Here is a 144,179-nt window from a genome sequence, read left to right as displayed (position 1 = left end):
TGAGTCTTAAAAGTACATGTAATAGCATTTTTTGTACTATAAATGTATTCAAAAAATAGTTAAGTTTACGATGCAAAATTATGATGAAGATATTATTTTCTGTTTAAAAAAAAAAAAGTATATATATATTTTTTTTTTGGGGGGGGGGGGGGGGCGGGGGGTTTTGGCATATAGTAAAAAAGTGATACAAATCTCCTGATATCATTATGAAAAAAAATTAAACAGAATATTGCTTATTGACCACATAAATGTATTCAAAAAATAGTTAAGTTTACGATGCAAAATTATGATGAAGATATTATTTTCTGTTTAAAAAAAAAATAAAATGTATATATATATATATATATATATATTTTTTTTTTTTTTTTGGGGGGGGGGGGGGGGGGTCTTGGCATAAAGTAAAAAGTGATACAAATCTCCTGATATCATTATGAAAAAAAATGAAACAGAATATTGCTTATTGACCACATACAAGGTCAATGAGCGATTTTATGATTTTATTACATAACACGAGCACAATATTTCACTAACTATCTAGTCCCTGACTAAAATGCATGGTTGAGCTGTTTTAACTGAAAGCAACTTGCACCGCACACAACAACAAATCGTAAAATATATTAGTGGCATGGTTTTGTCTCAAGATGTACACCAGTAATGCTACTTACTGTAAATGTCCAAATTGAACTAAGGGCTAATCCTGGTTTAATCTAAACCCTGTCTGTGAAACCAGGCCATTATTATTCACGTTATGAGTACATACACCCATCGCAGTAGTTTTTTGATCATGCACTTTTTGGGAGGACCAGATAGCTATAACATTAGGCTAACTGTGCAAGTGCCACTAAAAGTCAATTTGGGTTGAACGAAATGAACAGTAAACCTTGCTGAAAGCTATTGTACAATGCAGAACGTACTGAAGATGGTAAGTACAGCACTGGACCCATAATGTTATGATTCACTGTTCAAACTGTGGGCTATACAAGCGCTCTGGGACTGTGAATGGAGCAAGATTTGTTACTATATGTGGCGAGCTGTATATAAGAATGAGGGTAATGTGTTATATGTGATAGGAGGCCTGTGGTGGGGTTAAATGGAGGTGAGAGCATGTATACAGTTAAACAGAGATGCAAGAAGACGCCGCTAAACGTGATCCAGGAGCAGCAGCAAAAGGGAAGGTGGGCCCGTCCTCCTCACACGTCTCCCACTGAGTTTCCACTCTGTTAAAGAAATAAATAACTCAAAAAAAAAAAAAAAAAAACTCCACCGGGCACACAAGCACCGCTCACCTCTTCTCTCATCCCTCTCTCCAGTCCTCCTCCGCTCCCCTCACACTGACAGCTGTCTCTGATTAAGGCTGTGAAAAATGGGGCAGTCACGCCAGCCGCCCCTTCCTCCCCCGCATTCCATGAGCATGACTGTGCACTTTCTCCCTCACGGCCCTCTCCCTCAAAGCTTCTCGCTCCGATTGCCTTTTACTCTCTTCTAGATTTAGCCTATTTAGACTTATTTCATTTAAAGTTCTTCTACACCTTTCTCTTTTCAGTCAGAGTGGTTAAAGTGGGGGTGGAAATTTGGAATACAGTGTCAATGTACAGTGTGGGGGAGCGAGAGAGATGACGCATGAGAATGTGCATGTCAGATGGAGACAGTTAACTGCGGGGTGTACGAATGAAAGTAAGTGGGTGAAAGAGAAATTTGTGGGGTATAGAAGCGCAAGTGACCAAAAGCGTGAGGAGTTTATGGTCGTGCGTGAGAGCGAGTGAAATGGAAAACGATGCGCAAACACATGTTGTGTATTTGGGTCAATGACGTGAAGCTCATATTTTTGTCATGATCCATTATGTTTTTAAAAAGTACATTAAAAAAGTAATTTGTATGGACAATTTCTTTTTTCCTCTTCTATGATAAACCTGTTTTCAGTTTTTAAATTAAAAGCTCGATATTTTTGTGGGGCTTAAAATAAAAATATGAGGTTAGTAGATGGTCAAACTGTCCAGATATTGTAGTAAAGAAAAACTCTTAGCATAAGTAATTTATAAATTTTAGACCTGATTTCAGATTAAACCAGTATTAGGCCTCAATTATGGCATTAAAGTATATTTTATAAATGTGCCTTAGAGAAAAACATTACTGGTGTTCATCTTGAGACAAAACAGTGGCACTGACATATTTTAAGATATGTCAGTGCAAATTGCTTTCATTTAAACCAGCTCAATAATGCATTTTAGTCTGAGACTATATGGCTTAAGCCTTGTCTGTAACACTGAGGGCTGCATTATTATTTGATCATAAGTGTCAATCAATGTCAATGTGGTGTACCAACAAGCAGAAAATGATTTTGTTGTCATAAGACAAGAAACCCATATAACTGGAAATTATCTCTGAGAGAGATCATTTCTCTCTCAGAGAAATATAACTGGAAATTATCTCTGAGAGAGATCATTTATCCCTATGCTGTGCCAAGAGTAGTAAAAGTAGAATTTTTAATCTTTCCGTGAAAAGTTAAATACTTAGTTCAAGCCAAATGGATTAACCATTCAGAAACTTCATGATTTAATGGTGAAAAAAAACAACATTATTTTTCACCTTACCTAACACTTTCTTTCAATGTCTACATTAGAAATTCTACTAACTAGAAGTAACTTCGCTACTATGGGCCATATCATGTACCAAGCGCAATTGACGACGCATGTATCATTCGTAGGCTACTGTATTTTGCACCCATATGCAAAGTGGGCTTTTTCCCTCCACAGACGAACGTCAGTAAACTAGGGAATGAAATTGCGCTCCCTAGGTGGTTCAGCGCAAAAAAAGGAGGCGCATTTCAGCGCAAACAATCCCTGGTGCTAATTTACAGTTCCAGAAAACAATTGCTCTAAAGTCAATGGCACGTTGCGTGTACATTCAGATGCTATTAAGTGCACATGCGCAACAGCGCCGAGATGCACCGACAAAGTTACTTGCCCTTTGCGCTTGAAGCTTGTGTTTTAGATTGTTAAAATAGGGCCCTATATGTCAACAAACTTTCATTAGAGTATTATTAGGGTGATATGGCCAGCAGCCATATCACCCTGTAGCCCAAGACTGGTTGCCCATTAAAGCTAAGCAGGGCTGAGCCTGGTTAGTACCTGGATGGGAGACCTTCTGAGAAAGCCAGGTTGCTGCTGGTAGAGGTGTTAGTGAGGCCAGCAGGGGGTGCTCACCCTGTGGTCTGTGTGGGTCCTAACGCCCCAGTAAAGTGATGGGGACACTATGCTGTCAAAAAGAGCACCGTCCTTCGGATGAGACGTTAAACCGAGGTCTTGACTCTCTGTGGTCATAAAAAATCCCAGGATGTCTTTCGAAAGAGTAGGGGTGTAACCCCGGCATCCTGGCCAAATTTGCCCAGTAGCCTCTGTCCATCATGGCCTCCTAATCATCCCCATATACACCAATTGGCTTCATCACTGTCTCCTCTCCACCAGTAAGCTGGTGTGTGGTGAGCGTTCTGGTGCAATATGGCTGCCGTCGCATCATCCAGGTGGATGCTGCACATTGGTGGTGGTTGAGGAGATCCCCCCCCCTTCTATGTGAAGCGCTTTGAGTGTCCAGAAAAGCGCTATATAAATGTAACGAATTATTATTATTATTAGACTGGGAACACTTCATTTTAATGTTCCCTTAACAGAAAATCTACTGACTTTAAGTAACTTTGCGACTACATGTCAACCCTTACGCCTAACCCTAACCCAACAGTCTAACACTCTAATGAGAGTTAGTTGATATGTAGTTGCAAAGTTACTTATAAAATGTCTAAAGTGGACCATCGAAATAAAGTGTAACCAACTCTTTTTCCTTTTTTTACATGATGGTTAAACCATTTGACACTTTTTGTTAAGTAATCTGGGAGCTCATTATTTGTTATTGACCTATTTACATCAAAGATGTGCCTTGCTTTATGTGAACCCCAAAGGACAGAGAAGAACAGATCAGCACAGAACAAAGTTTTCGAGGCCTGCTTCACAAACCCTTGAGTAACCACCGAAACAGTAAACATAAGCGCTCTCCGTTACCCATGGAGGAAAACCTAACCTCAAACTTCAATACAGACTAGCATTTTTCACTTTGCAGCACAGCCATGTTTACACCACATTAAAATTACCTCATGATAATTACAATGTGCTTTGAGTGTCTCATTTTTGCGGCTGTTTTGCTTCATGTACTTCTTTATTTGTTCAGGGTCTGCTTGGAGACCTCGACAGAATCCACACGATTCCCAGAGAATGCATGAGACGGTGTGGAAGGGGAAGCTAATCCTCACCCTGTCATCTCCCCGAAGACCTCTGTAGATCCACTTCCAGATGTTTCCTGTATTGTCACTCACTTCTGCTTATAGAGGGCCAAAAGGCTTTAACGTGAAGTTTACATTGTCTGAAAGGTCTTCTCTTCGGCGTTTGATGCTCATCACAGTGGAAAACATCATGATTAGGGTCTTTTCACCCATTAGTAGCATTGGTTTACGTTGTACAACCACCCATTACGCTCTGTTTGGCTAATAAAAGCTGAAGCTTTCTTGGCTTTGGACTGGGTCTTGCATCTGTCTCCTCTTCACGAGATGTGGAAGAACACATACTTTTGTGTGTGACCGAACAGTTCTCGCAATCAGAGGCAGGCGTTCAAAAAACAAAGCAATGAAATTTGTCATCTTTTTAAAAGGCCGCTTTCGTAAGGAGCTCAAGGCCAAATGCTCTCTTGAAAGCAGGAAAATCTTGATTCCAAATTAGTTTAACAAGCCTTTTCCTGTTTTATCAGAGCTTGTTCACTTTAAACACATGCTATTGTAATCATTCTATTTTTAAGGGTGGTTTGAGGGGCAGGCCGGTACTGGTGGGCAGTATAGTACAGTCCTATCACAGTCTGTTAGATACCATGTCTCAGATTTCATAAACAAGCAGGGAACATTTTTATCAATCATTCCATTAAAGCGGGAGAGCGGCACGCTCATATTCACTTGAAAGATTCTTTGTGTTGGAGGCCAAGACATTTCCAGGGCGCCATGCTTGAGAGTATTTCATCTGTAATGACCACATCTTTTACACAAATGACTCAGAAAATAAAGCTGTTCTCTAGATGATTGTGCCCCGTTTCGATACTTTGTCCCAGATGACAAAAAAAGTTTATTTGCACATCTATCGTGATAAACAATTTGATACATGAGAAAAGATCAATATTATTTCATTTCAACATACCTTTGAACTATCAGTGTTCTGCACCAGTAGGTTGGCACAAGAGCCCTTCACAGGAAGGGAGCTAGCTAGAGATAAGGGCCTTCGCATTAGTCAGCTTCATCATGCAACACAAGACAGATCAGAAAGAATTAAGAGGAAAACGGTCTCAGCTAACCATTTTAATCGCCAACTATTTATTTTGTGACATGATTCATACTTGGGGGGTGGGAGATGCTCACTGAAAATACTTAAAGCAAGAGAGATGGGTAGAACAATTTCCACTTTTCATATGATTTTATTTGAGCAAACTTGCCAGTGTGGGAGATAAATACACCGGCCTGATTGCATCTCTACCAAGCTTGCTTCCTAGTCTAAAGGTCAATGCTTAAAAATGTACATGTGGGAGCCAATAGAATGCGCCTTTCTTGACTGCAGGCATGACACATTTTAAGAATGGAAGACGTGTTACGAAGTGGAGACAACAGCAACGCACTTCTGATGCTGCCTTGTAACGCAAAGCCCAAATGGGCTCAGCCACTCAACGACCTCCAATAGACTGAATTAAGCCTATTATTGTTATAATTACTTGGTGACATAATATTTGTTCGCTGTATTTTATTGCATGTACTTCACTCTTTAATATAACAGTTAGCAAAAAGACATTTTTAAGTGTAACTTTGGCGTTTTTAAACCCGTTTTGTACTGTTACAATTTCTGTAGTGTAAATGAACAATGTTTGATTGTTCTCCATGTTACCTGGACCAGTAAATTCACGATTATTTGTCAGTAAAAGTCCGCCGGATTGAGCAAAACTCGTTAAACTGGACTTTTTTTCCCCCTACCTATTTGGCAAAAGCAAAGACAACAGCCTTTTTCTGTTTTCTGTTAGCCTGGCTAATGCAGCCCGTTCTCATCCCAAGGCGTCATCTCACTGACGCTTTTGATCATGCGTCAACATCCGACACACATGGCACGCTTTAGCGTCAATATGAGACGCAGATATATATGGGCCAGAAGGCGCCCCCTAGTGGTCTAACCCTAACCCTATGCCACACCTAAACCTACCCATAATGGAAGCGTCATCTAACTGACGCTAACTGACGCATTTAGACGCATGGTCAAAACCGTCAGTTAGATGACGCCCAAGGATGAGAATGTGTTGCGCCAGACCACGTATCATTGAGAATGACGCGTGGTCTGGAAACCACATGTTCATTTTCTCGTATTTGAGGCGAGGTTTAGGAATGCCCAGAGCCGTTATTGCCGCCTGTACGTAGCTCATAGCCAATCGGTTCAATGATACCAGATGATGGATGTAGAGTGACAGAAAATTAGACGAGGAAAAAGACGATGGGTCAGGGATTTATGTATACACAAAGGCTGTATCAAAAGGTAACTTCGCGTCCGGTGCCAGTTCTATGTTTGGTTCCCTATCTCGGGCGAAAATTTGGTTCATGGTGTCCAGGCTGCCTAACAGCGTGAATAAAATCGCGCTGCGGCAAGGCAGCATGGGGAAACCCAAGCTAGTTTTCTGTAGTCAGGTACGATTTTAAAAATCAAAGTAATTTTTCTGTATAGGCTACGGCAGCTTATTTCCGCGACGGAATAAAAAAAAATTAAAAGATAATTGCAAACTTTTTATTTTCCTTTCTTTTGTTTACAAGATGTAAACAATTGTTTACATCTCGCCATTCAGAATTTATAAACTCACAATTGCAAACATAACTTTTTTTTCCTCGTAATTGCGAGTTGTAAAGTCCAATTCTGAGGAAAAAGACAGACTTTATTTCTCTTGACTTTATAACTCGCAATAAAGATTAAAAAAACGTATTAATTTATTTATTTTTATTCAGTGGTGGAATCACGTTTCCATAATAGGCAGAGAAGTTTTATTGAAAGCCCATTTTGCCAGTACCTTTCAATATAGCAGTTAGCGAAATGATTTTGAAACAGCAGTTAGCAATTAGAAATTAACGGAAAAACTTTTTAATATAGCAGTTAGCAGTAACTGAAAAGACATCTTAATATAACAGTTAGCGAAAAGGCATTTTGATATAGCAGTTAGCCGTTAATGAAAAGACTTTTCTAATTTAGCAGACGTCTGTTAGTGAAAAGATTATTTTATATACCAGCTAAAAAAACAGCAGTTGTTTACAATAGCAGTTAACAGTAACAATAGCAGTTAACAGTAACAAAGACTTTAAGTATATCAGATGGCTAGTAATGAAAAAAAGAAACATTTTAATATAGCAGTTCATGAAAATACTTTTTAATATACTGTAGCACTCAACTGTTAGCGAATTGACATTTGTCAAATAGTTCATTTGTAAATCTATGATAAAGGAATACATAACATTTTGTCTAGGCTATATATTGTCCAATATGGATCTTATTTAAAAGTGCTTGAGGGGCGTAACGTTACTGTGGTTAGGCCCCTAGACAAAAGACTCTACTTATTGCGAAGCGAAAACACGCAATTTGACAAACTTGTAATCTAACTTTTGTGATTACTGAAACACTGTTGAAACATATATATACTTATATGTAAAAATGGACTTTTAAGAGCTCCCCACCCTTTTGTTTTGACTTACTTCAGGGGTTCAAGCCTTAATTATGGGGATAAGACCCCCCAATCCCGTCCTAAATTAGCACCCTGGTTCGGTAGAACAGAAACAGTTGTTTAGTTGATGAAGCTATAGTTGCAGGGCTGCATCACTGGGCTGAACCCAGTTTCAGATGAACTTCAGATCAAGATCTCATTGTTCCCGGAAACATTACTGTAGGCCACGCATGTTCAGACCAAAGCCAAGCTGTTTCATGTCAAGAGAAGGTGCATTACTGAGATCACATATTAAATGTATTAATAGCCTCTTCCCTCTCTAATGGGAATTGTTTTCATTTGGAAACCATTTAGTTAGCTTTTTTCATTATTTCCTCAGTCCCACATTGGTTGGAGGATGATGAAGGCCGGGTGGTGGTCAAACACAGAGCCAGATACGTCAGCGCAAAGTCCAGTTTGCCAGCTCTGGGTGGGTTCGTCGAGAGATTCATCAATGGTTCAAACAGGGCAGCTGTGCACTGGGAAAATATCTGTACTCTATTTGCGCGTAAAGCTTGGAGAGGACATTGAGCCGCTCGCAGGCACAGTTGGAGTGACTCAAATGTTCGGTGAATGCATTCTAAGTTGAAGGCGATGGGGACAGGGGCTCATAAAGTGATTCAGATTCTGGGAAAGCCATTTGACTTTACTGGATTTCACAGAGCGTATAAGCACACAAGGCAAACAAAGTGCGAACCAACACAGTTTAACACGCACCAAAAGAGTTTCCATACTCCATGTCACACAATAGGATGCAGAATGAGCTGACAAAACAGTGTGGTGTGCCATGTGGGACTGGACCTCGAGAAAGGCTGAGGTTGAGGGGTTGTATATACAAGCGTCGATACGCCAACAATATCCACCGTGGACACTGAGTTTTGGGCGTAATTGGTTCCAGTTTCTTTTTGTCAAGGGCTTACTTTTCTTCTTCCCCTTTCTTCACACAAACAGACAGACAGCCCGAAACAGAAAAAACACGCTGATTTACCAAGCAAAACACACAAGGATAAACAGAGATAAAAGTAGAATGGTAGTTTACAGACAGTATTTGTAGTCTTTGTCGTGTGAGGTTCTGTGGAGAGCATGATGAGTTTGTTTTAGACAAAACTGCGGGCTAAAAACACACTCCATTTCAATGCAGAACGGCATACGGAACAAACTGATTTCCCTCAGGATTGTACCCAGCTGCACCTCAGATCTTTGACACGGATAGAGACAAAGGAGTATGAATCCAATACATCTTTCCATAACAGAGGAATTTACATCTTCTAATGGGGAAAATGCGTGTGGCATAATGTCGGAGGTACTTGAATGATGTTTCTTTCTGATGACTTAAAGGGTTAGTTCACCCAAAAATGAAAATTCTGTCTGTATTTACTCACCCTCATGTTGTTCCAACCCCGTAAGACCTTCGTTCATCTTCGGAACACAAATTAAGATATTTAAGATATTAAAATCGCTCCTGCATACAGTCCATAGGCTTCTTGAGGGACTGGCTCTTGCTGTCCTCGAAAAGTCATTAAAGACATCGTTAAAATAGTCCAAGTGACTACAGGGGCTCAATCTTAAGTTTATCAAACGACGAGAACACTTTTGTGCGCAAAAAAACAACAAAAATAACGACTTTATTTCAACTATTCGTTTATTTCTCCCTCTGCGCGAGTCAGGTTACTAGTTTAATAGCGTAAGCTTCTGTTATTGTACGTCACACGCATCACACACACATGACCAGCGTCGGCCAATAGTGAGCCTACGTGTGACGTAGCTCTACGCAATCACACTACGTTAACTGACTTACAGGCTCATGGAGAAGGAAGTGAATAGTTGAAATAAAGTCGTTATTTTTGTTGTTTTTTTGCGCACAAAAGTGTTCTCGTCGTTTGATAAACTTAAGATTGAGCCCCTGTAGTCACTTGGACTATTTTAACGATGTCTTTAATGACTTTTCGGGGACAGCAAGAGCCAGTCCCTCAAGAAGCCTATGGACTGTATGCAGGAGCGATCTTAATATCTTAAATATCTTAATTTGTGTTCCGAAGATGAACGAAGGTCTAACGGGGTTGGAACAACATGAGGGTGAGTAAATACTGACAGAATTTTCATTTTTGGGTGAACTAACCCTTTAAGCACAAAAAAAGCATCTTTGGCAAGCAGGGTGAGGCAAAATACTCAAAAATGTACTTCTAATATAAACATTTAGATTAAATATGCCATTCTCATTAATGGAGTAACTACATGAAATCATTACTGAGAAGTTACAACATTTATAATGCACAACCAAGGCCTATCTGTTTCCATTAAAAATATAAATCAAGTAAAAAAAACTATTTGGCCAGTTAAAAGAATGAGAAAAACTTTCTCTGAAATGTATTATATAGATTTATTTATTCAAAAACAAGGCAAGGATAGGCTACTACATGATTTGTATATCAATGTAATGTGACGGCACATCTGTATCTCATATTTTCCTAACGTCTTGTACAGTTAAAGTGGTATCACTTGGATGAATAACCATATGCAAATGTATGCAGATGAGGATCTGCATAGTAAAACTAGACGTTGTAAGCTCCATATATGGTTATTTCAGGGAGGAGACACATGTGCGTACAATCTTCCGCTGACTGGGATTCATGAAGGGAATTTTGCGCAGGTTCTGGTGTATTATAAGTATTAAAATTTTATATTTTAAAAATGAATATTTTTTGCCGCACCATACGCTATTTTTGGCTTTGGGCGCACGTACACTTTTAGTAAGGACCCTACGCAATATTTTATAAATGAGACTCCTGGACTATTTATGTTGTGTGTTATTATGTTTATATGCGTCAGTCATCCATGAGGTGCTGTCTCTTCAATTTCATTTTGTTTGTTTATTTTATTATTTTAGTTACGTTAAACGTTCGCCGGTTCACGTCTCCTTCATTCCTGAACGGTTAAACCTTGTTACAGCATCTAAAACAGCTCTAGAAAGTTCTGTCATCATCTACTCAATCCTTACCAGTTTGACTTTCTGTGGGAAAAACTAATTTTGAACGAATCAATGATCTGACTCGGAAACCATGACTTGTCTCGATTTGTGTTATGTCATATAAGTTCTGTACAGAAAACAGAAATGATTAGCTCACCACCCGAATATGGGTCTGAGTCATTCGTTACTTTGTCACATGACCTGACAGCCATATTGGATACTGAAATTAGTCAATAATTCCCAACCTTCTTTACAAACAAGCGTGTAGTTTTTTTTTTTTTTTTTACTCTTACAGTTACGCGATGCGTTTCTGGACTCTCAATTTCGAGAAGAGAGTTTACAAAAGAGTTTACAATTTCGTATACAATTTATACATGTGAGAATTTCTGTCATGATGGTACTTTTCCATAACGTTGAAAGAGTTGGCTGACACGTGATGAACGAACGACTCACACCCGAAGACTCGGGAGGTGAACTAATCATTTTTGTTTCCGGTGCAGACTGCATGGCTTCAGCCTATGGGGACAAAAAAAAACAAATGACTAAGATTGAGTGGTGAGGTGAACTAACAGACTGCATAGCCTGAAGACCCTGCTAAGCAAATATTTTTTCATAATTTCCCCTGGGCTATATCATAGTTCTTTTCTTATTCAGAGTTTGATCAACGTTTGTGTAAGACAGTAGGTAGATGTGTTGGGGAATTTGGCTATCAACATTGAATTATTCTGCTGAAACGAATAGAATGACCGGAAAAAAAGATTTGTTCATTTTGCTGAATGAGATTCAAAGATCCGAGTCAGTAAAAAGATAGGAACTTCCCATCACTATAGTCCATACAATGAATGTCAATGGGGCCGTGTAGGGGAAAATTCAAAATCTGTCTGAATTTTATAATGTAAGTCTTAAACATTGACTCAATTGAGAAAGACTAGATGATTAATGTACAGAAACATAAAATAGTAGCCTACATCCAACAATATCTTGTTGACATGAGACTTACTTCAACTCTCAGCTGCAATATCCTTTCATCAAACAATCCTCCCATGCAAACTTTAAAGCCTTTGCTTTAAACACAGAAAACTGAAAGGACATGTTACTCGTTCATCAAGCATTACATTAAACCCCCACTATTTCCATGGATGGATGGCAGCCAGAGACAAACTTTTCGAGAATATGATTGAAAACATTCGTGAATTCAAAATGAGAGGTCAAGAAAGCATTGATCTTATATGGCAAGTTGGCACACGCCAACTCAGTTTATGAAAACTCTCCCCTGGGAGAATGCGGAGGAAAGGATTTACTGTGCTGCGGTTGCCCAACCACGGCCCACATACCTTTAATGTTGCTCACAAGAGCTCTCTCCACCTCTACTTAATCATTACTACAAGGAACGGACTGTAGAGGTATGCCATTACAGCAGAGCAAAAAGAAAATCCCTGTTTTGTCTCCATGATCTTCAAGTCTTTCCCTTTCGCAGCTTAAAAGTTTGGAGACACCTGACCTTTCATACGAGGAACAAAATGGAGAGCTGCATGCAACTTTGTTGACCACACTGTTTTACTACTGTCTGAAAGCGTCAATTATCCCAACATGCCCATGAGTGGATTGTGAGATGCCGCATAGGAGCATGGCCTCAAATATACCCTCTCTAGCGAACATAATTGATACAAATGTGCAAGTTTGGAGCACAAGTACAGGTTTAGGTGCTGAACTCTTGAGGAGATTGTGGATAACAGTAATTAGAGTGGAGAGCAGTTTTGGAAAGACACGTTCAGACAGACTCAGGCAAAGCGGCAATCTGCTGCTCGCACAAACATAATGTCACACTGTGAGTCTCACCTCCGCTTTAGTGCACTGTTCACATTTCGTCATGCTCCTAAAAAGAAGATAAATAACATAATCTGACCAAATATAGCCACTAAATGTCAAAATGACTCAAATCTAAAAAAGACAAACATCCTCTATACGACCACTGGAGCTAATCCAGCTGGTTTCCACCCTTGCTTCCTCTCTGTCCAACGTTTTGTCCCCTCTGCCCAATGACAACATGCAATGACACAATCTGCAATGTAATCCTAAGACATGTTTTTCTTCAGGGCTATTTCTCCAATGTGTATGAGTCATCAACGATTAACATAATTAACCTCATTTATATATGGAGTAATGTTAAATGTCTTTAATTATCCATGATTATTATTAAGGACAATAAACTTAGTTAAAGGCTTAAACGGATACTATGTTATTCCCTTAACTAAGACGAGTTGATACATATCTCTGTCGTCTCAGTGCGTGCACTCAATCGCGAGACACTTTAATCGCACTTAAAGGAGTAGTTCACTTTTGAAAAAAACTTTTGCTGATAATTTACTCACCCCCATGTCATCCAAGATGTCCATGTCTTTCTTTCCTCAGTCGAAAAGAAATTTAGGTTTTTGATGAAAACATTCCAGGATTTTTCTCCATATAATGGGCTTCAATGGGAACCGGATGGTTCAAGGTCCAAAAGATAGTGTTAATAACAGTTTCAGATGCAGCTTCAAATGTCTTTAAACGACACCAGACGATGAATAAGGGTCTTATCATGCGAAACGATCGGTTATTTCAAAACTTATTCCAAAAATGTAACTTTTCTAAGGACAAATGCTAGCCTTACTATATTCTCTGAGGCGCGTTTGTAACGTCACGTAATACGTAATTACGTTCAAAAGGTCACGGGCGACGTAGCCGGAAGTACAGAATCAAAATCGTCCGACATGGTTGTTTTTCCTTTTAATTCCTTTTTTTGTAAACGGTGTTTGAGCTAGTTTGCACATTCAACCTATGCGTTCAACTTGTAAACACTGACTCTGTACTTTCGGCTACGTCGCCCGTGACCTTTTGAACGTAATTACGTAATACGTGACGTTGCAAACGCGCCTCACAGAATAGAGCAAGGCTAGCATTTGTCCTTAGAAAAGTTACATTTTTGGAATAAGTTTTGAAATAACCGATCGTTTTGCATGATAAGACCCTTATTCATCGTCTGATATCGTTTAAAGACATTTGAAGCTGCATCTGAAACAGTTATTAACTGTCTTTTGGACCTTGAACCATCCTTGAACAGTCCATTATATGGAGAAAAATCCTGGAATGTTTTCATCAAAAACCTAAATTTCTTTTCGACTGAGGAAAGAAAGACATGGACATCTTGAAAGACATAGGGGTGAGTAAATTATGAGCAAAAGTTTTTTAAAAATTTAACTAATCCTTTAACTAGCCCAGTTCATTCATTGGGATCCAAGCAGAGAAGCGACCAAACACCTCCATGTTTTCCCTATTTAAATACAGTTACATGAGTAGTGTAACTCGACCACGAACGGCGAGACAAAATAAAACTTTGCACTTTTCTAAGCGTGTAAAGTGGATAACTATAATGAATGGCGGAATACCACAGCAAGTGCTTGGGAGCTCTTCGAATCGGCGCATCAGCGCAGTAATAGGCTATCATGGCCGTTTCTCGATACCAAGTTCAGTTCAGTTTCAGTTAATTGTCCCCTAAGAGAAACTTATCTTGCAGCCAGGTAAACATACAGGTCACACAACAGATAAAACCCACATACACATACCCATAAACAACACAGACTGCTAATTAAAAAAAAATAAAAAATACCAAGTACGTAAACTTCAGAAAAAATGGCGTTCGTCGGCTCCAGTTTGTATCCAGCCTCACACGGACACTTCAGATGCCCCAACACCTGTGATGAGATGACTAAACGCCTGTGAAGAGACGACTCAACGCCGGCGATATGTTATGCCCTAAATATTACATGATTAACTAAATGTGTTTTTCCATGTACTTTTCTGTAATGCACTTTCTGTAAAGCTGCTTTGAAACAATATGTATTGTGAAAAGCACTATAATAAACTTTAATTGAATTGAATCTAATGTCATAATAGGAATAACTGGCATGTGACTATCACCTTATTCTGTAATGTGGAAGTAAGCTGATTTCTCTGAATGTGAAAGACTTATGTTTCACATTAGGAATTTTTGGGGCATTTCTGCCATGTTCTGTGGCACTTTTGCATCAAGCCTCCATTAATATCTGACCCCGGATCCAAGTCATATCTAGGCACTCTGTGGTTGGCACCAGTGTTGTAGTCGAGACCACCTCACTCGAGTCCGAGTCAAGACCGAGTCCATAGAGAGTCGAGTCCGAGTCGAGTCCGAGACCAGAGACGGTCGAGTCCGAGTCGAGACCGAGACCAGTGAGGGTTGATTACCTAATTTACTTTTATTTACTTAGAGAAATCCTTTTTTTTTTTTTTTTTTTTACTGAATTTACTTAGAGTTTAAAAAATATGTATATATATGTATATCTATAGTTTAGGGTAAAAAGGCCACATAGTAGGTGGTGTTAAAAGTAATTTTATTACAATTTATCATGCGCAGTTGCGCACTAGAAAATCACCAATCACTGGGCATGTCAATCAATTTAAAGAAATATTTTATTAACATACATTAATAATCATGAAAAATATTTTTAATTGAACTCGAGTGGACTCTGGAATAATTCAGAGTCCTAAACAAAAAAAAATGTTCGAGTACGAGTCAATTCCGAGTCCAAATGGACACGAGTCCATGACAAGACCAAGACCATTAAAATATGGTCTCGAGACCGAGTCCGAGACGAGTCAGAGTCTCGAGTACTACAACACTGGTTGGCACTTTTGACCAGAGAGCTAATAACCACCTAAAAATATATACATATAATATATTTATGTCATAATCTAGTTTTCATTAATGATTTCACAATCATGATCATATAGTGTTGATTCAGGTTTTTCCCACTGTTTATGATCATGCACTTTTTGCGGTAATTCAGAGACATTCTGTACGGGATTGCATTACACTGGAACAAACAATTCAAAAATGTTTTTAACTTCATTACTCAGTACACAAAACAATAACTTAAACCACATGCTGTGTTTCACATGAAACAATGCATATATAACACAAACTAAACAAGTGAAGAAAATGCAATTTTCTTTCCAGCTGGCTTCCCATGATTTTGCTCAAGAATGTATGTAGAAGCAGAAACAGTAATTTGCAGACACAGTGAGATAGGGAAGATTGACTTCACTTTCGGCCTTGTTTGTTGTCCGGCCCGGCGCTGGACACATGGGCCATGTAACTCTAGTTGTGACCACACAGGAGAGGTTCTGTGCGGAGGGGGTCGGCTCCAGAATGGAGACAGATGGACGGAGGGCATTTCTCACACAGAGAATGGCCTCCACTGTTCCTGCGCTGGCCGGAGCTCACAAAGATCATTGATTTTGACCACGTTGAGTGAAGGGCTCGCTAATATCTCATTTCAGCACCGTCCTCAGCATGACCATGACACCTGTTCGGAGGTCAGGTCTAAAGAACACCTCGACTGCGGGAATCCGATCGCATCCCGGGCTTTTTATTTCTAACTGTTTGGAGGTCAATGAAATTTTACATGTTCAGTGAAAACATAGATTTCATAATTGAAAATGTATATCATTTATCACCATGTGTGTCAGTGTAGTGCAGTTTGGGGTTACAAATGAACTTTGAAGCAAAAAATGGTACCTGAAGTGACAAAAATGGCCCATTTATTTATTTAATATATAAAATGTGCAGTGTATACAGTATATGTATATACATTGAACTGTGTACTATTTACAATTTATTTTTTCAAAAATCATATTTTTTTATAATTTATACATAAAATGATTGGTAATATAAATATGTAAATTTATTATTTAATATTTAATATATATATATATATATATATATACTGAAGTATATTTTATTTTTTTACAATTATATTGTACAAAAATATATATTTTATTATATAATATATTAAATTATATATTATTTTTTTACAGTTATATTATAAAAAAAATATATTTGATTATATAATTATATTATATAATCTATTTAACATAAATGGATAAAACTGTTTTTACATGATTACACGACAATATACGTCATAAAGCCATAAATATGAAAAAAAAACTTTGAAATAATGACTTCTACAGTGATAACGTGTGTTTCTGTCCCTGCTCAATAGGAATGACTCAGTTTTGGGAGTTCACCCTTTCTCATGATCAACAGGACAGGGAACCTGGTCAGAGAGGAAACTGACCTGGCATTTCACATGATAAACTCAAGACAGGAAATTCTACTTCAATAATCATATTTTCATCAATTTCCTATTTCCTGTCTTCAAACCCTGACTCTTTCCCCCATCCACATTTACCTTTGCTCCAGTGTCCTGTTTCCAACTTCCTTAGGTCCTTAGCTCCAACTCTATGAAAAGAGAGGGAAGGAGGGGTAAATAAAAGGATAAGCAGTGGGTTTCAATAGCATAATAGCTAACAGCTAATGTCATAATCTTTAAGCTAGAGGACAAATGCTATTCCCATATACAGGAGGGGTCAAAGAGACGGCCAAATAAACCTTACTTGTTTATATTTTCAAGGTAAACAGTTAAACAGCAGGCATCTTTTCAGCAGACCCTTTTGACCCTTGAAGCAACTGTATACTAGCTATATAACTGCTGAGGCACTGTATAAAAAGGAGAGAGTGCAACAGCTACTTTGTAGAGGAATTGCATGGGAACAACATGACTGGAGAGATCTGGTGGTGTACCACTTACTGTACTGCGGCCAAACTTTTATGGACAATTAATTTTTTTTCTCATTTCAATTGTGCTTGGCCTTTAAAACACTAGCCTTGAGTAGAAAAAAAAGAAAGAGGGACAGCATATTCTCATTTCCTGAGTTACAGGAAATGACCCCTCAAGTAAAGAAAAATATATTTGTCTGAGGGATAGTAAATAAAAAAAACGTGAAATCACTCTCCAGTAATCAGCTCAGTTGTAGGCTACCAGGTAAAACTGACTCTGGAAATCTCACAATTACCCCCTACATGCTTAGAGATTAGACTGTAAAGTAATCCTGTAAGTGATAATTAGTTCCTCACCTCTTACTACCATCTCAAACTCTCCCCCATTCTCTGTTCAGCAAAGGGAACCGAACCAAGGAAAGAAATGTCAGTAAAACGACGATTGAAATGAAGTGCTCCCTCTACAGGCCAACCGTCCACACTGCGCAAACACTTTAAAGCCACTACAATTCATTTGCATTATCTGTGACAAACACATTATAAAATAAAATAAACAGTTATATACTAACTGGAGATCAAATGCATTCTTGAACTTTGTATAAGTGAAAATAACCTTTCCTATCTAAACTGAGGATACAACCCATATCATCAAAGTATTGATAAGTTAGTTGGAAACACTTTGAAATGCAATCTCCACCATTGCTGTCAACCTTCAGTTGTCTGTTACACCCTGGGGGGAGATTACTCTGTACCACAGTTCTTGTTAAACTTGTTTAAAAAAGCATACTCATACTATTTTTTAAATTAAAAAATAATAAACTCGGTGTAGTTCAACAAGTTCCTCGCATCTCGCCTACAGTCCTCATGTTAAATGCACTAATAAAGTGTGGTGAAAAAAAATGCCTTTAGAAAAACATCCACCTCTGGCTGAGAGGAGGTAGAGAGGAGGGGGGATGTTATGACCCCGTCCTGCTCTCCTCCGCCCCACACAGCCCAGGGCAATGTAGCGTTGTACCAAACATCCCCAGTCAATCTGCCTCCTCCTCCAACATTTCTATAAAACTTTTGTCCTAAGTGGTGCTGTTCTTCCTCGGCTGTAACACATACAGAAGGACAAGAGTGCAGTTCTTGCCCTGTCATAGTTTGCTGAAGTGAGCTGGGAGGGGGGTCTGTCCTGAGTGCTGTACTGTGCATTTTAAAGTGGTCTCAAAAGTAGCACTATACTATTCAATTTGATATAATACTCTTTAGCTTTATAGGTTAGTTTTTAATGTAAATATAAAGAATAAAATATAAAGAATATAAAGAGTAAAATATAAAGAATTTACAGAAAAACTACTTCAAATTGACACAAAAAAAATGGTTACAATGAAATAAGGTGGGTGAAGTTATTTTGAAGTAGGCCTATAGGCTATATGATTAACAATACATTCATGAACGAAATGTTTTCTAATAATGCTGTAGTAAATTGTACAGTTCTCTTTGTACTTGCCATTCATCAACTCAGTTTAACTAAAAGTTGTAGATTAATTCGTAGCAGACAAATATTACAAGTTAAAAAAAACAAAAAAAAAACACGGAGTTACAGACGTTGAATTAGCGCGTTACAGAACTCCGTGCAGAAATCATCGAAACAAACAACTAGACTCATGGTCGCTGATTTACTTATGAGCGTGTACAAGAGGTCTAGCTAACTTTTAAACTGCTTTGCTTCTGAGGGAGAGAGAAGTGAAAACTTGAGGGGGGGAAAGGCGCTTGAGAGAAACGCCCATATGTAGCGACGTTTCGTGGCCCCTCCTGCATGTGGGTTAAAAGGAAATGCTTCGAGAGGAGCAAGACAGAGGGGGTTTCATATAGGGCAACACAAGTTTACACAACCAGAACCTAGCTTGTTATAATTTAAAGTATCCGATTCTTCTCGCAGTTTGATTTATCCTCGATTGGAAGATGACCACAGCCGTGTTGTCGCCTTTCTTCGACTTTAGCGAAGTGATCAGCAACAAGGTAAGAAAAAAAGTTTCAGCTGGATCAGTTTGTGTTGTGGAATGTGGACGATCAGACTTGGAAAATAAGTTTGAATGGACGGTTTTTGGTTATTTTAAGTAACAGCAAACAACCACGACTAAATTGCAACAGCTTTAACCACTCTGAATTCAAATTTTAAGCTTAAAATGTAGCAATGAACGAGACTTCAGTGCGTGCCAGCGGCTTGCAGCCAGTAAAGTTCCCTGTTTAGGTTGTTCTGGAGAAGTCATGGCTGTGATTTTACAACATGTGGATAGTTGATGCATAATGTTTCATCAAAATTTAAGTTTAAGTTTAAAAGTTTCTGAAGGTTAATGGAAAGTGTTTCTCTTAGGTCCTTGCAATTAATTTGTACATCATCATATTAAACTTTTTTTATCTTCAATATTTCATTCAAAACGGTCATGAAGTGTTAAAAATGCATTAAAGTACTTATATTCAATTAACTAACTTCGTTTCAATTGAGAGACTACATGCATGCAAGTAAAACTTGGTGTTTTAATAGCGTTTGACGTTGTATTACACATCAGTAGCCTACACGTCAACTTCCCACAAGTATCAACTGCTATGTATCTTTCAGATTGCTTCCTTTTGAAGTGTTTAAGCTACTGATAAATCAACATATACTCAAACCTGGAAAAAAATTTACCTGTTTTGGTGTAAGAACTTGAATGGTGTAGGAATCTGTGCAAAGTCAGGGCTGTCCCATGATTTCATTGAATTAAACTGTGAGGAGTGACTTAGAAAACCAGTGTGTCAAGCTGGTGAGCTGATCTAAGATATGAGCTTATTTCAGTGGTTAACCCATGTTAACTGACCCTGTGTAGTACAGAGAAATGTTCTCATGTAAAATACTAGTTTGTAGTGTCACACATGACACTGATCTTGTTGTCAGACTGGGTTCTTAATCTCCACATGGGTCTATATACAAACCAAGTCTCACATTTGATACTGTATGCGTTGTTGGGTTTTTAATCGTATCAGATATGCGCAGCAGTCTTTGCTTTTCTAAAGCAGTCAAGCGTTCTCTTAGTGGGCATCAAACCAAACTAGCTATTGTTTAGGCCTGTATTTACTCATGGGTTTAACACGAAGCCAGAGCAAAAGCGTTAAGCCATGTTGTGGCTTTCAAAAACTGAATTCCATGTCATTATTTTCCATTTTTTGTCTCTCCTTTTGTAGAACAAAATGCTGAACTACAGTAACAACATCCTCAGTACACCGCACCCTGTCTCTGTCCCTTGCACGGGGGCAAATCTGCCCATCTCCAACCCCACTGGGTGCCTGCTGGACAGGAAGGCTGTGGGGACACCCTCCACTGGGGTTTACCAGCGCCGGCACTCTGTCACTTTGGCTAGCACCAAACTTAACCAAAACCAGTTCTTGAACATTGCTAAGGCAGATCCTTCCCTGCTCGGCTCAGGGACAGGAACCACCGGCAGCAGCAACAAAGAGAACCGACTTCGAGACCGCTCCTTCTCAGAGACGGGGGATCGCCTGCTACAGAAGTGTTCGGGCCCTGGAGGCCCCAACAGCCAGGTCAACTCGAGCCGTTACAAGACAGAGTTATGCAGGCCATTCGAGGAGAACGGTGCCTGCAAGTACGGTGACAAGTGCCAGTTTGCCCATGGCATTCATGAGTTGCGCAGCCTCAGCCGCCATCCCAAGTACAAGACGGAGCTCTGCCGCACATTCCACACCATCGGCTTCTGCCCCTACGGTCCGCGATGCCACTTCATCCACAATGCAGAGGAGCGCCGCGGACCTCCTCCAACCCCATCCCCCCTTTCGGCCTCCAACAAGATGGAGAGGCCTCGGCTGCAACACAGCTACAGCTTTGCGGGGTTCCCCAGCTCTGGAGGCTTGAGGGACAGTCCCACCTCGGTCACCCCTCCACCTATATTTCCGCCTGACGATCTCCCCGACTGGCCTAGCAGCAACCCCTTCACGTATTCCAGCCAGGAGCTGGCCAACCTCTTCAGCCCCAGCCTGGGAAGTGCACCTTTGTCCTGCTCCGACCCTTCCACCCAGGCGCCATCTTCCCCAACACCAACCCCTTACTACTTCAGGGCCATGTCAGAGTCTCCCCAACTCTACGAGTCTCCATCCAGTCAGCCAGATTCGCTTTCTGACCAAGAGGGCTACCAGAGCAGCTCGAGCGGAAGTCTGAGTGGCTCCGAATCTCCCGTCCTTGACACCACACGCCGACTGCCCATCTTCAGCAGGCTTTCCATCTCCGATGACTAAAGCACATTGAGCCGGACCCCATCCCCCTTTCTACTGCACGCAGCAGTCTTGGGCAGAGAGGATGAGACGCTAGCACTCCCTCTACCTCTCGCCATTTCTCCGGCCCCCTAGAAGCCGTAGACTTCCCTCCTTGTATCGCCTCTACTCTGAAACCGATGCAGTGAATTAAGGGATCTTTCTCTTTTTGAGTACTCTTTTTAACCAGAACAAGCTAAAACTCTCCCAGCCTCAAGACCCTTCTGTTTTCCGAGCCTCATCTCGCAGAGCCCATTGGTGTGACTGTGCCAAACACGCAGGAAGTGGATTAGCGAAATGCTAATCGTGAGAGGTATGAGACTGTTGTGCCAGGTGCCACAGCTGCAGTCAAGTGTAGCGAAGCCTGTGGCACGGTTAAGGGTGAGATCTGCGCCCTTCCCCCCCCTCACAAATTGCCACTCTTCTCAAGGACACTCTTTCATAACTACCTAAAGTTCACAAGTGTCATGCTTAGACCTTTCACAACTGTCTTTGTAGACCGGTTTAAAGCGTAAAGAGGAAAAGAATATGAAAAAAAGACAAGTGCCTGGGGTTAAGTGTTGGGGTGAATGGACCACTGTTTCTTTTATCTTTAATATATATTTTTTCGTTCCTTGTGGCCTAATTATGTAGCTCTTGTTTTGAGTGTGTGCTCTCCCTCCCTTGAAGTTGCAGATTACACATTAGTCTGCTGGAAGGACTTCTCTCATATGGGTTGAATGGGAATGGAGCTCTGGAATATTTCAGGCACATTTAAATGTTCAATCAGGTGCTATGTGCTCCATGTCTCGCTTACAGCTAGCCTGAGATGTCTCCACTCAAAAATGAACAATTCCTTACGATTTTTGTTGTTGTTGTTGTTAGTGCCCCTTTTTCCCATTAGTTGCTGCCTGGTTACTTAACGTTTGTTGGGAAGGGAATCTTGTTATTAAACCTTACAGACAAACTCTTTCTTCTGTCCCACCTCAAAATGCCGCCTTCCCTCAGTCCAATCGGCAAACAGAGGGGGAATTCCATCATTCCCAAGGTGCAGTTCAACCTCCTGCAGCTTCACTTTAGTTTTTCATGCACGTTTTCTCTCTCTCTCTCTCTCTCCATAGATTCTGCTCAGAGGAGCACTTTGTAATTTTGTCATCTTTCCACCTCTTGGTTTTGATTTTTACTATGGTCATTGTTTATTATTATTATTATGGTTATATTATTGTTATTGTTTGAAAACCTTTCAGAACAGAAGGTTTTGCTTGTCACTGCTTATTTAACTTATCAAAAACATATTTATTGGTGATCATATGCATTTTTTTGTTAATTTTGTTTGTATTTATCTTGATAATGAAACGATAGAATATATTTTCTTTTATGTTAAATTATGATCTTCTGTATTAATCTTAAGATTGTGAAGACTTGTCAGCTTTCTTTTTTCACAGTTTAATATATTGTACTACAATGACTTTTGTTGGCAACTACACTTAATTTAAAGCAAAAAAGCAAAAGCAAAAAAAAAATCCTCTGCATTTTGATTTATTTATTGTCATTCCCTTTTCCCAAACATTTGACTGCAAAATCAGTACTACCACACAATCATTCCTTGAAAATAAACTCGTATGATTATATCAGTACAGGTATTTTAAAAATGAAAGGAAGAAAATACTTTCCACTTCCACACTCCACCCCCCGTCGTTTCTTAGAAAATCGTTTCTTAAGCACCAAATGTTGCATTTTGTTGTGAATAACGGACTTGGATTACAAATCCAGTTTACTGAATGCCTGAGCCTGGTGAGAGATATGATATAATATGGAACAAATTATCAACACGCATTGTTTTTTCAGATTAACAAGTTGATTCAAGATGCAGGAGTTTTGTGGCCTTAAAACACAAGTACCACATTTTAAATGCCACCATGAAGTGCTTTTTTATTGTTTCGATTGTTCGTTACAAAGGTTTAATGATGTTGCAAGTAATAAACCTCCAGTGTTAAAGCAGTTTATTCGATTATGGTGGTGGTGGATATGATGAATTGCAGGCAATAATTGTGACCTAATGGGTTAAAGTTCTGTTGTCTGTGGACGTTTAGAGCTTCCAGCCCATATGTAAAGTGCCTCTTTACACATTCCAGGAGCAAGCATTCTTTGCCTTAAATAAAGCTGGGATGTTATTTTTTTATGACTTATTGCTTGTATCTTCAGTGGTTAAAGCAATGATTGTCCAAGTTGGTTAACAGTATAGACACAAAGAAAGTAAAAAAAAGAGTTGAATGTATTTTTTTTTTTTCATATTAACAGCTATTGCTGTTCACTACAGTGATTTCTATGAGTTTATATAAGATTGATCTCTTTTTGTAATGACTGATTGCAGTTAAAACCAATAAAAACCCATATTTTTGAAAAAATAAATGATCTGGTGTATCATTTCTTGCAGTATTTATCTTGTGGTGAAAGCAAGGCGATGGATGACTTGGAGCAAGGACAATTAAATGCGTCCAGCTGTCAAATGCTATTAAAGTTTAAAGAACCAATATTATCAATGATCGTAATAATGTGTGTTTATAAAGCAGGGTAGATGGTTTTGGCTATGCATACTACCAAATTGTCTTGAGAATGTCTCATTCCAAGCTTGACTGAATTATACTAGCGACTGACCACTGAGGGGAAGAGAACTCAAACTTATTTGGTTAGGACAGCAATTTTCACAGAACCCCAATTCTGGATCATTATGGCTTTGCTAATCTCTGGATCTGGCATCTGTAATGTAGGAAAACAGATATTCTGCATAGAAACATTGTAACCCATGGTTGACTGTCATGAGGGAGTTGTTAGGAGGAATAGTCTTCAGTCGAGAGAAGGAATTGAGGGGGTACTGACCTAACTATGGTCAAACTCCATTACAGTTTCTAATGGGAAATCTGCTTCCCTAGTTTCTTCTGAAATGGTTATGAATTCAGGTGAGAGAAGAAGTCAAAGCATGACACATTACATCAGGGCAACCGTTAGAGCCTGGCCGTTATGTAACTTTGTCCTCAAACAGATTAAGTTAACTGAAAACCCCCTTATACCAAGTACAGTTGCTTTGACATCAGATCTCACAGATTTAGGAAGAATCGCCAGTTTATCTGTATCTGTTTCCTTATCTGATGTCTTCCTAAACAATGGGGAAATTTTTGTGCATATGTAGATATTTAAACTATATTACAATAAATCACAACAAGGAGAATGTCAGAGCCTCTGTAAAGCAAATCTGATACTGCTTCTCTACATATACATAGTACATATGAACACTCAAGTCAGACTTAGACTTGTATCCTAAAATTATGTAAAAAAAAAAATCTTAATTCCATTGCATGAGATGCACAAGCAGACTTAAGCAAATCATTTCACAAAATCATTATGTTTTATTAACAATATATAGAGCCGACTTCTGTTCTACCACAGTTTTTTCAGCATCCGTCCACCCCAACTCCTCACTCTCAATTATTCCTATCCTATCCTGAGTTTGGGCCAAATTCCAAGCTCGGACAGCATGCAAATATGCATATTTTATACTATATCTGATTATATGCAAGCGCAAACTTCGAGAAAAGTTTGTGAGGTTTGTGAAACAAAAGAAATGATATATATATATATATATATATATATATACACGTTTACACATATGTATACTGTCCAATTTTTTGGGACAGTTTCTGGTTGTCAAAACTTAGTGTTAATTGTCCACAATGACCTACATCTGTGGTTATTTTGCTATAGGACACCCATGTAAACTGTGGGAACTTGACATTATCTTCTAAAAATAGCATGATTTGTTTATAAATGCCATTTAGTTACTTTATAACGCAATGACATTTGTGCATTTAAGGGCCTTTTTTAGGCTTGTACAATGCTTCACTGGTAGATATGGTCAGTGTTTACGCAGAGTTCAATACATGTTTGGATTGAGCAACTTGCTGGCACCAAACAACAAAATAGCTTTTTCCAAAAATCAATAAAATATGTTCCTTGTTTCTATTTCCATTGTGCATGTGATGGAAATAATTGGTATGTTCAGTTGCTTGGTATGTTCTCTCAGGTATAACTATATAAAGAAACCCTCAACCTCCCCATCTTTCCTTCACTGCACACACTATCTCCACCCTCGTGAGCGAGGCCACATCCTGCAGCACTTGTAAAATGTGCCTGTAAACATATAGGTATTCTGTGTTCTCGTCATAAACAGGAAGCGGCACTCTGTTGCGCTTGCAGTGCGGCTGGAGAAAGAGAAAGAGGCTACGGCCCGGAAAGCTTCATGTGTGGCTTCTGTAGCAAACAGTTGCTGTTTAACCTGAGGATGTGTATCAGGGTTGAGTAACACTCGTAGACTTTCTAATTCATCTATCAGGAAGTCCTGGAATGGATTGCTATTTTTGAGCAGAGCTATAACAGGCAAAAATTAGCTAATTCTGCTTTTTGTATGTATTGCTAGCAACAGCTGAGCATGTGTGTGTGTGTGTAGCACAAGTGGAAAGCCAGAAAAGTTACTTGTTTTCTTTAAGGTAAGAGGTTGTCCTTGTCCATGTGAATAATTTTACATGAGACCATTACACTGAGATATATTACCAAAACAATGAGGAAACAAGTCTAAAATTGTGTTACCGTAAAGCTGAAAAATAACAAGTTGGTTGTGTCATGGACAAATTTCCCAGGGCCCCTGTAGGCATGCAACTGGTTTCAGATTACAACAAAAACACCTGAAGATATTTACTATCATAAAAAAAAGGTAAAACCAGAATACCTTGAAGAGATGCCTTGGCAACCTCAGATGACCCCCTAGAACTGTGAACCCCATCGAATGTTTTAGACAAACTACCCCCCTCCATTTTCTTTATGTACTTTATGTATTTTTGGAGCAGCCTGTGCCATTTTACCTCAGTTATGACAATTAACCTATGGCTAAGCCACGCCCCCTCCACTCACTCGGACAAACAGTCAACATTCGGGGACAGGCGCTGTGGCAGCGGTCACAGTAGGAGACATTTCACAGGAGGTAATTGGTGATTTTGGAGACAGAAAGATTATATATCATCTCGAAGTCCCCTAAAGGGTCTTAACTATGCATTGGGGGGTTATATTAATAATTTTACTGTTGAGAAGGTCGATGAAAAGCTTCAGCTCCAGGCGAAAATGTACAGGTCAAATTGTAAACGTGATAAACCGCATATCATTGCCATCACCGTTTGGTGCTACAGTATTTACATGAAACATTCAGCACAACATTGTTAACATTTGTTATCTCGGTTATATACAGATACGTTAATGAAGCTAAGTGACATGACGTGGCTACAACGTAGCAAGAAGCTAACGTTAACGTTTTCTAATGTTAGGCTAACGTTAGCCTAAAGTTACGTTAGAGATTTTAAAGATAACGTTCAAATACGTTGTTAACTTAACTTAGAACAGATGTAGACTTCCTTGTTTAATTTATCCACGTTTAGTTGGTGTTGTGGTCTACCGCATAACTTAATCGCATAACTTAATCCAGAGCAGACACTTATCTCGGTTGAGATGTGGCTTGGGAAAGGGTAAAAAAAAATACACACCGTCGCCCAGCCTCTCGGGAACCTAGTGTCAGAGTTGCATGTACCCCATGCACACCGTTTGACCATTTTAAACTTAAAATAACAAGAAAAAACGAATGAAAACGGACTAACTGCAATTGATTTCAATGGACGTGGAAGCAGAGAATGTCCGAGCGTATTGGGTTAGCTGCGCACTGTGATTGGCTCATCCTGTTTGAGGGCGTGGCTTAGCCATAGGTCAATTGGAAGGTCCACCAGAAGTCATTCTACATGTGAAGTTTCCGAACTTAGCCAAGAACTCACACTCAGGACCAGGAATGTCTCCCCCCAGACTACTGATTCTGAAGTTGTGCAGTTATTCAATCCTCTGGTCATGAATATTAACCTTGCCCCCCTGGCTGTTTCCATAGTCCACCAAATGGGTTCTTTTCCCTTGCAGAGCAACCCTTGACCTACACACAGAGCAGAAGAGTTGACAGAAAAAGGTGTTAGGAAGAAAAGAGCTCGAAAAAATGTGCGGTTTGGAAAGGCTTCAACATGAAGGTGCGCTGGTAGTGGAACCAGGTGCAAAGGAAAGTGTGGTTGTGACTGCACCCAGCCACTGGGTTCTATTTGCAGCATTTCTCTGGCTGCTGAAACAGCACAATGTTGCATAAAGTAGACCAAGTTAGATAGCTGAAACTGAGCTGCTTAACCCTGTCATATCTCTGATCTGTACTGCGCTTACTGTTTGGGTTGGATCTTACTGTAGGACTTTCAAGAGTTGAGTTGAAGGCAACAGAGAAACTGCAATATCTGGACAGAAAAGACATATTAGATGACAGATGGGATGCTGGAGGAGAAATGCTGAGGCTGATATGCAACTCCATGACCAAAAAAGGTAGAAATAGCAATAAGTATTCCTCTTCAATAAAATGTCAGCCCCCAAGGTTAAGGCGGTTTTGCAAAAGTGCTTTTGTTGTTTTCATTTCACACGCGTGTTCATAAGGAACACCTTAACATTTTCAACATTTCAAATTTCTGTCAAAAGCATCAAAGTACAGTGAGGGGAATGCATACCTCAAATTGTTTGATGTTGCTTTTGACATTTTAAGGACGTGAGAGTAATGACGCACAATGTGTCTGAAGCTCCAAACCACCTTTCTTTCATGCCCTTCCTGCCTCGCATGTTCTCAAACACTATAGACCCAAAATAACTTGTTGTTTTCACTCTGATAACACACACATTCAGTCACTGACTTTGCTGACTCCGGTTGAAAGCAATGTTCTTTCAACTAGATTCAAACTGGAAGTAGATTTTAGTATTACTGGGTCATCCATATTGACTTCAACTTCAATGAGAGTTGGAGATGTGAGAAAACCATTGGCGCTGAAATGTAAATGCGATGTAATGTGGCGCCAAACAAATGGAGGGTGGACATGACATGATCTGAAGCCATCACCTCCATTAATTCACTGTGAATAAACCATAACAGGGGAAAGAGAAAGGTTGGCGTGGTCTTAAAGGTCAAGCTCTAGACGGTAGGCGACTGGAAAGTTGAACCTGGTCTATTTGTGTGAGCATGTGTGGGTGAAGGTGATGACGCTGAGACCCTTCTCAGACAGTGTCGGCCCAGATCCGGCCCACATCTGGTACGCATGGAATCCACATGCGGCCCGAAACTGGGGCGACACTATGTTGCTGTCTGGGTTGTGCCAGCCAGACCAAAACTTTAACTAAATATTACCAAAGCTTCATGATCCAACATGAGTTCCAAACTCAGTCTGGGTCCATCAGAACATTCCAGGATAAAGGATAATTTAGGTCAAAAAGTCAAAAACTCCAGACAATAATTTAGGTATAATGTTTTTTTTTTTTCCATTCTAGCTTTGTCAAACCATTTAAGAAAAATTTCACCAGCAGTCATCTACAAGCTACAAGCCATCTGTGTCCTGAGGGCAACGAAACCATTCAACACACACTCAGGCTCCAACATGTCAGACAAGAGTACAGAAGACCAGTAATCTGCTTATCTTCTGGTAGAACCTTAAGTAAATGCCTGAGGGAAAAATATTACTTTTGCTCCGTTCACACACTCAAACACACCCCATGTAGTTCTTATCCATGGTGGGACCTTGAGTAAGCACTAAGAAATGACATGCTCTGATAGTCTGCTTTCTCAAAATAATCCACGATAACATTGTTGTAACAGACAGACAAACGAATAACTGATAGGAACTTTATCTTGTGACTGGTTCAATATGAGTCATCTGTCTGCAAAGGGGACTATAAAAACTTATGTAAGAAAATGAAAAGGAAACAGGTTTTGAGTAGGGATTCATGAATGAGATTTGACTAATATGAGAACAGATGATGTTGACGATGTTGAGGTGATTTGGATTATTAGTAAGATTCTCATATATCTCTACGACTTGACGACTGACATGTGAGAAAGCACATGTAGACCAAAACGATACATGCACACACACACACACACACACACACACCCACACATAATGCCTGAGGTAAAAACGGTTCCTTTATCATTCAGAGCCTACCATCAGAAAAAAAAACCTACCTAACCTGAGATTTCATTGGTAAATCTCCTCACAGTTTCTCAGAGGCTATGTTCCAACAAGATTAGGGCCAAATGAAACCAGTCGGGCCTGTTCCTTCCATCCCCCTGTCCTCCGGGCATGCTCACTTGCTCAGACAAAGTGCGCTCACAAACACAAACGTTCTCACCTTGACATAAACATGTGTACAACAAATCATAAAATCAGTCCAACACAAGGCAATACAAAGTATAAGCCTAGCAACACAGAGAGCATAACCTTTATTTTAGGTGATGGGACTCGGAAATGTCACATTAAAGGGATGTGGAAACTAATAAAGGTCATGTTTCAAAAATACAGTTTGGGCAACCACAGAAAATAATTTTTACTTTATTAAACCACTTCACAACTTTCATTCGATGCATGCTACGGAAGCATTTTAGGAACCAGTCACAAGATTAACACCTTCAGATGATAGGGTTTTCGCACCCACAACTTCTGGCGGAAATTCACATATTCTTGACCCTAATCACACACAAATTCAGGAGGACTGAGACACGTTGCTATTTTGGACGGTAAATGAGATCTGGGATGGATAAAAGCAGTGAGCAAGCACAACGTGATTGAATATGTTCTTTTATCTGTTTACTTAGTTTTCACAGACTAAACAGGAACTCGCCTCTCGAGTGAATAGTTTTACAAACAGGATCAAATTTACTGTCATGATTTTTAATTAACATTCAACTTTACACAGACACTTTCAGTACAAACTGCAAACTGTTCAAAGGGCTTTAAACGATTCCAGACGATGAATAAGGGTCTTATCAAATTTAAAAAAAAACAAAAAGTTTAAGCTTTATAAGCTCAAATGCTTGCCTTGCTCTGTTCTGTGGCGCACGTTTGTGACTCTCCTGTTCGAACTCGTTCATCAAAATGAGTCATTTTGGTTCATTCAACGAACAAATTGACTCAGGAAAAAGATTCCTTCGTTTTGATGAACGAGTTCGACCCGGAGAGTCACGAACGTGCATCGGAGTACAGAACAAGGCGACCATTTGAGCGTATAAAACTTAAACTTTGTTATTTATTTATCAAATGAGCGATCGTTTCGCTTGATAAGACCCTTATTCATCATCTGGAATCGTTTAAAGTCCTTTGTCAGTTTGAGGGTGGGGGTGAGTAAATTATCAGCAAAAGTTTTTTGAAAAGTGAACTTCTGCTTTAAGGGTATTCCATTATAGTCACATTGACCACCATTTGATGGAAAAGTGTGGGTGTTTTGTTAGCGAACACCCATGTTCACAGCTGTACGGGTGCACTAAGCCATGCTGTCACGCTCCTGTGGAGGCAAACACAGGGTGAGGATGGTGTGCTCTATTGTTTAACAGAGAAGAGCTGTTTTTAGGCCCGCTGTAAAGAGGAGGCTAAGGAGGTTAGAGGAAGAGCGGCACAATGAAACTTTGGAGAGCTCTGTAAATCACTGCTTAAATGATCCACCACCTGTTTCTCTCTCTCTCTCTGTGTGTGTGTGTGTGTGTGTGTGTCCACCCTCTTCACTCATCCAGCCAGTTTTATGACACTTCACATTTTAACCTAAATGACACCATAGCTGTGTTCCGACACATAACTAGAATAATTTGAGGTATTAAACATGCACTTCTGACACTACAGCTGTTCGAAACATTAAGATAAATTGTTTTGACTAGAAGACAATCCTAGATAATTGAAGAAATTGCACCTTCCTCTCAAAAAAACAAAAAACAAACTCGAATGAGTAGTAAGAAAAGCTGATTGTAAATATTACATTTCATTCCATTCAGAAAGTATCAATAACAGTTCAATCTTAAAAAAAAAGACAGTTCTGTCATGACAACTGTCTGAGTGTTTGGCATGGTAATGGATATGCCAATGTTTTGTGGTCTTGGTGGAATAGATCTGCTACGCTGCTGCTGCTGCTGCTGTTGCTGTTGCTGCAGAGCCAGAGGACTTGCTACTGCCAATGCATACACAACACGGTGCTGTCAACAATATTACCCGTAGCAGATCTATACAGGTGGAGCTGGGGAAGATGGAGGGTTTCACTGCTAAGGCAAATGCTCCCCAAGTATTTGAAAGGTTGCGCAGCAAGCTCATTAGCTAATGATACAGAAGAAACCAATCACCTGTGCCTTATACATAACAATGTGTTTACAAAGCAGGTAGAGTTAAAGGGGAAATGAAGCAGTCAATCAAGTTTACATGATTAACAAGATGGATTTCCACTATAATCAACAATTATATACGAAACATGACAAATGTAAACATATAAAAGAAAAAAGAAAAAAAACGGTATATCTTTTGCCACCAGGGCGCCGCCATTGTGCAGTATTCTAACATGTGACGTCACGGGGTTGGTTGGCTTTAGTTAAAAGGCTCTGGGCAGTGAATATCCCAAAATAAAATTGTTTACACCAGTGTTTTGACCGCGAACGACTAATGGACAAGCATGAAGCTTGATAAGCATGAACTAGCTAATGCTAACTTAGTGTTTAGCTAACTTAGTGAAGTTTATTAGTACTAGACAAAAAGACGACGTCTAATGGTATATGTTGACTAACTGCACATAGAAACATTGTTCATAATGTATGCCATCATATTCCTGTCTCGTAAACCAACCAACCCCGTGACGTCACATGTTAGAATACTGCTAGAATACTGGCCGAATATTTTATTGGTTTGGTGTGTGCCTACCCTTAGCCTTCACTGTCCACACATTTATGATGTAATGCAGCTTTGACTGTCAGGTAAAAGTCTGCTGCAGCATTAAGGGCGCACAGTGGCCAAAAAGGGTGCGCTCGCAAAGACCCTTCTGAAAGTGACAAATGGGACATCCTGTGGTCTAGTGAACTTAACAAGTGAACTTATAAAGTTCACAAGACTGCAAGTGTACAGGAAGTGTGCCATTCTGGACAGGGCCACACAGTACTCACTTGGACATATTAAGGCTCTGTGTTACTAATGTAACATCAACAATTTAATTTAAAATGATGAAATATGGTTCTTCATAAGTAAAGGATTCTCTGTTGAACCTAATGTGCTGCAAAGACATTACTGAAGAAACTAAGAATGGTGATGCAGAAGCCCATGTAGCACACTTCACATTCACAGGAAAATGCAAGTGTGCTCCAGGTGTTGGGAACTTTTTCATGTGCACTCATTCATATGAAATTACAATATCAACAGGAATAGATGGTCATAATGAATTACAACCCACTTGTTTTATGGAGTTTTCCAGGAACAGGCACAATTGAAGAACCTGGATTGGAGAGTGGAGAGGAGGTGGAGATTTGTGGGAAGGAGACCTGGGCTAAGAAGTTTGTTAACTTGGGCAAAAGCTTCGCACAATTTTCAGGACCACATCAAACTTACTGTGCCTGTGCTGGGAGCTGGGGTTGTCTCCTTAGGCTGACGAGAGAACCATCATGGTTAAATCTTTATGACTACGGTTTTCAACACCCACTGAAGAAATGATTACAGATGGTCTTTAATCGATAAACCTCTTCTACTATCTATACTTTGCCTTTCTTACTCACCTTTTCTCCAAAGAGTGGTAGGAAGAGGCAAGTGATTCTCTGGAAAGCACAAATGAGTTTTACTTCCTCTAAACTGTGATTTTTCTGAAATAAAAATAATTGGCTTAATTCCTATTCCTAACTTTTCCTCTCTGTCTATAGAAAGTAACACTCAGTTGTCTCCAGAAAGACCGTGCCCATATTCATAGACCTACTGAGTGAGCTTTGTTGCATACCGAATATAGGGATACATGTGGATTAACCTAAACAGATGTCCTGTTGCATCATAACTTCTGGATGTTGCTTAACTGGCTTACCCATAGTGAGCTCAGTGGAACATGCAAGCAGTTCCCGGACTGTATGCCATCATTTGATTACTTCCCATCAGCCCTGTATTTAGCTTGTGTTAATTTGGACCATTGTCTGGCTCTTTCCGTTTTTTCCTGTTGACTTTCAGTTGCCCAGTGTGCATCGTGAGGAACCAAGTTTTTTGGTTGACCCCCTGTGACCAATAGGTTGTACCCAGATGACTTCGGTCATCCCCTACTTTGTTGTCAAGGTATGGACATTTTTATGTTCCTTTTTTTGAACCTCAATCACAAAAACAAGATAAACAAATACCTTAAAAGTCACATGATGACCTTTTGACAGTTGTCACTTTTTGTAAAAGCTCACCTCAAGTGGTTTTTCCACTTATTGAAAAGAGGAAGAAAGTAGGAAAAATGGAGCACAAATAAAAGTACAGAATTCAAATCTACCCAAGCCAAAATAATGTTACGGTCAATCTTTAGTTGTTGTTGTTTATTCATTCATCTGAAATGTGACTGTTGGCCAGGTCTGGACAGAGTATGACCATGAAAACCAACAGGTCTGGATGATTTAGTCTACATTGGGTGGTAAAGGTGGGCCTCCTTCTGGGCGCCAGGCGGCTGGGGAATATCTGATATGGGCAGGGAGGGGTTACAGAGATCAGATCGGGCAGGAAAAAAAAAGAGTCTCCAGTGTCCCCTCCAGCTTTGATTTAACAGAAAAAAACCCACAGTATAAAAACAGAGGAAGACTGTCTTGAAATGCACACCTTGGTGAAAGCTGCTTGTGTATAATGTATCGAAGGTGGGCCCCTTTTTTGAAATGCTGCCAAGCCTGTGGCCACTATTGGCAGTCACATTAATCCAGAACAGGAATAATGGTAGTAGAGGAGGAGCCGGAGCCGAAACATTACCTGGCAATTACAGGGGCAGCGGGACTGGGGGTGGGGTGGATAGTGCAAGAAAATGCAAAACATATGGGAGGCAACACAAGGGCGGACACCTGACCTAGAGCAGGTCAAAAATACAACTCACTCTCAGCAACCCTAACAGTGTACAGGGAGTCGGTTCCTGGCTGGGGCCATGTAATGTTTATGCTAAAAGCTGCTCAAGCCCAGAAACATGCAACCCCCCCCCTGGAATCATCGGACCCCGACGGCCAAGAACCACAGCCAACTGTATGTGCAGCCAACACACACTCCAATCATCTTAGAAAGCTATGAGGTGATAATTATCGTTTAACATGCTGCTGACATGCCATGTGACGGAATCCGTAGATGGATTCGCACGAGGACGTTGAGTCCTCTCTACCCACCTGCGATGTATCAGAATTTGTGCAAGGAGTGGCACCATCCACTGGTCTCTGGAAATTTGGAGTCATGGTGAAGGGGTCTTGTCTCTTGTTTTATTTTTACGTGCCAATGACGCAGAGGCCTCGCAGCTGACTGCGAGATTTTATTGTAAACACAGCTACCGTCACTGGGCCAGCTGTTAAGCTTCTTATTTCTCTCGTCATTGAAGTGGAGTTCTAATCTTTTAAAGATCGAGTTACTGACTGGGTTTTTCCACTGGGCTACTGGTTGTTCTACTGACTAAAAATGGCTGGTTGGTGCAAAGACAGTTGGATAGAGGGCTGATATTGGTATTCCCGTAGGAGGTCAAAGCTCTGGCTCTTTTTGATTGGCAAAGTTTGTTTATGTAGTTAGTGAACTTACACAAGAGTGCTTCGCTTATGCCTTGACCCCTTAATTTCAAATCAAGGAAGGAAAAACAACCTCTGAATGGGAAAGACAGAGACGGAGAGAAAGTGCACGCGAGAGAGATGCTGATGAAAGCAGAATGGAGGGAATATAAACTGAAGTCCCAGCAGCTGTGTCGAGGGCTACGGGGACGACTCTCCCAGCCAAGTTCCATGTCCGCTCTGATTATGAGCTTGGAACAATGTGGCCCATTGTGGGATCGCTGCTTCGCCATTCTCTCATCATCTCCCACAACCCCCCACCCCACGCCTCTCAATCGGTCCATCTCACACAAACACTCGCTTTATAGATATGTGCGCACTCTCATAAACCACAAATTTAGGCAAAGAGATACTCTGAATCACCACATCTGTCCTGTGATTCTGCTTTTGGCAGGTGAGGCGGCTCTGAATTGGAAGCGTTGAAGTTAAATGGAAACACATCTAGGTGAGTCAGCCTATTTGACACAAGGGCCTTGTATAATCCTGAATCAACACGACCTGCTTTAAATAACACTCAGAGAAGTAAAGAGAATGCCAATTACCTCTGTCCACAGAAATACAGTCCCCCTGAGCTATTAGCCTACATTTCACCACTCTTTTGTGACGCCATATATGGAAACAAAGTCATAACCTGCTTTTCATGTAATACTTATGATAAACACGTGCTCTTCACACTGTCCTACTTTAAAGAGAAAGGTCCGTATTGTCAACCTGCATTCCTATTGACGCATAGTCCTGAGTCAACAAGATTGTCGCTGTTTTGCTTCTTATGCTCTACAAAAACTACCAGTATTGCTAATTGACACACTAGCGTCTTATTGCATAATGTACTGTACTGTATGTGGCCTAATTCTTGCATAACCTGAGGTATAAGTACTATCGTGCATGAAAGAACATGCTGCTTTGATTCAGATTAGATCTGGAAGTCTTATAGAGCTTTAAGTGACAATCTTGTTCACTCTTTAGCAAGGTGCACGGTTTAGTTTAAACACCGATAAGGAAATCATTTTAATTCAGTGTTAAAAGGTATAGTTCAGACAACACTTTTAATTAATTTACTCATTGACTTATCTTCATGTCATTCCAAACTTGTACAACTTCCTTCCTTTCCCCTGTCCATTTTCTTTTCATTGCAATGGAATGAAAAGTTTGTGGAGTACATTACTCCAAACTTGTTGGAACAACACAAGACAACACGCTCATTTTGGGTGAACTAACCCTTTAAGTTGTCTGTTATCATGAAATGAAGCTAACCAGCCACTTGTTGATTACAGGAATTGTGATAACATTCAAGGACAGCAAAATGAGCCTGAACTCAAACAAAAGCAGGTCACGGCACTCTGCACCCTAGTGAGCGGTAATCAGACCAAATCCTGCCTGAGGAACAACAGATGCAGAGGTGCTTTAATCACCAATATGCAACACCTGTGGTAAAGAGGCCTAGTTAACATTTGACAGAACCTCTTGAGAAAGTCAGAGCAAGAGATAGACAGGCAGAGAGAGAGAGAGTCAGATTTTCATGAATGAGATATCCAGAAAAAGCGTGACGATGGTCGGTATTTTCAGGCAGTATTTGGTTTCAAGGTTCTGTGATCTGATTGGATGCAGCTGCAAGAGACACTCAGAGCACCATGGGAATGAAACAGCAGCTGGATTTGGTGCACAGCCTTAGTACCTAGAAAAACAAACTCTCTCTCTGTGCATGTGTGTGTGTGTGTGTGTGTGTCGTTACCCTTTCAAGTACACAGTGTCCAAAGCTTTTCACAAAATGCAGGATGGAATATTTGTGTAGCATATTACACAGATTTTAAACAAAGTTAAAAAAAAATAACACTTTACTTAAAGCCATTAATGTATAATGCATTATAAAGTATTTTTAATGCATTGATTATGTCTTGTAATGAACCTTCAAATTTATTGTATGGCAGTGGTGGAATGTAACGAAGTACAAATACTTTGTTACTTTACTTAAGTACATTTTTCACATATCTTTACTTTACTCAAGTAGAATAAATAGTGCATATTTTTTACTTTTACTTCGTTACATTTTGTAGCAATTATTTTACTTTCTACTCCACTACATTTCTACAACTTCTGTTACATTTTCATTACATTTTCTGATCAGTTTTTCCCCTGACAAAACGTAATCTGACCGTCCGTTCGTTGCACGTTTGTCTCACCAGTGACGTTTGGTTGCCATAGATACATCAACTAAATGCGTCTCGCACGCAGTGTGTTTATCGTGCAATTTATACGCGAAAATGTGTTTTTACGTGCATAGGAAACACACCGTGTGTAATATACGTTTTGATCGCTTTGATCAACGCATGGTTGTTGTAAAGCGCTATATAAATAAAAAATTGATTGATTGATATGTTTGGTTAGGATTAAGGCAAGCCAAGAGGTTCAGAATTACGCCATAAATTAATCGCGTTTACTGCCAAACATAGTTATTAACATATAAGTTAGTAAGGATAAGCATGGTTTATATTGCCTAATTGCAAGCTTGTTTCAGAAATGGTGACATTTTTTTCATCATTATTGAACATCATTACAGGAGTATTAGGTTGAATGAGTTAGAATTAAATGTTATATTAATCATTAGAAAATAGTCATTAAGAGAATCAATTGTTGTGCAAGTACTTTTACTTTTAGTACTTAAAGTACATTTAAAATCAGGTACTTTTTACTTTTTACTTAAGTATGGTTGTCATTGTGTTACTTCTACTTTTACTAAAGTAAATATTTATCTGGTTATTTGTACTTTTACTTAAGTACTGAGATTCAGTACTTCCTCCACCACTGTTGTATGGTCTCATGAATAATTGTAACCACACAAACACGACAAACAACCAATTTCACATGCAACAAGAAATCTGTGAATATTATAATGCATTAACTTTGGTTACAATTATTTATGAAATGAATGATATAATGCATTATGACGCATTATAATGCATTATACATAAAGGCTAAAGTGTTGCCAAAATTTACTTAAAATTACAAAATTAAATCATGATTAATCTCATAATTTAATATTAGTTAGCGGTTTCAGTTACAATGAAAACGAAATAATATGTGTAATATGTCTGGACGGGCACTTTTTTATCACTTTGAAATTTAAACAGTGAAAATCCGCTTTATGAGAAGTGTACTCCGATCACATCATTTTTCAGCAATCCCACTGAAAAAAAATAAAATAAAAAGATAAGTGTAATGAAATAAATGCATTAATGGTTATGGGGGGTCAGACCCACCTCCACAATTATTATAATTATACACAGGGCCTTAAAATATGAATTTCTCTAAAGTGGCCCAACTTAAACCGCTCTGTTATTTTCTGAAAATCTCAGCTAACAACAAGTCTCTGCACGTCTCTGGATATATGGCTGTGGAGTGTGGTGAAATCTAGGCGTGAAATAATTTCACAGCAGGGGCATGTGCAGGTATGCCAGCAGCCAACGGGCTTATAGAGTCCCACATCTACTTTATGTCAGCGAGCGGTTGTGCAAGATCTGGCGATGATGGACATAATTTAACGCCGGGGGCAATCCAATGCCATTCACTTTAAAATCTGCAGGATGAGGCTTGTAAGAGGTTGCCGGAGCAACAGGTTTTCACACGAAGTGAATATTGTCGGAGGAACAAAAGATATGACAGCATGACCTGAATATACTTACAGAATAAACAAGTTTAATAGGCCTTCATCCAACAAAGCTCTTACCTACAGTGCCAATACAATATGATATTCTAATCTAATGAATGGTGGGAAATAAACCTATTCACCTGATGTCAGCGTGATTCGTAGATTTCAACTTGAGATTTCTTATCGGTTGATCGCATACAGAAAGAACACCAAAAGGGTTTTGCCGTGTACGTGTGAGTGCGAGTATTCTTTCATGGGAGAGTGGCAGGACTAAATCTCTCTAAGCCTCTCTAAAAAAGTACGAGAGCAAAACAAGAGCACAATCCCCCCCTCCCTCCCCATTCCAGCTTATTAAATGTGTGGTTAACCTAAAATAGCTGTTGAGGAGAAAAAGAGTTACTTGAAAAATCCTCCCACCCCAACCCCCAGTTAAGGTTGTGAATATTCAGGATAATACAGAGGTTTTTTTTTTACCTTCTGCTGAACAAACAACACAGAAGTCTATAAAAGACAGTGGGAAAGTTGAACAAGACAGACAGGGAGGGAATTACAGTAAAAAACAAAGAGAGAATCCTGACATTCTAACATACTTCAACCTAAGACTGATTAAAAAAACACGTGAGAGAATGGAGCACATTAAGATAAGGAGAGAGCTGGTGGAACGGCCAGAAAAGATACACAGGAAGAGAGAAGAGTGAGGCAGGACAACAGAGAGGGAGAGGGAAAGGGAGTGACGGAGCATTGCTTTTCAAGACCAGGCTGAACAAAGGAAGCTTTGTGTGGAGTGCTGAGAGAGTGGAGTGGAGCCAAGACTTATAGGGAGGGTTGAGCGGTGTGCACTGACTGCATTCTTGCTCTGCCATTACTGGACAGCTCTCATTTAGTACGCTCCAGGAAACATGATTATCTCTCAATAACAAAACAAGCTCCTCCCCTTTTACATTTCTCTCGTTTGATGACTTGACATCGAGCGACATCTGGGCCAAATATAGCATTATCTGCAGTGTACTTATAAATAATATATATCCTGGAGGTGATAATAGACATCTAATGGCGGATAATGACAACATTTGACCGATTTAAGAATGACAAAAAAGTGTCTGAACTTTTTTTCATGAGGTAATTTTGTAGCCATTATTCTTTAAAGGAGTAGTTCACTTTTAAAAAAAACTTTTGCTGATAATTTACTCACCCCCATGTCATCCAAGATTTCCACGTCTATCTTTCTTCAGTCGAAAGGAAATTAATGTTTTTGATGTAAACATTCCAGGATTTTTCTCCATATAATGGACTTCAATGGGAACCAAACGGTTCAAGGTCCAAAAGACAGTTTCAGTGCAAACTTCAAACTGTTCAAAGGGCTTTAAACGATTCTAGACGATGAATAAGGGTCTTACCAAGTGAAACGATTGCTCATTTAAAAAAATAAGCTCAAATGCTTTATACGCAAATGAACTAATCTTTTTCTGAGTCAATTCGTTCATTTCGTTCACCGATGTTCACTTTGTTTTCTTTTGTTTTTAAATGAGCAATCGTTTCGCTTCATAAGACCCTTATTCATCGTCTGGAATCGTTTAAAGCCCTTTGAACAGTTTGCACTGAAACTATCTATTGGAACTTGAACCGTTTGGTTACCAGTAAAGTGCATTATATGGAGAAAAATCCTGGAATGTTTTCATCAAAAACCTTCATTTCTTTTCGACTGAAGAAAGAATGACATGGACATCTTGGATGACATGGGGGTGAGTAAATTATCAGCATAAGTTTCTTTTAAATTGAACTACTGCCTTAAAGAGGCTCTTAAAGTGTACAGTCACTCCCTTATAAAGTATTGAGTGTCTGCTGAAAACACCACCATCATATGTTGTGACTTGGATGCCGGTCTCTAGCATCGGATGCTGGCATGTTGTTATCAATACTATCCATAACTGTTTTTTGTGAGAAATTTAAGCTGCTGTTGACCAAAATACTTCCACTCCTTGAGAGCTCATGAGACAAATAGCAATGCCCGGGTCATCGTTGAAGAAGAAAAAATATCAGTAAAAACTGGAAAATCAGATTAGCCTGATTGAATAGAACAAATTAGTCTTAGTGGTTTATGTACTGCATTTGATTTTACATTATATGTAATGCATTGAAAAGTATAAAGCCCCACACATGGCATGCAGGGGAAATGGCCACAAATTAAGAATTAGTCTCCATACTAATTCATTCCCTCATTTTAGGTAAATTGTGCCCATGTTGTACTAATTTGTTCACTCTTTTTAATTAAATTGAGGCCAAACATGAATAAGTAACTAGAATGAATTCTTTAGTTTTGAACACAATTTCTAGTTTTGTGCAGGGCTGCGTAGAAAAGAATTATTTATTGGAATAAATCATTCTTTTGATTAATACAGTATCTTCTCAATAAATTACTTGAATGAATTGTTTTATCAGTTCATTCAAATCATTCTTTTGAGGCAGATCTTTTCAATTAATCATTGTGCGGTTTCAATCATTTGTTCATGAACTGGACCGATCTAATTCTCCAGTTTAACTCACTTGCATCAACTGACACAGCAGAAGATTATCAATAAGTAACGGCTTAAATTCCAGTCTGTTCGTCACACAAAGCTATTAAATCACTAACTTGGAATATAGCACACAATTCATGAAGACTACCTTTGTGATACTTTTATTGTGGTTTGGCATTTGAAACTTGAATGCTCCCCAGAGTTCCAAGGAAGAAAGTCATTTGGGTTTGGAACAACATGAGGGTGAGTAAATGATGACAACATTTTTATTTTTGGGTATAATTATCCTTTAACGAGCTTAACCAGCTAGACCAGCCCAAAATTTGAACCAACATGGAAATAAAGCTAGTCTAAGCAGGTCACTTCAGCGGGAGTAACATGCTCAATAATGTCACAGGAAGCTTTTTGTGTCCACGTCATTTTGTCCACTATCATTAAAGCCAAGACTAAATATCCCGTAATAGTGGCTCTGTCTTTCTCATTGCTCGGTTAGCTCTCCTCCCTCCAAAACTCATACACAGCCGCATTGTTCCACAAGCAGAGTGCTTCAAAATATAAGCGACTGCATTCACTATCTAATTTGGCAAATACAATTTGGACTGTGAGCCACCTGACTTGGCCTGGTTCTCTTGGAAAGACAAAGACGTAAATAATGGAGAGCACACGAATACAAGTATCCTGAGTGAGTACACTAATGGCTTGTTGTACACTAGTGCCTGGAAGTCGTGGTCAAAGTGTTTCGTCATTATCCAAAGGAAACATCTGATCTGGCATCATCTTAAACGGATGCTGCTGCCCACTTCTTCCATTCTCCCTAGTCCGATCCCAGAGCGGTACAGCAGACTTACATAAGAGTGGTACTGGCTTGTGCATTTCCCCTCAGTTTTTCCAGTGCCTGTAGTGATCCATGAAATGTGGTCTAATCATGCTTTTTATGTCATATTACCAATGCTGTTACAAGACCTCACATTTCTCCAGCTATTATTCAACTGATTTCTGAAGTGAAACCATTCCTGCACACCCTCTCCATAGCCAACTTTTTAAATCCAGAACTGAGTCAGTAATCAGCCTCACATACTGAGCCAAGCCCCCACCACTCCATCGGCTTCTTTTGAGGTCCGGGAGAGTACGGAATAAAGGAGGAATAAATAATAATTGTGTGTAAAAAAGCAGATAGGAAAAGAGAAGTGAATGAAAGACACAAAGAAAAGAAAAGTGCTGAGATGCTGAGATTGAAGTGGCGGGACGAGACCCCCTATCAACCACCCCTCCCCATCTCCCTGTTGGACAAAGAAGAGGCATTTCCTTCAAGAGAGGAAGAAAAGTAATTAGTCCACCCTCCCCACCCCCACCCCCAACACACACACGTACACACAATTTACACTCTCACTTCTTTCTTTTCATCTCTTTTTAATTCCTCTACTCAGCAATTTCTAAACCTTTTTGTTCCTCCTTACAACCCAACTTCTCTTTAAGACTCTCCTCTCGGACGACACTGGCAGAGATCGAGTGTGGAGCCTGAACCGTCTGTGTGCACTGTGAATTTAAAGCAGTGTCTCCTTCAGGGGTTTTGCATTTGTATGAGAAGCGAGGTGGTTGGATTTGGCCGTAATCACGGCTTTTCTCTAATGCACACACAGACCAACATTCTCAGAGTCTAATTAATGGCAGGGGTGCTTTAATAAAGATATTATAAAAGTATTGAAGTTGTGTTGCTTCGTACCTCTGCTGAGAGCTAAACTTTCCACCTATCCAGTGCTAACTAGCATCCTAATCAAACTAAGGCTTATGTTGACAAGTAATAGCAGATGCTTTTCATCCAAAGCTTTACTAAAGGGCACGTTGGTGAAAACTCAGAATTGAGGGAGAAGGATACAAATAGTTTTATAGACAAACAATAATCCAATCAAAATGAGCAGAAACTAGGAAGCACAAGACCCGACAAAGACCACAAGAAACCCTGGTGTTAATATAAATGAGGGGTAACTGGCACACAAGACACACCTGGGAACAATCTGAAAACTAATCAAAACTACAAACTGACAAGAGAATGGCGCTGGAAACAGGAAACAGGAAAAGAACCGGGCAGCCTAAAAGTCCAAATAACAGAAACACAAGATACACAAAACTGAGAACGTGTAACAGCAGTGTTGCCGTGGCACAGTTATCAATAGAACTGTATACAAATAAATGGAACACCATGGCACTTTCGATACTATGGTGGACCATCATAGTGGTGTCTTACCAAGATTTACCATTTCGGGCAGGTTAAATTTCAGTGCTAGTTTGATGCTAATCTAGCAGGTGGATCATCATAAAAATGCTGTTGACTAACATGGTATATCTGGTGAAACTGGTCTTGCAGATTCAGGAAATTAAAAGGACACTGATGGACACTGACACACCAGCATCCAAACCAACAAATGATGGTGACCAATGGAAGACCTTTGTCTGCCATTAAGTTTAAAACAAGATATAAATTTGCAATTGCAATATACTGTTGCACTGATAAAGTTGCATTGTTATATAATATATGCAATTGCATTATATAAAGTGGCATTGTGAGATATAGCATCCCAATGAAAAGAAACCAAGTCAAAAGTGAGAGATATAAAGTTACAACTTGCAGATAAAAAGACAACTACTTTTTTCATGCTTCAGGTTTTCAGCAGAAGAAATGGTATTTTCATGCTAAATGGTGCCCAAGTTTATGTCAATTTAAAGGCAGACAAACAATGCAGGATGGACAGAGAGAGAGGGAGAGGCAAAGAGGGATGGAAGACGAAGTTTGGTAGGGAGTGGTTTTTAACATTGATAAAAGTTAGGCCCTATGAAAATCCCCCTCTGCTCACATCAAAGCCGAGCCTGCCAGCTCAATTCAGAGAGCCAATCTGCATTCCCATAGGCTCCCCCTGTTTCCTGCCTCTACAAACACCCCCAGCCCATCTCCCGGCTCCCCCTGACCACGCTCTCTTAGAACAGGACCACCATTGTCCCTGCGTTCTCCCTCCCTCTGCCCAGCGGGTGACCATTCAGACGTCCCCCACCTCGCTGAACTCCACGTCCAGGCCAGCAGACATCCTCCCTGCCCCCATGAGAGGATAGGGGACAGAGGCTTGCTTTGGGAAAAGACCGTTACATGCTGAGCGGATCAAAATGAAAGAGCCACGTGATTGTGTGTGTCATTGTGTGGGGAGGGACAGACTCTCATGTGGGGTGTGAGACAGGTCTTGACGAAAGTTAGAGGGTTGTGGCAATCTTGAACAAGACAGATATAAGAGCGAGGGACCATGGGGTGCGAGACGTGCATGGAGAAGAAAGGTCAGGTGATGGATGGCGTACAAAACAAGATCTGACTGCCTTAACTGAAATAAATAAAGGGAAGAGAGATGAGATGAGACTGAGAGTGACAGAGAAACAGATCTGGAATATACACTAACCTAAAGGATTATTAGGAACACCATACTAATACTGTGTTTGACCCCTTTCGCCTTCAGAACTGCCTTAATTCTACGTGGCATTGATTCAACAAGGTGCTTAAAGCATTCTTTAGAAATGGTGGCCCATATTGATAGGATAGCATCTTGCAGTTGATGGAGATTTGTGGGATGCACATCCAGGGCATGAAGCTCCCATTCCACCACATCCCAAAGATGCTCTATTGGGTTGAGGTCTGGTGACTGTGGGGGCCATTTTAGTACAGTGAACTCATTGTCATGTTCAAGAACCCAATTTAAAATGATTTGAGCTTTGTGACATGGTGCATTATCCTGCTGGAAGTAGCCATCAGAGGATGGGTGCATGGTAGCCATAAAGGGATGGACATGGTCATAAACAATGCTCAAGTAGGCCGTGGCATTTAAACGATGCCCAATTGGCATTAAGGCCAAGAAAACATCCCCACACCATTACACCACCTCCACCAGCCTGCACAGTGGTAACAAGGCATGATGGATCCATGTTCTCATTCTGTTTGCGCCAAACTCTGACTCTACCATCTGAATGTCTCAACAGAAATCGAGACTCATCAGACCAGGCGACATTTTTCCAGTCTTCAACTGTCCAATTTTGGTGAGCTCTCGCAAATTGTAGCCTCTTTTTCCTATTTGCAGTGGAGATGAGTGGTACCCGGTGGGGTCTTCTGCTGTTGTAGCCCATCCGCCTCAAGGTTGTGCGTGTTGTGGCTTCACAAATGCTTTGCGGCATACCTCGGTTGTAACGAGTGGTTATTTCAGTCAAAGTTGCTCTTCTATCAGCTTGAATCAGTCGGACCATTCTCCTCTGACCTCTAGCATCAACAAGGCATTTTCGCCCACAGTACTGCTGCATACTGGATGTTTTTCCCTTTTCACACCATTCTTTGTAAACCCTAGAAATGGTTGTGTGTGAAAACATGGAGTTCGTATGTGAAGGCAATTTCTGTTCAGCACCCACGATTCCATATAACCTACAGCCACGTTAGGATTACGGAAACACAGGAGAGAAAAAAAAAATAGTTCAGCTCATCCTTCCAAACTTGTATAACTTAATTTCTTCAGTGGAACACAACTAGGGTTGGGTATCGAGAATCGAGTATCGATTGGAACCGAGACTAACTTTTTGTTTTTCCCGGAATCGTTCAAAAGTTAAAATTTCGATTCCTAGTTTCGATATTCACAGTCCGCCGAGCGGAAGAAGAAACAGCTGAACAACACCAACGAAGAAGCGTCTACCGGAAGTGTTGGCATAACCACGCGAGTCGAACATGAGTACCTTACGTTGGCGATCCAAAGTGTGGCTTCACTTTTCTAAAAATAACGAAATCTCGGCAAAATGCAAAATTTGTGACAAAAGGAGTATTTTTACAGAAGGAGTATTTCCTTCAGAAAGGATTATTTCCTTCAGAAAGAGCGTTGGTAAGCAAGGTTAGCTAAACTTTTTTGACCCTGCCTCTTAAAAGAATCGGAATCGAGAATCGTTAGGAACCGGAATCGAAACAAGGAATCGCAATCGGAATCAGAATCGTTCAAATTCAAACGATACCCAACCCTAAACACAACATAAGATATTCTGAAGAATGCTGAACCAGATTGGACTCCACTGACTTTTATAGTATGGAGAAAAAAATGTTTCCCCCCAGACATTTTTTGAAATTTCTTTCTTTTGTTTTGTTTTTTGACTCTTGACACAATCTATGTGTCTTCTCTTCTGCATCTCTTCCTTTGACTCACTTAATTTGCCTCTGAAAGTCTACAGGTTCAGTCAAGGACAGAGTCAAACAGAGTGTTTTAAATGTCAACCCAAAAGAGCAGAATACCATGGATTCCTAAATGACATTTTAAGGCTGTACACCAGGTTGCCTAGTTGCTCAGGAAAGTTAATGAATGTAGGGCCCTGTAGGGCTCAAGTATGGACAGAGGCCTGTTGTACCATGCCATCTAAACAAGTGCAAAAGAGAATAAAAACAAGACAATCCCCATTACTTTAAATCATAAAATTAATAATACTTTGGTTTAATGCAGAACAAAGAACTTTTGTCCTCAAAATATCGAACCTAACAAGTTCAAACGGCTTCCGAACAAAAGCCCCCAAAATTGAATACAATCCCTTTTAAGTCGGGCTTAGGGTTGTGCTTCCAGACACACTGGGGTGCTCACACTCATACACACATTTCCTCTGCTTTTCTGTTTATTGTGACAATAGGGGGATTTTGGGGATCAGTGTGCACTAGTCTGGATTTTACGCTCCCTTACTCAAAGAGAGCTTTGCTTTCCTGACCCCATAGTTTTCACTGCTGTCAATCTGTACGTCCTCTCATCATGTGTGATAAGACTGACTCGCTTTCTTTCTTAATCTTTCTTGCATTTCTTTTACCTATTCCTTTCTTTGCTTATGTTTCAGTGATTGTATGACACGTTCTGAAATTCCTTAGCACTGTATGCTAGCATGCATCCCATTAGCAGTTCTTAGAATCACATTGATATGTGCATTCTTAGAACTTCATCCAATCTGTTTCCTTTCACATTTTTAGAATGCTATCAGTGTGCACACTATCTAGAACACAGAAAAAATGACAACAAATGGATATGAATCTAAGCTTTTTCCTTCTCCTTCCTTAAAGTGACCTTTTTTTAAATCAATGCTCTATTTAAACAATCTTAACCTTGCAGATCATTTGGCAGTGTATTTATTTACAGTTTATTACTCATGTGTGGCCCGGGGGTAAATTGGGCCGAACAGTAGAACAGCATTCTGGAACCAATATTGGTTTGTTTGTCAATCCAGTCCATCTATGTATAATGCAGTGTTAGTTTGATCCAAATTATTTCAAAATGTAGTGTACTCGCTTGAAAAATTGTACATTACATGCATTGGCCACTAGAATCACCACCAGATTTTACAGTCCTCCAAAAGCTCAGTTTAGCACTGAGTGTGGTTCATTTCAGTAATGTGATAGTAGTGTTCACGTATATCATAATGCAACAGACCCACATGTTAGTTATCTAAGAACAGCTTTAGAGGGAATTTCCTTTTGTAAATAATTCTTATGAGACTGTCTATTCATCCTGTCACAAGTTGGACTTGTGTCAAATAATTTGTCAAATAAACGTTTTCATTGGATGTAGCCTGCCACAGTTGTGATCGTACGAGACCTTGTGGAATGAGACTGGTCTGGTTATTCCATAGGCACGAATCATCAATCAGTGTCTTTTTTTGACAGTTACAAAGTCAATCGTTCTCAGCAGATCAACTACCTCACTGACTTGTGAATCTTCCAGTTATTCTTATGGGACGTTATGCAACGCTTACCTCAGCAGAGACTGTGAGAACTAGACTAGACTAATGTTCCTCAGTATCACTTGGGTATGAGATACAGCGAACCCCTTCTAATAACCAAGAGAAACTTTGCTGAATGGCAAGGGGGCGTTAGTTTACCTCTAATTTACGAGTCAGCAACAAGGAGAGAGTAAACCACAGACTGTAAATACAAGATAGCACACAAGCTAGAGTCATCTCAAGTCCTCTGATCTGCTTGATAGCTTCATGTTTGCTAAGCTTCCTTTGGATGAGGCTCTAACAGTTGCTGTTCTTCAAACAACAGCACATATTCACGTTTAAAACGAGAAAAAGTGGCACTTTTTTTTGCAAGGCAAGGTATGCGGGAATAATCAATCAACAATGCGGATTGATTCCAATGTATAATTCATGTGTCAGGGTGTATAATATGTCCGGATCTGAGGCAGGATATAGGATAAATAAACATTCGTCTGTGGCATTGTGAGTTGGAGGACTCGAATACTGGTGACTTTGAACACGTCCATAGAGAGTAACAGGAGAAAGAGGAAATCTCATAGATCCTGGAGATTTTTAAATGTCTTCCTCTAAGCCTGATATACACCTGATGTCTCTCTCAATGACTGAACAATGGTTGAATTAATTGGTTTCATTAGTGGCACTTGCTAAGGTAAACATCACTATGGCTCATACTTGGGATTTGGACTTTAAAAACTAAAACAAGCCCTGGTTTGGGCTTGTCGTATATGTATGTGTATGTGCATGTATATATATATTTTTTCTTTTTCTTTAAGTTTTCTGTTGTTTGTCATTTTATGTTGGTGAGGTCATCTAATTTGTGAATCTTGTTTATAGGAATGGGGTAGGAGCTTATAAGATTTTTTTCTTCATCCTACTCCTGTTCTTTTCTTTGTCATGGAATGTACTTTGTGTTGGTTTGATTTGTTAAATTGTTTTTGTGGTATTTCGTGTTGCATTACCATTAAAAGAGAGAATAGAAAATAAATGAAAAAAAATGAAATGAAAAAAAAAAACTTAGGAACTTTGGCACGTTAGTAGTCTTATAACAACAATAACAATGGGACACTTTCAGTAGAGTTTATAGGCCTCTGTTGTTTCTCATTTTGCTCGCATGTTCAAATACCTCACAGTTTAAGGCTAATGTTAAAGTATTTTGTTGCCTGTTAACATGTTGTTTGTTAGCATATTGCTATTTGTTAGGATGCTCTGGGTGGTTACTTACTAGTCTCTATGATATTTTTGTCCCTAAATATTTCAGACTACACAAGTGACACAGTTTTACATTCGCAAGACATTTCTTTATGAAAAATAAAATACCTTTTTGTCAAAAAATCCTAGACGTGATGAAATGACATATGAAAAAAGATATTTCTTCCATGTTAATCTGAGCTTTTATCAATGGTGATGATAAGCATTATCACCAAGCATTTGAAATAGTTTGTATTTCCTCAATGTTAAATCTCATTAATTATCTCAGGAAATTATGTGTTTTGTACAACATTTTTAAAATTGTTTGATTTGAGTTTTGAGATTAATTTCAGATCTGGAAAATAAAAAAGAGATGTAAAGTAAAGGAAATAAAGGAAACAAGAATGTACAAACTGTGAACTATGTGACAAGTGTTTTCCATGACAAAGATTGGTTATTCTTTTAATTCAAATTGTATATTTTTAATAAAGCGGTTTAATATTTTATGAAATTGGTGCACTTATTCGTTTTTTTGTGACACGCTCTTCTCGTGTGATTTGTGAATTGGTGTGATTCGTGTCTTAGTCTTGTCGCATCTGATGTGGACAGAAGACTTGCTTGTCACTGGAATCTTTTTGCTTGAAGTTTGGTTAAGAAGGGGCCTATCTGGAAACCAAAATATCATAACTTGGGGTAAGTTTTTATTATATGTATACTGAGCCAGTAACCACACATATAGGAACCATCTAATAGCAAAAACGTACACACAGCGCCTTACCAATCTCACCAAACCATTTTGGCAATTTAAACCTGTAATAATATTATTTGCTTCTAAATTTCTCAGTATGTATGTGCTTTCTCTGCACATACATTTGATTGTTTTTTTTTATTTCGTTTTTTAAAATCTTACTTGGCAGTAATTTGAAATTCAAACTGGTTTAAATAACTAAGGTTGTAAAAGCCTGAGTTTAATAGGGTAAATTAGAGGGATTTACAGCAGAGAGGAGTCAGTGTGTCCTTCCAGGAGGCGTCATGCTTTGACCCTGTGAACCCAGCTACACATCACTCACGGGTCACCAGCACAAAACAAGCGATTTAACGGCTAATGTGGTATTGAACCACAGATAATTTCCCAGAATAAGGTTTTTTTTTTTTTTACGTCAACCCTCCTGCTGAGTTGCAGTGTGGTTTCAAAGCCCCAGACCGTCATTACTGTCTTTTCTCTGCCTGTTTACCAAGTATAGACATATAAACTGACAAAAATTCAATATATTTAGTCCCAAATATTGGGAAAGAGTAGATTAATTGAATCTCACTGTTAAGAATGCTACATCTATTAACTTCTGCTGAACAGTGCTTATTCTTCAAGAATAATTTAATCAAGAAACACACAAACTCATTAGAGAATGTAAAGCATGTTTCAGTGAGAATATTGTTTCAGTCTATTTGCATTGTACAGTGTATAGGAATCAAAGCGTGACAGAATATAGTGACACATCAACAAGTCTTCTCATATAGGCCAAGCTAAAGCACACATTCATCAATGTGTCAAATGCCGACACATATCTTTATAACACATTACCATTTAATAGCTACATGTATGATTAAAAGATCTGTAAGATTTTGCAATGTTTTTGAAAAAAGTCTCAATGCTAATTTTTTAAGCAGCAATTACGCCAGTCTCATAAATAAAGATTTTATTTATTTATTTTTTCTATGCCTGGGAGCCTGTAAAGGATTGCACTTGCCTGATCAACAACACTATTAAAGGTTAATTCATGAAATGGGTGGCAAACTCGATTAAATACAGCGACCCTGTTAGGAAACAGGAAGCAGCAGCAGCACATCAAAGAGGAGCTTTGTGAAGAGAATCAGCAAATAGGTCCACTGACGCAGAGAAGGAGGGTCACACACACATCCTTAATGGCCTTTCCCCTTCTCAATGTTATCACTTTTGTCACTCTAATATCTCCTCTCTCTCTCTCTCTGACCATGCAAAGAAGAAGATCACCGTGACAAGCCTCTGGGCCTCTGAGGGCCTCTGAGGGTGCCATTCATAATAATTACAGTACATTACAGAAGAACTGTGCTCTTTATTTCCAAATGTGATTAAGATGATTTACACATGTCTTTATGCTGGAAATAAGGCAAAAAAAGGCACAAAGACGGCAGCAGCAATGTTCCCTCTTTATGATGGAACATTCCTCTAATCTAATTTTCTCTTCATTCTTATTATATAACACAGCATAGACATTGCATTATTTAGGTCAGTCGCCACAATGTATTTGAAAGCTGCTGCATGTGTGTTTTTTGTTGCTGTAGACTGCAGGACAGTGGCAATAATGTGAAAAGCAGTAAATGGTTTGGTTTTGACCATTTAGCAATAAAAACTTGAAATTATTATTAAGGCCTGGACTGGTTATATACTTCTATGACATCATCTCCACAACCTAAGCTTCCTGTGCCCACAGTCTCTCTCTCACACACATATACATACCCCCCTCTATCTTTACGATGCTTTGTTTCCCAGTTGTGTTTGAAATTCATTAGAAACAATATCCTGCTTTACAAAACATCCTGTCACAACAGTGTGATTCTCATAGACCCCACATCAAAATGGATCTTTTATGGCATTTAGTTGACTGCTTTAAATCTAAATTTATAGGCTTCTAAGTCAGTCTTGTAAGCTGACAAAACTTTTTGCAGATTCGAAGTTGTGACACACCAAGCCTACATCACAGAACTACGAAACCTGACATTGTGACCTCGCATCGCCTGTGTCTGGGCCAAAAATGTGGTTTTTCTTGAACACACCGCAAAGACTAGTCATCGGCCAGTGTTGGGAAAGTTCACTTTCTACATGAACTAGTTCAAAGTTCAGTTCACAAAGTTGAGGAATTGTGTGGTAAATGGATACAAAAGTACTTAAATCTCCAAAAACACGACATTAATGAATAGATGAGAAGTAAACATAAAAAAATTATATATTATTTGTATGATTGAAAATGTATATTTTTTGTACAATTACTCAATCGATTGTTGGGGTCGTGTAGACCATAGATATCTATATAAAGGCTAGATATGTCGTCCATGCTGCTGGCCAATGGAGGTCGACGTCTGCACCTGGCGACCATCTTGTCACAGGCAGCACGCTCACTCGTAACATTGTGTTAATGGTACATGTACCATTTAAATGACCATAACTTGCTCAATTTTCTACCGATTTGTAGTTATGACACTGCATACTTATGAATAAAAAGTGTATAAATAAATAATAATCCAGATAATTATAGCCACGTTAATAACGTTTGTAAGAAACCAAACCGTTTGTAAATCCGTCAAGATTTCAACGAGATAAGAGTATTTGTGTTCGTGCTGACCACTCATCTTACATCAGCTTGTCTGTGACAAGATGGCCGCCGGTGATGACGATGGAAACTCCGCTGTAACACATCTAGCCTTTATATACATATCTATGGTGTAGACCCCGAAGCCCAGAAGTGTAAACAGGAAACGAAGACCATTTGAAGGTTAAATATGAATCATGTTCCACCGTTGGTCTCACTTTTTTTATTCCAGACGGCCATGTTGTTATGAAAATACGTGCATATTGTAATCAAGTGATCTGTAGTTCTGAAAAGTGAAGCCAAAAAGTTTCGATCACCCCCAGGTAGCTAATCCCAGTATAGGTCATAAACCCCGCCCTCGCCATGTAATCTAATGGGACGTGAGACAAACTAAACACTCACATAAAATTACACTTCAAATAATATGTTGCTGGTCTGCCCGGTGCAAAAACTAGACAGACAGGCACTCGATGACGGCCTGACATTGGTTTCACAGCCTTTACATGTTTAAAACTGATACTTTTTCTCTTCCAGGAAAATGTAAATACGAATGACTCATCCTGCACTCAGGGGAGTGTAAAAACTTTTTGTCCACTCAAATACACTCTATGAGAATGTCCCTACTCTTAATATTACCTCCCTCTGACTAGCAAAGGCATGTAGAAGATGGCTGTAGTGTCAAATGAAAAAAAGAGTCTTTTATTATATTCCACCCCCAATTTCCTGGACCATCATGCCTAGAGACAAACAAAAAAAGACACAACTTTTAAACACTTTTTCGATCTGTTGTCACTTGTTATAGTGACATCACAAGATTTATCACCAGCAATAAACAAACCCGTGGGCCACAGGAAGCACATGCGTAAACAGAATTAGTCACTGGGTATTTTATAGAACATGTGCAGACTGTGTCTCAGTGAGTACTGTCCTTAAAGCAGACTCATGTCTGTCTTGTGGTAATGTGCAAGACCCTGAGACGTCACTAAAGCACCTGAGGTGAGATATGGACCGTATCTGCAGAACCAGCAGAGCTTAAAGACAAAAAGCTGGAAGGCAGCCAACACAGCATGACTACACGATGAGCTGGAATACGACTGCTCAAGGAAGAAAACAACAGAGCACTTTCAACAATGTCACTTCCCGCCAAAGAATAGCAACAAAGCCTCTTCCTTTCTGCATGCCCCCTTGCATGCGCCCTCACTTCCTGTTTCAGAGCAGAGCCGGCGCTCAGACATGTGCCTGACGCACTCGCCAACTCCCACCCCCTCACGCCACTTACAAATATGCCCTACTAGTCAATATCAGTGTTGTGTTTGTTAACTACAACTATTAAAAATTGTTTTATGTAAATTAAATGAAGCTGAAAATATAAAAATATAAATATTAAATGAAAGACGTATAATGAAAATTACAAAGCGAACTGAAACAAAATAAGTAGAAATATTAAAAACTGAAAATTCAAAAAATAAAAAAAACTAATTCAAAATAATAATAAATGCTATATTGATAAAATATACTAAAATAAAACTGGTCTAACAAGAAATGGTTCAACCCAAAAATCTAAATCTGTCATCATTTCAGACCTGTTTAACTCTCTCACTTCCAAGAAACATAAGGTACATTCTAGAAGAATGTTCTTATATCCCTCCTAGATACAATATTGAAGTTGTGACTAATGAGTTTAATTCTAATAGAATAACAAAAAAAAACAACTTTTTTTCAGCCTGTTGGTGGATTTTTTTACATTTAGAGGCCAATTACACGAGACCATTTTCAAATAAAAAAATAAAACTTTTTTTTAAAGTTTTGGCTCGCTATTTTCACAAAAACAGCATTTTATGGGCCTGAAAACGCAAACTTGCGAAAATGGGGTTTCAAAGTGCAAGTTTTTATCTCCGTTATCTTCTCTGTGCAAACTATGAAACCAATGCACAGTATACTGTATATCTATAAGTGGACAGTTTTTCTTTACAAAATGACAGCCAACTACTGGCCTGGCAGCAGAATACAGCGTTTCTAGTCATTTTCGTAGATCAGTGTGGAAGAGGATCGTTTTTATGCAAAGGAACATTTTTCAGTTTTTAGTACATCAATATCGTATAAACAGACCCCTAAAGGTGCCTTGCGGAAGTCTCTGAGTTTTTTCAGAACTACGCCCCCTTTGGCGAAAAGCGGAACTGCAACCAGAGGTGTGCACCCTCATGGACCACACTCACACGCACGCTTGCACGAGCTGTTCGTAACCAAAGGAGCATCAGCCGCACACATCTTTTGTTACAGTCATAATGTCTTCAGAGGTAATAAAGTTATAAATCTGCAAGTCATTTTAAATATATGAAAGGAAAGGCATTTGAGTAAATTACACACTTATGTGGATGGGAAAACGGGGGAGGTAGAAAACTCCATGTTGAACTGTTTTATATGTTTACTGTATCCACTTATGATTGTATTATTATGGAAACACGTTCATGAACAATATACAGTAAGTTATTACTTTGTATAGGACCCGTTTGAGCCTTAGAGCAGACCGGAGATCTCTCCATTTGTTGAAAGCTTCCCGATGTTGACTATCGTCTTATTCCGATGCCTGGCACTAGACAAAAATTGGATTGTCTTTGTCTTACGTGGAGTTTGTGTTGGGGTTTGGAATGAACTACAAGCCGGTCTCTTTGAATCCATCTTCTACTTTTGTCGAAAGTTGACTAAAGTTTTGTCGCTCGAGTTGTCTTTGCTGATATGTAAAATGGCGGCGAAAACACAAACCTGCCAGACATAGCCAGGCGAGCGTGACCACGCATGACGTCACGCCCAGACTCAAATTCCGTCCCGAATCCCTCTCATTTATTTTACTGTACAGGATTATAGAGGCAATAACAGTGATCAAAGAAGGGCTCATTCAGCCCATCAGGATATTTCACTATAGTAATAAATTAAATTATAACAATTCAAGTTTAATCACGTATAGATTTTTCAAAATTACAAAATTCAAATGACTAAATACAAAAAAATACAAATTATCCCACAAAAAATGTAATCTAAAATGCAAATTTAGAAAATTTTAATTAATTAATAATGTATTTGATTTTTTCTCTCCATAAAATTCTGCTTCTTTTTCTGTTAAAATTATTAAACATTTTTACAGTATATATCAGTGCAACTTGCAGCCTAAATTAGATTGTGAGTGTTCACTGAATACATTTTTGCACTGACATACCACAATTGTTCAGTAAATTCGCTCCCACATCTTTTAAAATAAAACGTGACAGCACAACCAACGTGAATAAATCGTCTTACTATTCGAAAACAGATATGTAAAGCAAGTGCCCTTATTTATCTTGTAGTATACAATGGTGGTGTGCAATATCCTGAGTTCAGGGTGAGCCATCAAAACAATAAGAAAGTTCCACCGCTAAGACTAAGCCATCCATGAGTGTACTATTGTTCTACAGAGTCTTCCTCTAAGGATCCCTCCCATCTCTGGGCTTTGAGAGCAGCACGCTTTGATGAGGGACGGGTTTCTGCAGCTAATAAAAAGAAAAGAGAAAAGGCGAACACCAAGGGCTTGTGGGTAATTATGGCACAGGCAAGAGCGTTGGAGGGCCAGATGTGTCAGGAATGTTCTGGCTGGATCCGTCGACGGGGGAGGGGGTTAAGAATAGTCGACTCACCGTCTGCAGATGGTTACAGGGCTGTCGAGCCTCCAGCGCTCTATTTTATAACGTTTAGCTGAATGTCACCACCACAACGACGATAAACATGAGTTATTTGCGACGACGCACGTTAAAAATGAATGGCCGAGATTCATTCACTCAATCCGGCAGCGTCGGCCAATGCCAAAGACATCACGATCACGGTGATTGAATGCACTGAAGTAAGTCACATGTTTTCAAAGGTGGAGTTTGGCATGAGAATGATAAATCTGCGACTAACGAAAATAAGCAAGTGGCTAATTGTTTTATCTCATCGGAAAAACAACATTAAAAGTGGAGTAAAGCAAATTAATTTGAAGTTTTATCTTATCTGTAAACAGTACCTTGGACACAAACCCCCACCCCTCATTCGCTCAGTGAGCCCATTAGTTATGTGCTGCTATGGTTGAGCAGTGCTCCAAAACAGCCTCTGTTTGTTCAGCTGTTTCAGACCGGCCGCAGAAACCCTGGGAGGCCGTAGAGAATTCACAACCCCAACTCATCAAATGAAAGAGGAGATGGTGGAGGGAGAAAGGAAGAATGAGAGGGAGATGAAGAGGAAGGATGAGTGCAGTGGAGCCCAAAGATAAGATGACGATGATGATGATGATGATGCCTTCTTTTAATCACAGACCGAGAAAAGCTATACTTGCCTATGAGCTGAGAGAAGAAAAAAAAATGCTTTTGAGAAACATAAGCCAGACCCTATGGAGCAGATTCTGGCACGTGTTGGATATATTGCGGTGAGAACTGCAAATTCATAATTCATACTTTAACCCCAAGGCCTTTTTAACATTTTAGTAATGGCTTCCACAAAATAAGAATAAGCCAGTTCCTCTAATTTGATTGTAGAACTGCATGAATTTAAATGCAATGAAAAGTGAATTAATGTGTCCATTATGTTTTAGCAACCTATTTTTGTAGTTAAAAACAGAATAATGCTTTATACATGTTATAGAATGTATTGCTGGTAAATTCAAACACAAGCAAACACTCAAGGTTCAAAATTACTTTTTGACATTACATTGAGTTCATTTTAGAAATATTTATGGTAAATATATTTACAGGCCACGAAAAAGTTTTACCCATGATTAGTGTTTGAGCCAACACTGCTCTCTTTTCACAAAAAAAGATTGTTCCTCTTCTTTTTTTTTTAAGGGTGGGGTAATGCCAGGAATATTCTACATTTGTCACCATAAAATAAAATACTTCAAAAATAAAAATAAAAATTCTTCAAAAGCTGATAACGCAAGATCATTATTCTGATTATTCTTCATAAGGTGGCAATGCAAAATATTAAAGAGTTTTTTTAGAAACCCTGATCAGCACGCAATGGAAGCTTGTTTCCGCCACAGAATGATAAATTAAAATGGTAATTGCGACTTTTTATCTCACAATTTTGACTTTTTTTCTCACAATTGCGAGATATAAAGTCAGAATTGTGTGATATAAAGTGGCAATTGCATGTTATAAAGTCAGAATTGCGAGATATAAAGTCGCAATTTCGTGTAATAAAGTCAGAATTGCGAGAAAAAAAGTCAGAATTGTGATATAAAAAGTCGCACTTCTGTCTTTTTTTTTTCTCACAATTGCGACTTTATTTCTCAGAATTGCAACTTTATATCTCGCAATTGCGACTTTATTTCTGACAATTGGGACTTTATTTCTCAGAATTGTGACTCCATATCTCGCAATTGTAAGATAAAAAGTCGCAATTATTTATTTATTTATTTTTTATTCAGTGGCGGAAACAAGCTTCCATAGCACGCCGAGATTTTTGTCTTTTAGCCTCATTTTTTACATAGTTTTCACCATTCTGTCAGCGTATTAATCATGTGTTTTTTTCACACGTCTATTTACAGTTTGACATCAAGACCAGAGGGGGGAAAAAAAAATACAGTACATCTTTGTCATCCAGTACATGTACTTATTAACTTTGATCAATTGCCTGATACAGTGAAAGCCAGTCTTAAGAAAAGGCTCTCTGTTTGACTGATGAATTTGAGTTTTGCACACTATTTCTGGTCGCGCTGACAGATACATATGTTTTCGTAAGTGCTAAATAGGCATTCTAGTTCCATAGAGCGCAGAAGAGAATGAGTCATTGTATCCAGTTAGTGTTGGCATTTATATGTGCTTCCCAAAGCGCTGAACATTTCCCCCAGTCATCACCAAGGCCAGCACACAGCCTCTATTCCATCCTGTTGTGTTCCGTCCTAAAACGAGTGTGGCCTTACTTAAATGTCATGTCAGCAACCCATACTCCCCAAAAACACCTGAAGTCTGATGATATGCCAATCCACATGAGTGGCATATGGTGGTCATAAACCAGCCCATCTAAAATGCTATGCTGTTTTAAGCTGAATATTTTTATTTATTCATTGCATGTTGCCTTAAGGTAGCTTAGTGGTTCTTCTTGCGTAATGGATTGATAAAAAAAGGCGAACAGACACAGAGTAGGAAAAAGGCGGGAAACCCACACATCACAGTTGTTTTGAGAGCCAAGTCATTTATTGCCCTCGATTTGCAACGGGTTGAAATTTCAGCCTCACTAAGCGGGGAAACTCGAACCGACGGTCCAGCTGTCCGCAGGCTGCCGTCCCACAGAGCCTACCGCCACACACGGTTCCCTCCCCTCTCTTATTCCATTCATCCCCTCTGTCCCAAAGAAGCAGGTGATCGATTGGAAGAACAGACCCAAACAAAACATTGTGCTCAGTGTTGAGCTGTTGCCCAGAACTCTGTTTCCCTAAACTCTTAATAAAAAGCCCAGTTGAAACATGCTACTGCAGCTAAACAAATCTGTCATTATGCAAAACAGCTGTGTTTAATTCTATTAGTCAGTCATGACCGACTTTTAATCTTATTCATGCTATGTGTGGTTTCTAACAAGTCATTCATAATTGAATTTAGAATTACTTTTAAATTTCAAGTCAATTCCTGAATTTGAATTGAGGTAGCAAACAGGTTTCAGAAAAAATAAAATTTGTCATTTGTAACAAAGTTTCAATGTTTGAAACGTTTTATAAAGCATTTAAAAATCTATATATACTTAACAAAATTTAAATAAATTATGGACCAGAAGAACATTTCATTTCCTGGAATGCATTATCTGTTACATTTTTCAGTAAATTTCTCTTCTTGTCATTCCAATTCAAATTCCAGCTGAGCTTCCTGTGAGTTATGGCCAATTTTCATTCAAATTCCAACTTGTGATTTAAAAGGGAGCCAATTCTTCAATTCTGAATCCAACAATTAAATTCTGTGTCCAACAGTTGCTTACTCAAAACACCCCAAGTCTCTAGGATATTCTGGAACCTATATATTGCTTGCGACCCTCCTTCAAAGGTCCTTGCACACTGAGTCAGTCATTTTCGTATGCATTTTTTCGTATTCGTCATCCTAAAAATTCCAACGCTATCTCACAACCAATTCGTACGAATTCGTACGAGTGGTTAAAAGGTGGCTAATTTGTACAAGTTGTCTAAACCCACGTGATGGGTAGGTTTAGGGGCGGGGTCAGGGATAGGTCATTTGTACGAATTCCTATGAACTTGGCAACTCGTAAAATATGAGTGAGGTCGTATAAATTGGTATGAATTAGCCACCTCGTAAAATTCGTACAAATTGCCATGAGATCGGGTTGAAAATGTGTCACGTACAGAAACCTTGCACACTGAGTCTGATTCGTATTAATTAATCCATTGCAAAAAATAAATAAAGTAAATTAAAAAAAATTCGCAAAACAATTCAAAATGGAGTCTTCAAGCAGTGAGACTGATTTTGTTGTCCTCTCTCTTCTTAAAAAGAGAAAAAGAAAGAGGAAATTGTGGGTTCATCCAATCCTGAGATTGCGTAAAGAGGAAGGAGAGGTCCACCTCTTTATGAAGGAGCTGCGGGATTATCTACGAGCGATTAAAATTTTACTTCATGATGTCAGTGGCTCAGTTTGATGCTTTGCTAGCGATACTGGAGCCACATATTAAAAAGAAGACCACCAATCTCCATAAACCAATTGATGCTGAACAGTTTGGGATTTGGGTGTTCGCTTGTACAGTGTACTCTGAATTCTTAAAACCTCTCAAGATGCTTGCTACGTATGCGAAAAAATGCAGGAAATTGAACCCGATCCGATCGGAATTTTTTATGACAGATGAAAGTTTTGGAGACAGTGTGTAAACTGTTAGATTGACTGTTGTGATTGACACAACGTGAGGTTTTCGGACGAGAATTTCAGACTCAGAGTGCAAGGACCTTAAATCTAAAGGATTCTTCGGTCAATTTCATGGTGCACCAGTAAAAATAAAATAAAAAAACATGTCTGTAGCACTTATCATTACCAAATACAGATAATTAAAGTGAAACAATTTTCATATCTCTTTCATATCTCATAGAAAGCTGGTTAATTCTTTGCTCAAGACTTATGACTAAAGTGCTTACCACTGTGGAACAAGTTGACACTGACCTGTGACATGTTGTCAATGGTGGCACCAATGCACTAAAAAAAAAGGACAGAGATCGAGTTAAACCTGTCTGCAGATTTGTCAGTTGCACAAGATTTGTAAAGAATTTGAGTCAGAGTTTCTTTGCTTGTTTGGACTGAGTCACGTCTGAAGTCACCAGTCATGCGAGGAAACGACAAAGCGCAGCATTACAACACTGATCCTAGTAAATTGCTCATACTCAGAGCTAGAGCAAGACTAAATAAACTCATGGACTGACTGACAGATCAATAGATAGATAGAAGACAGACAGACAGGCTGCAGGTTTAACTGGATTTCAGACATGTTTATTGGAAGTATAAGGGATTTGATCATTCCCTTTATTTGATCATTTGCTTCTTGAAAACCATAAATCCGATTGGTTACAAAAATACAAAACACCAAATCAGATTAGCAATATGTGCTAGAAACCCTAATAACAGTGTAAACATACTTTCCACTAAAGCTTGTTGTGAAACTCCATGTTGCCAGAAGTCAGTTTGCTTGATTGGTGTGACAGCTGTTATCTGAACAGCCTACTTGAAAAGGTGGTCTACTTCAGTTCATAACCTAAATTACGGAAGTGAGCCATAATTGATGACGCATAATTTGTATATTGTATATATATCGTAGGCAGCATAATGCATTTCTTTAAAAAAAAAAAAATGCCTTTGAACTCAGCTTCATATAAGAAATTCAACCGAGTGTGAAAATACCCTGAGAAAGAAAGTAGACAAATTTAGCCAAACACTTGTGACTGTTTGTCATCTGCTGGAGTTGTCATGACAAGTTTTGTATGCACATCTGTGCTTCAGCATCCGTTTCCTCTCTTGTGCAGTGCTGCGTATATGTCCTGCGGTAAACGTGCAAAATAGAAATGAATTGCTTCAATATGGTCACCATACAACTGAGATCAATCTTAATTATTAATGTTCATCTAATTACGTTGCTCCTTTCACACTATCACACTATCTATCATTGCACAGGAATGAATGGCAGGATATTACATGAAAGAGTGTGTGCAGGAACCCTTACTTTGTCTTTCTCTTGCTCTACATCTTTAGTACTCGCTTTTTTCCTCACAAACACTCGAGGCAGAGTGAGACAGACAGTAGCTGCATTATCAGGCAGATGACTGGACGGCAACAGTGCCCTTCCCTCTGTCACACATAGTGAATTAGGGACCTCGGCTGGGACAATTAAGGAATTGTTCTCTTTAAGTTCATAATCTTTCACGTCTCCATTGGAAGCCAGAAAGGTCAAAACAGCAGGAACAGTAAGAGGCAGAGATTTTACATTTTACATTTATTAATTTAGCTGATGCTTTTATCCAAAGTGACTTACAATTGCTATATATGCAGAGGTTGCACGCCTCTGGAGCAACTAGGGGTTAAGTGTCTTGCTCAGGGACACATTGGTGTCTCACAGTGGATTCGAACCCGGGTCTCTCACACCGAAGGCATGTGTCTTATCCACTGTGCCATCTGATCTGCTCATTTGATTTTTAGGTTATTCAAAAATTATGTTCTCTTAAAGTTTGTGAGGAGGCATATAGCCGATTTACCCGCCTACTCTGGGCTTGGGTCAAATTCCGAACTCGGAGCCCTTTCCTCGGAGAGCACATGCACCAAATACGCATATTCGGTACAATATCTAATTATATGCAAGTGTGAACTCGTGAAATGAAAGTTCTGTCATTAAATCAGTAAATGCAACTCCACTAACTCATTCATTTGCAACTATATGTCAGTTAACTCTCATTAGAGTATTAGTAGACTGTTAGGTTAAAGGGATACTCCACTTTTTTTTGGAAATAGGCTCATTTTACAACTCCCCCAGAGTTAAACAGTTGAGTTTTACCATTTTCGAATGCATTCAGCCGATTTTCTGATATTTAGAAAAATATCAGTAACCAGACGGTTTCTGGTCTCATTGACTTCCATAGTAGGAAATTTCAAAATATCTCTTCTACAGAAGATAGTCATAAGCCCATTGTACACTTTGTTTTTTAATCGTACATTGTGTCGACGAAAAAAGAAATAAAGGAGACGCAACAATCAACTTACTGAAGTTTGCATCAACAATAGACACCTGTGTGAGGTAGTTAAGAGATACACACAACTCTAGTTTAAATGAGTACAAAGACATTACATTATTTTTGGAGATAAATAGCATAGACACTGGATACTGTTCATGCAAGGTTATAAGTGTTGACCTGTTAAGCGTTCATGTCAAAACTGAAGTTATTTTGGGGTATACAGGTTTGGAACGACGACAGAATTTTCACTTTTGCACGAACTCACCCGAGTCACCAGTTTTTCTGGTCTGGGCTGTCTCAGTAGGGTAAACTAATAGAAAATGCTCTTATTAAACAAATTACACTTAGCAAATTAAAAATGTCCTTATTTCTGTATAGAAAACGTTCTCTTAGTGAGTGCGAGGGCGTAACTGTCCTGTAATGGCCGGGCTGCTGGGAGGACAGGCTGGCATGGGTTCTGATTGTACATAGTGCAGGGCATGAACTGGAGAAGAGAAGAGGAAATTGGGAGAGGAGGATTGGGGCCAACAGATGTTTCAGCTTTGGGTTTTGGCTAGAAAGGGCAATTATGAGGTACTCTTAATGACGCTGGCAGCCGCCCCATAAACCTGGTTCAGTGGAAGAGCTGCTCATTAGGGTGACCCACCAAAAAACACTGCAACCTGTCCAAACTCTTCCATGTCCCCCCAAGCCAACCAAACACGCCAACGTCACGGCTACAGGAAGCACAGCTGCAAGAGTTGGGAACTGTACGGGTCCCATGGAATATGCAGACGACGGTGTTTGAGCATGTGGATCTTGGGTAACAGTAAAGCGCTGTAGACGGGAAGCGAGTGGCGTAATGATGTAGGTTTTCCATTATGCAGGTCTGTGCGCAGAGCAGAGGTGTTGGAAGCTGGTGGACCAGACTGCAGAGAAAATGATAAACGGAGAGAAGGGAGAGGTGGGGTGGGGTGGGGTGGCTTGGGGGGGACGGGTGTTGGGGAATTGGGCACATAAAAAATTTGAGTTAAGAGCCCAATATAAGACATCCTGTAATTTACACGACTGATTTTCCCACTCGTTCATACATATTAACTTCACCGGGCGCCATAAATCTGTTTAACGACCACAAGGCTCAGCAGCACCGACATGGCTACCTCTACAAGGGGCTTCGGCTTCGGTGACGGCAGGCAGACTGCGACATGTTCCCTAGCGCAGGGGTTTACGAGAGATCTCCCCCATTCTCATGCACCTTGGCACGGCTAGACCTCAGACCTGTCTTTCTAGGCGAAACCGCTGGCACACGAAAGCGCTTGGCACGGGTCCTGCTATTGAGTTTTCATGAAAGTAGGTCATTGCAAAGCTCCCGTCAGAGCCGTGGAGCATGAAGGAAAGAAAATAAATGAGGAGATGAATGAAGATAGAAAGAAGATACCAGCAACTTCCTATCCAGCAGTATGGGGAGCACACAAAGGAACAGGAAGTTACGCAATATACTGATAACGCTCTTGTCTTCTGCAATCTCGAGACACCTTTGAAATGACAGCAAGAGCGTAGGAAACACGTTTGCAAGCCATATGTTGCCATTGTTGTGGTTTGCTATGAGAACAAGCTGTGTTTGGCAGCTTTATTGTTCCTACGATAGATTTACTCAACAAAGTACAGTTTAAAATGTTAGTCTGGACGTGGAAAGGTCGAACCTGTTGAGAACGTAAAAATCTCATGTGTCTTGCACATGTTTAGAAGAATTGAGATAAATAATAGCAGAAAGGTGCTATGACTCCGTGAAATAACTTTTATCCTTATTCATCTTAGCACATGTGTCTTTCCACTGCTGGACATACCAGACACTTCATTTATTTTCACGTGTTTGATCTTGCACCTCGTAGATTTAACAAATCATTTGGGTCATGGAACTCTTAGGATCATTCACTCCCTCCGTTTTATTCCTGTCCATCGAACATGTGGTCATCCTCCAATATCCCACAATTCCCTTGTGCCATCTCAGGTAGCACATGGAATGGCATAGATGGACGACATTTTAACAACTTTCTGAGAAAGAAAACTCAGAATTCTGTGGAATAAATTTAAACTTATAATCAAATTTACATTAGAATTTGAATAAATTAATCATTTTAAATGCTACGAATTAAATGTAGGCATTACAACATGAAAACTAGATCTTCATTTTAAAAGATTACGGTAACTTCTAAAACATGTATTAATCTTAGTTCCTGTTAATTTCAACAAAGGTTCTTTCTTTGCAGATTCAATTCAAATAAAGTGTACATTATCAACTCATCTAATTACGGTAAAATGGGAGTACTAGATCGGATACAGGACTCCCTCTTTTCCAATATGCGAGGCCAGATGGGAAAAGAGAAAAACACTGTTTTTACGTGACATATCCAAAGTCTTGGATTTCAAAAAACACACAGACCAACAGGTGTGTTAGATCACATTGTGGAGAGATTCAATTATACGCTGCGTGCATATGCACACACAGACACGTGCGAACATTCAACGTGCTGGACATTCTGGCAGATATTTTTATCATTCGAGCATGTATTTTCAGCAATGTAACATTTTTTGGCAATTAGAATGAAATAAAGCACTTTTCAGTTCAGCTAAAACGCAAAAAAAAAGTTAAATTCACGCTTGTCCGAACGTGAAACTACTCGTATCTGTATTCAGACAAAAATAATCACTTCCTCCTCAACAACCAAACACCCGCACATATCAAAACAGAGCCAGGCCACTTAATATAGAACTCATATCAAAATCCCCTTACGGTCACGTGAATCATTCGGGCTGTTACGAAACCAAATCAGACCAATACTGTACATGTAGGCGTGTTTACAGTGTCTCGTCATCTGAAAATGTTTTTTTAAGAAGTCGAAACCAGTTGGTTTGGACATGTAGCAACTCTTAACCACGATATGACTAATAAGCTACAGTTAACCTATAACCAGTATTAAACATAATTCTTGCAGCATTCAAAACACATATTCACCACTATGGAAGAGTATAAAAAGAAGAAGGGAAAGAAGAAGTGGAGAAAGGACAGTGCACTTGATAAAAGGAAGTGAGAGTGTTTCAGTGCAACATCTGCTCCCCCTGTGGCCCGTCTCTCGGCGAGCCGCTCTGTTTGTCTACGGGTCACAAACGGCCAAAAAATACAAACACCAACAAAGGCATTCACGGACATGCGGACGCTTAGAAAGCCAAGTTAATAAGTAAACAGGCAATGCTCCATATCTGATTTGGCATGGATGGAGCAAGTCTCACTGAGAATAACAAAGGGGAGTGACAAAAATCAATGTTATCTTTTCATTTGGAAGGGAGAAGGCAAAAAGTGACGAGGGCCCAAGTCAAGAAAGGAAGCAAGGGGGAGAAAGCCCCATTCTGACTGCTTTAAACCCACATACATCTCCCCTGCTTAGCTTAACCTCCCTTTCTCTTGGCAACACAAAGTCCTGCACAAAGAATTCCAGCGTTCAGCCAAAGGTAAAAAACAGCTAAAGCTCCCTCCACATCCCAGTTTGATAGACAGTTGCCCATGGAAACATGAGCTTCGTAGATTTTAACCTGTACAGTGGCTGGGATCTGTTGTAGAAAATACCCAGTAATACATAGTATTTGTAGCATTAGTTTAAGATAGCATGGTGACTTGGTTTAGAAATGGGCTAATTTGATTTAGCATAGCCACGATGCTACAAGGGGCCTTTTTACCATGTGGTTGTCCTTATTAGTAGTCCAAAGATGTTTTCTAACTCCTTCACTGCTTTGTTATTCCACATACAGACTCTCTTTAGCTCTGTTCCAAAACCTAGCAAGCTTTGCCTTGCTGTCTGCCAATGCCTTTAGCAACAAACAAGGCAGCAAACGACATGAAATGGACCATTAGGTGACTGATTTGGAACATTCTACATTAGCGGCAAATGTAAGCAACGCACAATAGAACACTTTACGTGAAGTGACCCGATTTACAATTGATTTCATGTTAGCATGTTGCTAAGCTAACAAACACAATACTCTAAAGCCATAATACTTTCAATACTTGCAACAGCCATTAATTTCTAACAGTTATATGGGGGCAGAGACTATTTACATAGAGACATGCCACTTCCTCAATCCTTAATACAACTATATAGAGAAAACCCGTAACACCAAAGATGACGGTTGTATGCACATGTCCCGCCCCTCCCGCTGGAAAGCCAATCGTCTGCTTTCAACACTCAAGCCGGGAAACATGTAAGCCTATCGTCTGGTTCCACCGACGCATGCGCACAGTTGAGGTTTGCGACAGTGGAAAATACGTTACTGTTTGAAAAGGCGGCAGATTTAATTTGTGTGAGTTGTGTAAATAGAGTGCCGAAGTTACGACGTCACTCTGTAGGCCAAAACGCGGAAGTGTAAGCATTTTAGCACTGCCTGTTCCCTCGCTCTAAAGTCTATGGGATTTTTGAATGGGTTTTTGCTAAATCGCCTGAAATAAGGTCTGTGGTGAACAAAGCCTCTAAATATTTTCACGTTTTGATCTATGACATAGAACACACAGTTATAACCTGCTTGTGTTTTTAAAAAACTTTATATAGGCTTCAAAATTGATACATTTTCTATTAACTTGTAAAGATTATCTTGATAGACAAAACGTGTAAGGGTCACAACTCTTTGTTAAACACAGATTTTATTTTTTTGCGATTTTCCAAAAGTCTATGGGGAAAATGCATTGCTTTTCGACCGAGGGAACCCATGCGCCGCTAGCTTCCGAGTTGTCCTACAAAGTTACGTCATCACTTCGGCACTCTATATCAGACATCCCAAGTCTCCCGGAGGTTCCGTGAGTCTCCCGCAGATTGATAGCGGCTCCCTGATCCCGCAAATTAGTTCAAATCTCCCGTAATCTAGAGCGATTGGGCAAGAGCGCGCACATACTGTGTTTCAAACCGTGTAGCGCGCACACAACAGAGAGGGAGAGAACCCTTGCGCATGCGTAGTAAACGTATAACCTGTGGGGAAAAAGGCATTTTAAACCTTATTTTGGGGCAAAGTCATCAAACTGTGTCAGCGATTTTAATTATATTTTAATGTTGTTGTTTTTATGTTCCGGTGACCAGTGAAAGTGCAGTTCTGACTCTCTGCCCATTCATTCAGATAGGACGGAGCCTGGTCTTGCTAGTCCGAAATAGCTGCCGGAGGCGTTCTGCCCTACAAAGCAAAAAGGCAGTAACTGCAGTTTTGGTAAAGCATTAATTATTAAAATTTTTATGACATTCAAGGCATCCTTTGTTATATGACAAAACATCTTATCTTAAATGCTTGTCGTTTTAGAGAAAAATGGTAGTCGTTTGTACAGTAACTGCAAAAAGCCCTAGCAAAAGTCATTTTTCTCAGTTCTGTACTCTGCGTAGTTACTGCCTTTTTGCTTTGTAGGGCAGCGTTGCCAAGATGGCGGCCGAGTGACATTGCCTAAAATGACTTTGACGGGGGCTGCGTGGAGTTCAAACCAAAGGTTATTTTAACTTTTTATTATCGATATTTAAATGTTTGTGTATCTTGCAAGACTAAACAATATCCGTCTGAATGTAATTTATTCTAATCCAAATATGTGTGATATGAGAATTGTCAGTAATTTTTGTTTAACTTCATCTTAAAAACATGTACCAGACTTTTAGGAAATCAAAAGTTAATACTCAAGCCTTGGGCAATTTATTATATGTTTCCTTCGGAACTACTGTATTTGTCCCAAACGGATAGCTATTCGTTCATTATTCATACATCCCACAATGGTCAATAAGTGGAAAGTAAATGGTCTTGATTTCACGCTCCTTTACAGGAGATGTAAACAAAAATGGCTTCATAAACAAATTGAATGTTGAACTATTGTCACTTTTGTCACTAAAAAAAACTATTGTCACTAAAAAAAAAAAAAAAAAAACATACCCAGGCATCACTGACAACGAACAGACGTGCTTTTACTGTTAATAAAAATACTACAAAATAAAATTAAAATAAAATGAATTACATTACCACTATTTTCATCTATACTTTTCAATATTTAAAAAAAAGATAATTCAAAATTTCTCCTGTCATTTCAGGTTTTGCAACACTGCTTTTCTTTCTCTTACAAATATACAGTAAAACTGATTGAGCAGAGGTTAACGTAAGCTGATCCATCTGTTTGGACTCCATCAAGAGAACGGACATGCAGACAGGGCCCAAATCACCCACGCCACATGACACACACACACACACACACACAGAGCCCGCCAGCATACTGAACATAGTGAAGTGCTAGAACTGGACTTCTCGCTCATCACACGCTTTCATCTTAGCATTGGCAGAACTGAGCCTACATTTGTGTCTGGTCTGGCCACTTCTGAACGACTGATGTACTCTTTACAGCTCCCTCCACCACAGCGGCTGCACCGGGCCAAAGCCACAGGCGTGCAGGAGAATCTGATAGTCGTGGAACCCACGCTGCTCTCTCTCTGTGCTGGAATGCATTTTTGCAGCACTGCACTTTTCACCATATCAGGGGAATGATTGGAGGTCCCCACTAGAGCGATCAACTTCCCATGTTCAGCCAGACATCCAAACCACCCACTCACCCACAGACACACACACACACACACACACACACACACACCCTCTGATACTGGACAACCTCAGCAGATTGAATGCGTGCTCACAAACATATGATTCACACGCAGAAAATGACAGTTTTTTGAGAGTTCGTGTTTCACTTCTGCAAATTCTGGTGTTTTCAACATTTCAAGAAATCAGTGTCAGTTTAGCTAACAAAAACACGTACAGTACACAATGAAACACAAAGTAGAATGGTCCAAGAACGAGTTAAAGGAATAGTTCATTCAAAAACATAAATGATTCACAATACTCACTATCATGAAGCTTTCACATTCATGAGATTTCATGAGAAAATTGAACATGAGTCATATCTTTTCAATGATCTAGTTTGTTGATCTAGTTCACAAAAGCAGTCTGATTGATTTTTTCAAGAATTATACAGATACTGATCACTAACTGAGTCAACGGTCTGGTCACAGGGGAAACTTGAAGTAAAAGAACAATAATGGTGCTTTTTTATCTAATATCGGTCTCTCGTCTGAGATTGAAAACTGTGATTTATGGATACAGAGAACAAGAAGGTGAACAAACAATCACTATCAAGATGTGTATGTTTTGAGTGAAATTTACATTTAGAAACTGTGTGTATGTGTGTGTGAGTGTGTGAAAAGTCAGTTTGCCTTTTAAGACAAAATCTAAGAAACCACAAGATCATGAACATGAATTTGTCAGACTTTTTAAAGTTAAACCCTATACTTCACGTGATGGTTTACAAAGAGAGATATCCCCTTTTAACATCCTCTGGGAACTGTTACATCGCCCCCTGCTGGATTAACTGCTTTTAACTCTGTCTTTTTAAAACTGTCTTTTTCAGGTAAACTGTGTTAGCCTCTCAGACATAATTAAAAACACTTTTATATCCCTCTCATACTGGCTAAGCTCACAACCTTTGTCCTGCAGAGAGTCCCATCACATGATTCAGTACCTTTAAACGGCCTCAATCTCGAATACATCCCACGACAATAATTTGTCGGTTATGAAACAAAAATATGATGTATGACTTTTTCCACATTTTACAGCTCTTCACACAGGCCATGAAATATCTCAATGAGACAGGTAGAGGACACATGGGGTGTCTGAAACTTTTGACAAGACATGGATTGTGTTTGGAGTATGGTTTTGTCATCTGCACTGCTTTTCTCTGTATCGAGCCATCTCTCTTTTTCCCTGAAGGTGAATGGGGGAATCTGACACCACAAACATGCACCACACCCTATTTAACTCCACACATCCTCATTTAGTTTTTCAGAGCATAAAAGGGGCAATAATCTCAGCTTTATCAGAATCATTGTAAACTGCTGTATTTCGCCCTGATTCGATATCCCTGCAAAACCCAGAATTCCCAAGCTGGAAAGATTTTTTTGCTAAAATTAAATATGGCTATGTGAATTTCTATATGCACATAAAACCATATGGGCACATTAATAAGCTACAGCTATATTTTGTCCATGTTATACACTGTTTTAAGCATTAAAGATGCATTCTCTAAAAAATAACGTTTGCATTGCTGCTTCTCAAATTAGGAGGATTTTCAGGGATTTGTTGATATTTAAACTGGAAAAGACACAAAAAATAATTGTGAAGAGCAGAATTATATGCAATGTATCTCTAAACTTCTACTCCGGCGTTCTATAAACAGAAGGCGTTCAGGAATATCTTGTCAATTTGTTTTTCAAGAGCATGTGGACTTTACGTTTCGGCACTTCTTTCATTGACTTCACGAGTTGCCTGATGGCGGGGATTCCCCAGCACTGTATAGTCATGAGATGGTAATCGCCTTGGAAACTGCTTTCCAATGCATTCCAATTTTAATAAACTTGTCGAAAATCATTTTGTTTGTGTCCAGCAATTTCCTTTCTCTCTTTTCGAACAAAAATGTTTTGTTCTTGCATACTGCGTTCAGTATCGAATGCTGTTTTTAAGAATCGTATGCAGTATGGCAGTATGGATTGAATCCAAGCCCTTACACTCATTTCAGCTCGTAAATATCACTCTGAGCTCCACAGCCAGTTCTGTGCAGCCGCTGAAGGTAATCTAATTGTAAAATATTTTAAAGTCCCAAATTACGTCCAGTTAAATGCAGATCTCACACCAAGTTTTAGCATGAAACTGTTGAGTAAAGACCTTGGAACATATAAAGATGCTCAGTCTTTTCCAAATCTTTTTCTCGCTTTTATAAAGAAACATTATCACTGGCAAGTGTGGTGGAAAAAGAGTATTACAAGCCTTTGTTACAAGCAAACATTCTGGCTTGTTCACTTGTCAATCAGCGAGTTGTTCAGACGAAATAATGGATGAGCTGTAATGAATTGACTGGAGATTACCCAGTGGTTTTAAGAAGGCTTGTGCTTACTGGTTTGATGGCCTGATTTCCAAGAGAACAATAGGTAGAAGAGAACACTACCTGATAAGGAAGTGAGAGGCACTGCTGTGATTTGTTTTTCCCAGCATGCTCAGAGTGCGTCCCATTCAGGTATAGTGACTCATCAAGTGCTCAGAACTGAGACAAAGTTTGTCTCGGGCAAACAGCCACAACAAAACACACAGGGCAGGCGAAAGAAAGCGACAGGGACAAACACAGTGCATCTTCAAACAAATGATCCATCGTATGCACTGGGCTGACGTACGGTCTGAAACTTTCGAGTCTCTTACCACCACAAATCCCACTTAACCATTAAAGTAGATCCAAAATCACATTTTACTATACTATGTAATGACAAGACCTACGCACAAGCGGGAAACACGTCGGTCATGTTGAAAGGGCGCTCCTATGAGATAAGGTCCACGGTCTTATCTGACCAAACACGGGAATGGTTGTAACACCCTCATTACAACTCCTCTGATCTCACACCTGCTTCAGACATCCATAAATTCTCCCATATACAGCTCAGCTATTCAGTTTCATGTAAAAGGAAACAGCGCCCTTATAACCACTAAGTGTCAAAACACAGGCATAGATTCGCCTGGACACTATTGACCCAAGTAAAAAAAATGAGTGTTTAGAAGTCACAGTGTGTGTACGTGTAACTTCTTGAGAGTGTACAAGATGTTACATCTGGATGTAAACAGAGATCGTCTCTCTGTCCATTATATGAGAAAATAAACTCTAGCTAAAGTCAAAGGTGAGTCTTCGAAAACATCTTAAGGACCATAACTGCGGATATGCTGTTAGCGGGACGTTATCGCAAAGGTTTGACTCAAGACATTGTTTGGATAAGGTTGTCATGAATGGATGATATCCTTCCAGCAGAATCAAGAAATCATGACTCATCATCCCAGCAACACTGACAGACACAAACAGCTCAAATCCGACCTTAAAAACCCCAAACAGGACTGAAGCGGTCTTGATCCCTTTTAATGGAGGCGACAGACCCTCACTGTCCAGACTGGAGATACTAGATAGGACAGATTCAGTGTCTAGTGATAGACCCGTCACGTATGCTTTGAACACGACGCAGGCTGTGCGGGCAGGCAGGTTAAGATGGATCCAGATGGGCCTGAGGGTTGGGGGCGAGGGGTCGAGGGAAAGGCACGGTAGAGATACGTAAACCTGGACGATCTAAAAAACCGGGTGGTCTGTTATGTGGCTGAGGAATGTGAGGATCGCAGGAAGAGCAGACGCTTAGGAAAGCTGAGGAGCCCACATCAAACGTGATGACCAGGCGGGCGAATGTAGAGGTGACCCGATACAGCGTGTGTGCGTCTGTGTATCACTGAGAATATGTCGGTCGCACGCTGCTCAAGCTGCTGTTCGTTGGATCACAGCAGCCATTCTCAGATCTGTTACAGGGTCCCACGGGAAGAAAGAGCCACCCACCCACAGTGCCACTGTCAAGAGCATCAGCCCACTATCTCTGAGACTTAAGTACAAACATATGACCCCCGATATCTGACCCTAATATGACCCACATTATACAGTCCATTGATAAAGTCAGGCCTAATTTTTGTAGCTAGCTGCTTTAGCATGAGGCTACTTTTGTCCAGGACATTTCTTTCTTTAAATACTCCTGTCATACAACTGTTTTTAGTTAAGCGCCCATTGTTTTGTTTTGACTATGGCTCTGGGATTGACATTTCCCCCCCCATCTAACTCTTTTCAGATGTACTCTTTTCCCCATCTTCTATGATAACCCCAAGAACAAGGTCAGAGAGGATTAGGACCCATAAAAAATATTTTTACCTTATCAGTATTTTGTTTTGAGTAAAATATCTCAGGGTTAAATCAAGATTAATTGAACGTGTAAAATAATGGCCTGGTTTCAAAGACAAGGCTTAGATTAAAGGGTCACTCCACCTCTGGAAAGATGAATGTGTATTTAAAATGGGTCATTTATGTAGAAGATATGTGAAATTATTTTTTTTGATTTGGAGCTTTCTAGACTGAGAAAAGCCAGAGAATGTATTTTTGGCTTATGTGGGTGAAAGACAGCAACTCCCAGAATGCACTTGCTTCGCTGCACTAGGAGGCCACCCCTACTGGTAACCGCTCAGGAGGTAAACAACAAGTCTAGGCTACTAGTGAGTCTCCGTGATGAGTCTGCCCGAAAATGTGTTTTTCGAGATCGCCCAAAATGTCCGGGATTCGGCTTTTGCGTTCTACAGTCGCCATTCATCATGTTTACTGTGGCGAGCGGGACGAGTGAGGGCCGTGTGGAGAACGGCGCGATGCCGGTGGCGTGATTACCGATGAGCGACACCTGTAGGACGCACTGGTCTCGTATCTCTCACAGAGGAGCGGGAATTTTCTTAGCAATGTTAAAACGCACATCAACCGATCAGTGTTCATGTAAACACTACATTCAGATTCACCAATTCACCAATGAATTCAGTTAACAAGAGCCTGCTAGCTTAGCTTCCAAAAAAGATGGCTGACACTATGTGTAATCCCAATCCTCCATAATGCATTCGTCTGCGTATTCAGTACCTTCGTCCATATTTTCAAAACATTTCTGCTGGTGAAATTAGACGCACTGGCACTGATCTGTGATTGGTCTGTTAGCGCATTAGGCCCAACCCCCTATGGTCGGGTTTCAAAGGGTGAGATCTAGTGCTTGTAGTCTTTACAGAAATCCCCCCTCTTACACTATCGCCTACAATGACGTAAAATGACAATTTTTGCGTCATTGTAGGAGGAATTGAAAAAGGTAAATAGGAGATTTCTCTCGTCTCAGGGGAAAATGAGAGAGTGTTGCACGACCATTCAATAGTATGACTGGGTTTCTAACAATAGAAAGATTAATGCAAATGGGTGGGGTGTCCCTTTAAGCCAGGATTAGGCCTTAGTTCATTGGGACATTTAAGTAGCTTTTTCATAAAACATGCAGTAGAAAAAAAAAACATCACTGGTGTGCATCTTGAGACAAAACAATGGTACTGACATATTTTAAGATATATCGATGCAAGTTGTTTTCAGTTAAAACATTAAAACCGGCAGCAAATATTCCTGGAAACGTTGACCCAATTCTGATTAGGAAAATAATGTGTACAGCTTTTTGCTTTGCCTGTTAACCTAACCTAGTTTCCTTTTATTGTTATCGTGGTGAAAAAGATGATTGACATCTTAGAAAAGCAAGAACAAACATGAATGAGGAGGTGTAGCAAGCTCAATCATAAGATGTCAGCTAAATGTCAGCAGGTGTGCTTGTGTGTGTACAAGTCAATTCATCAGTGACAAAACAAAAGCCCCAAAACACAGAGCCATCTTAAAAGAGTTTCCCCACTGTTACATCATAATATATTTGGGCTTTGCTCCCTCTGTCTGGTGACGAGCTGTCAGCCAATCAAACCCTGCTGGGAAGCACCTCATTGACTGGTAAGCCTCAAAACTATTGGCAGTCAAATGTAGAGGCCTGTTTCACAGCCCTAGTTACAGAAAAAAAAACCATAATTTCTGTTATAGTTATATAATGATCTGCGATAAGCAGATCAGTTGGCTCATGCATATAGTTTGCAACATCAATAAATCTTTAACAATAAACAGATGAGGTGATAGTCCTTGGGTTAGTAAAATTGTAATAAAACCGATCCTATTGACAGCTGTGATTAATTCACATGTAAGAAATCACTCAACCTCATAAAAAAAAAAAAAGCCTACAAAAAGGCCTATCTATGACTTTGACCTGACCTAAACCTTGGAGCCGCTTCAAGTCGAACACACCTAAAAAGCTTGTGGAAAAACTGCAGTCGTAAATAAAATGTAACAAAGGTGAGTGATGATGCCCAACAAGTTGCTCAGGGGAACATAGTGACAGCAAAACCCCATCCTGAGGGAAAAGAGCCAACACTGAACCAAACTCAAACTTACTTCTGATCCAAGAACAACATTCCAAATGTAAGCATGGTCTTTTTTTTTAAACCAAACTAAATCACACTTTTTACAATCTGAAACTTTTTATAGAAACCCAAATGAGCCTCTCGCTTGAGCTCCTGTGGCTCTAGTGCGTTTTACAGGTCCACGGAGAGTCAATGAGCGCATTGGGACTACTATGTTCAGAGAGGAAAACCACCTAGACCGCAAGACATTCGGCAAGTTGTTCAGCAGTGTATGAAGACCAAACCCTCTCTATGAGTACAGAGGATTGGTAAATAATAGCGTCATGTTATGTTATATTGTAGGGACGTACAAAACTATAGATTTTTTTTTGTAATCAACTAGTTGGTGGGTTGCCTGAATGAGTTGAGTAATCGCTAGTAATGATGCATTCGCATCATGTTGGAATTACTGTAATTGAAATTTTCTGACACGTAAAAATCCATTTGTGCCTGCGTCAACCTCATAATTATAGAGCTCTGATTTCTATAGCACCTGACCGCTGTGATGTTGTATTTAAACAACCAATATGGCAGAACTATGCGCAATAAAATGTAAATCTCGTGTGCTTTCTGTGTGCTTCAATATTTTGTAACAGCATACAAATGTGATTTAAAGTTATTGTAGTCGACAACACAACCTCAAACATTAATTTTTGCATAAAGCGTTGTCAAAGAACAATCATCTTCAGCTCAATCTCTTCCATCTCAGATGGGGTATTACTTTATTTTATTTTATTTTAATTTTACTCTTAACTGTTTTTATTTATATTGATTGCATTAATTCCTTTTATGTAAAGCACTTTGAATTTCCATTGTGTATGAAATGTGCTATATAAATAAACTTGCCTTGCCATGAGCATGTGGGCCAAAACTCTAGAAAAAAATATGAGAATCATAAATACATGTATCTTTAAAATATGCTCCATTAAAGCATTGCAACAACAAAAAAAAATGAAAAGAAAAGAGTCAACAACTAGCTGAACAATTAGTCAACCAATGTTGACCCATCCCTAGTGGCCTATATTGTGCCTGTTTGGTTCAAAAGGAATCAGAACTTTTATTAACACCCATTAAGGACAAAGACAGTGTTTATACACAAACACACATGACTTAGATTAGAGATTAGATCATCGGTGACCCCACCTAATAGAGTCCACAATGCACCTCTCAGTCAGTCAGTCGTCATCCAGAAAACATTTCTTAAAATAAACCTCATCTTTTTCTCAGCTAGACACACTCTCACACATTTTCTCTCTCTCTCTCTCTCTCTCTCTGCAGCTCTCATGCAAGGAGCGGAAATTTCACTGCTTTTTTTAAAGCCTCAAATGGCCACTTTAACACCGACCGAGCAGTTGAAAAAACAGAGGTAGTGAAACGTCTCACATATTTCATAATCAGATGTAATATGCGCACACACCTGCAATAACACGGTTCACACTGCATCGTACACCCCGGCGGTGTGCTCTTACACCGAACACCCCAACCAAGACCGCTATACCGTAACTCTGTCCTCAGGCCTCATCGTCGCTCGCACCTCACTCTGTATCCCTGTACGCAGCTAAAATCTGGATTAAATCAGGATCGGACCACACTGAAATAATACAATAAAGTAAGAGCGATGGTTGATGCACAGTCACACACTTCACTCAATACGTCTAATGCCACGGTTAATGCTCTTAAGTCCTCGAAATTCATTTCCCGTCAAGGGCTGGTTTGGATGCTCTTTGTGGAAACAAATGCATACAGTAGATCTCACAACTGCCAGCTGTTTGCCTTAATACCTTATTAAAACCACACACACCCATTACACTTAAATCTTGGATACTAATCATAAAGTTTGTACAGCTAGCAGCTGCTTTGAAGGAGACGCCCATCCGTAGTTCATTAAAAAACATAACCAATACCTTTATCTTTATTGTAGTAATAATATATTTCAACTAATCTAGTTCCACTGAACCGAACGAAAACTAACGACTTCCTGCAGTTCATTCGATAAATGATCTGTGGATATGGGAAAAATAAGTAAACTGATCTTTTCGACGTGACCTTTTGACTATCAAAGAAAACATACCGGTACAGCTGTTTGGTACCAACCGTTTGGATAGCCTAGAGCGGAACAAGCAAATCTGTTACCTGCTCTCACATGCACTGTTGCTCAACTTAAAGGGTTGGGATTAATGTCTTACGGCTTGAATCTGTCATTAGGACAAAAAATAAATAAATAAAAATGGTGTGTGACGGGAACTTTGAGAGACTTGGAGAAATGTTTCGGAAAATGGAGACAAAAAACAAAGTTTAAGCCTATTGAGCCAAGATTGACTTTTGGGTTTTATGACGTCAGGTTATACCAAATACTGGTATTCCCACTTCAAAGGCCAAAGATGGGGGTGGATTTGTTCTTCGGGAACAAACTGGGTCCGTCGGCAGTCTTATGGAGCTTGTTAAGGACGTTAGGCAGAATGGGGCCATGGGCCGTCAAGTACCTGGCAAATGGCCTAACCATGCCATTGCGCCGAGCCAAACCAACCACGGAAAAGTCCGGAGAGAGGGGGCTTTGACATGTAATGGGAAGACACATACAACATTGATGGAAGTGTAGGTACGGGACGGAAGAAAGTTGAGAGGCCTGGCTCTCCACCCCTGCCTGGGGTCTGGACCGCAGGATGAGCGGCAGCTATTCATTTTAATAACTGCACTTATTTTCTCCCCTGCCAGGAGCCATTACCATAATTCACACTTTCTGCACAGTACCTGGAGAGCTTTAGTGTGGTTTACAAGTTTGGGATTTAAAAAAGTCTGGAAAAGTCTTTGAATTCTGAAACGGAGCGAGGCTGAGAAACGAACCAACGGTGCTACAGATGTTTAGCGCAGACATGCAACAAAAAGAGCGAGTCAGGTTTTAGTTCACCAAAAAATGAAAACTCTAAATCCGTATGATTTTCCTTCTTTATTGGAACGCAAAAGATGGATTTAGAAAAAGTGTACCCGACTCTCTCAAGCTGCTAAAAGGAGACTTGTAGGATAATTGTAGTAAACACACAACTCTTGTGCTTATTTTAAGTCTTTCTAAAGCTATACAATGGCTTTGAGCCAAAGATTAAATCATTATTTCCTGAACATCTTGAAATTGAATTGGCACGTTGAAGCGAGTTCATGATTAGAGCTGTCAAATTTGTTAATAAATCATTGTTTTGACTTGTTTTTTCAAGGTAAACTCGTTGACTTGAAGTGGCTGCAATAATTAACAGCTGAATGGAGTTCAAGAGTATTCATTGAATATTGACTAAAATGTTGACCTGTTTCCCACACGATACATGCAAAAGAAAAAAATAGCTATTGTGGCCACGAATTAAGGATTCATTTCCATGATTTGTTCATTTGTGGCCTTGTTTTATTAATTTATTTTAGTTAACTTGAGGCCACGTTGGACTAATTTGTTCTCTAGTTTTAATTTAGTTGAACCATGACTAAATTTTGACTAAAATGTGGGAATAAATTCTTAATTCAAGGCCATGTGGTATGACTAATCATATAGACCAGGGGTGTACAAACTCTTGGAGGGCCACTGTCCTGTAGAGTTTAGCTCCCGCATACCTGGAAGTTTGTAATTTGCCTAGAAAGGCCTTGATTAGCTGGTTCATGTGTGTTTAATTGGAGTTGGAGCTAAACTTTGCAGGACAGTGGCCTTCCAGGAGCAGGATTGGACTCCCGGATATAGATTATTTTTGTGTGCCATTTTGAAGGTTGAAAGCTCAGATCTCTATTTATGGTAATTACATGGAAAAAAGTGACCAGCTCATTCAAAATATCTCTTTCTGTGTTCCACAGATGAGGGTATAATTTTAAAATGGAACCATTGGTTTAAATTTGCCATCAACATTGAGGATTATTTTTACAAGGCGGTAGCTTTGACATTATCTGCAAGATAGCGAATGAAGAGACCGCCTCCTTTAAATCACACCGCGCAGAGATAAAACAAGGTTTCCATCCATGCTTGTGCAAATTCCTCTTCCCCATCCTCATCTACTCTGTCACACACATTGTACTGGAGCTATGGAACCTATAAGAGTCATTCTGAGATGTGACAGCGGTTGACAACCACTTGGCATCTGCTTAAATGTTTACACAGAAGCCTTACCCTCAAGCAGCAAAGCACTAAATTTAACAGAAGATACATAAACCAGAAAGAAAAATGAGGGGAAAGTTATTGCTCTTATCTGAAAAAAGAGAAAGAAAACTGCTGCACAAATAGCCTGCTGCTCAAATACCCTGGTAAAAATGCAAAGCAGTGTGGGAAACCTCTGTGTAACGTTATGCAAAGCTGAGTGGGAGATAAGCGATGGCCGTTTACATAACAGCGACAAGCCAGAGTGAGAGGTACAGCTGTCCACCGTTTAAAAAACTGTCATAACTGTTTGTTTTGGCTTTGAAAATCACATTATTGGCGAACGATTTGGGCTTCATGTGGAGAAAAAAACTGAAGGAGCCAAGGAGGAAAATAAAAATGGAGGTTTGCAGTAAAATATTAAAGTAATCACCCACGGTACACTCAACCCTTACATACAATCTTTTTAAACCCCATGTTAAGGCCCCATTAACATTCAGGGTTACGCAGCATTTAACCCTGGGTTATGAGGCCTGGCTCCAGAGAACTCTATTGACAAGGGTGTACAACATGAATTAACCCAGTGTGAACAAACACAATCTCATGGCAATTTGTAATTTTACATTTGGGTCTATATTTTTTTATTATTAATCTAATTTATACTTTTTTCGTATAATCTGCTTGCGTCCGAATGGTTAGTTTTATGGGTGGACCTTTATGGCTTACTGTTTTAAAAAAAAAAATCATACGTTTTTGTTTTTGAATGGATCAAATCATATAAATCGATATGAATCCACTAAAATGTTAAACAACGTATAAATGTTTTTTTTATGAGGTTTGGTTTTTAAAACTATGAAAAACTATTATTTTTCCTAAACAGTTTTTAACAATGAAAAGTCTATGTACAAACCATAACATCTCTATATTTTCACTGTCGTGAAGAGAGGATACATACACAAAAAATAAAATCCTGATATATTTTTTAAAGTCAGTGGTGTTCAGACAACATTGTAAGGTCAAAGGTCGATTGGGGATACACCGCTCTCCAGTAATTTGTGATTGCAGTACCAGTTTTGGCCACAATCTTGTGGCTGCTTTAACATGATTTACGATGTGTTGTACTATTCTAAATAACTTTTCTATCTCTAAGTGTATAATTAATCTGATTGGCCAGTTTATAAACTGTCATTACCATCACTGTGTGTACCACATGTCGGTAAAAAAAAAGAAAAGAAAAACTGGTTTATCAATGAGTTCCATTCTGTAAAGCGACAATATGTAGGTCATGTAGTTGCTCTACTAGTCTTTTGTTAAAGGGACAGTTCACCCAAAAATGTCAATTCTGTCATTTACTCACCCTCAAGTTGTCCCAAACCTGTATGAATTTCTTTTTTCTGTAGAACACAGAAGAATGTCAGTAATCAAACCGTTGATGGTAGTCATTGACTTACTGTTCTAAAAAAAAATACTATGGAAGTCAATGGGGCCTATCAACTGTTTGATCTGTTTCTTCAAAATATCTTCTTTTGTGTTCTGCAGAAGAAATTCATAGAGGTTTGTAAAAACTAGAGGATGAGCTCATGACAGAATTTTCTTTTTGGGTGATCTATACCTTTAAAATGTCTTAAAACCAAGCCAGTTTATCTACGGTCACTCACTATCACTCTGCATCTCTAATAACTCACATAACATGAGCCCAGTTGTAAAACAGGTTTCCTCCCATTTGTATGTTTTATATGGTCTTTCTCCATTTTAAACCTGCTTTATTAATGGATCTGAGCCTTGACACTCAGATCTATTCAACATGGGCTGCTCTAGACACACACCCCTCAAATGCAGCATGAAGCCATCGTCTGCTTCACTGCTCTCCGACAGCTTTGATGACTGACATGTTTAAAGAATACTGTAGTGATACCCCTCCCCACAGACTCAGTTCCCATGCAACACACTTCATTTAACACCCTCCCCCCAACCCAACCTCCTGGAGCTGTTTGAGCTGGATTCTCTGATTGTGAGCCGCTTTGCTGCTTCATTAAGTTGGAATGGATTTAAAAAAAAAAAAAAAAGAGCACAGAAATCAGACAGAGAGACTCTACACATGTTGGGAGGAAATAAAGGCTATTTATGTTTCACCTGCGCCTTAAAGGGTTAGGACCTGTCCATATTTGGAGTGTTGACATATGATTGGCTGCGTCGCTGCTGGAGGCGGAGCCTGGGTGTTTTTTTAAAGTAGACCACACCCACCACAGTCAGGTGAGCTCATAGGTGAGCTGTCACTGCAATCAAAGGAGATGAGAGAAGAGTTACCAAATTGCAAATGAAGGATTTGTGGTGACACATAATCACCTTAGATAGCCGCAAGGGATTTTTGACAGTCTACAAAAAAGGGCAGGAAACTGGAGAAAAGAAAGAGAGCACATAGGTTGAAAAGCCTTTCAATGATATATGGTGACACATGGATTAAACTGAATTGTGTGGATTAAGTGACAGCGTACGATTAAATGTACATTTCTGAAGCTAAATGAGCTGGTAAATTTTCCGAAGTTCTGAAATGGATATTGAAAGAAGAAGAAAAAACTATCATAAGTTGTATAATCTGGCCTAAAGTCTCTAGTATCTTGATAGAAAGCAAAACCGGCTAAATGGACTAAGATGTCTTGTTCATATAATAAACTGCAGATTCAAACCATTGTAGGTTATACAAGCTGATGTGGATATGAGTTGTGGACCAGTCTAACACAGAAATACACACACAGCTCACACAGCCAAAAGATATCATATTCTCTGAAAGATAACAAAACATACCATATACCCTGAAAAAAAATCCTGAAACGACAAAAGTGTATGAATATAATCGTGGCTTATACTACATGGTGGCTACAACAATAATAACTTGGTATCATACCAGTCATCAAAATAAAGAACAAAAGAAAAAGACAAAAAGGTTCTTATGAGATTATTTTATAATGATTTTTATACTTTTAACAACATCTAGAAACTGCGGTAGAAGCAACAATTACCTTCAACGTGTTGATAAAGCCTCCAATCCAGGTTCTTGTGGTGGTGCGACGCCATCTAGCGATCATGTCCCAGCATCACATTTATTATGGATTAACCTGCATTTAACAATTTCAGTACACAGATTAGATAACCGCTCATAAAAAAAAATAATAATACAGTGCTTCGCCGCTGGAGTTTGATTCGAGAAGCGTCAGCAATCAGCAAAAGTGCAGCCCAACAAAAGCTCAAATCTGAGACCTATTACAAAAGTAGCCATTTGCAAGATTTTGTGGTAGCCTACTACGAATATGGGATTTTTTTTAGGTAAACATCTTTCAAGTATCAGTTAGGGTTGAGAAACACTGAGTTTATCGAAGTATTCGATGAAAAACAGAGCAGGGCAAGCGTCCACATTAGGCGTCCGAAGGCCTCAATCTGAGGCGTTTGATTATCTGCCCTCAGAAGACGAGCAGTAAAGTTTCATTTAGAAGAGTCTGTAAAGAAGCCTTTCGTTAGTTGAATATGTTTATTACCTATATGTTTATTATAAAAAAAATTGATACCATTCACTGAACGAGTCGCTTTCTGGAGTCAGTCTGGCTCATGGGGCACTGAACGTGACATCTCTAATCACATGTAGCCTTACTTCAAATATTACTTACTTGTTTTGACCGTGAACGACTATGATTCACAACAGCAAAATGCAGTCAGATAGCACTTCTCCGGTTGTACCCAAAATTGCCATACATTTACTGCACAAAAGTCCACTAAATGTAAACTCGGACGCCATCTTCTGGTAAGACAGACAACAGTAAAATAATGCAACAAAGTTTGTTTCCAGAAAAAAAATTAGCATCACAGTAGGCTACAGTAAGTTCAGTAATGTTTATTTTTGTTGTAAAAAAGTTATTAATTTAGTTAATTTATACAGGCGCTCTGGAGAAAACCGTGATGTCATCGTCCAGCTCAGTTCTATAAAATGGTGCCAATGCTGGCAGATCTATATAGTGTGAAAATTAAATTTAATGTTAAATTTAATGTCCTCAACTAAGCAAGCCAAACGCCAATGGCAACAAAGGTGAAAAAGGCAGAAAAGGTGACAGTGGCAAGGAACCAAAACTCGCAGAGCATGTTGAGTACACAGACATAATACATTCTTATATGTTACTTTACTGATTGAGTGTTCTGGTGCATCTCAAAAAGGAAGGCCAACCTATTGAGGGTGTGTCCATTCAGTTATTTGTTGGCTTACAGTTTAGTAAGTGAAAATAAAGTCCTTTATGGCAACTGACTTTATATGAATGCAGTACAGGAAATGGCAACAATCTTTACACTACACACAGTTAAGCATTATGTGATTATTTTACAACAAAATCTATTTTTATCTTTCTTTTTTCTTTTTCTTTTTTGATGGAGCTTGATGACATAAAAGATGAGACCTTTCGATTAAGAAACACCCTACATTGCTTGTACATTTGTTGCTTGGCCTGAAATACAGTACACTTGGTGAATTCTTTATATTGTATGAAAATATGTAAGTGCCTTTTTTATCTTAAAATGGAGGTCCCTCACATGATGATTGAAATGATTGAAAACCCCAGCTGTAAGCAATGCTTATTGGCTTCAGTGTCAGGTCTGCAATAAATTTGGTACTCCTGTTGTTGTGTTTCTACTTACATGAGAAGGATCACAGTCACTGTCACGGTCAATCAACATTGACAATCTATATGTAAAACCATCACTGTTTTAACTAACTGAAAAAAAACAACTGTCAAATGTATGAAAGTGTGAGTTGCAGGTTATTTGCATAAAATCACAAATTCAATTGAAACTCACATTGCAGCACTTCATTGCATTGCAGTTCTTCCGAACAACAAATTGTCATTGCCTGAATGCATGACCAAGGGGAACAGACATAGACTTGGCATTCAGGAACGTCTCCATTTCTGCTGCACCTGGTCCTTGTATGAGGGACTGGTATTATGACACTATAGTAAAAGTGTGATAAAGCAGGAACACAAAAGCTGCACACCACTTACAAAAAGGAACGTGAAATTTCAAGGGGGCAGAATAGCACCATTCATCAGTACTTGATAATCATGTAAAATGTATACATTTGACAATCATATGAGACAAACATGCAAAGTGCTGTGACATTACAATAAAGTTCAAAACAACAGATGCACAACTAAAGCTATGAAAATAACACGTAATGTTTAAATTGCACATTTTATAGAAGGTTAAAACAAATACTAAGACTTTTTCACTTTTGTTTTATGACCAATAATATTGAAGGGAAATCTGACAGGACTTGCATTCAGAAATAGGTGATTTTAATATATTTTTAGTTGGTCAATTACAATATAACCAATACAGTTAAGCAAAACTTTCTGGCAAATCCACAACCTTTAACTGTAACCATGCGGGTAATACCAAAGTGAAAATTGCCACAATATTCTTCTCAATTTTCATCCATTATTCAAGGGCATATGAGAGACGGAGGTGAAACAATTAAAATTGACATACCTGAGGTCAGTGAACCTACATATTAATGCCTTTATTGTGACCATTGTCAGATCCCTCAACACAACTCAATGAGGATCTAGCACCAGTTCATAAACACACAATAACATTCTCTCCAGTGAAAAAACAAGATACTGTGATGTTTTATGGTTTCAGTGCTGAGCACCCGGACTCTATATATGTAACAATACAGTACTCCTTTGTGTGTTCATCTCCATGAGAAAATAATAAATAAATAAAAAAAATGGAGGAAATAAATTGTACACAACATCGAAGATCAGTCTCAGAATGAAACAAATCTCCTGGAAGACAACTTTCATGCACGTTCAAGCACTGAATATTTTGATGAATATAAAAAAACACCAAATTCAAGTACAAGGCATTGCTTTAGGTTATACAGTATATTATATACACAATACATTTAATACAATATCATTTCTTAAAGGAGCCGTATGTAGGATTGTGGCCAAAACTGGTACTGCAATCACTTGCCAGATAGGCTGCAGGATCCAACATTTTTTAACCAACACATTTGTAGCAGCGTAACTACAGCAGAGATGGCAACCCGGATGCTGCAACACTACTGACTTCGTGATTGGTAGGTCGGTGGAGGGTGGAGCATCAGACCAAAACACAACATGACAACATCAACCTCAGTTGAGGGCTGCAACTTCATTTTTTATGACAATAATGACAATACCCAAGCTGGACTAGTGTTGTCAGTGATATAAGTATTTAAAATTAACATGATTTCTTAATGTCTAGAGACACATCAGGGCCATTTTCTGATTATTTGAAACACATTTCTTACATACAGCTCCTTTAACTACATTTTAGATATTAATAAATAGCACAAACTAAAATTCAAAAGGTAAGCTTTTATCCTAACAGTTATTTGCATTTCCAACTACATATACATCACGGACCGTGTTTATAATCTAAAAGGACTCGTTGATACTGTAGGCTATATCTCTTTTCAAGTGACGTGTCTGCGTTTTGTTTTTATTGGACGACAAGTCGATTTGTTTGTCCCTTCCCAGAGAGTCTGGAGTGGATGGACTGGTTTGGGAGGTATAGTGGAAGAGGTGGAGTGTCCATTCTCATTTTGCCACCGGGCACCACTCCTACTGACAAACCTTGAACTTAATAGCTACTCGCCCGAAGTGAGGACAGTAAATGTTGAGCACTAAGGTGGCAAATGAACATCCCTCCACGTGAACGAAGACCATCTATATCAAATCAGAAAGTTCCTCACAGTTGTGCAAGTGTCTCAACTGTGTCTTAGCGACTCTTTCCCTGGAAGCAGGTGGGAGAGAGACCACGATATGTGCGGATAGAGTCATGGGTGACGGGAGGTTTGAGATGGGGAGGGGGAAGGTGTCGAAAACCTCCTCAATCCCCCTTCACGTAGCCGTTCGCGCTGGTTGCCCCAGCTCTGGCCCCTCTTCTCCCACTCCCTGCTCTTCTCTCACCGCCTCTGCCCGACAGTTCTTCAGCCTGGCCGGGCCCGACAGCCTCGTCGAAGCACAACCGGAGCGTGTTGCGTATCACTAGGCGCTCAACGATAAAGGAGGCGCAGAACCAAGGCACGGCGTACTCTGCCGTGATCAGGCCCATGAAGTTATATTTAAACTCAGAGTAGTCCCACGGACAAGCGTTAAACTGCCGAAGCAGCAAACCCGTGCCAAACTCCCACAGATACGTCCACAACGTGTAAATGATGCAGCGGAGAAGCACATTGCAGCGGTCCCGCAGACACAGATACATGCGCTCTACGATCAGGATGCAGGTTCCGTAGATGAAGAGCGCCCACACACTCGTCACGCCGGGAAACTTCCAGTTGCAGTTCACCACAAACTCCCAGGCAGCCGTGAACATGACTTCACAGAAGTAACCGTGGATGGCATATAGGTACCACCGAGAGAGGGCAGTAAGGGGCTCAGGGGTCGCTGTGGTTGCCATCTTCCTTTTATTTTTGATGTGTGGAGTTATTAGGGTTCAGGAAGTTAAAAAAAAAAAAAAAAGAGTGTGTTACAAACTTTCGGAATAGTATACTGCATTTTGGATTTATTATTATTGTTTAATACGTTGAATTTATAGTTTTAAACAATATGCCGACTGGCTGGTGACACCAAAATAATGCAAAATTAAATTATTTAAAACAATATTAAAGGGATAGTTCACTTTGAAATTAATTTTTGATATGTTTTAGCTTACCTCAAGGGGATCCAAGATGTAGGTGTCTTTGTTTCCACAGCATTTTCAATTTTGACATTTTTTGGTCAAACCGTTGTTGTCTGTCAGTCATACACTGGAGGTGAAGGGGGTCCTCAATCGGTTCACCTCAAAAAGCATGCACAGAGAAGTCAAAATTAAACATGATTTAATGACTCGTACATGTAAGTACACATTGATGGCCTAAGACACGAAACGAGCGGTTTGTGTGAGAAAACCAACAGTATTTATATCGTTTTATCTCTTGTAATCATAGCTATGACAAAATGATCTGACGGCACGGGCGCTTCGGTCTGCGCATGCGCTGGAAGTGATCGCTTGCGCGCCTACGTCACTTTTTGTTTATACAGAGATTTCGGAAGTTTTACCTTTCACTAAACATATTTAGATTTACGGGAAACCGCAATGGAAGATGATTTCGGTATATCTAAATATGTTTAGTAAAAGGTAAAACTTCCGAAATCTCCGTGTATATATTGAGCGACGTCACACGCAAGCGATCACTTCTGGCGTAACATTGAACTGATTCAGTTCGGTTCAGTTGGACATTGCACAACTGATTCAGATCACTTGGATTACACGAGTAAAAGGGATATAAACACTGTTCGTTTTCTCATGAAAACTGCTCGTTTCGTGTCTTAGGCCATCAATGTGTACTTACATTTACGAGTCATTAAATCATGTTTAATTTGAACTTCTCTGTGCATGCTTTTTGGTGAACCCCCTTAGCCGCCAGTGTGACTGATAATTGTCAAAATTGAAAATACTGTGGAAAAAAAGACACCTACATCTTGGATGCCCTTGAGGTAAGCTAAAACATATCAAAAAATAATTTCAAAGTGAACTATCCCTTTAAAAGGTTTTAAAGGACCTTCCGAAAATGGCCACTGATAAAATACCTGTTATAACAAAATAAAAATAAAAACAGCCAATTTAGTCTAGTTTTTAATGGCCATCAATAGAGAAAGACAACTTTTGGCTGCTCAAAGTTGGGTCATGCTAACCAACCAAATTTGACCTCTGGAATTTAGTGAGTGATATCCAGCTATCATATCGGGATTTTTGTTTTAAGATTTTTTAATGAAATGACTTCCAGTTTATTTTCACATGGAAATCTGAGTGCATAGTGCATAGAATCTGCAATAATATCTGCATGTGGTGGCCAGGTTCAAAAGTTTGGGGTCAGTAAGATTTCATTTCTTTTTTTCTTTTCTCTTCTATTCTATTCTGCAAGAAAGCTTTAAACTGTTCAGAAGATACTGTAGAGTCATTTATAATGTTACACAAGTTTTGTATTACAAATAAATGCCTTTTTGAACTTTCTATTTATCAAAGATTCCTCAGAAAAGTATCACGGTTTCCACACAAATATTAAGCAACACAACTGTTTTCAACATTGATCACTAAACAATTATGAATCAACATCTTTTATCACAAAATCAGCATATTAGAATGATTTCTAAGGGGATCATGAGACACTGAAGAATGGCGTAATGGCTGCTAAACATTCAATTTTAAAATAAAAAAAAAAATGTTACATTACATTAAATTGTAATAATATTTCTTGCCAATATTACTGTATTTTGATCAAATAAATGCAGCCTTGGTGATTAAAGACATCTTTCAAAACATCCTACTATCCCCAAACCTTTAAACGGTAGTGTATACTGCAGAAATCATAGTAGTAGAGTAGTGTGCAATGCTAGTATGCAATTCCGAACATAGCCAATGAAATACAAATGTTGCATGACAACACAGAAGTAATATTTACTAATGATGATGATGATATAAACATGTAAGTTACAGGACCATCAGGGTCAGTTGAGAACATAATAGAAACAAAATAACTAATAAGCACGTAAATCCCTAAAGCTAAGCACACACACTATACTGAGCTTAAAATACACACTATCATGTGTCAGTAGGCCTATGGAGAGCTTAAAGTCCTATAAAAGCTAATCTGTGTACAAATAATATCATAGTGAAACTGTACAGATGAGATGACTGGTCAATTCTAAGGCAATTATGACTTTTCTGATATTCAACTGTTGCTGGAGATGTGTGTGCAACTGAATTAGAGGTGAGTGTGATCCCATTATGAGCTATCAATTTCACTTTAGCTACTTGATATTTTTCTCAGCCAAATCTGCTTAACAGAAGGCCAATTTAGGAACAGTCAGCTGTCTGGGAGCATGAAGGTTAAGTGTCTTGCTCCAAGGGCATCATGGGAACTCAAGTGACTCTTTAAGTCTTTAAGTTTTAAGACCTCCAGGGATGAACACAAACTTTTACAACAAGTGTAGTATCGCATCTAAAAATATATCTGCTAAGCCTATTGGAAGAACAAAAGCTAATATGAGCTGTACTGTGGCTAAACTACTATACTGAGGATTTATTTGATGGAGAGGTTATGTAGGGAAAGATCATTTTTGCAGATTTTACCCAACCTGCGGTCTGGCAGTCTCAATGTCCACACTCAACACCGTCTGTCAGAGTCCAAGAGGAGCGGTACTGAGTTCTGCTGCCGATGCCGGTCTGGTACTCATGAACTGAAATAAAAAATAAAAAAAACAAGTCATCAACATTAACATCCTGTTTAACTGAGTCGAGTACTACCTTTGTTTTAAAGGATTGTTACAGGCGCAAAACAAGTTAAGTTAAGCTTCTGTGTATATTCTTTCGTACAAATGTTCAAGTTGAGCTCTAAATTTCCCCTTTAGTGATACTGTTCCAGACAGATAATCTTCAGTTTACTATAAGCAAAGCTCTTAGTTCCCCAGCAGTGGCAAAATACACATCTGATAAATATACAGCCCAATAGGATTAAGTAATGGATACAATAAGACTCCTAGTCTTATTAATTGGCTATGGAAGCTAACATACATTGTTGAGGGAAAATGATAAAACTATTTTAATAAATTTCCCTTTGTGAGATTCTTGAGGGAATCTGATTGTAGTCAAGGTATATTTATATAATTAATTATTACAATATTTATACATACAGTACCGTTAAAAAAATTAGGGTTGGTAAGATCTTTTTTAAGGTTTTCTTAAATAAGTATATTAAGCTCTTTCTTTAATCATAATTACGATAATATTATTATTTATTTATTTTTGTAATGCATTTCAAAATGTAATTTATTCCTATGATGGCAACGCTTTACTGTCACTTTATCCTCCATAAATTATTATTTTTTACCCAAGAAACATTTCTTATTAATATCAATGTTGAAAACAGTTGTACTGCTTAATATTTTTTTTTTCAGAAAGTGTGAATATACAAATGTTAGAACAATAGAACAATGTAAAAGCATTTCCTGTCAATTTTGATTTATTTAATCCATCCTTGCTAAAATATAAGTATTCATTTTCTTTCAAAGAAAACATTAATAAAAGGTAATGAACGGTTATACATACATTATACACAAATATATATATATATATATATATATATATATATATATATATATATATATATATATGAAGAGTTCAGATGCAAAAGCCTCTAAGTGCCATTTGAAATTTTCTTCTAGAATGATCATTTTCATCAAGCTTGTATATTTAAGTTCAGAGATTTCACTTAAATGGCAATGATAATTACCTATTAATTGTTATTTAAGTGAAATTACTGAACTTCAATATACAAGTTTGATCAAAAATCATCATTAAAGAAGAAAATTTCAAATGGCATTTAGAGTCTTTTGCATCTGAACTCTTATATATATATATTATTATTACACTATTGTTTTGTGAAAGTCATTATTGTACTATTTTTGTTCGAGTCATTTATACAATACTGTTTTGATAGACATTGTTTTATCCAGTGTTTTTTTTAAAACCAAAAAAAAAGTGAGAGATTGTAGGTGTTATAAATAACACTTGATTAAAAATGCATTTCATACTTGAAAACTCCAAAGGTTTTTATCAGCGTAACTCCAGAAGAGTGCAGTGCACACTGCTAAAAGGGTGATACACACTAATGGAAAGGCCATTATTAAATATTAATCTATGCATTGAGATAAGACACAGGTCTTGTGGCACAATTGAAGTGCTCAGTCATCCGGACAACCTAAAGGCATTAAAAAGTGTCTGATACAGAGCCCAGTGCATGCTACGGTGTTTACATGTCATGTTTATATCCCATCCCCCTCTTTTACTGGCCTTGCAGTCAGCATTGCTATTGATCGTCTCCTGTCAAACCTCTATTGACCTTCTCTGCAACCTGAACAGACCAGTCAGTGATGTCAGCATGGCCTTCACTATACTAAACAGACATGCAAGCTCATCTGCACAGATCAGCATCAAAGCAGAACCACTTCTGAAAGTGCTGGTTTATCATGTGACGCTGGATGAGGAGAATTGGTTCTGTCTAGCTGACAGGGAATCATTGTGTAATGTGCAACCAATAAAAAGAGGAACTGGTTGAAGGAATTGTCTTTCAGTGAGGGCAAAATACGTGAAATGTGCAGTAAGAATGTGCACCAAATTTGAATAAATAGAATCAATCGACAGCCTTCATGGCGTTAGGTTGATTACCACAAACAAATATTTATCCCTAATTTTCTTTTTTTTTAAAAAGCAATAAGGCTCTTACAATGGAAGTGAATGGGCAAGATATTAGTAGGACTTGAAAGCAGAAATGTAACGCTTATTTTGTAAAAGGCAGGGGGCAGTGGTGGCCTAATGGTTGGTCAGACTGGTAACCTGAAGGTTCGATTCTCAATACTGGCAGAAAAAGACTGAAGCTCCCTTGAGCAAAGCACTTAACACCCAATCACTCCCTGGGCGCAGCAGCAAATGGCTGCCCATTGCTCTGGGTGTGTGTGTGTGTCCACGGTTTGCAGGTGTGGGTGTGTGTGTTCACTACACATTGCTCGTAATGAACGGGATGAACGCAGAGGACATATTCCGAGTATGGGTTATTATACTTGGCCTTCCCATCATGTCACTTTCACTTTTACTTAAAAGCACTTATATTGATTCTTCTGTTAATTGTTTGAGCTGCAAAGCGGTTCAAATTTTTTTTTTTAACAGTTTTTGGGGGGTTGTAAGGTTTGGAAGTTTAGTTTGAAAATTATATATATATAACTACAAAGATAAAATTATTTTTTTTACAGTTTTGTGGGGGTTGTCAGGTTTGGAAGTTTAGTTTGAAAATTATATATATATAACTACAAAGAGAATTTTTTTTTTTTTTTTACAGTTTTGTGGGGGTTGTAAGGTTTGGAAGTTTAGTTTGAAAATTATATATAACTAGAAAGAGCAAGTTGGTAATTTTTTTTTTTTTTTACTAAAATCATCTTTAGACTCTATATTGTTTACAATCAATTGAAATTGTATTTTAATGATGTTTTATAGACAGTTTATAGGAGAACGTTCAGATTATCTACCCAATCAGAGCGAGGAGGCCCATTTATACAGGTAAATAGCCAACTCACCTCTGTCCCATGACCCAGTATCCCTCCTCCACTCAAACTCCTCACTCTCAACTGTTCCTCTCCCAGCCCTTCCTCGGACAGTATGCTTGCTCTTTAGTCTATAAGTGTGAACTCAACCCCATTCACTTCCATTGTAAGTGCCTCAGCGCTGTAACCCATATTTTTGCTTTTTTTTTTAAGAAAACAATGTTGATTACCACAAAAAGTAATTTCCACTTTATCAAGTGCTGTTGATTAAACTTAACTTAGCCATTACCATTTTTGGTAATTAAAATAAAGCTGAAATAAAATAAAATAAAATATACACTGATGAGCCAAAACAATATGACCAGTCACAGGTGAAACGAATATCATCGTCTCCTAACAAGGCCAAATATCAAAGTCTAGGTAGTTTAGATGGTAAGCAAACAATCGGTTCTCGAAATCAACATGGAGAAATGGACAGATCTGAAGCCAGGGACTTTGACAAGCGCCAAATTGTTATGGCAAGGCGGCTGGGTCAAAGTACCTCTGAAGCGGCAAGGCTTGTGTGTTGCGCCCAGTCAGCAGGGACAAACCACAAACCGGCGACAGGGTGTTCATCGATGTTCATCGTGCCCAAGGCTCATCGATGCACAAGAGCAATGAAGGCTATCCCGTCCGGTCTGAGCCAACAGAAGGTCGATCTACTGTGGCACAAGTCACACAAAATTTTAATGATGGTTATGGGAGGAATGTGTCACAACACCGCAGAGTGCCTATGATGACCCCTGTCCACCAGTCGAAAGCCCCAACAAGTGGACCTTGGAGCAGTGAAAGAAGGTCCAGCGGTCCAAAGAGTCCTGTTTTCTTTAACATCACATGGACGGCAGTGTACTAATGTTGCCTGGGCAACTAAAATAAAAATAAACAAATAAAAACACAAAAAATACTAAGACTAAAATAAAAACATAAAAATAAAAGCTGATTCAAAATAGTAATAAATATTATAATAGTGTATAAATAATACTAAAATAACTTACTCATTTAATAAGACTTAAGACATTTCACCACATAAATGAGCAGCTTGAACATTTTACAAAATATATTTTTTTTTTTGGTGAACTGTCCCTTTAAGTGCCTATTTGAGTATTATGATCATTTCAGACATTATAAAGGCTACACTATCCCGGTTTGTTTTTACTCTGTGATTCCTTTGTCAATTTCAACCACACACCTCCCAAGAGAACAATGGCACATCAATGACAAGGACAATATTTGTTTCTTTCTCCTTTGCCGCACTGGAATGACCGGCTCTGATGCATTCTTACTGCCGCAATTTGTAGAGGTGACTGATGAGAGCTCTGGTCTCCAGCCACGAGTTCAATACACTCTGCACAAATATAAATGGCAATGGATCAATAGCACACACAGCTCAGTTACTCAAGATAGCACCTTGGCACACAGCCTTCATTCTTCTCATCAGGTATGAGCAGTGCTGCTGATAAGCCTCCTAAGATCTGTTAAGTGATGATCATGTTTCAGAAGGAGGCCGAACCAGTTGAGTTTCATTAAATTCTTCAGCATGAGGCGGACAATTCAACCTGTGTTTCAATCATTAGCGTGTTAAATGTGCCTAATCAGGCACACACGAAACATAATGGATAACAATAGCTGAAAGCTGTTAGTAATTGGGAGTGGCTAAATAATTATTATTTGTGATTTTCAGATTCCAATATATAATTAAATATATCAATTATATATTCCAATATATAATTCACCTGTGATTTGGAGCCAGATTACAGGGGGATAAAAATGACTTTAAAAAGATGGTAGCTTCATTATTTTTATTTTATCTTTTTTTTTTTTTTTAGTGATTGGTAGGTCTATTAGTAAAATCTTGAGACTTAAACAATCTTTGGTGCATTATATGCCATGGTGACAGTTAAGAAAAAAATGGGGAAAAGCACTTCTTGTGTTTTTTGCCCAAAGTTTACATGCCTGTTACTCAAGAAGTATTAAAGATCTCTTATTATCCTTTTTTTTTAAATTGTGTTTTTTAAACATTTTTATTTTATTTTTAGTATCTAATTTTTAAGGCCCAAATGGTTCATTTCCAGAGATGTGGGGATTTCAATGTGGCTCCATGAGTAAATTGGTAAATTGTACATGTTTTCAGTGGTCAAAAGTGGTACTTCAGTGGTACTTTTAAGTGGTATTTCAGTGGTACGTTTTTCTTTTAAAGAGGAATACAAGAAGAACAAATCATTTTGAAACTAGCATGTATCTTGTTTTTTTTTCCTATCAACAAATCTACATAGAACATTCCTGTCTGAGTGCCATAAATATTGTTTTTCCAAAATTTGCGCACCCTTAACTCAAAAAGTATTAAAGATATCTCAATATTCTCATTCTTAATAAACTTTTCTTTTGTAAACATGGTAAATATGGTTATATCCCATTGATTGTTGAATTTTACCCATTTTTAATGGTCAAAAAACAAATGTGAATTTATTTTTGTTGTATTTACAAAATTTAAATAGAGTAAATATCAGCTAAATGCAAAGACAAGTGACTCACAATTGGTCTTTGACCATTGAAAATGGGTAAAAAAATCAACAAATTGAAAATGAAGCCACATTAAGATCCCCATATCTTTGGGATTGAAACACTCAGGGCCTTGAAATTTAAGATTTTGAGATTTTGTTTAACTTTACATGTATGCAAATGTCTGAAAAACAATATTATGGCACCCAGTAATGTTGTTTGACAGAAATAAACAATACAATTTGTAGTTTCAACATTATATGTTCTTCAGCTGCTCTTTGAAAGAAAAAAAGTATCAGCTGTAAGAAAAGTGACGTTTGGTTTTAAGCACTAATAATGTGTACAATTTAACAATTTACTCTTAGAGCCACATTGAGATTTCAATATCTTTGGAATTGAACTATATTGGGCCTTAAAAAATAACAAAAGAAAAGATTGATAAGAACCAGAATCTAAAGGGATAATAAGAGATATTTAATACTTCTTGAGTTACTTTGAGCAAAAACACTAGAAGTGCTTTTCCCATTTTTGAACTGTCACCGTTGGCATATAATGCAGCAAAGATTGCTAAAGTCAACAGATTTTACTAATGGACATAAATGGACCTACTAATGGAAGTCATTTTTACCCCCCTGTAATTTGGCACCAAAATCTCAGGTGAAAACAGTCATTTTGACCACCCTCCACAAAATAATGGATTATTCAGTATACATCCATTATGAAACTTTTCATCATAAAACAATATTGACAAAATAAAAAAATTTGCACCAGGGAAGTTTATAAAATTTGGTTGATTTGACACGGATAGAGCCACTAGACTTGTTATTGTTAACTTAAACTAAAACTGGGTGGGCCAAGCTCATGTTGGATCAGGACCACCCAGTCCTAATCTGTCGACAGGCCTGTTATACACTTTTTTTTACTTCAAGTGATTATGAAGCAGCCCAAGAGCTCAAAATTATTACCCAAAAGGACCACAAGTATGTCCCAGACATGGGCCAGTGCCAAAGAGATTAACAACTTCTGAGCCTTAATAGAGGCTTAGTCACATGACTGCACCAAGCCACAGTGATGTTAAAACAGACTGACACGGCAAGACTTGATTCCACCACGAAGAATAAAATAATGACAACCGTAATTACACATCTTAAACGCTATTTTGAGAAGAAAGATTGAGATGTGGACAAGTTAAACTGCATGTAGTGCAGTGGAACTGATCTGCCACACTAAACACCAAATCCCCAGTTTTAATCAAGTCAGCTTTGCATGTCTTTGATCCCGCGCTGCTGATGTAAGTGGGGCTTCAGCTTATCGCTATGAAATATGAGGACAGAGTCAGCGTAGTAAATATTGACCCATCCAAACTATCCCGGAACGACCTCTTAAAGGGCAAGTATCATATTTATATACGCTTCACCCAGCTATATAGTAGTAGTTGACTGAGGGGAGAAGTCAGGTGCCAGTGCCAAAGGTCTGTTTATAGACACTGACCCATAATATGTGTGAAGAACTTGAACTCTTTGATCTGTTTAGTCACAAATACAGTCTATTTCTGAAGTGTCATCAAATATGATGCGAATGAGGCAGCTTTATTTGATATCTGATATGTTCATAGGAATTATTTTGGAGGTGTGCATTTGAGGGTCTATCTTATGAGACCGAATATACCGCAGTCGTGACAGCTGCGCCGTTCGGATGCGCAGCGCAGGCCTCCATGACAACCGACCACTGCAGCGCTGCCCAGACACAACTGTACTATCCCACTGTATGAAACCGCAAAACTATGCTTTTATAACAGTATGAATCTGAAGCATTGCGCTTCCAAGTTATCCTAGTTTTAAAAAACGACGTCAAATAAAGTTCCCAATCGTTACCGTATCTGACCACTAAGAAATATAGGCAGAATCAGCATCGTACATGGTCAAACTTTAGCAAGTTCATTCGTAATTAAAGATTTCAGCGCAAATGAGTACGTTTAGGATGAAATGAGCGATGGAGATGGCAGCACTTCCTCGTTCGCCTATTAGATGATAATGATGATAAAAGTCCGTATTTATAACGTTAGCTGATGCCCGAGAAAACATTCAGAGAGGTGCACTGAATAGTAACGTTACCGGTTTACTTTGACTCTGTCACGCGTATATTGTGGGATAACCCATGCAGGATACCCGGGTTTACTGGAACACCAAAAAGCCGGCGAGACTTAACTTACCGTATTATTCTTCCGCCGCTGTAGATCAAGAGGAGCTGGGCCTCATTTTGGTGTAAAACAATATAATTCTACAGAGAAACGTTGCACCGGTTGCCTCTCAGAGTGCGTTTGTACCAGCCTCTCTCTCTCCTCTTGCTCCTGTCCGGTGATAACTGACATATTTTACTCCACTGCAGCAGTAACAGCACATGACACCGTCTGTGTTTCAAAACACTGCCTAGTGCCTACCTAGTGGCGACGGATTGAATCGTTCTTTTGAGTCGGATCTTTGTGATGAATTAGATGAATCGGTTCACAATTCTGGACTTGGTTTATGAATGGGACTTAATCGGTTCTAATTCATTGATTCAATTCATCGTAATGAGCCGCGAACAGAGTGAACCGATGATTTGACTGATAAAATGCGGAAAGACTTGGCAATTTTAACAGAGGAGACTGTATGAAACCGACATGGTTTTAATAGCATTTAAAACGTCAGCAAGTTATGTAAATTATTTTTTTGTATAGCCAGTTGTAAATTGTACTGAACTGAGACATGATGAGTCTTTGAAAACAACCAATTCACAGGAGATATGGAAACATACATTAGGCCTATATCCCTACAGCAGGGGTTGTTCTGAATTCTGACCCACGCCAGATTATATCATCCACTTAATCCCCAGTTTAGGTTTATGATTAGGTGCTGGCGTTAGGATTAGCCAAGGTAGTGGCTTCAACAATTTGGCAAGGAGTTAAAAATAGATACAACACCTGTTTACACTTAATATTTCTGCCATAACTTTATAATAGTGGTATGTTAACTAACATACCACAAACATACTAACATGCCACAAAGTGAAGAGTAATTCACTTTTAAAAAATCTTTTGCTGATAATTTACTCACCCCCATGTCATCCAAGATGTCCATGTCTTTCTTTGTTCAGTCGAAAAGAAATGGTTTTTGATGAAAAAATCCCAGGATTTTTCTCCATATAATGGACTTTAATGGGAGCCAAACGGTTCAAGGTCCAAAAGAAAGTTTCAGTGCAAACTGTTCAAAGAGCTTCAAATGATTCCAAACGATGAATAAGGGCCTTATCAAGTGAAACAATCGCTCATTTAAAAAATAAAATAAATAAACAAGTTTTATAAGCTCAAATGGTCACCTTGCTTTTAAATGAGCAATCGTTTCGCTCGATAAGACCCTTTATCGTTTATAGCCCTTTGAACAGTTTGCAGTTTGCACTGAAACTGTCTTTTGGACCTTGAACCGTTTGGTTCCTATTAAAGTGCATTATATGGAGAAAAATCCTGGAATGTTTTCATCAAAAATTCCTTTTCGATTGTGGGATATCAAAGGCAGCAAAGGATACATCTATGCTGCCTTCAAAAATTGATCAGGTGAAGGTATCTCTGGAGAGACAGGAAGTGATTATATACAGTACCAACGTGCCTTGGCGGCTTTCTACCTTGGGACATGTCCTCCGAAGGCAACATTTTAAGTTTTCGGATACAGTCACTGTCTTAACTTAGCAGTTATGTTTATGCAACTGGACCCTGGAGAATAAGAATAGATTACGGCCAATAGGGCCAGTGCCAAGGGGTGAATACAACAACCGTACACAAGGTTCTGCAAATGTAAAACATTTAGGCAGTGCTTGAGTATGTGCCAGTAATATAATAAAACACAAATCACTTAAAATTAAAAATGCATGGCAATGCATCACAATTAGGTTTAATTAAAACATTAATTACAAGGTGTCCAATATTCAAATCCTGGATTGAGTTGGATTTTACTGCTATAAACAAAACCCTGTTTTCAATCCTTTATAGAAAAAAAATAACTTCACGTTAAAGTCAGCAAAAAACTGAAGTCTTTTCTTCCTTATTGGGACACACACATATCCAAATGAAATGGTTTCTATAACAAGAGGGGAAAAAAAAGTCGGAATGGGCTTGCTTTTGTCCAAGGATTGTGAGCGTTCCTGCTAATGCTCATGTGTGTGACAGGTTGACCCCTCACGCCCCAAATGACAGCATTTTCATTTTGGGGTCAAATATCCCTTTAATAACTACATAAAAATTCTGTTCGCCTGATATCTGTTGTATAACAACCAGTGTCTCTTTTTTTTCATCCCATGCGACTTATTTAACATCTGTTTTGGAAGGAATTCGATGATATTCTACAACCTACTCTGCTTTCGATATGATGGTAGCTCATGAAAACAGGTCTATAAAAACATATCACTCCCCAGTGACATCCTATCAATAACCTTTTGATACCAGTTAACTCAGTCTTTGGTTGCAGATTTTCCAAGTTGACAGTTTCCAAGTTCAGTCGGTTGTATGTGTATAAAGCCTTGTTGTTTCAACATTTCTTAAAAAAAGAAAAATGTGTGTTGAGTTTGAGATGCTCTGCGTTGGCCTAAAGATATCAATATTTGATAAGCAGAGTAAACTGGGTTGTATCACATATCCCTGGTCTAGTTTTTGAAAGCTGCGTGTAAATGTGAGGGGAAAAACTTGAACACCACACTCTCATTCAGGCTCATTCTTAAGAAGGTGCATGATTGTATTAATGGCGAAGTACCTTTTAAGATTTCCCATCACCTCTCCGTATATGCAGGAGAGACCTAGGAAGGTTTCCTTACAAAATGACAATTCAGAGAATACGCTGTGCATGGCAAATCCATTACAACAAGCTTTGATAACCGCCAAAAGGCCCAAAATGCACCACTGTACAATAATGCCTTCCTCCTGTTTTCATTTACATATTCACAAAAGAGAAAAATTACATAGAGAAGCAGTTGCAATACTCGTGAAAAAGGTAGAAAAAGAACGTTTTGTTGTCTTTCTGAATAATTTAAACTGCTGCGGCAGGACGGGCTAACAGAACCAGAGAACACAAGCATCCAAACGAAGAGAAACACAAGTCATATAGTCCTTCACGTCAACGCAGAGCTGACATGTTACAAAACAACGCAAGAGACAAAAAAATGACAGTTCGTCCCACCTTTACATCATGGACTGGGAGCAAGCCGTTGCAAGAAACGTTCTTACATTTTCTCAAATCATTAAAAAGAAAATGGTTATACTTCATAAAAAAGAACATTAATAATAATTGTAATAATTATAATAATAATAATTACAATGACAGAAGTAACAGCTGATGGTAAATAATAATAATAATAATCAGTCCTGTACAATCAGGTCAGTCCTGTGATTGGCCACAGGCTGTTGGAGGAGGACCCATGGAGACGTCAGGGCTTTGCAGTCTTTTCAATGGCTTCATCTGTAAAAATGGGTCTCTTGGACAGGACATTCTGACCGCAGATCCTTTCTTAGGTCCGCCCGTCACTGAGAGTTGAAAAAAAATCTCTCGAGTCACCTGGAAATCGAGTGTTATAGAGATGCTGTCAGAGTCTGTAGTACAATGCAAGACACCTATTGAGAAATTGCAGTATTCAGTATATTAAATAAATTGTACACTAACCTTACACACTAAATAGCCCTAGTTGAAAGGGATAAATGATACAAAAAAGACTAAGTATGGGCCAGAAAGACTGATATTCTTGAGAATATTAAAATACAAAAATTATAAACAATACCATTTAGAAGTTTGAAGTTGGTAAGATTTTTGAATGTTTTTGATGTCTCATGCTCACCAAGGCTGTATTTATTTGATAAAATATGCAGAAATATTGCAAAATATTATTGCAATTTAAAATAAATTACAATGTTCTTTTCTATTTTAGTTTATTTTAAAATGTAATTTATTCCTGTGATGGCAAAGCTGAATGTTCAGCATCATTACTCCAGTCTTCAGTGTCACATGTTCCTTTAGAAATCATTCTGATGATTGTATTTGCTGCTGAAGAAGCATTTCTTCTTATCAATGTTGAAAACAGTTGTGAGGTTTACGTTGTTTGTGGAAACCACGATAAAAAAAATAAATAATCAGGATTCTTTGATGAAGAGAGTTCAAAAGGACAGCATTTATTTGAAATAAAAATCTTTTGTGGCATAAATGTTTTTACTGTCACTTTTGTATGAATTTAATGCTTCCTTGCAGAAATAAAAAAAATATATACATATATTTTTAAAGCAAACTTTTGAAAGGTAATGTATAACCATATTTTATATCTGTAAATGTGACGGAAGGGGTTATTTTAATTATTGCAATGACCTACAAATTTCTCTGTGGGAAAAAAAAATAAATGCATATAAATTTGATTAACTGTGTCGCATCTGAAGTGGAGTGGCTCATTTCAAGTATGAGAATCCATGAATCGTATTATTATACCGTTTATAAGGCTGCACAATACATTTCAACCACTTCCAAATCATAATATAGCATAGTGCTACTGTGAAGTCTGCGATTCAATTAAATAAGTATATGCGCTGCAGGTTTCAGAGTGAATTGTGACGCTTTATTTAAATGCGTGCAGGTTGTGTTTCTCAAAGCAGCACCGTACCTGCTTATCTGGTCAACAATAGCAGACAGTCGTCAAAGCAGAGGTCAGTCCAGTTCGTGAACCTCATCCTGCAGGCCAGAGGGAGTTCGGCTTTGTTCAGACACCCTCTTGGCCATTATTTCCCATTGTGGAGCCAGAACTTTGGGTTTAGGCCCTAACACACATAAAGAGAAAGAGAGGAGATCAATCCATCTATACACATTGGTAATGAAGTATTTGCAGCTAAATGTCAAAATATTTTTTTTTTTTAAATAAAAATAGAGTATAAAAATGAAAATACATTAAATATACAGTACAGCTATTATCACTTAGGGTGTACTCACTTTTGTTGTGTGTACATATATTTGTATTGTGTACTGTATATTAATTAATGTGTGCATTTGTAAATATTAACTGTGAAAAGAGAAGCAATAAATCCCTCTATAGATCTTAAATAGTACTACTAAATATTGTCAAAAATAAATACATAAATATAACGTGTTTACATAGAAATTACATATATACTGTACATGTTTGTATTGTGTTGTGATGTGAGTGCATTTGTAAATATTAATTGTAAAATAAAAATTTATTTACACAAAAATATAATATATTTGTATTATGTATTGTATATTATATATTGTGTGCATTTGTAAATATAAATTTTGATAAGAGGTACTTAAAAACCCTCTATACATGTTGGTAAAAAGTATTTGCAGCTAAATTTTAAAAATAATTGAATGTAATATAAATTGGTCGAGTTGTGCGTGCCTCACATAAAGAAAGCTTTTTTATGTGGCGCATGGAGCTGCTACTTATGATCAGCACTCCAAATCAGTCACTTTTTCGTTAGGAAGTTATCTTTGAAGAGTATCAAGGCAGCTTACTACGTTTGGGGAAAAAAGAAAAGAAAAGAAAAGAAAAAGCTACTGTCTAGTTCAGACTAGTTTCATGAAGGGTCATGTCACCCTATTGGTTCTAAGAGGTACTACAAGCACTCTTCTGCTAACCCAATCCTTTACATAATACATGCGGCTCACATGACAAAGGACCAGATTTGAGGACGGCAACATGGAAACGAGCCATTTATCACAAATCACATAACACCAACTGTAACAATAAGTGCATAAAGACCCAAAATGTAAAAAGCAATCTGAAAAATCAGTATGGGGTGAAGAAAAAGGATTCGCTGCTTCGGACAGAACGGTGCCAAGCTCATCAGGAATTTATATAACCGCTGAACATTGGTTTCTCTCCAATCCCTTCATAGAGACAAGAGGGTAATGAAGCACAATGTGACAGGGGAGCATACATAAGTGTTCCGAACATCCGTGCCACGTGTTCGGGAAGCCCTCCTTTTGAATCGACATTTACAGTGCCTTTACTCCGTGTTTTTGGGGTCTGATCTCCCGCAGGACTAATGATCCATGTGAGTCACTGCTGATCCGTTACCATGACAACCCTGAAAGCCATTCAGAGATTAAAGTAGCACGTGCGTGCGTGCGTGCGTGTGTGTGTGTGTGTGTGTATTTTCCTGTATGGGGGTTGGTGGAGAAAAGAGTGGGAGTGTTTAAGACAAGTGAATGAGGCATGGCAAGAAGAGTAGGAGGAGAGTGTGTTGTGTGGGCAGCACAGAAAGAGAGTCTTTCACACACAACCCGATCGCTTACCGTCCAAGCCGTTGTGCTGCTCGTAGGAGCGCTTGCCCAGGATGGTTGGGGAGCCGTTGTTGAGGATGGGTGTGGATTTGATGGGCGTCAGGCTGCCCATGGATATGGTGGGTCCTCGTGGAGGATCTGGTTTGGGTGGGCAAGGGTGGGCCTCTGGAACATGTTTGGATAAAACATGATTAAAATGGGTTTGCTTTATAAAAACAAATGTAAAGGTTTTTGAGGACAAGACCGCTTCACTCACCCAGATATCGAACCACTGACTCCAAAGGCTTTCTTACTGTTTGCTTTAGAGGTGCCGGCTTTTTGGACAAATCTGGCAACCGCACAGCACCTGAAATATGTATATTATATTTTTTATACACATTTAACAGTATTAAAATGATATGTACTTATTTATTTAAAACTTGCAAGGTAATATTGTACAGGCCAGTGTCAATGATGCAAAGCTCATTTTAGTTTATTCTGCAAGACTTGAAAACACCTCTAACAACGCATGCTTTTCATCATCTTTTGATTTTTGGGGGGTGTAAAGACAAAACAATATCAGAATAGTACAACTTCATGAAAAAATAAAAGCCTCTTTAAAAGAATTTAAGTGAAGTAGCTTAGTATCTTTTTTATTTTATTTTTATTCCGATACGCATTTTATTTTATAGAAATTTCTTTGTTAAAAGTTGTTCAAATGTATTGTTAATATTGAAAAAATTAATATTTGAAAAACATTAGTTCACCAAATCAGTCACATGGTGCAGCCAACATGCAGACAAAAGCACTGCAGACCCTAATGACTGTGTAAATGTCCCAAATGATAACTTTCATGACAAAGTTCAGGCTGTAAGATGCCATTTTATAACCTCAAATCATATTTATTAATAATTAAACATTTGTAAAAAAAAAAAAAAAAAAAAAATACTTTTTACCTTGAACAACATCATTAAAATGTTTTTGAAAATAATGATTAAGATTTTGGTCACACTACAATAAGGCTTCGTTTGTTTACTTTAGTTGAGCTTTACATTGAGAAATACATTTGTTACAATATTTATTCATTTTTGTTAATATTAGTTAATAAAGTACAGTCAGTCATCATTTGTTCATGTTAGCTCAGAGTGTTAGTATTAGTAAATATTAAAATTAAGATGCATAAAAGCTGTGGAAGTATTATTGACTCTTAGTTCATGTTAACTAATGAAACCTTATTTTACCCTTATTTTGAAGCTATTACTTTTTACTTGATTTAAATGTAAACTTTTCTTGAAAATAAAATGAAACCAACACAAAAATACAAAAAGTACATTTCCCTAAGTACTTGGCGCATGTGTTTTAAGCTAGATTTATTTTTTTAAATAGCTAGATTTTCCTTCTTTCCCATTCCTAATCTTGGACAGTCTTATTTGACATTAAACCACAATTTATTATAGAAAAAAACCATTAAATCACCACATAATTCATAGATAAATTCCATAATAAATATCATCAGAGCAATTCCAACTCCAGTCATGTCCGACAGCAAATACTCACACTCGGCTTTGATAGCGGCAGTGTTGACAGGTATGTACGGGTGTCTAGCCAAGTATCTGGATCTCAACAGGTCCTGGCAGACGCGTCGGGCCGCTTTTGTCACCTGAGACGTGTGCAGGAAAAAAGCCTGTCTGGTCTTAACGGCAAACTTTGGGCTTCCGCTGTGTCTCACAGGCAGACCGTGAGGACTCTGAACACAGACAGTGAGATGAAAGTCCTGGGTGACAGTTACATCTAAATATTGCATTTAAAATCTGTTGAAGTGAACAAATTCCACTTTTAAACATAAATGAAAGACAAAGTTTCGCTTATTCACTCGTTCAGGGAGGGCATTCATTTAACAGTCACAAAGAGGCATAATAAAACAGAATTGCACAGTAAAAGAAGAAACAGACTAAATAAAAGCGACTCGTGGGGAGAGAAAGAGAATTTCATGTGGAGAATTGACTTTGGAGAGAATCCACTTCACACCCACCATGTTGTTGCGGTTGGGTCCGGGCCTTTCTCCATCCAGTCTGGTTGGCATCTTCAGACCTCCGTATTTTTTCCAGTAAGTCCAGCAGGAGGCGCACAGTCGGCACTGCATGTTGGGCGGCCCCCATGAGTACCACTGATACGAGCTAGTGGCTGCACACAAAAACAAAACGCATCAAGCTCCATCCAACACCCACTGTTGTTTAACCTTTGACCTGAACTAATATTAAAGCCAACACAACGGAAAACAGGATCTTATCTAAATAAGTAAAAAAGCTACTTTATTGTATTCAGTCTTCATTACTTATGACTTGCTTATGCAAAGAGGTAAACCAATCATAACATATATAATTTACATGTAGAACAGTGTTACTTTTGTATAATTTATATGTACTATTATAGTTTCTATTTCAATTTTAGTATTTATACGTGATTTTTGTCATTATTATCATTTTAATCTTTTGACTTGGCTATAATTTAACTTTTAGGAGTTTTTTTAGTGTTAGAGTGTGTTCAGACTTAGGTTAGGTAGGTTTGGTTCAATTAAAACAAACTCTGGTGTGATTGCTCTGTTAGTGCGGTTCATTTGAATATTTGTGATCGATCCCATTGAACCCTGGTACAAACCAAACAAGCGGACCGAGACGACCCACCTTCTCAGGAGGGTTCGGTCCGCTTCCGAACGAACTCTGACACGGTTTGACTGCACTATAAACGCAATCAAAAGACCAAAAACAGGATGGCACAAAATGGTTGCCCATTACAGAAAATCTTTCGGAAAATATTGATGAACTTTCAGAAGTGGTGTGTGATTTATGTACCTCAGTACAGATTTTATTATTCCTAACAAAACCGATAAAGGTTTTTCTTAATGACAAAGACCATAAATATTTTTTTACCGGCCATGAAACATTAAAACATTATTTTTTTTATTAAAGTTACAAAAGTTAGACAGTCTATAGTAGTGAGTGATTTTTCTTTGTATTTTGTGGATTAAAATTCAAAGTGCTTTAAATGTTAATCAAAACAACAAAAGACAGCAGCAGCAATATTAGACTGCTGTCACTTTAAGAGCTAATGCACAGATTCAATATACTCGTTCTCAACGGTTTACATTCACCTAAGACATAATTACCTCCTGTTTATGAGGATATTTGCCAAGATAGGCATTTTGAACTAATTTTGTTTGAAAATGTCTGTTCAAGTGCAAGAAGAAGTGAAAGAGCTCAATTTTGTATTCGTGCTGTTTGAGATGCGGATTTATGGGCGCGCGCTTACTGGGAACGTGGAAAGTAACAAATTGAGTTCCCTTTCGCATGTTCTTGCGCTTAAATACTTAACTCTCGTCATCATGATGCATGAACACATTCATGTTATCCCAATATTAATATTGATTATATCTTATATAAGGAGGGCTAGCTCTTACTTCAATAGTTCTGAAGTCTTTTGAGAAAGCACTTAAGAGACAAATTGTACAGCAAGATAAAGATAGTTCTGATCCTTTGCAGTTTGCATTTAAAGAGGGCAGGAGTGTCGAAGATGCTAACCTTACACCTAAATTGCATGTTCAGACACCCAGGAAAAGCCAAAGATTTATGCTAGATTATTATTTATTGATTGATTTCAGCTTTTAGCACAATACAGCCCCATTTATTGGCATAAACTTGGATCTTCATATTTTAATAGTTTGAATACATTTTCATATTACAGTTTAATGTCACCTTTAACATTGACAGCCGGTGAAATACTCACTGTAACAGCTCTCGCATGCGCGGCCCAATCCGACGGGCTGGCCTGGTGCTCCTGGAAGAGCGCCGGCTCCATTCACCAGCCCTGGTTTCACACTGTTCATGCTTAATTGGTTAGGGTTGGGCTTGTTACTGTAGGAAAAAAGCAAACAAGGGTTACTGGATTTCATCTGGTCAAAGTGCAAGCACTCAAAGCTTATGGTGAAATTAAATCCAGGGTTGAACTTTGACTCACTAGTTTGGGATGTAAACCTGCTTTAATTTGCTCTCAGCTTCAGCTGCTTTTAATCGTTTCTGGATGAAACAAGAACCAGTTAGTCTCAGTGTGAAAACTATCTAGGTTCTCTACCTGCACACAGAGACTTGAGACAGCCGTGTTGTATTACCTGCTGGACGTATCTGTCTGTGGTCTTCCACATGTAGTAATACTCTATGATGCTGGTTAGAGACTTCCAAGGAAGCTGTAATAAAAAAAAAGGTCATTTAGAAGGAATAATTCACTAAAATCATTAACAAAATGGCTGTTTATGACATTTAACCCCATATTTGTTCAATCAAAAAATGAAATTGTCATTATTTAGTTCATATATTTATCTAAGACATTTATTCATCTTCGAAACAAAAAAAAAATATTTTTAATGAAATCTGAGATTTCTGTCCCTCCATGCAAACCTAAACTTTGATGCTTCAAAATGCTCATAAAGACATTGCAAGTTATTCATATGAATCGAATGATTTAATCAAAAGTCTCACATATAAGTTCACAGTTCACATATAAACATTGGTCAAGTGTTTCATTCACATTTGCTATTAAAAATAGATCTGTGCGAACTGTAAAATGTATTTAGGAGAACGAGTGCGAATAAAATGTTTGAATATTTTAAATGAAATAACAAACGTATTAATTATCATTTTAAGAGGTCTTAAATTTAGGGATGGAAAACCAAGACAATTCAAAAGGCTATGATTTAATTAAATAAGTATGAGAGCTGCAGGTTTCAAAGTAAAAATGAGCCTCTGTTGTGCATTCAACAGGTTTTTAGAGCTGTTTACATTGCCAATAGACTCCTTAAGATCTACTGTTGAGGAATTATGACAATGTTGACTTTATGGTGTTTATGTTGTAATATGTTGGAGATGGTTGTAAAAGTACACATTTTATCTCCCTTATCTTTTCAAAAGAGCAGACGGCGGCAACAGTAAAGCATTAGCATTTCAAAATAAGAGTCCAAGTGTATTTCAGCCTCGTTTATAATTAAAAGTCTTGCATGCATATATTTTATTTATTTTTTTGCCAGTTTTTATTGGTATTTTGATTACACGATGAACTGTATCTGACTTTGAATTCAACGTAAACTCTTGTTACTTCTGTTTGGGCAGATACATTTTGATAAATTTGTATTGCACCCCATAAGTGCTTCTAAATGTTTCAATTTAGGATTATGTGTGCTCTTAGGGAAAAAAGCATGCACCGACCGACTGAAAATCACCATGACTAGATCATCGAGTCAGTTTCACTAATTGGATTAGTCCAAATCACTGACTGATCCAATTGCAGTGGCTCTTGAGGTGCAGCTCAATGCAAGTTTAGATTATGATGAGTTTCATATACAAAGTTTTCTTCTGGCTTAAGATTTTGTGAAATGAGTCATATGAACTTGTGTTCCACTTTGAAAACTGTTGTTGCAAGAAACTTTCCCACAGAAGAAAGTTAAGTAAATAATAATAATAAAAAAATAAAATAAAAGCACCAAACAGGTGAGTAAATGATGACTGTTTTCATTTTAGGGTGAATTTCCCTTTAAGGAATCTATCTTGCTCTTATTAGAGCAAATCTGGTCATGATGGCAAACAAAAATCCAGTTCCACTTCCCATCCTTTGTGTCCCTAAATAAGCTGCTTCACTTCTTTAGGGTGTGCCCATTTTCCATGACAGACTCCTCCCTGTTTCTCTAAGTAGACAATCTCTGATGGAAGCCCAAAGCTAAAACATTCAGTAATGCACATACATCTATCAACCACCAGGTGGCAGAGTTAAACATGCACTTGGCACACTCACTGTCCCCTGAACAAAGGCAGTTTATCAGTCATTACTGCCACAATTATCTTAGCATATGCTGCACAGATCTTTCTAAAGCCACACTATTCTGTAGCACAAATCAATTTGATCACTCTTCTGCTCATGTAAATAAATACTGCTTGGGAGGAACTTACAAAGTCTTGCTGGATGTCAGTGAAGTCTTTGCCGTATTTCTCGAGCGCTTCCTCGAACAAGTTGGCTTCAGATGCGCTCCATTCCTCCATTTCATCCCTGCAGAGCACCGGCCCACCCTGGGGTACCAGCGCCGCGATGGCCCGTGTCATGTCGTAGCCGTTCTTATGCAACGTGTCCATGGCGTGAAACTGAAGATAAAGCATTTGAGATAAGAAAACACGATTACTTGTTGGCTCAGTTACAAAATATCTCCATTGTTTTTGCAAGGTGTTGTCAAGCAACTCTAAAATCTGAATTCCTCAACCCTGGGAACAACACATCACTGACACTAGATGAAGAGGAACTGTGTGGGCAGCACGAGAGTGTGTGTTTATGCATGTGGATGTTTCCCTCTGGCACCTTTCCTTCATGTTTTGTACACAACGGGCAGAGTTGGGTGGCAGGAGAGTGAATACCCTGTTCTGCTGCTCTTCTCGTACATCCTATAGGCAGAGACTGAACAGAGCTGGCAACAGGCCTGTCGCAATTATTACATAATCGCCTGGTGGAGATTACTTGATCTAATGGTGATTATCACTGTGCACTTTACATTCTAATCACATTTTGCCACCCAAATTATGGAGTTCATTTGAGCATCCTGACAGAGTCTGAGTGAGTTTGGTGTAGGGCTATCTGATTGACTGACCAATGGCAAAGTATTCGTGAAACCAGTTTGTAATAGTCCTTATTTTTCCAATTCTGTTTGGCGCACTTTGACACACTTCACATTTAAGCAAAATTGAAACTGAAAATTATGGACACTGAGACAGACGCTGAAACCAAAAGTAGTCATATTAAAGTAGCCTTTGTTTTGAATAAGTATACATTTCATAATATAACATATTATAAAATAATATATTAAAGGTGCAATATGTAAAAATTGTGAGTATCTATTAACAGAAATGCAATATGACATCCATAATTATGTATAAAGAACTTACTTAATAAACCGTAATGTTTTTATTACCTTAGAATGAGACATTTCTATCTACATAACAGCGGGCACCCCCTTCTATGAAGGTCGACATATTGTGATGCCAAGTTTCTACCGTAGCCGAACGCGAACAGACAGCACTACAGAGCGCATTTTGTTCATACCATGAAAGAGAAGCAGCAGTAGTGTAGTGACTTTTCCCTTGTCAGTGGTCTATGTAGTTGGATTGTTTCATTTGGCTTAGTTCTCCCTCACTGTGTTATGGCTTTGCTATGTGGGGATAAATGTGCTGATTACGTTTGTGAGACAGCTGAGTAGTACTCATATTGAGGTCATATTGACCTTAAAACAGTAACGTTACAGGAATCACCAACCCGTCGATCGTGGTCGACAAGTCGATATTGGAAGCATTTTAAAATCAGAGTGGAAAAAAGCCTATTGTGTGTAGTAAATTGTGTCTAGGGGATGCAGAGGCTCGTGCTGTTACAATAATGTCATTTTTTCCGCGCAGGCTCATGTATAAACAATGCCTTACGCTTTAACCAATTCAGCCACAGTAACAGCTCATATTTAGCCAGCTAAACTTTTACTACCCAGTTAGAAAAAATATATAGTTGCATAGTTTCATGTTATTGTTCTGCCTCTCTGTATTATGGGTTTGCTATGTGGGGAGAAATGTGCTGGTTACATTTGCAAGAAAATCAGCTGATATTATATTATGTATTAAGACCCTTGATCCTCACCTGACTATGGCTTTGTAAACTTTATCCATGATGTGGTTTATTAATGGACTGTGTCTTTGGTACAGTGACAATGTCACCCACTCTTAGTTTACTCTGGCTATTCTCTGCTGTCTCAGACGACGATATGTTTGTCCCGTTTTAGCCACCGTAGCTTCTTCGAAAGGGAGGGGTGAGCAGTGGGCTGAGCCCTTAGTGCAACTAACAACCGAACCACTAGATGTCGCTAAAAATCACACACTGCACCTTTAATTGGTGTCAATGGAATAATGTCAATGCAAAGAACTTTGAAAAAAAATTAATAAACCTAAAGAGTACAATTTAGTTATTCATTTAATTATTCAGTCGGTGTTGTTTAATGCAATTTTGACTGTAAGCAAACTACTACAAACTGAGAAGATGCTTTTGTTGACCATTATGACGTACAGAACAGAATACCAACAATAATCTCTCAAGCTTAAATTAATTTTTGGCTGATATAAACAACTCCTTAAAAGAGGAACTGGCTCTTATGTTCCTTTCTTATATTTAGGGACAAAAGTTTCTATGTTTTCATGTATAACACAAGATGCTGGTTTAAATAGCCTTTCACTCTCTAGTGCATGGGCAAACAAGTAAGGCTACCTATGAAAGCATTATTAATGTGCAAATAAAATCAAAAGTAAATACAAACTGAATTGTGAATTGCAATGAATTTTAACTGCAATTTGCTTTCAGATTGTTGGGCAGATGCACATATCTTACTGGATTAAAGATATACAGAGAGGTCTGTGCGTCTCCAAAAAACAATATATTCTGTAAACGCAATCTCTTTTCCATCAATATTTCATCTTTTAGCGGTCACATTAAATCTAACTAAACCTGGATCTTTCCATGTGCACTGTGCTTCACGTCATTGGTTCTGTAATCAGATGTCAACTGTTTCACTTCAAATTTGCAAGGCTATTTTCTCTTTCAGACAAAAAACAAACGTGATATTTTATGGCATTTATAGCTGAAAGTTGTTGTGGCTGAAATCGTAATGTTACAGCTTACCAGACAAAGCTAAATAGTATCCGATGACAAAGATAACGACATGAGATTTGGAAAGATGAGCACGCCAAAAAAAAAATAAAAAAAATGATGAAAATAATATGATGAAAAAGCATCAGGATTATGCATTTCTGCATTTGATATTTCAGAATGAGTCATTTATTATACCTCTACTCTACCATGACAGGATTCATATAGTAATTTTACAGTAATTTCAACTACTATTATCTGGCCATAATACACTAGAAGATGATGAATTGACCATGCATTCAAGAAATAAAAAAATCCATTAGCGTTTACAACCAGTTTCAAAATTGGACAAGTGATTCAAAAAGGTTTCTTTTTTTTTTTTAAATGTCTGCCATTAATTGGTATGAACCTGCTGAGCTTAACTAAAGTGTGAAGTGTTCCAGCAGTGTGTGGAGTGTGAGAACATGAGATGTGCCGTACCAGTGTGATGTCTCTGGAGGCTGCCGCAGCGCTCATGTGCAGACTGGGCTGCCGAACTGAACTGCTGCAGTCTAGAGCCCGCGCAAACGTACCCACAGACCTGCAGCGGAGGGGGGTTGGGGAAGTTTGAGAAAAAGAGGGAAAAAATGTAAAAGAGAGTGAGGGAGTGAACTGAGCAAAATATGCAGTTTGAAATAACAAAATTAAAGGCATCTTCAGAATTTCATGGTTGAGGTTTTGTTGTTTATCGTCTTTTAAACTCAGTGTTTCTTTCACAACAGATTGGCACACGGAAAATGGAGCAAAACCGCTCACGCTGCAGAATCTTACCGAGCCACGACGAGGAACTGGTCGATCTGTTTCTCGATGAGGGGGCTGCTGGGATCCCACACCTTCTCCTCCAGTTTCTCAAGCTCTCGACCATCATTCTCTCCTTGCAAAACAACAGCCACAGATCACATTCACTACAGAACGCACACTGTTTTTAAAAGAGACTTTTACTTCATCTTCTTCCTGAAGCCACCATTCATCTAAAGCCTAGTTCACACTACATGATTTTTTTATTTTCGTTATTTTTCCAAAAGCAAGAAAACAACACCAATAACAAAAAAAAGGAACAAAACATCAACAAAACACAATAAAAAATAAATAAATAAAAAAAAATAAAAAATTACTCAGTATAGAGAAACACAGACATTATAAGTGTAGTATACTAAGATTGTCACAAAATGGTTATTCTTATTCTTATTGTTACAATAAAGTATTGAATCACTTGAACCCAAGAAATATATTCTTATACATTTGAAGAATACAACATATGCAATACATATATGAGAAAAAAAAAACACTACTGCAACACATTGACCCAATTCACACTACATGATTTTAAACCCGATTTGAGCCCGATAGAGAGCCTAAGTCCCGCCCCTCCGCTTCCGGCTCATGGGACCTTATTTCGGAAAAAATATGAATGGTAGTCAATGGCGAGAGACAACTTATCTTTTTATTCCCTCTGAACTGTGCCCTCAATTACACATATGATGTTTGTCAATTTAAAAGATAATTCTGAAAGTCAAAAACGTCGCAGTTTGTCATAAAACAGAAGAGTAACATGTGTGTGCAGTCTGGTACAAAACACTCATGCATGACGGCGTAACGTTACGATTATAACGTAAGACTATAGAAACAATGACAGACATTAGCCTCAGTAAAGTTAGCTTCATTCATTGAGAGAAAATGTGCGCCTTTGGGGTTTGTAGTCTTTGTAATTACGAATTTTCACAGTCTTATACCTCAACGGTTTTACATCAAACTGTGACTTTCTTTACTTTAAAATGTATCTTTTAAATTGACAAACATCATATGTGTAATTCAGGGCACAATTCAAACGAGATCAAAATATTTGTTGTCTCTCGCCATTGACTACCATTCAATATTTTTCCGAAATAAGGTCCCAAGGTGGTCGACCGGAAGGGGAGGGACTTAGGCTCTCTATTAGCAAATCGTTGAGCTTGCCGGCTGGTCAGGGTGTTATCGCGTGCAAATCGCGGGAGATTAGCGGGCGATGAATGCTCATCAATCCTGTTAGTATGAAAGAGCCCAGAAAAATATCTCGCATGCTAGATATCCAGAGCTGTCGCACGACGCTCATGATGTCATGAGCTACAGCCAATCAGAGAAAGACATGGGTTGAGGTCACCGGGTAAATCTTATTTTTTTTGCGTTTTTTTTCTTAGAGCAAATCATTACGCAAACAGTTTGCAGCACTAGTTTCAGTCTGATCATGTCCATATTTGCGTGTTGTGTTCTTTGTCTTCTTCGCTAGGTATTGGCACGTGTGGTGTTCGCGTCATTTCTGGTTCGTTTTATCGCATGATTTTTCATGACAAAACGTCATGTAGTGTGAACCGCACAGTTCAGCCCGACGTTTTAAAATCATGTAGTGTGAAGTAGGCTTAATGTGAACTCAATTTAGTTCTTACAATTTTATTTTCCACAGTTTTTCCTTTTGTGTACCATAAAATAAAGCATTTTATCTATCAAACCAACACACTAAACACCACAACACTACTCTGTATCCAAAATAATAATAATTATAAAATATACACAACCAGTCAAAAGTTTGATATCATGTTTTTTTCTTCTTCTTATGATTTAAGATAAAAACAGTACTATTGTGAAATATTATTACAATTTAAAATAACTCTTAAATATATTTTAAATAAATTTTTTTGTTCCTGTGATGGCATTTAGCTGAATTTTCAGCATCATTACTCCAATCTTTAGTCACATGACCCTTCAAAAATCATTCTAACATTCCGATTTGCGGCTCAAATTTCTGATAATTAATGTTGAAAACAGTTCATATTTGAGTGGAATATTAATATGAAGAGATAAACACAAGCAGAGATAGTGTTGAATATGTTAGTGGTCTCATCTGAAGAGCTCAGAGCTTTGGCTGTCTAACTCAATATGGTGAAGAGACATCTTACCCTCTTTGAGGAGGTCAGTGATGTCCGCCTGGTACTTATTGCCCACTCTGATCTCTCCCTTATCAGCCAGCAGAGTCTTCTGCTGAGGATCGTACACCAGCGAGTAGAAAAAGGCATCCTGCAAAACCAAGAGACACCCTGATTAAGTCTAGGCTCCAGCACTAAAGTACACAAAAGTAAAGCTTGGATTTGTGCTTCACTGTGACCCTAAACACTCGTGTCTTCTTCCGAGTTCACACTTTCGTGACATAGTCGTACTGCCACTTTAGCCCCTTTCACACAGCGCGTTGATCCCGGGAAATTGCCAGAACGCCTTCTGTTATCCCTTTTTTCCACCAAAAAAAAAAGAACTGGTTCGGAACTGTTGCTGGTTCAAAGTTGGTTCGGAGTTGGTTCAACTTGCGAACCGCTTCAGAACCTATTTGTTTTTCCACTGACAGCGCCCAGGGAACGACGTCGTTACGTCACCGTGTACGTCGCCATACATCTTAACTAGAAATGCTTGCAAATACAACATTACTTTGGGATTATCTCCAACTCGTTTCCCAAGAAAGCTTTAAAAACAATTGAAATATGTAAATCTTATAATCTTTTCATTTGATATGTAATCGTTTCTGATAAGTTACCCCTGTCTTGTGTCTTTTTTTCTTTCCATTTATTTCTTCTATTTTGTGACCGTTTTCTTCTTTGCTTATAATGTCTTCAGTAAAAAAAAATGACAAAAATAGAAACCCTTGCGTTAACTTCAAGCGTAAGAATTACAAAGGCGGACTCCATCGTGTTTCTGCAAATGTTTCTCCTGGCTTTGCGATCCTTTATTATGGTCAGAAAAGATGTTTAGGACACATCTAAACCCACCCCAGCCTCCAACGTAAGCGTGACGTGGTAAAAGAACGGTTCTAGTCAGGGGCGGCTCGCCCATAGAGGGCGCTGGGGCGCCGCCCTCCCTCCGACCTGTTTGTCTGTTTTTTTAATATATATTATAATTTATCATTTTGAAAAATAATCTGTGTTAATTATATGCTAATAATGGTTTTACTTTTAAAAGTGTTTTGAACTCACCAGAATGATATTTGCATTCACTTTCGTTACTTTTATCATGTTGGTGTAGTAGTATAGCCAATAGGCTGTCTTCTCAGGGCGCCAGTTCGCTCAGCCCCACAGTGCTGGAATTTAAGCCAATGGTTCCCCGGTTGCTATGCAAAAAAGTTTATATTTCGCCAATCAGCGCCGTCAAATTTTATGGTTTGGGGGCGCTGAAAATATCGCCCACAGTATCAGATTAGGGGAGTGCACCGTGCACGCGCACCACGGGACATTTTTTTACCTCAGATGAGAGCAGAATGGCAGCGCCAGTGACGTCGAGTGGAAATAATGTAAAGTTAGTCGTGGGAATTGATCTGTCTGTCTCTGTCACTCATTCACTCACTCACACACACATAAACACTGTTTCACACACATTTGATATTAAAATAGTTATAGGAATATTAATACCTGTGTGTTTGCTTTGTTTTTGATGTTTTTAAGTTCTGAGCTAGATTACTGTGTTTAATACTAGTTAAAATCAACTTTCTTCTCATACTTGGGTGTTACAATCAAGAACGTTGTCCCACCCTCTTTTTCAGAGCCTTTTCTCTCTCTCTCTTTCTCTAGTATCAACACATTGTTATCCATTATCCAATTGTCAAAAATATATAGTCTACAGCTGGGGATTGATTAAACTAGATTGTTGTATTACTTATTATTTTTTGTATTACCTATATTATAATTTATCAATATTATGCGTTTGCACTTTTTCTGTCAGCACACAGAGCATAATAAACATTCAACTTGTTCATTATCATTAACTGTCAAACTGTTATTATTATTATTGTATTATTTGACCATTGGTATTGACTGGTTTAAGTTATTTTATTGGTATAGGTAAGGGCATGGCCTAAGGCCTAAAATGCACCAGAATGCAGGAAATCACATCTACTAAATTCAAAATTTTCTGGGGGGGAACTCCCAGACCCCCCTCTTATTCAGCCCCCCCTACTATAATTTTCACCAGCCGCCACTGGTTCTAGTCCAGCAAAGAGTTGGTCCCGCTTTGGAACCAGTTCTCCAGGCCGAGAACCGGTTCTTTGGCTGCCGAAACACAAAGAACTGGTTCGCACGTCACCACCCTCGAGTCCCGTAGATGTAAAGGTATAAGGTCATTTAATTCAACTAAACTACCCACAAGTGTTGAATTACTCACACAGGTCAGTTTGGTCTACACTATCACACTAAGCTGCATTTGAGTGTGTTGAAAGTTATAATGTTATTCTATGTGATTGTTTGTTCAACATTAGAACAACATTAGAATAACATACAGATCATATTCTAATGTCATCATGTTGAGATGTATAACATTGATTAGTTGCATGTACATTTGCTCACCTGTCTAATAAAGTACATGTAAGAGCTCTGACAAGTCGAAGTTTGTCACGGATGTGGAGCGCTCGGTATCTCGAAAATAACTGCATCTAGACGTAATGCTGTTGTCTACGTCTGTCTCCATGGTTACTAAGTTTGTACTGCATGAGCGGAAACCAGGGATAACGCGGATATTACAGGCGAGGTGACAGACGAGAAGTGAAAATTTAAATTGGGAATTTCTCAATTTCTCAGAACTTTTAAGATATTGTAAGTACACAACTTCAGGAAACGTTCAACTTCCGAAATTTTGTTTTCGGAGTTTGAATGGCTACCCTCGGGAAGCAGACTCCGTTGTCCGCTTTGTAAAGTTTTTTAATGATATGTGGTATGTAGTGTTGGTTGTGCAATGTGCTTATGTAAACTACTGTAATGTGCCTTCAAATTTCCCCCTGGGGACAAATAAAGTGCTTGAATTGAAATGGATCACAAGTGCAAGTGATTTTTGGATATTTTATTATTAGGGGTGTAACAAAATATTGTGGCACAATATATCGCAATACAAAAATCAGTGTCAGTAGTACTAAATTAAACTACTATATATAATGTTAACTATAATGTATAATAATGCAATGGGGGAATATGATATATTGATATGAATATGTGGGTCCTGATAATGCCAAATGACATGTTACTTGACCAGTAAAAAGTGTCCAACATTATAATAAATATATTAAACATTATATTTATTCATCTAAATAATTCTGTATTTTCATCTTAAGAATCATGAATATTTTTATTTTGGTGTCACCGTTGTCGTTGGGTTACCAGCACCAAGTCCAAACCTACTCATTTACACCCACAATGTAATATCAAAGTTAGCATTTTAATCAACAGCACTTTTTTGTTAACCTTTTATGTCTTGGGAGTATCACGAGTTCAGTATCGTGATATGTATCGAATCGTGACATGAGGGTATCGTTACACCCCTATTTATTATTACAATAATCTTACATATTGTACCTTTAATATAACTCAGTGCTTAGCTGTATAGCTGTAACAATGACACCTTAAAAGAAAGTGTAACCACATTCATTTAAACACAGAAATATTATATAAATATTATATAAATATAATATTATATATAAATAAGGTATTTCGAACTTCTTTTGAAAAGGGACTTCACCGTGAATATATCAGGCAATTAAGTGCAGCACACTTTTAATTCGCTGACGAAGCTTATGTGCATGCATGCTCGTTTAAAGCATGTTTCTCTCTTTTAATATAAACAAACAGACAAATGAACCAGTGAAGCCCAGCGTTTGACATTAGAGGACTGGCTTTACTCGAGTCTACAGTCTCCTCATTACTAAATATGAGGAGGAACATACTGGGTCAACACACTGAATTATTCATTTGGATCGGGACTCAAAACTAGCTCTCTCTCTCACACACACACACACACACGTCAGATAAACATTTCCCTCTTGAAGACAGACTGTGAACGGAGTGAAAAGCAAACTCATGCAAACTAAAGATTTTGCACATGCGTGCAAACACCTTGGCATAGTGCTGTGACACTCACCTCTCTGTCTAAATATGACTTGAGGGCTTCCGTCTCATTCAGAAGTGTAACACAGCATTTCCCCCTGAAAACGCAACAGATAACACAGTTTTAACGCTGGTTGGACTGAACCTCAGTCCCATATGTCGTTAAACTGATCTCAATTACTTTGCGCAGTTCATTCACAGAGCTGCTGGACAGAGATTCGTACTATAGTGAAATGTTTGTAACGGTAGTCATAACAAATCGTAACAGTAAATGTTACAATCAAACAGTGTCTGTGACTGTTGCCTGGTTGTAGTTAGACAGGTGTATTCATTAACAATAGATTATCTACATCTCACCGACTGAGCTTGGGGTTAAAAATGTAACTATTTTGAGGATTTTCAAGTAATCTGACTGAGGAAGTCAGTCAGATTTAAAAAAAAGTGCAATATCAAACAATGTTATTTTCTTTCAGTCAGTAGGTTTTAATATGTATAAAGTTTGTAAACTCATAAATAAAATAAAAAAACTGGTCCCCAAGATATTAAGATAGCCTACAAGAGAATATGCTTAAGTCAAACATTTAAACATTTATTTGTACTTTTTTTTATTAAGTTTGCATTAATTAGCACTCCTGACAGAACCCAATAAACCTAGAAAACTAAGTTAAATGCAAAAGTAAATAGCCTGGCCTCTTGCAAGTTTTGCATCAATAAGAATTGTAGCAAAAGGACCATAAATATATATTTTTGCTATAAATATAATTAAATGCTACACTGCAAAAAAAAATAAATATTTTTCTCATTGAAATTTGTCTAGTTTATTCTAAATATCGTTAAAACAATATCAAATACTTCATCAGTAAAATGACAGTTGTTAGAAAAATCAGAGAAAACGTAGAGAGGTTAATTTTATGAACTTCTTTCCGCCCATGAAGACTATTTCAACTATAATTTTTCACAAATAAATCTCTTGTTTGAGGAGTACTTAATATATTTATTGTCCTGGAAAACAAAACAAAAAAATACTGAATAAGAAAAGGTTTTTGGCAGTGTAGCCAAAGCCCTCACGTGACATTATTAATTAGCTATAGTTGTGGTTAACGCAGTCACATTTTAATAACTTTTAAAGTGAATTATCTCTATTTTTAAATGAAAAGGTTTCCAAGCATAATCCTCTTTTGGTATTCACTGCGAGTATCCTTGTTCATGTTTTTTTGAGTCACTGCAAATGGTACAGTAAAAGAGGAGGAAAATGCTAATCAACAATTATTTTAAAATTGAGTCACTCGGTTAATCGTTCCAACCCGAGAGGCTTGATGCTGGCCATCCACCTCCCGTCACCAAACAGTGAAGAACCCGTTCATCCAGAAAGGATTAAGGCCAAGCTCGCTCCACCCTTGAGTCCGACTTTCTCCACAAACTGTTCGTGAGATCCATGTCGAACCCAGACAGACGATACCTGGCCAGTGTGATCTGGTATTTTTCTGCTTTCTTGAGAACATTGATTACCCAGCAACTTCCCCCCAAAAAAGTGGGCATCATACTCATGAAATGGTTCTATTCACATGTATAGACGACTTGATGAAATACACCAGCTCTTGAGCAAAAACGAGATTGACTCAATCTTCACCTGCTCTCTGCTGGATCGTACCAGTGAAAGAGCAGCGTGACTGAACGAGAGGCTAACACTGTTCTGTGCTGGGGATTCCATCAGGCCAGAACATGAAAAAGACTGAAAGGAGCCGGGATGAGCGCAGACGCTAATGAGAGCGAGTCTGGTCGGCTGCAAGCGAGAACACGTATATATCGACAAAGCTTTTTGTGGGTTACCTGATGTGTGTCGCAGGCAGAGACTCCAGCTGTCTAGAGAGGAAGAGCTCTCTGTGTCTCAGCTGATGCTTCTGTATCTCTGGGAGATCCACCATTTCGGGGTTCTCCATCTCCTCCTCCATTTCTCCTATGAGTGAAAAGAAAAGATAAAATGTGATTCTGTATGCTGATACTAATCAGCAGATTTCGACATCCTGAAAAAAATACAATCAAAGTAGGAATAATATATAGACACCATAACAGCAGCATGTGATTTTAATATTAGCCATAACATGAAAACAATAAATGGCTTTGTTTGAAGCAACAGTTCTTCCTTCTCCCTTGTAACATTTCCACCTACTGGAACATTATTGATTTTCAGATATTCTTGAATGAACTCATACAAAATTTACTCCAAACCAATGATCTCACTTTATATTAAGTCTTTAACTATGTACTTACATTTAAATGTATAGTTTTAATACAATGCACTTATTTCATACATTTATGTGTTTTTAAATGTATTTCTGTAATGAATTGTATAATTACACTATTGAACCTTCTCTTATACTGTACTTTAACCCATCCTTAAACCAGACCATAGCCCTACACGTCCCTTACCTTAGCCGAATCCCACCTGTTTTGCCAAAATACCAAAGTGTTTTGCAATACATGAACAAAGTGCAGTAAACATTATCAATCATTTTTTTCATAAACACATGGTGGTTAAAGACGCCTAATGTAAAGTGTGATCAAAACATTTCCTCTTTATCCAATTCAAGCAGTTTTGTATAATTCGGTATGATACATGTTATGATGTAATGCAATATGATATACTGTATAAAGCATCAGTTTTACAAGCAACTTTTACTATGTGGTGAAATCTTTACTGATTTTTATAGTAAACTTATGAATAACTTTTATATTGGTATAGTAATATTTCAAAATGAACACTTACTGGACAAAAAACTGAGGTTTTCTTTACGCACAAATGATTATTTTAGAAAAAAAACATGTTAAAATGAGAGTATCAAATAGGATTCATCAGGCTATTGAGGAAGGTTTATATGCTATTATGTATTGCTCCCCACAATTAAAACTACATTGGGAGACAATGACAACTGATCAGCAATACTGTAATAAATATTTCATTGATTTACATTACAATTTCATCTTACTTTTTGGCCATAGAAAAATCAGCAACTGCACCAAATTGCATATATTTGCTCAGATTGGACCTCTTAATAAAATTGATGAGTTTTTCTCATTGAGTATAAGCTTCATATTCTCAATACATCTTCTTATATGAGCCAAAATATGATACTTAAACACATTTTTATTAAACTCAATTTTTCATGTATTTTGTCAAAAATCCCACTTAAAAATGAATAATAATTTTCTAACTATTTAGAAAATTTCATGTCCCATGCATTGTAGGGTTAAACACCTACAAGGAGCACTACAAAGACCCTAATCAGGGAATCAGTCCGTCTTCAATTCGACTGAAAAGTAGAAATTAAAGTGTGGATGAGTTTGTGATGGCCATTCATCCAACCTAAATCTACATCTTTTAAACACAGACTGATCAAACGCAACGTCCGTAAATGTGAAAATGACTGCGAGCAACCAAAAGAGAGCGAAGCAGACGGCTTCTCTTAATTCAGTTTATGCAAACACATCATTACCCTTCTCTTAAAAAAATTACTAGGTAGGTACAGAGAAAGGACACATCTCTCTTGACAAACCACACATATATGTGCTGTATGGAGGCAGAGTGCGGCGGAGAATGATAAGTGGGAGAGAGTCGGATGGGAGGGAGAGAAACCAGTGAGCGTGCTCCAATTCATTTGGAGTTTCATTAGCGAAAGAGAGAGAGACAGATGGAGAAACATGGAGATGGAGGGAAAGGCAGAAGAACAAAAAGAATCGAGGGATGGTTAAGATGTTTGTCTAAAATCAATAAGTCTTCCCTCCTCTTCCTCACCCTCTCCAGCACACGTATGCCACTGCTCTCTACCCGTCACGTGCTATCCGGTTTTATTTTGCCGTTAAGAAATCTGAAACTACGTCGAACACGAGCGAGCGGTCACTTTACAGCGCTGCACATCAGCGACCACTCTATTACAGCTGCGCGTGGAGTATTGACAACCCCTGCTGAGGTGCACGCGGAGCAAGGGATCGAGATGGAGCCTGAAACAAAGAGAGTGAATGGGAAAAGATGAAGAGAAAAAGAGAGAGAGAGAGAGAGGAACAGCCCTCTGGCTAAGACCAGCCTGCTGCGTCCTTGAGAGCCGCCGAGAATCGCAGCTGAACTCAGTAAACTCCATAGTTCTGAGAAGGAAAGAAAAAAAGAGAGAAAGAACCCAATCATCTGGCCCTGCACTCAACAAATTACCTCTCCATTTCACCTGTCTTCACCAATTATCAATTATTGATGAATGAATCTCCTTACCAGGTGGGGGAGGAGGAGAAGAAAAGAGGAATGAAGGGAGGTCGAGTCGAGAATCAAAACCACAAGGGCTTCATTTTCGAACGCTTTAAGGCATTTGGTTTAGCAGTTCTTGAAAGTCTGCATTCATCTGTTGGTGTGGAAGCATTTCATGCGAGTTGTTTTAGTTTACATGCAACAAGCTTTGTTGTATTCTAATCAAAGGGTAAAAGAGTGCTAGAATGAAGACGAGGTGAAGTTGGGAACCACCAAGAAATCGTTCTTGTTCAGGGCTGCTTCATTTTCAAACAATGCTGAATTTAGGACACTGGGTTGAAGGAATAGTTCACTTTAAAAAAAAACTTGTGCTGATAATTTACTCACCCCCATGTCATCCAAGATATCCATGTCATTCTTTCTTCAGTCGAAAAGAAATTAAGGTTTTTGATGAAAACATTCCAAGATTTTCCAATTGGTTCAAGGTCCAAAAGACAGTTTCAACTGTTCGAAGGGCTTTAAACGATTCCAGATGATGAATAAGGGTCTTATCAAGTGAAACGATCGGTCAATTGAAAAAAAAAAAAAAACACAAAGTTTAATTTTTATAAGCTCATTGCTCTGTTCTGTGACGTGCGTTCGTGACTCTCCTGTTCAAACTCTTTTATCAAAATGTACAAATCTTTTTTCGTGTAATTTGGTTAATTCAACGAAACGAACGAATTGACTCGGGAAAAGATTCAAAACAGGAGAGTCACGAACGTGCATCACAGAAGAGAGCAAGGCGACCATTTAAATGACTGATCGTTTCGCTTAATAAGACCCTTATTCATGGTCTGGAATCGTTTAAAGCCCTTTGAACAGTTTGCAGTTCGCACTTTTGGACCTTGAACCGTTTGGTTCTCATTGAAGTCCATTATATGGAGAAAAATCCTTGAATGTTTTCATCAAAAAACTTAATTTCTTTTCGACTGAAGAAAGAAATGACATGGACATCTTGGATGACACGGGGGTGAGTTTAAAAGGGGACTACTCCTTTAATGGTTCTTCAGTGTCTTGATCCTTGCACTGATGAAGACAGAACTCTGTACTAAAACACTTTGACAGTGTTTCCTGCACCACTATTCAGCGGTAGCACTGCGAACTAGTGAATCTACCACAACAGCAAAAACAAAGTTAACGGTTCACAAGAGGTGTGAATTTGGAGTCTGAAGGGAATCCTGAAAAAAATAATATGCATCACGGTTTCAGCAAAAATATTAAGCAGCATAACCGTTTTTGAGTGAAATGTTGAGAAAAGTTTCTTGAGCACAAATTTGATTTCTGATGATTGGATTTAAAGGGGTGGTGTAGACCTGAAATAATGTATGTAAATGCTTGAATCCGACTAGTTTCTCAATTGTATTCAAAAATACCTTGCGCAGTGCCATGATGCATATGTTTACATACGTTTTACGTCATAAAAACATTCATATGATCATTTATGTCTCATATCTTGCAAACTGGTCAGTAGATGAGACTGAATAATTTTAAAAAATTGCCAAAAAAAAAAAAACTCAAGATAAACGTCAGGTCTCTTTTTTTAGACGTCATTTACGCAAAAACTACGGTTATACTCAAGGTAGGTCTGGTAACATTATTGCATTATTGCAGTGGATATTTCACGGTGGTAAGAGGAGAATGATACCATACAAAGACTCGTGTCCAACGTGTTCATATAAACCCACACCATGCACAACCTTTCTGTTGACAAGGACATGAGATGATACGGAGATGAATTCCGGTGTCTTTTTCCAACAGCTCTCTGTTTATTTTGCCCTTCCAGTTCAGGAAGAAATGTAAAACACACAAACACAGCTCACACCGACAGCTGTGACTCAAAGCTGTTGTACTCGGTACCAAGAGGTCGAGCAGAAAGCACAAACAAGTGGAGTGGCTGAGGCCAACGAGTGAGGTGATTCCAGTGAGTAGTTCACAGCAGAGTCAGGTCTCTCTCTCTCTCTCTCTCTCTCTCGGCACACATGGCGCCTCGCTGCCTCATGCTCTCACGGCCCAGCGAGGCGGAGCCAGCATCACAGAGAGCAAAATATTTCATCTGTGAGTCACAGCACCAGCACGCTGCTGACTCCTCCGACACTGGAGACCTGAAGTTTACACACCAAAAGCTCTGTTGATTTATATCAAGGGTCAAAGAGAACTAGAAACTTTCTACAAAATTTCTATAATCTCTGCAGGAAATAAGAGTCATACCCGTCTGTACAGAGAAGGAAGGAGGGAAGGAAGGAAGGAATGGGGAGAAATGATATAAGAAAGAAATGACGAAAGAAAAAAAGAAATGATGAAAGAAAGAAAGGACATAAGAAAGTTTTTTGAGTTTTTCACAACAACTTTATTTGATCCTCAGAACTTCATATCATAGCTTTTATTTTAATATCAATAATTATCAATAATAATTACATTGAAGGAAGGAAAGAAAGAAAGAAAGAAAGAAAGAAAGAAAGAAAGAAAGAAAGAAAGAAAGAAAGATAATGTAAGGAATGATGTGGGGACAAAAGGAAAGAATAACAAAAGAAAGAAAAAAGAAGGAAGGAAGGAAGGAAGGAAGGAAGGAAGGAAGGAAGGAAGGAAGGAAGGAAGGAAGGAAGGAAGGAAGGAAGTGCTCTAATAACGCACAATGGGCCGAGTCGCTGCCTGTAACTTTCATGAAGGCGCATGAGACGACTTCCAGCCGGCACTGAACTTGTGTCTTCCTCTTTTCATTGGCGCGGCTTTTACTTCATTCTCCCTCCACTTGGTGACTTTCCTTTTTCCTTCCACTCTTCCACTCATTCTTTAACTCCCTTTTCCAAAGGCAGAGACAGGATGTAGCCCACACCCATGCGGTGAACGACCATTCCTGCCATGCATTTTTCACATATTGCAAATGTCTGAAGGTCCACGGAGAGGCTGCTGGCATTGAGAGGTCCATAACACACACACACACACACACATATAGAGAGAGAGAGAGTTCCTCTTCACTGCATCTGTGTGGTCCACATGAACAAACAGGCTTCATGGTCTCAGAATCAGACTTGTGTGCTGCATGCGGACAAAAGATGAAAACTCTTTTATACGCACAAGCACTGTCTAACCCTGTGCTTAGATGCCCTTCTGCTGATAAATCTCTACAGCAGCCATTTTGGAGGAAGGTTCTGCTCACAACAGGAACAGATTCTCTTTTCATTCAAGGTGTTTTAATGGCTGTCAATCATCTGAACATTACCATTACATAATGGACAAGACAGTTATCTTGCGGCTTTTTGTCTGCACGTCTAACAAGATTTTAAGGCTTAGTTTACTCCATAATGAAAAATCTCTCATCATTTCCTTGCCCTCATGTCTATCCAAACCCACAACGTCCTTCCATGGAACATTAAAGGAGATCTTTTGAAGAATATCTAGGATGCTCTTTTCCATACAATGTAAGTGAATGGGAACCAGGGATGTAGAGCTCCAAAAAGAAGTGTGGCACCAAGTCCGACGCTAATGATAATCACGGGATCACATTTTTTGCTGCCTTTTGTCACTTGGATTTGACAGCACTGCTCATTCGCTTTATGGAATATACTATATGCCATTATTCTATGGAGCAGCAACGACATTCTGCAAAATACCTCCTTATTATCTGTTCCACGCACACTGTAAAAAAATGTTGTTGATTTAACTTAAAGTAAGAAACCTAAATTTTGTGTTTATTGAACTTAAAATTGAGGTAAAGGGTTACCCAAAAATGAAAATAGTCTCACCCTCATGTTGTTGAAAGAAATCTGATCAAAGAAATCAATTGTCTGAGAAATCAAACTTTCCTTGAGCTTTTGACATCCAAGAGGTCATCATATTATAAGAATATCCTGTATGTTTCAGAACTGAAAACGTCCTTGTTAGTCAAACAAAAGCTTTTATTGACACCAGCCTCAGCAAACGACTCATTTTTCAAAGTGGGGAACTATGACCAAAGAGGATAAAACCCCACCCCCGTAGAAGAAGATCAACGCCTACTTCAAAATGGCCGGTTTAGCCCCACCCACCGATTCGCGCATTACACGCATAGCTAAATAACATAGGCCTACCTCGTGATGACAAACCGGATCGAGCTACCGAGCAATACAGAATATTGTGCAGCGCCTGGTTGTGGAAGAAGACAGTCGCTGCATAAGCTTCCTCTGGAAGCCAACAGGACTGCATGGATAAACTTTATTTTTAATGATGTTCCAGCTGATACATCGTCCATCTGTTAGCTTCATTTCACTGAGGATTGTTTTGTAAACAAGACTGGATTTGCAGACTGATTAATATTAAAGAACGGTGCTGTGCCGTCTATAATGGATCTGATAGGAATTGTGCAACACACGGACTCCGGGTCGAACATGTATGGATGAATCATTCCGATTGCCATTTTACAACATTGGACATTATAATATGCAAAACTGTTATCCACTCAAAGCAGTGGGCGTTTACTTCCAAGTCTTCAGTGCGAGACGCCCATGAAAACCGAGCGTTTTTCAGCTAGACTCAAAACGATGGTACAAAAGAGCCTATTACTTATTCATTTTGATGTTTTTGAATGCAAAAACCAAGCGAACGTCATAAGCTGACCTCAGACAACAATATAATAAAATTTAAAAAGCCAGTTCATGACCCCTTTGAAGAAGAAAAACGTATCGTTCAATATGAGATGTCTGAAAATAAATATTGAAAACAGGTGCATTTCTAAAGCAAATTAATTAAATATTAGAAACGTTCACATGGGATAAACAGACATTTTTATTTCATCTCTGTATGATAACAGCCACCAGGCAGATGTCTCGGAAAAAAAACGTCCGGTTTGGTGAGCTGCTTGTGGGTGGCCAACAAACTGGAAGACAGCTGTACAAGGAAGCATTAGCTGCACTCCAGAATTATTTAGCCTAATAAAGTGCTAAAATATACCTAATTTTGCCCCAAAATCACATCATGTAACAAGGTTCCATTTTCAGATAGGATGCATCCTTAAATGTTGGCTGTCTATGTAGGGGTAGTAGACAGCAAGACACAAACCAAAACTGAGCAAATTATTATATTATAAAAGTTAAATTTTAATTGATGTCAATTTAAAACAAAAGAAAAAAGACAAAATCATCCTAGGTTCAAAGGGTGTAAACCAAATAACAACAAAACCTCAAGGAACAAACTTGTTCATGCGTCACTCCAAACTAAGTGCTTTCCAAAGTCAAATCTATTTTTATGAACGGTCAGCTCAAAGCATTGTGGGTAAAGCAGTCTCACAACTACTCACGTGCATGCTTATCCGCGAGGGTGATGAGCGTTGTAGAGATGTCTCTGCGTCGGTAAAAACACACCACTTTGGCCTCCACGTTCCCATTCGCCGTCTGCAAACGGAAACAGAGTTGTCACAGCAACAGCTTATAGACCAATCAGCTGCTGGGGAAGCCTCAATATGCAAACTGGGGACTAAACCATAACCGTGACCTAAACACCTCTGCACTTCCTGGGTGATTTGAGAGGGTCTCGTGATGGAGAGAAGATAAGGAGGGCAGAAGGGGGAGCAGTGTGATGTTAGAGGAGAAGGATTGAAAGTGTGAGCACGGTGAGAACAAAAAAAAAAAAAAAAAGTCAGGAAACTGTAGCTTTGAGATTTGCCAGTCATTTAGGTATGTGTTTTTCCAAGCGAAGTGCAAACCTGAAGCTTGTCATAAAGAATTCGTAATTCTTTCATCATTTACTCATCATGCTGTTACAAAACGGTAAGATTTACGTCTTTTGGAACACAAAAGCAATGAAAGTGAATGAGACAAATAGCACCAGAAAAATGGTCCATATGACTCTTCAAGACCATAAAAGGTGTGTGAGATCAACATTTTTGACACCGACTCTGATTTAGTTAGTGTGGTAAATGAACAAACTGAATCAGTTCAATTAGCGAATCAATCGTTCAGGGTTAGGCTTAAACCTATGATTCAGATTTAAAAGGACTCAAAAGAACGATGTCTTCCTGAATCGGAAATTACTCACCAAACCTAACAGAGAAAGCTAATTATTTTGTTTTGTTTCTCATATAAATCTATCATTTGTCTTCCAGTCTTATTTTCCCATGATAGTATTTTTTTCATATTTTGAAATAGCTTTTAATTTGATATTTTTTGCTTTCATTTTAATTTGAGCAATTTTTTCATTATTTCAATTTGGCTTATATTCACTTTATATTTAGGTTATATTAGTGCTTTAACTCACTAGAAGAATGCTGCAACTTGGCTACAATCCTACAGTCTTTTCGATTGGCTTTTAGCAACACACACATTCGTTTGTCACTCACCTTGTTGAGTTCCTCTATTCGCCTGATCAGCAGTGGGTTACTGGAGGAGTTTTCGAAATAAACATAATCTGTGAGGAGAGAAAGAAACAAGCGTTAGTGTTCACACACCTCCAGTCTGTCATCGACAGGCAGCATCTCCTGTCACACTCGCACACCTGCTGAGGCTTACCGGACTGTTTCAGAGACTAAACAGAGCACTTTCCGTTGGGCTACATGACAGGAGCGCGGCTGCGTTTGGCGACACTGTGAAAAGCTATGGCGTTTGTAACTCAACCTCATATATAACCTTCAGTGCCCACTTTTGACTGGCACCAAACGACATACCAGTATCAGGACTGTCACAGGCAAAACAGGCCAACTACTTAGACATGACGCTCATTTTGTTGCCCTACATCAATTAATTCAATAGAATGCAATTTAAACACACAGCTCTTCTATAATCAGCATGTTTTTAATTTGTGAATTTTAAAAAATATATATATAATTCAAAGTCAGATTCATCAAATCACAGGTGTCAGGGACTCCGGAAGATACAACCTTCCTTCCTTTATAAAGACTTTTTTTTCTAAATTAATAATTAATTAAAAATTCTGACATCAATTACTCACCCTCATGTCGTTCCAAAACTGTAGACTTTCGATCATCTTCAAAACACAAATGAAAATATTTTTAATGAAATCTAAGAGATTTCTGTTCCTCCATTATTTCCACTCTACTACCATTGTGACACTTCAAAAAGTTCATAAAGTGATTGGAATATGAATTGAGCGGTTTAGTCCAAATTTTCTGAAGAGACATGATCACTTAATATGAACAACAACAGATTGAATTTAGGCTTTTATTCACATACATACATTCATCAACTTGCACTTCAGTTGCGTAGCCTGACAGTGGAGGAACAAAAATCCTCTCCGATTTCTTTTACAGATCTTTATCTGTGTTTCGAAGATGAACGAAACGCTTACAGGTTTGGAATGACATGAGATTTTTCATTTCATTTTTGGACAAAGTAGCCCTTTAAGACCAACAAAATCATGTAAATCAACTGACATGCAAAAAAATAAAAAAATAAACAGAACAGGAAATGATATCATAGAGAGAACCACTGTGGACTCTCATGACAGTGTCAAGGTCAAGAACTTTTGATACAAAGCCAGGTTAGTTCAGGGAGTATAATGTCATGTAACAACAATATTTATCAATAAATAATTTACCTTGAAAATTAAAAATTGTCAATATTTAAAAACTGCACATTCACATCTATTCGTATTCGGGGCATTAGGGACATAGTTTCTACTTGAATATGAGGATTCGTTAAAATTAAATTAAAACGGATGAAATGCTGTATAAAAACATAATTTTTAAGAACTTACAGTAGCACGTGATAAAAATTATTATCGCTTTTATGTCATTGACTCTCCTACGGATTCTCTCAGTCTTTCTTGTGTCACCCCTCCTTTCTTGATGTTTCTGTGTGTGTTTGTGTTCGGTGCGTGTGCTGTTGGCCTTGCTCCAGGGCGTGTGGGCTCTTTGGAGGCTTACGACTCTGCGGGACGTCCCCCGCAACCCTCAGGCTTGGTGGGGTGCCTGGTCTTAACCCTGTGTGTGCCAGGACCTCTGGCAGATTACACCCCGCATACGGCAGACGGCATAAATACACACACACACAAACGCTACAACAGTAATCCCATGGTTTCGGGGGGGTGGGGGGACCAGAACACCAAGTCTGGCAAAAACACGTTTGCAAACTCAGTGTTTGGTAACACAGCCATGTGGGACTACACTTCCTGTTTCATAGAGAAGTCTGTTTACTCATACATCAAAATGGTTGAATTTGCTGAGAATTTAAATGACAAAAAACAAGTGGAACTAAACTTCAGGATTTTTGAAAGGCTACACTAAAATGAAACTGTGTAGAAACAACTTTCAAGTTTAAGTTTTTTATATGAGAAAAGAAAATCGCTTACTGCACCTCTAATGTTTTATTATGTGAAGGAGGATTTTAGACCAATGACATGTTATGGTGGGTGGGCTGCCCAGCGCAATGCCAAAGAAAAAGAAACCAAGCAACCACTCGTTGTGGTCACAGCTGATGAAACTTGGATTTAAATTAAATAAAAAGCTTCTTATGACTTGTCACTTTATACAGTCAGGCCTGGAGAGAACACAGTGCTGGCCCTTCATATGTCCAGTTCAAAAAATTCTGTCTATGGCACCATTGGCTATAAAGAGAGAGGAAGTGACTTTGGTTCTTGATGACCTAATATGTTGTCTTGGAAAAACTGGGAGGTTCCTGTATGCTCCTGTTTGTTGTTTTTTCTTCCACCAAGAACAAGAAGTGCATGCTGGCTGGTCTGCAGCACTTTACTCAGACTTTCAGACAGATGTTACAGTATGCACAGTGGTCTACTACAGCTGAAAATAAACTAACACAAACACCAAAAAATTAGATGTGACATTTTCTATGTACTGTTTAGGATTTTTAAAGCATATTGAAACTATATATACACACACACACTACACAAATCAAATTTGCAGGTCTTGCACTTCTGTATTAATAAGTGTCATCATATTTGGGGTCCTTGGCAATGCACACTTTCAACTTCCAACGGGGACCGGATGCATTCTCGCATTAAAAACAGCCAAGCGTAGTCAGAGACTTTGGCGTAGTACAACAAAACTAAGAGTACTATTTTTTTTTTAAATATGCAAAAAAAAAAAAAACAAGCAATTTATAAATAAAACAGATTGAGTAGTAAAATGAGCTGTTAATCTTACGAATGTCATTTGCTGCCTAAAGTGTACAGCTTAAAGACCCCAAGTGGTTTTTAATGTTGTTTATCTGTATACGTGTTGTTTTTAATATGCTTTAAGACAAACCATGTGCAAATTCATAAGTCAACACCAACGATGAGTATTTTCTCCTTAAAACTGCAGAGAAAAAAAAAATGGTTTGAAATCGCTGGCATTTCTTACATCCCAAACTACCCTTTAACCAATCACGTCAATGTGCGGGAGGGCTTTAGCATATCATTAACTCCAAAACGGGAGTCTCAAGAGAAACCAGGTTATCTCGCTATATTTTTCATTCAAAACCTGGTACATTTAGCAAATTAGCAGGTGAATTATGCATGTTACAATCATGTTTTAATGAACTGCATGCCTTTCTCCACGGACTATGTAAGTTGTTTAAAGCGTTTCTAAGGATGCTGATTGTTAGAAGGCCTGAGATGGCGAACGGGAACACGGGGTCATCATGTAACATTAGCAACACATTATTAGCTGTTTGATAATGTAGTCAAGCCAAAGGCTGATCATATTAATTACCATTTTGAGTCTGACATTGTAGAGAGCGATGGCGGGGCTCATGTGCATATTCATACTAAATGAAGCAAGGGTATAGACCTAATGAAGCCCAGCCCCTTTTCAGCACTGTGCTCGTTGTCTTTTGACTTCCGGTCTGTATTTCCACAGCGATCTTGCATAGGTATGAATGAACTGCTCTTAAAAAAAAATTCCAGGTCGACATTTGTTTAGACATCTGCTTTACAATAAACATTACAATGCTCATGATAACTTTGGTTAACTCTACAATAAGTAAATCCACTTCACCAGCTAATTACTCCTCGACAGCGATGCCATAGAGATATACAGAGCGACCGCAAAACCCGGAAGTTCAAAAAGACAATATTCTAAAGATGACGGCGCCCACGTTTCTCTGGTGCATAAGGTCTATAGAGTTACATTCAAGCTATTTTAAGGCATGAATACATTTTCTTTCACTGGAAAAAGAAAAACGTTTAAATATGGCATTTTGATGATCAAAGTTACGTTTTAAGGGATACAATTATCGACTACAGGGGGACTTGTTGGGATCTCAAGAACTTTGGAACTAAAATCATTGATTGTGGATCAAATCCCTGACATACACATGAATCTTCCACTCCATCTGAGACTCACTCAGCCATGTGCGTCTGACTGTATCTATCAGTGTGTAAGACTAGAGCCGCACCTCTTTTCTGCTTATTTAATGAGTACAGGTTCTACCAGAGGCCTCCCAGACCAGAGCAAAACACGACATGGAGTCAGAGCCTCACTCAGAACCAAGAGGAGCATAGAGAAGACCTTGATGCATCAATGCTGTCTCTCTCAGTTTCTGACAACCCTCCTGCCATCTCTGCCTGCCTGTGCCCACAGCGAATGCTGTGCCCCCATCCCCCCACCAATCAGCAAGCGACACAGCCTGTGACATCACAGTGCAGTCAAATTTCCAGTGATCCAATCCGTGCATGTTGCCGAGCCTTACTGAGACTGAGAGTGAAGGAAGAGAATTAAGTACAAGGAGGGAAGTTGAGTAAAGACAGACAAAGAGCGAGAGATACAAAGACCAAGCCAACATTTAGAAAACAAACTAGGGACGAACATTTTGTAAAATATATAAACTTCATTATATCGACAGGCCCACATGCAGGAAGTGTAGGCTGCCCTGAGCTCAACTCAGATGAAGAGGTCTCCGTGACCCAGCCGCTGCAGGAGACCCCAGCCTGCACAGGTCCTCAGAGGGTACAGAGGCCATTCAATCCCTGTCTTGGGACAATCAGACCTGGACCCACGAGACATCCGTTACTATGGCAATGCCAGTTAATTCAAGCTTGTGCGCCAAACACATACACACAGAGCATTAGTGCAGATCTTATACAACACCTTCTCCAACTATATGGAACCAAGTGTGTCTTAACACCTAAAAACCAGTGGTGGGCCGGAACGCACCACCAGACGCTTAAGTTAAACCCGCTTGTTTCAAACCAGGAGCTATAGGATTTCATCAAAAAGACCTTCATTTGTGTTCCGATGATGAACGGAAGGCTTAGAGGTTTGGAACGACAAGCTGATGAGTAAATGATGACCATTTAAGGCTGATGTTTGGAGTTTTTTAAAAATGTTTTTGAAAGACGTCTCTTTTGCTCACCAAGGCTGCATGTATTTGATCAAATAGAGAGTCATATTTTAAATAACTTCTTTGATTTCAAATTCTGTGAGGGCAAACCTGAATTTTCTGCATCATTACTCCAGACTTCAGTGTCACATGATCCTTCAGAAATCATTCTAATATGCTGATTTGGTCCTCAAGATACATCCCTTATTATGATCAATGTTAAAAATAGTTGTGCTGCTTTCTTATGGAAAATGTAATACATTTTTCAGGATTATTTAATGAATAGAAAGTTTAAAATGACAGAATTTATTATTTAATAACATTTTGAATGCATTTAGTTCCACTTTTGACTCCATCCTTACAGTTGCAGAATAAAGGTGTGTCTTCTTTTCAAAAAGAATTTTACTGACCAAAACTTTATACACGTTCTGTTTATTTTATTCATAAATTATGCAATTACATAGTTTTAAGCTATAGATGTCTGTAGTGATGCCTCGGTTTATGTCACTGTGGTCTTTCAGACGAGGAGACTATTCTAAAAGAAAGAGAACGAGGCGTTGTGTGTGAAATTGCAGGGTCTGTAATTGCGCCACCTTCATTTACACAAAGATCCTGACACAATGTCCACTATGTGACAAGCATTCAGCAACAAGTCATTTTTCTGTCCACACTAAAAGCAAAAAAGCAGCATGAAGTGACAAAGAAAAATCTAATATTTGATGTTTAATCAACACCAAATGGCATTCATTCTCTGCCATTCGCTTTCAATGAATAGGGATATTCAAAGAGAAATAAAATGCTTGATTTTTTGGTACTTAATTTTATTCATAGGTCATTTGTTGGATTGTCAAAACTGGTCTTCCACTCCACAATAAAGCCAGACATGAATGGACGTGAAACACAATCAGCATCAATTTGAGGAGGATTTTTGACTGGAACAACAAGTTTGAAGGTCAAGTTCAACTGTGAGAGGGAGAGCATTTCAATTATCGTAATGTTTCAATGTGGAGTCAAGGCTTATTAATAAATTGAAATTGATTATTATTTGTGGTGATGGTAAGTGTCTCTTGCCAAGGGCTTCAGCCATTATTCCGCTCCTTCCCTAAACTGAAATGTAGTAGTGGGCTGTACTTTCCACACGATTGACGTCAGGTTCAAGTACGCCCACAAGCCGTGCGAGTTATTCGTGTATTGCAGTTTCGCTGGTGGTTATGTTGCCCGCATACCGCCTCCCATGGCCGAAACTGGTATTATGACACCTGTTGGGCCGTGGCTAGTAATTTAGCATGCTACTTCAGGTTGATATCTCTGCAGCACTACAACTTGTCATTTTTTTAATGACATCATCACCCTTATTTTTTCTCATTATTTTGATGCGTGTAGCTCATTTTGGGATGTTTTTACCTCAATTCTTACACATGGCACCTTTAAAGGGACGCACACAAAACATGCTGTAAAAACTGATCTGCGGGGGATTTTAAGATAAAACTTCACATACACACTTTGGGGACAAAGAGACTTATTTTTCATGTTGTAAAAAGGGGCATTATACCACCCACTAAACTACAGTATGGCTTGAATTTCCTAATAATGACCTAAATAGCTATTTGGAAATTGGTTAATATTTACAGTGACCAAAATGGAAAGCACAGGAGCATTTTATTTAATTGGAATAATGTGCACTGATAAATCATACATTATAAGTTTAGGAATGTGAAGTAGAAAGTAAATGGGACCAATTTTGACTGGCATGATTTGGAGCAATTAGATATTACACTGTTGGTTGAACATCCCAGTGCGATGAGTCAAAAATAGAAAGCTAAAACGCATTGTATGTCATCACAGTCATTAGGACAAAAACTAAATACATAGTATTGAGCTTGGTAAGGTCATGGTCCAAACAGTCAGGGCAAAATAAGCATAATGAGCAATAAATAAAAAAAACGGCAGAATAAGTTCGCTAAGAAGAACACAGCATCTTGCAAGCATTTTTAGTGGTCAAGGGTCAAATCAATTTTTTAAAATCAATACAATTTAAACACTTTATCATAAAATAAAGCTACTGCAAAAGTATTGGCAGAAACTAGTTAGCTAATCCTCTGAGCATCTTCTCAGAAACAACGCCATTCCACTCTTCTCATTAAAGAGTCTCTGCCAGCTGAGGAACTATTGAATAAATTATAACGTTGCTGTTTTAACTGTCAATCACACAACTGTACTAGAGAGATAACTTCTCCTGTGGCTCTGCAGCGCTCAGAGCAGCCTGGACTGATGCGTTGCTCGGCAGAGACAACTTGCTGTATTGCCATCATTACCTGTATTTAAATCTTACAGAACTACAATCCCTGTTGTCTTGCTTTGTATACACTAGAATATCAAATGGCCCAGGAAGAATATGGGAACTTTCCGTCTTCAATATACTGTACATTCAAATTAGCTTCAGTTATGAGTAGAACCTTTTGGATGACGAGCATGTCTAATTCTACTGAAATCTCTTGAGCTTTAAGGGTCATTGATAAGTCCACACTATAAAGAAAAGGAAAGTAGTTTAAAATGCACCATATTCTTGAATTAATGTTGGTTTAATAGATGTTTTAAATCAACCATTCTGAAAAAGTTAACATACTTTACTTACATCTTGTGAATGTAAACATTTAAAAATCATAATAATAATAAATTACATATTATAATAAATTATGAATGGATTAATAATTAAAAAATATCATATTTTTGGGTAAGTCAAAACCATGACATTTTACAACCTAAAAGCCATACTCCACAAACACCCATGAGTCTGATTTTGTATATTACCGTATTTTAAGAATCTATGATATCACTTCCTGTTTTAGGGTTTTTTTTTAAGCACACCTATGCTATCTTAATGGATGACGCCCTTTCGCTCTTTTCCATCTGAGAGAACTGAAGCCACCAGATTCCCAATATGGCGCTGACATCTTGGAACTTGAGTCTGCGCACTTGCGTTTTCGGGACCAGACATCGGGCGCAGTCGTGAGCAGGAAGTAAAGCCGTGAAATCAAGCCACCGCCCTCATTCTCGCTGAATCAAACCCAAGCACACGCCCCTGCACTTTTATTAAGTGGCCTCTGTTTGCTCCGTTTCTCTCCATTGATATCTGCTGATTGCAATACCTCGTTAAAATAAGGCAAATACAACTACTAACCACATAGTCAACATTATATGAAAGAAAGTCTATTGGTGCTTCAGTGACTACTTCGCACAGAAAACCTGTGAATCATGAATGCAAAGTGGATTTTCAGCACTGAAAATAGCATTTCCTCAAGGAATCAAACTCTTCCAGACCTCAGCTGCGATTACAGTATAAAATAAGTAGACGTTGTTCAAGCCAGCCAATGAAGACCATAGGCTGGCATTATGCAAATGTGTTACATTACTACATAGGAATAAATGATTATGCCAAACTACTTAAGTTCTTTTCAAGAATTTTAATGAAGTTTTTATCCTCATTATGATATCAGAATATCTAAATCACCCTGACATTCTGATCTCCAAAAATTATCAATAACTTTTAATTCAGAAATTGCACATCGTAGAAAAGATGTATTCAAGTCATTGCCTTAATTGCATTTTTCTGATATTTTTGAATACATTAAAAGAAATGCCATCACAAGGAGTGTCACGTCATTGAAACTTATGCAAGGCTCTGCAGGCACAGATTCCTGGCCAGTGATTTACAAAAAACTCTACTAGGCACACAAAAAAATGTTAAAGCAACTGCATTTTCCCCAAGGTGGATGGAGAACAAAATGCCTTTTCAAAATGTACTACCTAATAGGCTACGGCTATTGTACCAGACAGAAAAGTATTAAATTATAATTGCTTTGTGGTATCAGTCAGACATCAATTGCTCCCATGACCAACTGCAGGGTGAACACCCGCATAGACATGACACATATGTTAGCCTGGACCACAAAAACAGTCACATGGGTCATTTTTCAGAAATTGAAGTTCTATTGAAGTTTTCAATAGATGTAGAGGATATGACAATATTTGACTGAGATACAATTATTTGAAAATGTGGAATCTGAAAAAAAAAAAATCGAAACATTAAGAAAATCGCCTTTAAAGTTGTCCATTTACGTTAGCGATTGTGCTGCATTCATTCACAAAAATAAATGTTTTATATATTTACGGTAGGAAATTTACAAAATACCTTCATGGAATATGATCTTTACTTAAAGGGATACTCCACCTCTGGAAAGATGAATGTGTATTTAAAATGGGCCATTTAAGTAGAAGAAATGTGAAATTATTTTTGAATTTGGAGCTTTCTAGACAGAGAAAAGCCAGAAAGTGTATTTTTGGGACAACAACTCCCAGAAAGTTTGGAAAGCGTGGGATCTAGTGCTTGTAGTCTTTACAGAAACCCCCCTCCCTCTTACACTATCGCCTACAATGACGTAAAATTAAGATTTTTGCGTCATTGTGGGAGGAAGTGAAAAAGGTAAATGGCAGATTTCTCTCGTCTCAGGGGAAAATGAGAGAGTGTTGAACGACCATTCAATAGTATGACTGGGTTTCTAACAATGGAAAACTTAATGCAAATGGCTGGAGTTTCCCTTTGATACCCTAATGATTTTTGGCAAAAAAATCAATAATTTTGACCCATTCAATGTATTGTCGGCTATTGCCACAAATATAACCGACCCGTGCGACTTGTGACTGGTTTTGTGATCCAGGATCACAAATTAGAGATAGCAGACACCTGGTGAAGCTTCCCAAATACCAAATATCTCTGCTCGCTGCATCCATTGGCTTACGTTTCTCATTCATGGCTCCCAACTCAAACCTGAACCATCCCGAAGAAAGCCAAGTTCAACGCCACCAATCGCAATGCGATTCATTAAATTTCCATCATTTCTCTGGCTGTTCATGGTGGTCTGTTTTGAATTTTTTTCCCTCTGATTTTCTTGGCACATTTATTCTACGCTGGAGTCTAGGAGAAGCCTCCCTTCTGGGAGAAGAAAAGAGAGCCAGAGAAAAGCCGTTAGCTCAATGAGAGAGAATTCAGGCCGACTACCTTCTCCATCAAGTGTGAGGGAGGACAAAGGAGGAAGAGAACGCTGAGGCATTGTTTCTCCCTCACAGGGCATTGTTTTAACCATTATGGCTTCACTTCCAAATTCAATACCCCAAAATCCACTCGAAGGAAAACGATGATTGTAATGGAGCTATCAGGAGAATCACGAAGAAGGTATCAAGGGGTGCTTTAATGAGATCCAAATGACAGTTATTGCACATTTCAGCAATTAGTACGGCCGCGCTAAGTGTATAGGGTGCACAGCAGAGGTCTGAAAATGGAGGTGTAAAATTTTGCAAAACTGGCTTCATTCCAGTCTGAGGTTGGACAATGTGTTTCGTTTGGTCCACTAGACCGATGAGAGAAAAAGAGAAATGGAGAGAGTGCAGATGTCGTCGATCAGTCGTATCAGGTGATGCAGTAGCCAGCGGTATGGAGGCCCTTGGAGACTCTCTGCTGGATGAAGCGCCTGGGGCCATTTTCAGCCTCAGCAGCCAAAGATGTTGCAAACACTGGGAGGAGCGTGTAACAGAGTAACAGATATTTTTGCAATGATCTTAAAGTGCTGAACGAACGCATTCACAAACCTGTGAATCATCTCCGTACAGGACATCCAGTGAGAATAGCGACTGTTCAGAATCTGCTAACTGTACACTGAGTATTATAGATCCAATACAGCCTATTTTTGTCTAAATACTATTAAAAAAAATGCATTATTCAACCCTTTCAAAAAGTGGTCGGCTTACTTTGTCACATGAATACATTTACGTCAAAATTAAAACTTGAGATAGATAACTTCTTAAAATAAAAGTTCAGTCAAAAACGAAAACCGTCATTGTTTACTCACCCTCATGTCATTCAAAACGAGATTTGTTCTTGCACTTCAAGCGAGTACAATTGAGCTTTGTTGTTTACCAGATTTGATGTGTTCTAAGGATGGGCATTGATCAATATTTATATGAATAAAAGTCTAAATTAAATACGTTCATCTTATAAAGTGATCGTGTCTCTTCCGAAGACTTGGATTAAACCACTTGATTTATATGAATTACTTTCACAATGAACATCTTGAAGTGTCAAACTTTTGGTTGTGTGTACTTTCAATGGACAGAAATGATGAGAGAATACATTTTCATTTGTCTTCAGCAGATGAATAAAAGACTAATGGGTTTGGAACAACATTAGGGTGAGTAAATAATTAGCCTACATAATTTTCATTTGTGGGTAAACTGCCCCTTTGAAAAGTTGGTAAAAACTGTGTCAGATATTATATTATACTTCATTTGTGACACTGCAAATGAAGTCAAGCATGCTCCTTTTCACAAATATAGTAGCCTAGAAAACACAGGACATATGAATACTGTATACTTCATCCATTCGAAACATGTTTAAACACTAGAAACATCTAGACAGAAAAGACGACGACTCCAGATCAGATGTTCGCAAGTGAAACCAGAATGTGTAAATTCACTTGTAACGCACCTGATGAAAGATCAGCTTTTCTTCAAGTTAGTCCAAGTTCATCAACTCCCACTGCCTTAAGAGTAAACTTCCCAAGCCAAATATTCTCATTACACCAATAATTACACTGACTATGGACACTGTAAGCACACATTCATTATCCCTAAATCAGCATTTAAAATCCTAATGGATAATTGATACCAACAGGGAATCCGTTACAGAGCCAAATGCAATCACTGGAAGGGATTTTCTCCCCCTCATGACGTTTCAAATCTATATGACTTTGTTTCTTCCACAGAACACAAAAGGAGAGTTTAGGCTCAATGACAGCCTCAGTCACCATTCACTTTCATTGTATGGAAAAACAAATGAATGTGAATGGTGACTGAGGCTGTCATTCTGCCTAACATCTTTTGTGTTCTGTGGAAGAAACAAAGACATATTTTTGAAACATCATGAGAAACAATTTTCAATTATTTACTGTTCCTTTAAATTGATATGTGAGCTTCAGCTACACAAGATAATTGAGGTAATTAAAGATCATTGTGAACCTCTTTTAAATGTTAAATATAAAAAGGCTGCAGTGCATTATTGGCATCTTCTTTCTATATGAAAACAGACCCATTTGGGTATGCTAATATACATCTCCATTAAGTTAATTATTAGACACATTATATAGCATTATATATTCTATAGTTTATATCTACACAGCTTCTCCATGAGCACTGAAGTCACTGGACTCAATCTGCTGTCTTAAAGTTTATGTGCCAAAACTTTCTCTATTACATTCAATATCTATAAAAAAAGTCCATTTCAAGACACTGTACCATCCTCTCCCATTAAAACAGAGTGTTTCAGACCCGTCAGAGTGTCTTAAGTGGGGCGTGCAACTCAAACTTTAACTTTAACAAAAAAAAAATTCAAAAGCTTCTCTTCTGTGTAAATGTAAGAGTTACCCGCTTGTTACTAACACTCAATGACACCCGCACGCGCTACATCATGCTAACGGCAATAAATGTAGCGCCAGTTAGTAGTAAAAACATTCTCGGGGTCCCGAAACGAGAGTGTTCCTCTTCATCTCGCTGCTCGCAATCCCCATCACCATCATCATCCTCTCACTGTAGTCCTCCACTACTTTAAAAAATAAAAGAGGAAGGACAAATCTAAAACTGCTAAGCCCTTTTGCGAAAAGACATGAACGAGAGCGACACACACAAAAGGGCACGACATTTTTTACCCAGCATGATCTCTTACCTCCGACCCGGTACATGTTGGCTGCCATGACTGCCCCGGTCCTGCCTGGCGTCTCCAGGTAGGGCTTTCTCTCTCCGCCGCCGCCGCTGAGTGCTGTGCGCTGGAAAATGGTGGATTGATCAATACGAAGCGGACTAGTGAAGGGATCTTAAAGAGACAGTGCACATATTTTTACGAAGCCGCGTTCCACGGGGCGGTGTGAGGGATCTCGTTCAGAATCACCCGCGTGTTTAGAAACACCTTCTCAACAAAGCGGGATCCTTACGCAGGAGCAGAGACTCGGGCCACGGGGCTGGAGAGCAGCGCGAAAGGGGAGGGGAAGGGGGTCTGTGTACGGGCAGCATCACTCGCGTTTCCCCGCCTACTTCAAATGACCAAAACCATCGCTGCTGTACTACTTTGGACCCGCTAGAGGCGAAATGAAACTAATAAACAACTGTTGCTCTCAGACTAAGTTTCAATTCAAACAAAGATCTCAACGAGTTTTCTATAATAGCTAGAACAAGGAAAGAAATTCCTCTCTGTGGAGGATCATGTTTGAGTAACTATCTTTTCTGAAGAAAAGCTGAGTGGCGCCTTCAAAATGTTGGATTTGCCTCTGTATAGTGCATAGATTGCACCCCGCTGTCTCTATATATAATATCCTGATGCTGAGATTTGGCTGGGTCATGGGTCACTATATGGTGGCTATGTGTGACTTTACTAGGCATGAGTAGGAAGTTGCTACAGTGTTGCCGAATGTCTGTTTGTTGGCCTGAGTCAAAAGAGGCCACCCAAAGACTCTGATATGATTCTTTTTGTACTTTTTTCTTTTTTCGTTTGTCTTGTCTTTCCTCAGTATCCAGAGGCTTTGTCTGGAAAAAAGAAAATCAGTTTTACCTGCCAAGCAATAGTTAGAGACAGTCTGAATATGCCTAGTTCCCTATTAGTAGTCAAAAATAAGTCGTACAAGTGGCTGCCTTAAATTTTTTAAGTACAATCAATGTGGATGTCATTTCAACTTAAATTACATTAAATTGACTTTAAAAATTAGTTTAATCTTGTATAACATAAAAAAGGTAGGAAATAGCGTCATATTTTGATGAGTTAAAGCAATGTAAAAACTATATGGTGTTGTCATAACTTATTGATCATATAAT

At 38.6% G+C, this 144,179-nt stretch overlaps 3 protein-coding genes and 1 long non-coding RNA gene across 9 annotated transcripts; 1 reads left to right on the top strand and 3 right to left on the bottom strand.

The window, feature by feature from the left end:
• Positions 1-19,232: 19,232 nt before the first annotated feature.
• zfp36l1a (ZFP36 like 1 zinc finger CCCH-type a) lies at positions 19,233-22,100 on the top strand. The gene is made up of 2 exons (XM_039667384.2): positions 19,233-19,415; positions 20,619-22,100. Exons 1-2 carry the CDS (start codon positions 19,359-19,361, stop codon positions 21,681-21,683), a joined length of 1,122 nt encoding a protein of 373 aa, XP_039523318.1. The 5' UTR covers positions 19,233-19,358; the 3' UTR covers positions 21,684-22,100.
• Positions 22,101-82,169: 60,069 nt separating this feature from the next.
• LOC120478265 (uncharacterized) lies at positions 82,170-83,891 on the bottom strand. Its single transcript, XR_005622690.2, has 3 exons — positions 83,792-83,891; positions 83,150-83,245; positions 82,170-82,405 (listed from the first exon to the last, which is right to left on the bottom strand). It is a non-coding gene; the product is annotated as an uncharacterized LOC120478265 (long non-coding RNA).
• A 1,769-nt stretch (positions 83,892-85,660) lies between these two features.
• On the bottom strand, positions 85,661-98,271 carry tmem229b (transmembrane protein 229B). Of its 5 annotated transcripts, none has more exons than XM_089120508.1 (4): positions 98,043-98,271; positions 93,834-93,993; positions 90,335-90,436; positions 85,661-87,618 (listed from the first exon to the last, which is right to left on the bottom strand). In XM_089120508.1, exon 4 carries the CDS (start codon positions 87,612-87,614, stop codon positions 87,045-87,047), a length of 570 nt encoding a protein of 189 aa, XP_088976634.1. In that variant the 5' UTR covers positions 87,615-87,618; positions 90,335-90,436; positions 93,834-93,993; positions 98,043-98,271; the 3' UTR covers positions 85,661-87,044. The 5 variants fall into 5 exon arrangements, with proteins under 5 accessions (XP_088976634.1, XP_088976635.1, XP_039523330.2 ...); XM_089120509.1 differs by having other exon boundaries at positions 93,834-93,990; XM_039667396.2 differs by lacking the exon at positions 93,834-93,993.
• A 1,446-nt stretch (positions 98,272-99,717) lies between these two features.
• Positions 99,718-143,365, bottom strand: mta1 (metastasis associated 1). Of its 2 annotated transcripts, none has more exons than XM_039667428.2 (18): positions 143,041-143,365; positions 130,331-130,398; positions 129,293-129,386; positions 121,575-121,701; positions 119,779-119,842; positions 115,794-115,911; positions 113,632-113,734; positions 113,302-113,401; positions 110,106-110,294; positions 108,278-108,352; positions 108,127-108,185; positions 107,896-108,023; positions 106,145-106,296; positions 105,670-105,859; positions 104,390-104,479; positions 104,146-104,298; positions 102,497-102,650; positions 99,718-101,465 (listed from the first exon to the last, which is right to left on the bottom strand). In XM_039667428.2, the coding sequence occupies exons 1-17, from the start codon at positions 143,066-143,068 to the stop codon at positions 102,541-102,543; spliced, it is 1,848 nt and encodes a 615-aa protein (XP_039523362.1). In that variant the 5' UTR covers positions 143,069-143,365; the 3' UTR covers positions 99,718-101,465; positions 102,497-102,540. The 2 variants fall into 2 exon arrangements, with proteins under 2 accessions (XP_039523362.1, XP_039523371.1); XM_039667437.2 differs by having other exon boundaries at positions 99,718-101,409.
• Positions 143,366-144,179: the final 814 nt, after the last annotated feature.

This window comes from Pimephales promelas, chromosome 15 (genome assembly GCF_988280905.1).
Source record: "Pimephales promelas chromosome 15, fPimPro1.hap1.1, whole genome shotgun sequence".
NCBI classification, from domain to species: domain Eukaryota; kingdom Metazoa; phylum Chordata; class Actinopteri; order Cypriniformes; family Leuciscidae; genus Pimephales; species Pimephales promelas.
Note: the sequence above shows the minus strand (reverse complement) of the source record. Positions and strands in the feature narration are given on the sequence as shown.

Bases quoted from the DNA above. Each gene is read 5' to 3' on its own strand.
- zfp36l1a (XM_039667384.2), top strand. From the start codon at position 19,359: ATGACCACAGCCGTGTTGTCGCCTTTCTTCGACTTTAGCGAAGTGATC. The intron at 19,416-20,618 runs GTAAGAAAAAAA...CTCCTTTTGTAG, and splicing joins GCGAAGTGATCAGCAACAAG to AACAAAATGCTGAACTACAG.
- tmem229b (XM_089120508.1), bottom strand. From the start codon at position 87,614: ATGGCAACCACAGCGACCCCTGAGCCCCTTACTGCCCTCTCTCGGTGG.
- mta1 (XM_039667428.2), bottom strand. From the start codon at position 143,068: ATGGCAGCCAACATGTACCGGGTCGGAG. The intron at 130,399-143,040 runs GTAAGAGATCAT...CTCTCCTCACAG, and splicing joins CAACATGTACCGGGTCGGAG to ATTATGTTTATTTCGAAAAC. The intron at 119,843-121,574 runs GTAACCCACAAA...TTGCGTTTTCAG, and splicing joins CTGCCTGCGACACACATCAG to GGGGAAATGCTGTGTTACAC.